Genomic DNA, 144,179 nt, shown 5'->3' with positions numbered 1-144,179 from the left:
AGGAAGTCTCATAACAAAGAATTTCATCTAATTAAAATATTACTGTAATAGACTAAGATGGCAAAATAAATGGCTTCTGAATAAGAAATGACTCTAACAGGACAGAATATAATGCACCAGTCTCCTACTATATTGTTGTCTTGTTACAGCACCTCATGAAATATTTACAAAGACATAATGACAGTCTTATCTCATCAATGGCAGTGGTATAAAGCTGCATCTTGTGTTGCAGAGCAAGCTGAGCAACTGCTTATTTTCCTGTGAGGAATTCTATATGAATGAGCTGGCAGGGATTCCTATTGGATTCACTGCCCTTTGGGGCAGCATTACCTGGGAAGCACTGTGCCCATAGAAATAGAATGAATAGAAAGTAATTCATTCTAATTCTATGGATGTGCCCACGCTCTCATCTTAGGTATTCTATTAGATCCGGGGAGCTCAACTGTTTTTGATTGAGAGTTTCCCATGCTGGCTTCAACTGAAGTCGCTTATGTGCACTCCCAGTCGACTGGCTTACTGTGCTCTATACAGACCTATATTCAGAGGCATTTGATTAATTTACGACTTCTGCTGGTATCTACAGTTGTATAGGGACAGATGCACCATTTTTAAATTGGACTTGTTGAATATTTTACTACCATATTAAAAGTCAATGAAATGTGTCATCATGGTTGCATCCCAAATTGGCTCTGGTTAAAAGTAGTGCATTATACAGTACCAGTCAAAAGTTTGGACAAACCTACTCATTCAAGGGTTTTTCTTTATTTTTACTATTTTCTAAATTGTGGAAATAGTGAAGACATCAAAACTATGAAATAACACATATGGAATCATGTAGTAACTAAAAAAAGTGTTAAACAAATCAAAATATATTTTATATTTGAGATTCTTCAAAGTAGCCACGACAACATCTTTGCATTCTCTTAACCAGCTTAATCTGGAATGCTTTTCCAGTAGTCTTGAAGGGGTTCCCACATATGCTGAGCACTTGTTGGCTGCTTTTCCTTCACTCTGCAGTCCAACTAATCCCAAACCATCTCAACTGGGATGAGGTCGGGTGACTGTGGGGCCAGGTCATCTGATGCAGCACTCCATCACTCTCCTTTTGGGTCAAATAGCCCTTACACAGGATGGAGGTGTGTTAGGTCATTGTCCTGTTGAAATACAAATTAAAGTCCTACTATGCGCAAACCAGATGGGATGGCATATCGCTGCAGAATACTGTGTTAGCCATGCTAGAATTCTAAATAAATCACTGACAGTGTCACCAGCAAAGCACCATCACACCTCCTCCTCCATGCTTCACTGTGGAAACCACACATGCAGAGATCATCCATTCACCTACTCTGCGTCTCACAAAGACACGGCGGTTGGAACCAAAAATCTAAAATTTGGACGCATCAGACTAAAGCAGCGGTCCCCAACCTTTTTTGGGCCACGGACCGGTTTAATGTCAGACAATATTTTCACGGACCGGCCTTTAAGGTGTGGCGGATAAATACACAAAATAAAATGATACGACCGGCATAAAAACGGTGGTATTTTTAAATATAATGAACGTGAATCCACTGTGTACTCGTATGCAGCGTCCTCGTAACATCGCACCAACAACATAACATGAGTAACATCCTCTCTGCCCCCAACAACTCTCTGGTCGCTATGGTAACGTTTAAACATGCCTTAAAAATAAGATACAACACAAAAACAAATATAAAGTGCATGAAAAATACAACTTACCATAACGCTAAATCAGTGGAAGCCCTGAGCTTGTTTCTCTGCAACGAGACGGTACCATCTAGGGGTAATGGGAGACAATGACACTCGAAGTGTGTTGCTTATGTCCAGTCTACTCCGTAATTTTGTTTTGGTTGCTGTCACTGCAGAAAATCCCGCTTCACACAAATAGGATGTCGGAAATGGCAACAGGGTTTTCAATGCTATTGTGGCGATCTCAGGGTATTCTGACGTGACTTTAATCCAGAACACCGGCAGAGTTGTTGTCTCGAACATACTTTTAAGGCCGCCGTCATTTGCGATCTCCAGCAGTTGATCTTCTTCTTGCATAGACATGCTGGATTCACCTGGTTTCGCGGATCCATTCCTTGGCAGTTCGTGGGCCTTTTGTGGTTGGGAAGTAGCGCTCAAACTCTTTTAAAAGCAAAGACAGGTGATCGTGCACCAGCTGGGACAATGAAGGCTCGGGCTCAGTCTCTTCCAAAATCCCCGCGAATGTTTGAAACATGTCAAATATACCTCTTTTCACGCGCCGTCCCCACAAATCCAGTTTGGCTTTTAATGCAGCTACTTTATCTGCCAACTTGAAGACAGTTGTCATTGTTGGTTGAATATGTCGCACAAGTAAGCGAGTTTTGCGACCCATTCCTCGTCACTGAAATGTGCTGCCAGCTGTGACTTTTTCTGAGAGAAATCTCTGCAGCGGCTCTCGTAATTCAAACATTCTGGCCAGCGATCTCCCTCGGGATAACCATGTTATTTCTGTGTATAAGAAAAGGTGTCTGTGCTCCGCGTTCATTTTTCAAAATAAAACATCGTTCAGACTCAGATAATAAATAAAACGGAAATAATGTAAGTTATTTATTCTTTCTTTGCGGCCCGGTACCAAATGACCCACGGACCGGTACCGGTCTGCGGTCCGGGGGTTGGGGACCGCTGGACTAAAGGACAGATTTTCACCGGTCTAATGTCCATTGCTCGTGTTTCTTGGCCCAAGCAAGTCTCTTCTTCTTATTGGTGTCCTTTAGTAGTGGTTTCTTTGCAGCAATTCGACCATGAAGGCCTGATTCACACAGTCTCCTCTAAAAAGTTGATGTGTCTGTTACTTGAACTCTGTGAAGCATTTATTTGGGCTGCAATCTGAGGTGCAATTAACTCTAATGAACTTATTCTCTGCAGCAGAAGTAACTCTGGGTCTTCCTTTCCTGTGGCGGTCCTCATGAGAGCCAGTTTCATCATAGCGCTTGATAGTTTTTGCAACTGCACTTGAAGAAACTTTCAAAGTTCTTGACATTTTCCGCATTGACTGACCTTCATGTCTTAAAGTAATGATGGACCGTTGTTTGTCTTTGCTTATTTGAGCTGTTCTTGCCATAATATGGACTTGGTCTTTTACCAAATAGGGCTATCTTCCTGTATACCACCCATACCTTGTCACAACACAACTGATTGGCTCAAACGCATTAAGAAGGAAAGAAATTCCACAAATTAACTTTTAACAAGGCACACCTGTTAATAGAAATGCATTCCAGGTGACTATCTCATGAAGCTGGTTGAGAGAACGCCAAGAGTGTGCAAAGCTGTCATCAAGGCAAAGGGTGGCTACTTTGAAGAATCTAAAATATATTTTGATTTATTTAACACTTTTTTGATTACTACATGATTCCATATGTGTTATTTCATAGTTATGATGTTTTCACTATTATTCTACAAAAATAATGAAAAACCCTTGACTGAATAGGTGTGTCCAAACTTTTGACTGGAACTGTATTTATAGGGAATAGGGTGCCATTTGGACGCAGTCCATAGCCTACCTCTGGTCATTACGATGCCTGCCAGTGCTTTGTGACGTCTGTGCGACTGGGAGGTAGTGCAGCAACAGTCAGCCAGCTCACGGTGTTTCTCTCTCACCAAGTGGAAGATATACTCTGCAAAGCACTGTAATCACACAAGTGGATGGATCACTGACAAATCAAACAGACAGCGGCCAAGATAACATCTATGTTCACATCCACAAACATCCACATAGTGGAGCAAACAAACATTTATCTACCAAAACAACCAGATAATAGTTGACATTATCCCATATGGGCTCTGGTCAAAAGTAGTGCATTATATAGGGGCTCCCAGGTGGTGCAGCGGTCAAAGGCACTGCATCTCAGTGCAAGAGGCGATACTACAGTCCCTGGTTTGAATCCAGGCTGAATCACATCTGACTGTGATTGGGAGACCCATAGGGCGGCGCACAATTGGCCCAGCGTCGTCCGGGGTAGGCCGTCATTGTAAATAAGAATTTGTTCTTAATAAATCTTCTTCAGGATTGGTGGGTCCTCCACGGGACAGTTGAGCTAACGTAGGCTGTAAGTAACAAGAATATTTCCCAGGACATAGACTAATCTGATATTGGCAGAAAGCTTAAATTCTTGTTAATCTAACTGCACTGTCCAATTTACAGTAGCTATTACAGTGAAAGAATACCATGCTATTGTTTGAGGAGAGTGCACAGTTTTGAACTTGAAAAGTTATTAATAAACAAACGAGGCACATTTGGGCAGTCTTGATACACAATTTTGAACAGAAATACAATGGTTCATTGGATCAGTCTAAAACTTTGCACGTACACTGCTGCCATCTATTGGCCAAAATCGAAATTGCACCTGGGCTGCAATAATACCTTTCTCTTGGCCTTTCTCTTGCATTTCAAAGATGATGGTACAAAAAAAATACAAAAGAACGGTTTGTTTTTTCTTTGCATTATCTTTTACCAGATCTAATGTGTTATATTATCCTACATTCCTTTCACATTTCCACAAACTTCAATGTGTTTCCTTTCAAATGGTATCAAGAATATGCATATCCTTGCTTCAGGGCTTGAGCTACAAGCAGTTAGATTTGGGTATGTCATTTTAGGCAAAAAATGAAAAGAAAGGGAGAGTTGACAAAGAAGAAACCTCTGTCAGATTTATTGAAAGCACTGTCACAGGGTTCATCCTAAATCATACCCTATTCCCTATATATATATATATATATATTTACATTTATTTAACTAGGCAAGTCAGTTAAGAACAAATTCTTACTTACAATGATGGCCTACCCCGGACGACGCTGGGCCAATAGTGCGCCACCCTATGGGACTCTCAATCACACCCAGATGTGATGCAGCCTGGATTTGAACCAGGGACTGTAGTGACTGAGATGCAGTGCCTTAGACCACTGTGCCACTCGGGAGACATACTGGATATACAGTATTACATGAGCCTTATATGGTAAGTATATCTCAGAATAATGAGATATTGACAATATTTAGTAGCTAGTTGATTAACAATAATAATTAATAGGCTAACTCATCCACTTAATTTACATAACTTGAATTATTATGTATTGTATGAATTATCATCCCACCCATCCCCTGATATCAAGCTTGGAGAGATGAATGGAAAGGAAATATGTTGTCTAAATGGGGATGCACAAGGTCATGTGTAATGATGCATAATGAGCGTGTTAAATAATTATCTGCCAGATTAATATGCTCTTCACACCACCTCCGCTCTTAATTTCAATCTCCTTCAGTCTGGGGCTCCTCCTTGATCACTAATAGGCTGTGATGATAATGTTCATTAAGGTGTCTAGCTAGATGCCTGACTTTGAGGCACTTTTTGGAGGGCTAGGGATCAGTCTGATGAAAAACCCAGGATGTGTCCAAAAACCCAGGTGATGCAATCCTGAACGGTTACATCACTGCCTGGTATGGCAACTGCTCGGCATCTGACCGTAAGGCGCTACAGAGGGTAGTGCCAACGGCCCAGTACTTCACTGGGGCCAACCTCCCTGCCATCCAGGACCTATATAATAGGTGGTGTCAGAGGAAAGCTCATAAAATTGTCAGAGACTCCAGTCACCCAAGTCATGGACTGTTTTCTCTGCTACCGCACGGCAAGCGGTACCGGAGCGCCAAGTCTAGGACCAAAAGGCTCCTCAACAGCTTCTACCCCCAAGCCATTAGACTGCTGAACAATTCATAAAATCGCCACCGGACAATTTACATTGACCCCCCTTTTGTACACTGCTGCTACTCGCTGTTTGTGTGTTACCTATGCATAGTCACTTTCGCCCCCACCTACATGTACAGATTACATCAACTAGCCTGTACCCCTGCACACTGACTCAGTACCGGTGCCCACCGTACATAGCCTCGTTATTCTTATTGTGTTACTTTTTATAATTACTTTTTATTTTAGTCTACTTTGTAAATATTTTCTTCTTCTTGAACTGCACTGTTGGTTAAGGGCTTGTAAGTAAGCATTTGACGGTAAAGTCTACACTTGTTGTATTCGGCGCATGTGACAAATAAAGTCTGATTTGATTTGATTTCTTAATTCATTTTTCCTCAATTCCTTGCATCCTCTCTCCTCACCTCCTTCTCAAATTGGAGAAGAAGTTCAGAAGGGAGGGATTTTAGATCTTCTCCTCCAATACGTTTGAGAAGGAGATGAGGAGATAGGATGCAAGGAATCAAGGAAAGACTATTTGAGATTGAGCCAGTTTGTCTGCTAGTAGCCAAATAAGAGCCTATGTCTTGTGGACAAACTCTCCATCAGCCATGGTAAAGCTTGCCTTCCTTTACATTGACATGTCAGACTCATGGAAATAAACTTCTGGGACAAATCGTCTTACATTCTGAAAGCACCCAGATGAAAAAATACTACAGTTTAGTATAGAATTCTGTAATACACTGTAGTATACACTGAAGTATCCCTCGATCATGTATAGTACTTACTACAGAATGTTGTAGTAGTAGAATACTACAGTAAATACTACAGTATTATCCGCAAAAACACAGGTTTAGGAAAATTTGCTTTTTGAGTATCCTCAAGGAGAAAGCCTCCACTTCTATGTCAAAGATAATAAAACAAAAACACTATAGTAAATACTACACTAATGTCTGTAAAAACACCACATTAAATACTACACTAGATTACATTCAGCAAAAACCCTACATTAATTTCTTTAGTATATACTACAGTTATTTTACTATAGTATTTATACTATAGTTAACTGTAAATACTACAGTATACTACAGTAAATACTATAGTATTCACTGTAGTGTTTCTGCAGATTTTAGTCTGCAAAAACACTACAGTGAATACTACAGTAAAGTCTGCAAAAACACTATGGTGAATACTATAGTATTTATACCATAGTATACTATTGTATGTTTTTAATGTGTGCATAGCAGCAAAAGATGACAAGAGGTGCAGCTTTTCTGAGGCCAGACAGACATAACAGGGTTGTTTAGCTGCTGTGGTTGGGCATGCAGGACAGGACATCGTTAGTCCTTAGGCTCCTGGACATGGAAGGCATATTGATACGATACACTCCATTTGGTGGCAGTCAGAGCACCTCAGACAAATTCAGTAGGACCATTTAAAAGATGGGATGGATGCTCATACTGCAGCTATAGAGACAAAGGACAGGATATGTCCAATAACCCTGTTCAATCTGGGCACTTCAAGGATGATGTGAATAAAATCGAGGAATAAAAAATGTAATGCACTGTGATTGTTATATCCAACTTACAGCAAATTTAAACACAGTATCTCAACATATTTGTTTTAGAAAATACTGAATATCAGTCAAAATTGAATATACAGGCTTGACACCGATTGCAAAATGACTTAAGATGAACAATTCTATCTTCCCATAGCAATATAAAATAGTAGAATTTCCCTTCCAGCTCAGAACCCTTAAAGGGGTTCAATTGGCCCTTTATCTACTTCCCCAGAGTCAGATGAACTTGTGGATATAATTTTTATGTCTCTGTCCAGTATGAAGGAAGTTAGAGGTAGTTTTGCGAGCCAATGTTAACTAGCGTTAGCGCAATGACAGGAAGTCTATGGGTATCTACTAGTTAATCTGACTCTGGGGAAGTAGATAAAGGGCCTCCCGAAGTATCCCTTTAAGTTAGTAATGGTACTCACCTGAGGTAGCTGTGCGCTCTTGGCCCAGCTGGCAGTATTGCTGATGCTCCTCTCAGGACCTAGACTGATGTTAAACAGGTCCTGTAGTGCTGAGGCTGCTGCCTCGGCTTTAGCCAGCCTCTTACTGCGCCCACAGCCCTCAAATACCCTTCTATCCACCCGTACTGCCATCACAAAGCTCCTGATCGGCCTGCCTTTCTTTCTCTCTGTCAGGCAGATGTACCTCAAGCCTGGCATTAACTCATTGAGCAGAGCCACGGGCCTCAGTTCCCCGACGATAGAGGAACCGAACCGCTGCCTCTTCTGATTGGCTGAGGACATCAGGTCAAGGGTCAGGCGCACTAGTCTCCCATGGTTACGGATACTGGAGAGCAACTCATGTCCCCTTTTCACTGTTCTGTAGAGTTGTCCTTGTGCTGGTGGCTCCTCAAACTGCAACTCCTTTCCCCCTGTTCTGTGATTAAGGATTTGGTCTTCCTGTGCTTCTGGCTGAAACTCCTTGAAGAGCGTGTCGGGGACGAGATCGGCCTGATCTGAGGTGAAGTCTGTTGGTGATGTGGTGTTGATGAAGTTGAGGTTTCCCATGGTGATGTGAGCCTGATGGGCGTTGGGGAACTGGATGAAGGACCTAAGAGCCAGCTCTGCTGCCCTCATCTTAGCCTTCTTCTTGGTGGGGCCTCGGCCCTCGAACCTGAGACCGTTGACCTCTACTCCTACAGCGAACACAGGGGCGTGAACTGGCCCTGTCTGAGACACTATCTCATACTGTAGACCTGGTCTCAGCTCATTCAAATGCACCAGGGCATTCTTCTTTGTGACAGACCAGGAAGTCATCATTGTCTTCTGACAGGTGGCATCACTCCCACGCGACGCTCGTCCCCCAACCCACCGTGCAGACGGAGTCGTGGCGCTATCTGATGTGAGACAATGGGCCGTCCTCTTACAGATCAACTGGAGTTCGTAGAGAAGCCTGTCTTTTCCTTCCACCAAAGGCTGCTTCCTCTGTAGAGCAGTAGTCCTGGAGAGCCCTCTGGAGATGTCAGTGTAAAGATCTGATGGATGATGTGCAGGTACCATGGTACAGTCCACTGTTGTCTTTCTTTTGGAGATGTCAGTGCAAAGAGCTGATGATTGATGATGTCCAGGTTGTAGTATGGAGGAATAGTCCACTTGGTTTCTGCTGTCGCGGTTCTCCTTCACCTCAACGCTGCTGGTACCTGATCCCGAATCAAGTCCAGAACAAACATAGTTGAAAAAACCTTTATGACTTGTCACATTTGGTTGAGGAGATTTTCAATAAAAGGAAACTACAGGACATGGGAGACCTTAGCAAAAGGTTACGGGGGTGGGATGACCTGAAATATTCTGGTTTTACAAAATGTGATGCTGTTTTCAAATGAATCACAATACCTTGCTCTTGTGAAAGCTTTTAGAATTGATAAACTGATAAATTGCTGGTGTGCTACTCTGATTTAAATGTGGTGTGAGTGAATAGCATGGAAAGGGAAATATATAAATAAATTACTTGAAGTGTCTCCATGGTCTCTTGATGTTGTTGTCCCAATATCTCTAAACCTCATGGGGCCGATGAAAGATGACAACATACTTGTTCTCTCTGAAACACAACAGAGACAGGCAGTTACTGGGGAATCCACATAAAACATGACAAAACCCCAGATATGTTAACCCACATAAGAGTGTATTACAGTACCGTTATGTCATCTCCAAAAAAGTTTTTTACATGATGGAAGAGGGTTAGATATAGATTCATATAATGTACATGAAATACCTCTACTGTATGATCTATATTGAGCTCCATATTTTCAGAGCCCAAATATTATTTCCAGAAAAAATACAATAAAAGTTATGAAATGGACTGAAGTAAACACTTTTATGGTAATAATGCAAACTTAATGTGTAAATCTGAATGTCCATTAGAATTATGCTGGCTGAAGGGATAGAGAGAAAACAAAACACAGGTTTAGAGTCAACTGGAGTAATTGAAAGGTGTGGCTGATAAGACCAGAGGATTTCACACAGGGTCTGTGTCCCATTAATGGAATCCCTTAAGACAAATCAGCCAATCAAACTAGTTTTATGTAGCCTAGTTGTCTCCTAAATGTTTGCAGATTGTATGGACAGCCAAGCAGTTTATTTGTTTGTTTTATCAATGATGTTTTGTTAATAGACAAAGAACTGTCAATCTGTTCACACTTCTTTTGAAAAGATGTGATATCTTACCAGATAGAAGGAAGAATCGCATGCTGATGACAATTGTGGGTCACCTTAGTGACCAATAGTTCAAAGCAATGAATTTTCAAGTTAAAAGCACAGGGTGGTAAAAAAAAGGGGTCCATGGTCCACTGTACTTAGATTGTACGTACAGTATGTATGTACACTGTATGTATGTATTACATAGATGTATTATGTTGGTGTGTATTATAATATTGCATCTGGAAAGTTCTCAAATTCTTTTAACTTCTGTAGATGGATATCATTGGTGACTGTTGTAGATACCATCCACTATAAACTGTCCAAGAAGTTCAGCATGTTCTTGCCCTTGAGGAAAGACAGTACGCATTAGACAAAATCACACAAAACATTTTAAATTATGCTTAGCAAATGAGATTATCCAAAGCTGTCAGGCCTCACACATTGGATGGGAAGCGGGCGCTTTTCACTTTCCTTGCCATGCCTAATTTCATTATTATATTAAACATGCTTCATTAACAATGACGGGATTAACCAAGTTTGCCTCAGGAGTTTTAAAATAATCAAACTGGAATATGATGATGTGATATCAGATTTTACCCTTAACATGTAATGTACATAAAGTGATTCTACAATGAAGCCTCGGGTTTGTGGAGCTGTGATCGTGTGATGATAAATTATGAAAAGTGTAAACAGTGCCCTACAGTAGGAACAAATGGTGCCATTTCATTAGGTTGAGAAGGCAATGCATGGGAGAGAGAAATATGTCAATTCAGCCTCCTAGCTATAACTAAATATAACAACTAGGGGACTGTCACAAGATGAGAATAATAGGGGATCCTGTCTCCAGAAATATCTGAGATAGGGCTAGGCCGAGATGTTTGACAGGTGGAGGAAAGCTACAACTTCAAATTAAATCAAATCAAACTCACTTACTTCCACAAATGAGTTATGGTGAAGAACGACTGACATGTCTCTACTCCAAGATGGTGAGGGACCTTACTTACCTTCCAGAGTGCAGTGTCTTTTAGGTATTGTATTACGCAGCAGGGAAATGTTTCATTAGAAATATGACTGTTTGCCTTGAATTCACTGTACTATATTTAGTGTATTCAATATTGTATACTGTATTTAACAGCATTAAGCTTAAACTCTTACAGGTAGTGTATACAGCTAAGTCCTTGTTTCCTGTGAGGGTATAGTCAGATTAACCTGAATTAAATCTAAAGGCACAGTCTAATACACATCTTGCTAACGCACGTGTAATCCACCCAGAATGGGGATGAGCTAAATGCCTAGGCTACTGTCGGCTTATAGTATTACTGGTTGTATCTAGTCTTCATGTTAACCCTCACATTCTTTATAATTGAGACTAGAGTTCTATCTAGCGTCTTTGGCTTTCAAACTGACAATTTGGTGCTTGTTTTGAGTAAGCATTCTCTTCTATCAAGTCAGTTAATAATGATGAAGTTCAGAGAGAGATACTAGCTAAGCAGCTACGTGACAAAATACAGTTATACGTTTTTGATTTCAGAGTAAATGACACCATAGGCTGCAAGAATGAGGGTCAGGAAAGAGCAAAGTACAACCTTCCCCTGCCGCACCAGTTTAAAAGCCTTAGAATTAAATTATTGCATTTATATCAAATTTTCTCTGTGTTTTTGGTTCCCATCTCATTTTTCTGCATTTAATTTACTCAAATTTCACAGGAACTGCAAGGTGTCACAGTGAAGTATGTGCATTATTTATCCAATTACTTTTCTGTAATACACTTATTAGCTTATCAGGTCTGCTGACATGCAAAAATCTGAATTTTCATTTGTGAAAATGACAGTAATATAAACATGCTGTTGTTGGTGAGGTGGGTTTTTCTGTGTCTAAGCTTAAGTTAAACTGGTGCAAACGTTGGATATGACCTACTATCCAGCCCCCTCTTTTTCCCACTTCCCCTGATCTCCTTCCTCTCTCAGACTCTATGTGCATGCCAAATGGCACCCTATTCCCTATATTGGGCCCTGGTCAAAAGTGGTGCACCATACATGGAACATGGAGCCATTTGGGATGCAGACTCCCAGTGCTGTTAGGTGGTGGTGCGGCAGCAGGTAAATCCCAGTGAAATTGGTGTCTCTGGGTTCAGGGGCCACAACCCAGACCATCCCATAGCACTGCTGCACCAGTAATGTAACAACCCAGACCATCCCATAGCACTGCTGCACCAGTAATGTAACAACCCAGACCATCCCATAGCACTGCTGAACCAGTAATGTGTTAGTCACTGTGGGACTACAGGGGAATGGTCCTAAAGGATAGGACCCTGGTTGAATAATGGGGAATACTGTAGTCCATGAAGAAGGCATTTTATTTAAAAAATACACTACTGTTCAACATTTTGGGGTCACTTAGAAATGTCCTTGTTTTTGTAAAGCTCATTTTTTGTCCATTAAAATAACATCAAATTGATCAGAAATACAGTTTAGACATTGTTAATGTTGTAAATGACTATTGTAGCTGGAAATAGCTGATTTTTAATGGGATATCTACATAGGTGTACAGAGGCCCATTATCAGCAACCATCACTCCTGTGTTCCAGTGGCACGTTGTGTTAGCTAATCCAAGTTTATCATTTTAAAAGGCTAATTGATCATTAGAAAACCCTTTTGCAATTATGTTAGCACAGCTGAAAACTGTTGTTCTGATTAAAGAAGCAAAAAAACTGGCCTTCTTTAGACTAGTTGAGTATCTGGTGCATCAGCATTTGTGGGTTAGATTACAGGCTCAAAATGGCAATAAGAGTATTCTTCCATTTACTTGGCTATGTCAACTGCAGTTATTCAATTCCCAGTTTCTTTCCCTTTGATTTCCACTTCTCAGGTGAGGGTGCTGTTTAGGTAAGGGGGATGTCTGTACAAAAACAAAACAGGCTATTTTAAGTCTCCCATATAGAAATGTTTTTGAACAATTACACACCCTATAACCCACACACTGATGTATCAATCTGATTTATGGCTTGTTGTGCAGTAAGCAAGCTCAGGTGTATAACTGTGGCTCATTCCACCTTCAAATAATAACTTAATGAGAATGGAGTACTTTATACTTTTCAGTATAAAGTACTCTGCAGCCACTTAGTGTGGACACCAGGTGAGGCCACACACACAGATGTCTCTTAAACTACCTTATTTTCTCAATAACAGTCTCTCTCCTTTACTTCATCCCTCTCTCCCCTTCTCCCTAAATCCTCTAGGTTATATCAGCTGTGTCGGTGAGCCCCTCCTGCATCTGAACTGCCTGACACACAGAGGGCACAGCATGATCAGAGGTGAGAAGTCACTTGGTTGGGTCAACAGGAAGTATTATTAAAGAGATACTTTACATTGAAATACAGATAGAGATGTAGTAGTCCCAGAGTTAACGATCCAAGGTCAGTTTTGCATTTCACCTCCTGATGATGATGACTGACCGTGTTAGAATAAAAAACCCCACAGGGCTTATACATGATATATCCCTCTCTCCATCTGTCTCTCGTCTGCAGGTATGTTTTGATGTGAGAGAGGATGCCAACCCCCAGTCCCGTCATCGCCACCTCACACGCTAAGATAACCTTCGGGCCAACTGGGAGCCCAAGGCTGGTTAGGAGACGTCGTTAGAGACACTAATTGTGATGAACTGAGAGAATATTAGGGTAGCACTGTGATTCATTAATCATATGCAGTCTTCCCTGCTCCTATGTTCTTACCTCTTTCCATTTCTGTCTTTTACACCTCTCTCGCCACCTCCTCTTTCTTCCTTTGTTTTTATAATGCATACCAGATGTGCACTTGAACCTGTATTTATAATATAATATGACAATTATAATATTTATAATGCATGTATTATGTGTTTATAATATTTGGTTAATTAACTTCTTTCAATAAAGCATTCCACATTCTCTACTGGTTGAAATGAAGTCTCTCATTTGATGAAATACTACACCTATCCTGTGTCCTCAGATCAATGCAGATGAAGGAAATTAGATATTGTGATTAACTGGTTTTAGAGTATTTACATGATGAATAAGAAGTGTAGTGTACTGTTTTCTTTTGATTCTGTTTCTGTATATATGAATTACAAATCAGCCTTTAACCCATTAAATCATGTTTCTAGTCTATTGCATAGTTACAATGTGTAACCATTAATGTCCCAGCACCAGGATGGGTAAACACTGTTAAAGTGTATAATTGTAATACATACATGCAGACACAGCATCATTCAAAGACTGGAGTTTGATACTCCTGGTATTGGTTATGACTGAAAAAGAATGTCTCACAGACATTCATACCTGAACTGCACCTTTATTTGCCAAGGTAGAGTACATGATCAGTGAATATATTCATGTACAGGCTACAATGTGGGAATCTTATGCATGGTAATAACTACATGTATATACAACTTGCATCCTTGGCACAAAGTTATATTATATTCTACTCAATCCATAGGCTTCATTAATGTCATTCAGACTGTTTTGAAGTTGATAGAACCGGCTATGATAGCTGAGGTTCATAGCTAGGTTCTGAACTAATATTTATACCAAATGTTTTAGGGTCCATACACAGATCGGCTACATAGCTAGCTACACATCCATAGGCATACAGGTATTTTTATTCTCCACTGCACAATAAGGAAGAAAATAGTTAGCTAGCTACGTTACATCTGCTGCATTGAATGGCAAAAATCAGCAAGGCAAGCTTAAAAAATTGTACATCCAATTTGCAGTAAATGATTTAGCTAGCTAGATTCTTTACATCCACTGTTTCACAAGACGACAGCCTGGTTTGCTGGTTGTTTCAGGAGTCCTTAAAACATTAAACAACCAGAATTACAATGTCATACTCATGTCACAATGCCCATAATGTCACGTCCTGACCAGTAAAGGGATTATTTGTTATTATAGTTTGGTCAGGACGTGGCAGGGGGTATTTGTTTTATATGGTTTTGAGTGTGTGTTTATGTAGAGTGGCGTTTTATTTCCAGGGTTTTTGGTTTAGTTCTATGTTGTACAGTTCTATGTCTGTTTCTAGGGTGTTTATTTCTATGTTTAGTATTTGGGATTGGGGCCTTCAATTGGAGGCAGCTGGTTATCGTTGCCTCTGATTGAAGGTCCTATAATTAGGAGTTTGTTTGTTTTGGGGATTGTGGGAGATTGTTCTTTCTACTGCTGTGTGAGCCTACAAGGCTGTTTGTCGTCCGTTCATCGTTTTCTTGTTTTTTTTCGTGTTAAATAAAATGAGCATTCACACACCCGCTGCGCCTTGGTCCATCCATTACGACGACCGTGACACAAAAAACTAGCCAGCTAGCTGGCTAATGTTAGCTAGTCAGCTAGCTTGCTAAAGTAAAAAATGTTGTAACTTAATGTTATGACAAAAAAAATATGCACAACCGTTTGCCTCTACATTAACTTACATATTCCTCTCAACTGTACATTTTTTGCATGAATCGTTATGACGTTATAATTACTTACATTTGCTTCCATCCTAGTATTTTTGTCAGCCATCTTTGCTGAAGAAAGTCTCCAGCCTTGCGTTGCATAGCGTCCAATTAGTCATGGGAATGACTCGATATGATTGGTAATGTCAGGCGTGTGCGTACTTGTGCTGAAGTCAGGTGCAGGAGAGCAGGGAATTGTGAACAGGCGCACACTTTATTTCGGCAGGAGAGATATACAGACGGACGCAGCTGCGTCCAAAAACCTCCAGCCAACAAGGCAAAGTGTAAAACGCGCAAAACAGTCACAACACATCAAATGTATACAAACAGGCTTCGTGAAATAACACGGGAAAAACGCACGCAAGCCTAGTGCGTACAAAAACACGTAACACACAAACAATTTTACACAAAGACATGAGGGGGAACAGAGGAATAAATACATGTAGTGTGATTGGGGAATGAAAACCAGGTGTGCAGGGAACAAAACAAAACAAATGGATAAATGAAAAATGGAGCGGTGATGGCTAGAAAGCCGGTGACGTCGACCGCCGAACGTCGCCCGGACAAGGAGAGAAGCCGACTTCAGCGGAAGTCGTGACAGGTAATTGCCCAGCGGTTGCCGCTGGTGACTTGCATAAAGTTGGGAAATATTTCACTTTTTCACCGACTCCCACACCACGTTTGCGTTGGCCAACGGTCCCCGCCTTCTCAGTCTCTCACCGCTTTCCTTCCATTGAAAATGAATGGGAAGCGGTGTTCCACCGCGCGGCACCGCATGCTAGTGTACACGGGGTATGAGAGTACATCAAAACAACTTGCACCAATTCATTTTCAGTTTTTCCCATTGTAGTGAGGTTCGGTCTCCATGGAACCACGAAGGCTCATAAGGAAAGAACAAAGTGTTATTCAACTTGAATATGGTGAAGAGGTGAAGCAACACATTTTTTCAGAGCATGAAGCTCGTCTCCTCTGTTAGTCCCCCAACACAAAAAAAACTTCCCATCCAGATCTTTGCTGAAGTGTATTTACCTCTTTGATCACTTTGTTGCATATGTTGATGAGAGGTGATGGAACAATCGTTTGACAACCTCCTCTTATTTACCGGTGAACAGCCTCTCTGAGGAAACCAACACAGTCAAGTAACATGAATGAAACTATGACACTGACTCAATTGGCTAGGCTACTGTCTGCCAAAAGTCTGCATCTCCACTGAGAGAGTGACATCAAATGAAAGGGGGGGGCACAGCCAGCCTGTCTTGGTTAGGAGCCAAAGTGAGTTCCGTGGGCTTACTTTGATGGCACTTTTCCCAGACTCAAGTAATACATAATAATACATAATATACCGCAAACTATTCATGTAGTTGTGATGTTTGTAGTTCACAAGCAGGTTGTTCCCATCAGCAGGAATCAGAGAAACAGGAAGAGAACTTCATGATAATATTCTCAGAGAGAGGAGGAGCCATATGTCACCATAGACACATCAACAGAGGACACTATTAGTTCAGTTTGAACTGGTTATGTACCAGACATTACACAATGAACATAGCTAATGAACATTAAAAACTTCAGAGAAAAAATGGCTTTCCAGTTTAGTTGGTATTTAAGAGAAAAATCAGGGGCCGTATGTATTAAGTATAGTATATGCCATTTAGCAGAAGCTTTTAACTAAAGCAACTTACAGTCACGCGTGCATACATTTTACGTATGGGCGGCCGCAAGAGTCAAACCCACAACCCTGGTGGTACAAGCGCCATGCTCGTCCAACTGAGCTACAGAGTAGGAGCGTTGAGCTAGGATCAGGTCCCCCCCGTCCATGTAATCTTGTTGATTGTGATCTAAAATGCAAAACTGATCCTAAATCAGCAGTCCTACTCTGAGACGCTTGACACATACAGTCCTGGATCTTTTTTTAAAACAGCCCACCCATATTATCTGTGGTCATAACTTTGGACTAGAGAGAATATCTCATAAGGTCCACTCAACCAGAGGCTCAGGCTGGGTGATTGTTGTGAAAACCAGTCAAGCAGTGAGATGTCTGATATCTGAGCAAACCCTCACTGTGACAGGCAGATCACACACATTCTGATCCTCAAATCAATCATACAGTACATCAAATCAAAAACAAATACAGAACAAAGCCGTTCAAAGAGCTCACAAACACTTGGAACTGAATTATGAAATGTTTTCCTAAAACATATGGTGATGGGAATTTCATTGTAATATGGGATAATAACAATGGCATACTGTGGCACAAATCTGTGGATCCCCGTTGATTCAACAGCTGTGAAAATGGCCCCATTTCAACTAGTAACACCAATGACTGTTTGTCTGTCTCTTCATCAAACCAAATACTATAGTTCCTCTAATCTATGTTGCCTTGTAGTAGAGTGAGCATTTTAACAAATGATGTGGCAGGTAGCCTAGTGATTAAGAACATTTGGCCAGTAACTGAACGGTTGCTGGTTCAAATCCTGGAGCCAAATAGTTGAACAATGTCAATGTGCCCTTGAGCAAGGCACTTAACCCTAATTGCTCATGTAAGTCACTCTGAATAAGAACATCTGATTAAATGTAGCTTTTAATGTCAGTGGAATGAATCAATAAGAAAGGCTTAATTTAACCTTTTTTCTTTTTGCAAAACAATAGCACTCTCTCAAACGATCTACTCACTGTCTGGGATAACATATTGAGGATATTGTTATGGGTTTCTTTACTACAGCAATGGTTAATGAATAATACAACAAGTTGTTGAGTAACAGCAAATACAATAAGAGTAAAAGTCTGTTTGAGTTAACGTCTGTTACAGTGGACAGTAATAATTACAGCTTTATTACATCAATATAGATTTAAAGTTGACTGGTTTCCCTAATGCATGAAATAAGATTAAAACATTTCCCTTGTGCTGATTCACAGACAGATCAGACAGTCTGTCTGGCCATCAGTTTTTTTTAAAGCATGCAGCCTAGTTGACTGCACTTATGTCTGGTGTCACTGCAACTTAACACAACCAACACAGCTAAATGCAGACCTGACATTTTAACACTGCAATCATATAAAAAGCCTTTGTCTCCCTCCCTCCCTCCCTGTCTAGACCTGATGCACTCACTATGCAGATCTGTAAACAATGCAGAAGTAAATCTGCATGTTGACTTGCTCTAGTAATGGTTTTGTGTTTCTGATACTATACCTTTAAACCAAAATAGCAGCCCAATCAACAAATATGGATACAAATCATAATACATTTTGTTGAAGCAACAGATGATAGAAAACAGCTGTTGTTCCATGTTCTTCCATCATGATAATCTGTCCTGAATTTAGGACAATATTGCACAACTTTCCCAAATAAACCAAGTACAGTATATAGCACTGAATAGTGTCTAGTCCCTGCATGGTGTATATACTGTAACGTGAGAGTCTGATCAATTTCCCATGAAAATGGTAAGTAATTTACCAAATTAACAGTAACTTCTGTAAATCATCAAACAATTATTGTCTTTGAAGAAAACGTAGATGATGTCCAAGGAAAGTTCCAAGGCCATACATTTGTCTCATAATTTGAGTGTTTGTATACTCAATGTTTACCGCATCTGACTGGGACTGCTTTTAAGTATTTTGAAGGTAGGAAAACACTCTTTAGGAATCCATAGCAACATAATACATAATTGCTCATACTGGAAATAACAGTTTTTGTATGGATCCTCCTCTGACCAAACATCCTATTGGCTCTTTCTTGACGAACACTGTAAGGATGACATTCATCAAAAGAGCAATACACCCACACCCACAACCCTCCTGTAAATATATCAGTTAAAAATAGCCTAACATTTTAGTTAAATCATTACAGCACACTACCACAATAGAATGCCACTGGTTAGACATGATGTGCTCTATGTTCAGCTGGCGATAAGGCGGCGCTAATGTCAACATGTGAGGTCTGTCTTTAAATTAAAAACGTGTGCCAATTTCAAGCAGCGCTACTAGTGATAACTCGCCAAAAGCTGGTCTTAGAGGTAACGCAATTGGTTATGGTATCGATTTTGCCAGTGGAGGCGCACAGTACCCTATTCAGTAGCCTATAACCAATGCTTTATTAAAATATCACAAGCAACAAAACAGTCAGACATTCCCGTTTTTTCCTTATATATTGGATATTATTTTTGCCCATATGTAGCTTCTGTGGACTCATTAGGCATATGTGTGATGCCCATTGAATGGAAGGTGTCAGTGACTGTAGGAAGCCTGTTTAGGAACATCAAGTTATTGCAATGGTCTGCTTATTGTTTTTCCTTTATCATTTAGTTAAAATATGACAACTTCAACTTTCATCTGTTGGATTTAACTGTCAAATGGCTGGAATTCTGCTGTCCTTGGTGCTGAATCCGCTTGTAGCCTAGGCTATTTTCCTGTTCCTTTGTTTACGTTTTACGTGGCTAACTCACTAACAGCTCATTTCAACGGCGATGGTAGACTAATCTTATTATAATGTTTGGGGCAATGTCCAAATGTCCATGGCTCAAACATGCAGTGCATTTTCGAAATGTGAACGCAATGACGAAAATGTCCATGTTGAAGCCAATAAAAAAATAGTAGATTAGCTACATGTTTGTTATAACTAGGCCTATTGTAGGGTTACTGTATACTATTTAAATTAATAAACGTCCTATTTAGAAATATTGTTGATTTTGTTTTAAAAAAAACAGATTGATTGCTTTTTGTTTATTAGAAAGATTCATGGGTTTATGTTGAGAACGTACATTGCTCGAATGCAATGCAATTTCGTCTGCTATTTCTGGAGAAGTGCAAATATGATCTATGGTTCCATGATGTTTATAAAACGTAAAATGTTGGAGCAGTATAACCATAGAGATCCTATTAAATCAGCCTGGTCTCATACATTAGATGTAATGTAGTACACTAAACCCCGAGACACTCAAATGAGTATGATATGTTAAGTTTGTTATGGTTACATAAGACAGAAGGTTACTTAAGGCAAAAACGAAAAAGTGGGGTTGTTGGTCAGGGTGGATGGGTTGGCATATAATGGCAATGGCAATGTCTATCAACCTAAAGGTTACAAGTTCAAATCTAATCTTGGACAACTTTTTGCTAATAAGCAACTTTTCAACTAGGCTACTTACTGCTTTTTACCTACTTTGTAACTACTTAGCATGTTAGCTAACCCTTCCCCTGACCCTAACCTTAACCCTCGCCCTAACCCTAACCCATAGCCTACCTAACTTTAGCCACCTAACCAACTAGCTAAAATTCATAACATATCATACGGTTTGCAAATTTGTAACATATTGTACATTTTGCTAATTCATAACATATAATACGAATTGTAATTCAAAACAAATTACACAAAATAGGTGATGGATATCCACAAATTACTACATCACAGGAGGTTGGTGGCACCTTAATTGGGGAGGACAAGCTAGTGGTAATGGCTGGAGCGGAATAGGTGGAATGGTATCAAACACATAGACACATAGTTTCTATGTGTTTGATGCCATTCCATTTGCGCCGTTCCAGCCATATTATGAGCCGTCCTCCCTTCGGCAGCCTCCACTTTACTGCAGACCATAAGAAAAATAACATATACAAAATTTGTATTTATTTATTTATTTCACCTTTATTTAACCAGGTAGGCAAGTTGAGAACAATTTCTCATTTACAATTGCGACCTGGCCAAGATAAAGCAAGCAGTTTGACACATACAACAACACAGAGTTACACATGGAGTAAAACAAACATACAGTCAATAATATAGTAGAAAAATAAGTCTATATACAAAGTGAGCAAATGAGGTGAGATAAGGGAGGTAAAGGGAGGTAAAGGCAAAAAAGGCAAAGGTGGCGAAGTAAATACAATGTAGCAAGTAAAACACTGGAATGGTAGATTTGCAGTGGAAGAAAGTGCAAAGTAGAAATAGAAATAATGGGGTGCAAAGGAGCAAAATAAATAAATAAATACAGTAGGGGAAGAGGTAGTTGTTTGGGCTAAATTATAGATGGGCCGGTGCAGTAATCTGTGAGCTGCTCTGACAGCTGGTGCTTAAAGCTAGTGAGGGAGATGTGTTTCCAGTTTTAGAGATTTTTGTAGTTCATTCCAATCATTGGCAGCAGAGAACTGGAAGGAGAGGTGGCCGAAGGAAGAATTGGCTTTGGGGGTGACCAGTGAGATATACCTGCTGGAGCGCGTGCTACAGGTTGGTGCTGCTATGGTGACCAGCGAGCTGAGATAAGGGGGAACTTTACCTAGCAGGGTCTTCTAGATGACCTGGAGCCAGTGGGTTTGGCGACGAGTATGAAGCGAGGGCCAGCCAACGAGAGCGTACAGGTCGCAGTGGTGGGTAGTATATGGGGCTTTGGTGACAAAACGGATGGCACTGTGATAGACTGCATCCAATTTATTGAGTAGGGTATTGGAGGCTATTTTGTAAATGACATCGCCGAAGTCGAGGATCGGTAGGATGGTCAGTTTTACGAGGGTATGTTTGGCAGCATGAGTGAAAGATGGTTTGTTGCGAAATAGGAAGCCAATTCTAGATTTCACTTTGGATTGGAGATGTTTGATGTGAGTCTGGAAGGAGAGTTTACAGTCTAACCAGACACCTAGGTATTTGTAGTTGTCCACATATTCTAAGTCAGAACCGTCCAGAGTAGTGATGCTGGACGGGCGGGCAGGTGCAGGCAGCGATTGGTTGAAGAGCATGCATTTAGTTTTACTTGTATTTAAGAGCAGTTGGAGGCCACGGAAGGAGAGTTGTATGGCTTTGAAGCTCGTCTGGAGGGTAGTTAACACAGTGTCCAAAGAAGGGCCAGAAGTATACAGAATGGTGTCATCTGCATAGAGGTGCATCAGAGACTCACCAGCAGCAAGAGCGACATCATTGATGTATACAGAGAAAATAGTCGGCCCATGAATTGAACCCTGTGGCACCCCCATAGAGACTGCCAGAGGCCCGGACAACAGGCCCTCCAATTTGACACACTGAACTCTATCAGAGAAGTAGTTGGAGAACCAGGTGAGGCAATCATTTGAGAAACCAAGGCTATTGAGTCTGCCGATGAGGATGTGGTGATTGACAGAGTCAAAAGCCTTGGCCAGGTCAATGAACACGGCTGCACAGTATTGTTTCTTATCGATGGCGGTTAAGATATCGTTTAGGACCTTGAGCGTGGCTGAGGTGCACCCATGACGAGCTCTGAAACCAGATTGCATAGCGGAGAAGGTCTGGTGGGATTCGAAATGGTCGGTAATCTGTTTGTTGACTTGGCTTTCAAAGACCATAGAAAGGCAGGGTAGGATAGATATAGGTCTGTAGAAGTTTGGGTCAAGAGTGTCCCCCCCTTTGAAGAGGGGGATGACCGCAGCTGCTTTCCAATCTTTGGGAATCTCAGACAACACGAAAGAGAGGTTGAACAGGCTAGTAATAGGGGTTGCAACAATTTCGGCAGATCATTTTAGAAAGAAAGGGTCCAGATTGACTTGCCCGGCTGATTTGTAGGGGTCCAGATTTTGCAGCTCTTTCAGAACATCAGCTGACTGGATTTGGGAGAAGGAGAAATGGGGAAGGCTTGAGTGAGTTGCTGTGGGGGGTGCAGTGCTGTTGACCAGGGTAGGGGTAGCCAGGTGGAAAGCATGGCCAGCCGTAGAAAAATGCTTCTTGAAATTCTCAATTATAGTGGATTTATCGGTGGTGACAGAGTTTCCTATCCTCAGTGCAGTGGGCAGCTGGGAGGAGGTGCTCTTATTCCCCAAGGACTTTACAGTGTCCCAGAACTTTTTTGAGTTTGTGTTGCAGGAAGCCAATTTCTGCTTGAAAAAGTTAGCCTTGGCTTTTCTAACTGCCTGTGTATATTGGTTTCTAATTTCCCTGAAAAGTTGCATATCACGGGGGCTGTTCGATGCTAATGCAGAACGCCACAGGATGTTTTTGTGTTGGTTAAGGGCAGTCAGGTCTGGAGAGAACCAAGGGCTATATCTGTTCCTGGTTCTACATTTCTTGAATGGGGCATGCTTATTTAAGATGGTGAGGAAGGCATTTTTTTTAAATAACCAGGCATCCTCTACTGAAGGGATGAGTTCAATATCCTTCAAGGATACCCGGGCCAGGTCGATTAGAAAGGCCTGCTCGCTGAAGTGTTTCAGGGAGCGTTTGACAGTGATGAGTGGAGGTCGTTTGACCGCTGACCTATTACGGATGCAGGCAATGAGGCAGTGATCGTTGAGATCTTGGTTGAAAACAGCAGAGGTGTATTTAGAGGGCAAGTTGGTTAGGATGATATCTATGAGGGTGCCCGTGTTTACGGCTTTGGGGTGGTACCTGGTAGGTTCATTGATAATTTGTGTGAGATTGAGGCTATCAAGCTTAGATTGTAGGATGGCTGGGGTGTTAAGCATGTCCCAGTTTAGGTCACCTAGCAGCACGAGCTCTGAAGATAGATGGGGGGCAATCAGTTCACATATGGTGTCCAGAGCACAGCTGGGGGCAGAGGGTGGTCTATAGCAGGCGGCAACGGTGAGAGACTTGTTTTTAGAGAGGTGGATTTTTAAAAGTAGAAGTTCAAATTGTTTGGGTACAGACCTGGATAGTAGGACAGAAGTCTGTAGGCTATCTCTGTAGTAGATTGCAACACTGCCCCTTTGGCTGTTCTATCTTGTCTAAGAATGTTGTAGTTAGGGATGGAGATTTCAGAGTTTTTGGTGGTCTTCCTAAGCCAGGATTCAGACACGGCTAGGACATCCGGGTTGGCAGAGTGTGCTGAAGCAGTGAATAAAACAAACTTAGGGAGGAGGCTTCTAATGTTAACATGCATGAAACCAAGGCTATTATGGTTACAGAAGTCATCAAAAGAGAGCGCCTGGGGAATAGGAGTGGAGCTAGGCACTGCAGGGCCTGGATTCACCTCTACATCGCCAGAGGAACAGAGGAGGAGTAGGATAAGGGTACGGCTAAAAGCTATGAGAATTGGTCGTCTAGGACGTTCGGAACAGAGAGTAAAAGGAGCAGGTTTCTGGGGGCGATAAAATAGCTTCAAGGTATAATGTACAGACAAAGGTATGGTAGGATGTGAATACAGTGGAGGTAAACCTAGGCATTGAGTGATGATGAGAGAGATATTGTCTCTAGAAACATCATTGAAACCAGGTGATGTCATCGCATGTGTGGGTGGTGGAACTGAGAGGTTGGATAAGGTATAATGAGCAGGGCTAGAGGCTCTACAGTGAAATAAGCCAATAAACACTAACCAGAACCGCAATGGACAAGGCATATTGTCATTAAGGAGAGGCATGCTTAGCCAAGTGATCAAAAGGGTCCAGTGAGTAGTGAGGTCGGTTGCGGTCACGGCGATTCAGACAGCTAGCCGGGCCGTGGATAGCAAGTTGGCAGAAGATGGTCTGTTTTTAGCCACCTCGTGCATTTCCGTCTGTAGATTAGTGGGGTTCCGTGTGGTAGAGGGGACCAATCCAATTGGCAAAATAGTTATAGTTATAGTGGCCTAAGAAAATTGGCCGATAGACCTATTCAGATAGCAGCCGATAAGACAGCTAACGATTAGCGGGCCGCAGATGGGCGTTCAGGTTACGTTGCGACGGAGGGGCCAGTTGGATAACTCCCTCGGGCAGATAACGTCGGTAGTCCAGTCGTGAAGGCCCGATGGGGCTCCGCATCGGCAGTAAAACGGGTCCGGATAGGTGATTGTAGCCCAGGAGTGGCTGATGGAACTCTTCAGCTGGCTAATTCCGGAATAATTGATGTTAGCTCCGGGACCGACGTTAGCCAATAGTCACTCGGATAGCAGCTAGCTAGCTGCAAGATCCAGGTGTAAATGTCCAGAGCTTGTGGTAGAAATCCGGGGATATGGAGAGAAAATAGGTCCGATATGCTCTGGTCTGAGTCGCGTTGTACAAAACTGGCGATAGCTTTTCAAGCTAAGGGATAGCTGATGACCGCCAACCGTGGTTAGCTGAATTCTAACGTTAGCCAGTGAACTGGCTAACTTCTGGCTAACTTCTGTTGTGGATTTCAGATTTCAGGCAAATAATATATATATTTTTTTAAATTGGTGAGGCGGGTTGCAGGAGAGTGTTTTGAAGTTGAGTTTTTAGAAAAAAATATATAAAAAGATATGCGAAGAAAATATGTAAATATATATATATATACACGGGACACGACGAGGACAAATGGAGTGTCCGGATTTAGAATGGAATAATATGAAATACTCTGAGACCAAGTTGATTACATTTGTATTCTAATTCCCAATTATATGAGTATAGCATAACATTGAGTGGACATTCACCCTTTCTCTTTATATTGGATCTTTGTCCAGCTCCTGTGAAAAGTTTGGATGGGCATAAAAACCCCTCCATAGTCTAAGTTGCCTTGTCTGCATTATACGCACAAAGGGAGCAATTATGGTGCCTGTAACTGTAGACATAGTCTATTTAGAACAATGTTTTTCCATATTGAAACAATGCAATTAGAACAATGTGGACTGCAAACATGTTTAAAATATTTTGCAAATATTGGGGACCCTGTAACGCCCTGGCCATAGAGAGGGGTTTTTAGTTCTCTATTTTGGTTAGGCCAGGGTGTTACATGGGTGGGCGTTCTATGTTTATTTTTCTATGTTTCTGTTCAGTGTGTTTCCTGACAGGACTGTTTCTGGTCGTTTTTGTTTCGTTTTTTGTAAAGTGTTCTCTTTTTTGAATTAAAATTCTAATGATGAACACATCCTCTGCTACACCTTGGTCTAATTCTGACGACGGCTGTTACAGCAGGCTAATAAATGAACTAGGCTATAACAGACTAACATTCAAATTGGAGTTGATGACAACGCTATACATAAAAGACTATAAATACACAACTTGAAGAAAATTACAGAGGATAATAGCGGATGATATTGACACTCCAATTTGCCACATCTTCAATTTAAGCCTACCAGAAAGTGTGTGCCCAGAGGCCTGGAGGGAAGCCAAAGTCATTTCCCTACCCAAGAATAGTAAAGCCCCCTTTACTGGCTCAAATAGCCGACCAATCATCCTGTTATCAACACTTAGTAAACTTCTGGAAAAAATATGTGTGACCAGATACAATGCTATTTTAAGTAAACAAATTGACAATAGACTTTCAGCACGCATATAGGGAATGACATTTAACAAGCACAGCACTTACACAAATGACTGATGATTGGCTGAAAGAAATTAATGATAAAAACTTTTGACATTATCGATCATAGTCTGCTGCTGGAAAAATGTATGTGTTCACCCCCTGCTATATTGTGGATAAATAATTACCTGTCTAACAGAACACAGAGCGTGTTCTTTAATGGAAGCCTCTCCAACATAATCCAGGTAGAATCAGGAATACTTTTTTCAATCTTTACTAATGACATGCCACTGGCTTTGTGTCTCTATGTAGGCGGATGACTCAACATTGTACACGTCTGCTACTACAGCGACTGAAATGACTGTAACACTTAACAAAGAGCTGGGTGGCAAGGAATAAGTTAGCCCTAAATATTTCAAAAACTCAAAGCATTGTATTTGGGACAAATCATTCACTAAACCATGAATCTCAACTAAATATTGTAATGAATAATGTGGAAATTGATAAAGTTGAGGTGACTAAACTGCTTGGAGTAACCCTGGATTGTGAACTGTCATGGTCAAAACATGCTGATACAACAGTAGATAAGATGGGGAGAGGTCTGTTCAAAATAAAGTGTTACTCTGCCTTCTTAACAACACTATCAACAAGGTAGGTCCTATAGGCCCTAGTTTTGTTGCACCTGGACTAAATCAAATCAAATCATATTCGTTACATACACATGGTTAGCAGATGTTAATGCGAGTGCAGCGAAATGCTTGTGCTTCTAGTTCCAATTATGCAGTAAAATCTAACAAATTCACAACAACTACCTCATACACACAAATACACACAAATGTAAAGGGATGAATAAGAATATGTACATATAAATATATGGATGAGCGATGGCGTGCAACATAGGCAAGATGCAGTAGAAGGTGTAGAATACACTATATACATATGAGATGAGTAATGTAGGACATGTAAACATTATTAGAGTGGTGTTATTTAAAGTAACTAGTGATACCTTCATTAAGTCTGTTTATTTAAATAGCCAGAGATTTGAGTCTGTATGTTGGCAGCGGCCTCTCTATGTTAGTGATGGCTGTTTAACAGTCTGATGGCCTTGAGATAGAAGCTGTTTTTCAGTCTCTCGGTCCCAGCTTTGATGCACCTCTACTGACCTCGCCTTTTGGATGATAACGGGGTGAACAGGCAGTGGCTCGGGTGGTTATTGTCCTTGATGATCATTTTTGTCCTTCCTGTGACATTGGGTGCTGTAGGTGTCCTGGAGGGCAGGTAGTTCGCCCCCGGTGATGCGTTGTGCAGACTGCACTACCCTCTGGAGAGCCTTGCGGTTGAGCGTGGTGCAATTGCCGTACCAGGCGGTGATACAGCCCGACAGGATGCTCACAATTGTGCATCTGTAAAAGTTTGTGAGTGTTTTAGATGACAAGCCAAATTTCTTAAGCCTCCTGAGGTTGAAGAGGCACTGTTGCGCCTTCTTCACCACGCTGTCTGTGTGGGTGGACCATTTCAGTTTGTCCATGATGTGTACGCCGAGGACCTTAAAATGTTCCACCTTCTCCACTAGTGTCCCGTCGATGTGGATGGGGGGATGCTCCCTCTGCTGTTTCCTGAAGTCCACGATCATCTCCTTTGTTTTGTTAACTACTGTTCAGTCATGTGGTCAGGTGCCACAAAGAGGGACTTAGGAAAATTACAATTGGCTCAGAACAGGGCAGCACAGCTGACCCTTAAATGTACATGAAGAGCTAATATTAATAACATGCATGTCAATCGCTCATGGCTCAAAGTGGAGGAGAGATTGACTTCATCACTACTTGTTTTTGTAAGAAGTGTTGACAAGTAAACTACTAGCACACAGCTCGGACACCCATGCATACTCCACAAGACAAGACATGTCACCAAAGGTCTCTTCACAATCCCCAAATCCAAAACAGACTATGCACAGTACTACATAGACCCACGACTACATGGAACTCTATTCCACGTCAGGCAACTGATGCAAGCAGTAGAATCAGATACCAAAAAACAGATACAAATACACGTTATGGAAGAGCAGGGACTGTGAAGAGACACACACAGGTACAGACCCACGCTAGCACACACGTACATTGTAATATTGTTGAATGGTTTTATTATACATGTTGTATTGTAGATATGAAGTGGTGTAATAATGGTATATGATGTACTGTTTTATCATTTAAATGTTTTATTTCACTAGTCCTGCATGTTGGAGCTCAAGGCCTAAGATGTTCACTGTACCCTGCAATCACACCTGCAACCCTGCACATGTGACTATTAAACAAGCTGAATCTGATCTTTTGTTTTATGTGTGATGTATGTGCATTAATGTGTATGGACCCTAGGAAGAGTAGCTGTTGCCTTGGCAGCAGCTAATGGGGATACCTAAAATAATGCAGCACTAAGATTTACCTTTGCATTAGGTAGGTTAGTTAAAACAGAGCCCTGTGAAACCAAGGTTGCAACCCAAACAGCTCTGGTCAAAAGTAGTGCACTATATAGGGAGCAGGGTTCCATTTGGGATGCAGATTTGGTTTCACAGTGCTCTGTTTCAACAAACCTACCTAATGCAAAGGTAAATCAGGGAATAGGGTGCCATTTGGGATGCATAAAATGTATTCACCCTGTGTATCATTATATACTCTCCCATTAATTCACCTTGAGCAGCAAAAGGTCAATAGATCGTAAATGGAAGGGAATAGGCTTAGGCACTTTGAATGAGCATAGGTTTTAATATAAAACCCCTTATGAAATAATCTGTAGCATGTTCTGAGGATTAGTGTGTCCAGAACAAACAGCTGTGTAATCCTAAAATGTGACCTGTTGCCAAGAGGACAATAGAAATGAAAATGAAAATGAGAGTGAATTTAAATAACAGGAGATAGAGGCGGAGAATTGTCAAAAGCCATTTTAATTGTTTATAATTTTGTGTATATATATATATATATATATTTTACAATTTATTTAATATCCGAAACATACAATATACTTGCAGTGAAGCCGCTCAACAACTACACCACACCAGTCATCCAACACACTCCATACAGAGCGACACACAGAAGCAAGGGCACGTCGACAGATCTCCCACCAGACCATAAAAACAGGCACCTGAACCCTCCAAGATCCCCACACAGTTCCCCAATAGCTGTCCCTCAACCATGCGAGACCCCTGCGATAGTCCCCCGCAAGAATAAAAATAAAAATACATAATTATTTTTTTTGTTTTACAAAAAAGACAATTCATTCCATTCCCCACCCCCCAAGAACCCCCCAATGCACCAACAACCAAGAACATGAACTAAAGAGGAAAAAGGAAAAGACAAAAGAAAACGTCAAACAGCAATGCAAAAAAATTATAAATAAAAAGAAATAAACTAAGGACATCAAGGACAACTAAAATCATAACAGCAGTGCCAACTGTATATGTTTGAGTGCATGTCTGGCACTACGTCCATCCGTGTATTTCAATAAGAGTGTGTGTATATGCATGTGTACAAACACCTGCCCGGCATCAGCATCAGGCAAACCGCCATTAGTTGTAAAAACACTGCCCCTCAGTGTCATTCAAACTTACTTACTTTTAAATGTTTTATTTTGACTTTATTTTTGACTTTTATCTTTGACCATCATTCTATCTCCCACACAGCAACTCCACTCCCACTTGTCTCCAATTCCACATCCCAACCCTCAGCATTTGAATTATTGCTCAAAGGCAATCTGTTGATTGGAGTTAGCGTATTTTTATACTATCCTTACTGATCAATTCAGGGCCAAAAGCACTTAGTCAATGTTCCCTCTATTATTTTGGGACACTGAGAAAGTGTAAGGTCTTGTGAGCGGAAACTTGAACACTGTGAGAATTTTGTGCAACTGCCGGCACTCGTTTACAGTGAACACTGAGGCTGTACCCTTACAGTTTTAGACAGTAGCCAATAGGCTATTGTGGCTATTTGAGCATAATGTAGGCCTACCAACAAAACCAATGGAGCAAATCCCATAACATTTTCACATGGAAATAGCTTTTGATTTCTATGATATAGCCTACAGTAGCCTATATGTGGTGGTCATTGCAGGCCTACATTGCATGAGACTTTTAAAAATGTTTTGTGTTTACAAAATACAATGGATTATTATTACCACACAGAGAATTAGACAGTGTGGGCTACCCCTCTGCCTATTGGCTTATTTGCATATTCAAGCCTGTCTGAAAATACAACACTGCCCCTTTAATTAAGACATACACTTTTTACCTGATTGGTTTTTCAAAGACAGCTTGAAATGTAGCCTACACGTTTTGTGCTCTTGTAGGAAGCAGTAACTCCCTATTGCTGACCTATAATTATTCATAACTGGGCTAATAACTTGCTAACTATCAAAGAATATCAACAAATGTGCACACGCTTGGCTTTGCGCTGTGACCTGAACCGATCTGAAAAGCGCATTCACTCGCGTGTGATTGAAAGACCGCTCGTGGGCTACCCCAGCCAATAGAATTCTACCCCGTTGCGCTCTGGCTCTGCCTACAACAAAATCAATCTTGCAAAGTTAGATTTGTTTTGGTTTGTTGCATTGAAAATGGCCTGATATAATGTTGATTCGATCACAGCTTTTTCTGTATTTAAATAGTGCAAATTAAAGGGGCGAACTCAGTGAAGTTCAATCTCTTGCGTCTCTGCGCAGCATGGCATTTCTTGTGCGCGGCAGTACTGGAGGAAGTGCGCCGCGCACGCGCACAGTTTAGCGTGAACATTGCTTACAGTATAACAACATGAGAATCAAATTCATCACAGTGCATTTTTTTGTTGCCTCTAACATGAGATACATTTATACAGTTCTTATATCACTTTACTCCTTGTGGAAATTAGGTTGTGCTGCACAGGTGATTCGTTTTACAGTGATCCTCTTTGTAATCATGTATGTAGATTACATTATACGGCCACTGGCAAACCTTAGCATAAATAACATAAATATATTCACAATAACCATGCAGTGACAAATTATTCCTGCGTTTATTTCGGGCTATAGACTATGATTTATAGCCTACAAAGGCACCCTCAAGGCAAACGTTATAATCTTAACAAATGGTATATTGTTTGATCTTCTGTCCACATTCAACTCCTTGCAACAACTCATCATTTGTCTACTGACCTTTTCTTGTCGACCTCCTCCTTCTCCTTTTGAAGTGGCTTCTCAGCTCACAATCTGAAGTTCCCATAGTTCGGGTGCTGTTTCCAAGAACCGCAGCCATGAGGCACAAGAATAAACTCCTACAGCGGCCGTGGAAGGCTTTTCCCTTGTTGAGAACTGGTGAAATGAGAAGCGGAGACTTTCCAAGTAAAGTCCCGGACTATTTCACTGAAGCGCGGTAGTGATATGTGTGAGTTTTACCGCCGGAATCTCCCTGCTGCTGTTTTGGGGGGCCACCTACATTCTTGCTGTGACAGCCTTTTTATAAAGTGACATCATTTAGACTGGATAGGAGAACCAGCACACGCTCGAAGGGCTTAGCACTGTATTTTGCTCTAATGCGAAGTGATGTGTGCTTTGTTCCCCTGTTCAAAATGAACAACAATATGCATTAAACATACTTTTATGCGCAAGAACGCAACACATTTATGCTGTTTTTTGGGGGGGAATGTGCGCAATTGCACATATCCTCGGGATAGCGCAAGTGTATTCAGGGTTGGGGAGTAACTGATTAGAGTAATGGATTACAAAATAACAGTAAACGTAATCAAGTACGTTACCAGCAAATATATTGTAATCAGATTACAGATACTTTTGAAAAACTAGATGATTACTTCGAGGATTACTTTTAAATTCCGAAAGGAGCTTTGCAAAAAAATATGACATCCAAATCAGCATTGAAAAAATGCGCGTTTAAGTTTGTTGCACCTGAGGGAGTCTGACCACAAATCACAGAACACTATGATGACACACAGCATGAGTTTGATGGATCGCGTGAAAAGAGCAGGAATAGGCTTTTGTAGGCTACAGTCCAAGCTATGTCTTCCAATGTTACGACTGCTGTCGGCATCCAAAGATGATCCAACTTGAATAGACGCTTGGAGGTAAGGATGACAGCAGTGGTGTAGTCTACGGCGATACGCATATCACTTATTATTGATATCTACATAGCGCATTGATGTGAATCACACAGCTGCTCTCTCATTCAGCTATTTGCGCCTTACATATTGTGGTTGTTATGGATGGCTGTTCACAAATCTAAATGTGTAATTGAACCCAATAATGGTTGAAGCTGCCTATCAATTATTGTTTTTGAAACCAGTGGACAGCCAGTGAAAAATGGTTATTGCAACAGCTGCACATTGCGGATCACAGCCTATGGAATAAAATTGGGGCTTTTATTATTGCTCAATCTAATTCATGCTGATAAATTGTTTTAATCCATAGACCTAGTAGACACATGTTTAAACTCGCACACTTTTGATAGAGTTAAAGGGGCAATATGTACTTGCTACATCCATTTTTGGACTTATAAATTCAAATAGCCACCCTTTGCCTTGATGACAGTTTTGCACACTCTTGGCATTCTCTAAACCAGCTTCACCTGGAAAGCTTTTCCAACAGTCTTGAAGGAGTTCCCACATATGCTGAGCACTTGTTGGCTGCTTTTTCTTCACTCTTCGGTCCAACTCATCCCAAACCAGCTCAATTTGGTTGAGGTCGGGGGATTGTGGAGGCCAGGTCATCTGATGCAGCACTCCATCCCTCTCCATCTTGGTAAAATTACACAGCCTGGAGAGGTGTTGGGTCACTGTCCTGTTGAAAAACAATGATAGTCCCACTAAGCCCAAACCAGATGGGATGGTGTATCGCTGCAGAATGCTGTGGTAGCCATGCTGGTTAAGTGTGCCTTGAATTCTAAATCAATCACAGACAGTGTCACCAGCAAAGCACCCCCACACCATAACACCTCCTCCTCCATGCTTTACGGTGGGAAATACACATGCGGAGAGCATCTGTTCACCCACACACATCTCACAAAGACACAGAGGTTGGAACCAAAAATCTCAAATTTGGACTCTAGACCAAAGGACAAATTTCACCAGTCTAATGTCCAATGCTTGTGTTCCTTGGCCCAAGCAAGTATCTTCTTATTATTGGTGTCCTTTAGTAGTGGGTTCTTTGCAGCAATTCGACCATGACGGCCAGATTCACACTGTCTCCTCTGAACAGTTGATGTTGAGATGTGTCTGTTACTTGAACTCTTTGAAGCATTTATTTGGCTTTTTCTTGCCATAATATGGACTTGGTCTTCTACATTGTCACAACACAACTGATTGGCTCAAATGCATTAAGAAGGAAAGAAATTCCACAAATTTACTTTTAAGAAGGCACACCTGTTAATTGAAATGCATTCCAGGTGACTACCTCATGAAGCTGGTTGAGAGAATGCCAAGAGTGTGTATAGCTGTTATCAAGGCAAAGGGTGGCTATTTAAAGAATCTCAAATATAACATCTATTTTGATTTGTTTAACACTGTTCCATTGATTCTTGAAGAATATAACTTATAAATGCCTCATGAGCTTAGTTCTACTGTCACATTCCATGAGACCCGAAAATATAAGCTTTGTTTTAATCCAATGTTGTCACGATTGTTGTAAGAACTGGACCAAGGTGCAGGTACATAGCGTTCCACATCTTTATTATAAAGTGAAACTTCAGCAAATACAAAACAATAAACGAACAAACGAAACGTGACGTTCTGGAGTGCTCACAGGCAACTACACATAAACAAAACAAGATCCCAAAAAACACAGTGGGGAAATGGCTGCCTAAATATGATCCCCAATCAGAGACAACGATAAATGGCTGCCTCTGATTGGGAACCATACCAGGCCAACATAGAAATAAAACAACCTAGATTACCCACCCTAGTCACACCTCAACCTAACACACATAGAGAATAAAAGGCTCTCTATGGTCCGTCGCAAGAGGTTCTGGACCGTGGACCTTCGCAGGAGACTCCGGACCGTGGACTGTCGCAGGAGGTTCCGGACTGTGAACCGTCGCCGGAAGCTCAGGACTGGGAACCGTCGCCGGAAGCTCTGGACTGTGAACCGTCACCGGAAGCTCTGGACTGTGAACTGTCGCCAGAAGCTCTGGACTGTGAACTGTCGCCGGAAGCTCCAGACAGTGAATGCGCCCTGGAGGCCTAGTGCATGGAGCCGGTACAGGTGGCACTGGACTGGTGACACGCACTTCAGGGCGAGTGCGAGGAGCAGGCATAGGACGTACCGGACTGGGGACACGCACTTCAGGGCGAGTGCGAGGAGCTGGCACAGAACGTACTGGGCTGTGGAGGCGCACTGAAGACCTGGTGCGTAGGGCCGGCACAAATTGTACCGGAACGATGACACACCTCGCACGGCGAGTATGGGGAGCTGGCACAGGACATACTGGGCTGTGAAGGCGTACTGGAGACTTGGTGCATAGAGCCAGCACACATGGTACTGGACAAATGATACGCTCCTCAAGGCGAGTGCGGAGAGCTGGCACAGGACGTACAGGGCTGTGGAGGCATACTGGAGACCTGGTGCGTGGAGCTGGCACAGTTTTTACCAGACTGCTAGCACGCTCCTCGAGATGAGTACAGAGAGCTGACTCAGGTGGCATCAAACAGATAACACGCTCCTTAGGGCAAATGTCGTGCATCATACACCAACACAACAACTCTCTAATTTCTCTCTCCTCCAATTTCTCCATCAACTCACTGACAGTCTCTGACTCTCTCTGTTCACTCTCCTCCAATTTCTCCCTCTTCTCCCAAATTGGCTCTGATTCGCTCCTCGGCTCCGCCGACCACCCCTTGTGCCCCCCCCAATTAATTTTTTGGGGCTGTCCTTTGGGCTTTCCTTGTGGCCGCGAACCCCGGCGTCGTCGCTGTCCTCCCTTATCTCCTTGCGTCTGCTTCCAAGGAAGGCTTTCGTGTCCCTCCATGATATCTTCTCCTTCTTGATCTCCTCCCAAGCCCAGGATCCCTTCTCCTCCTGGGCACGCTGCTTGGTCCTGTTGTGGTGGGATCTTCTGTCACGATCGTCGTAAGAACTGGACCAAGGCGCAGCGTACGTAGCGTTCCACATCTTTATTATAAAGTGAAACTTCAGCAAATACAAAACAATAAACGAACAAACGAAACGTGACGTTCTGGAGTGCTCACAGGCAACTACACATAAACAAAACAAGATCCCAAAAAACACAGTGGGGAAATGGCTGCCTAAATATGATCCCCAATCAGAGACAACGATAAACGGCTACCTCTGATTGGGAACCATACCAGGCCAACATAGAAATAAAACAACCTAGATTACCCACCCTAGTCACACCCCGACCTAACACACATAGAGAATAAAAGGCTCTCTATGGTCAGGGAGTGACAAATGTTTGTAAACATTGTACATGTAATCAAACACTGTATAGCCTCCTAACATGGTTAAAACAATAATTTAGATATCATGGAAGGTCAGTTGTTCCATCCGTAGCTCTGTCTATTTAAACAGCTGCATATTATCAAGATGTCAAAGTGTCACCAACAAAAAGTAAAAAAAATAGGCCTATAGCAAATGCAGCATATGGCATTCATTTTTCACATGTAAATAGCACTTTTCAGTAGTGGTCAATGCATGCCATTCCATGAGCGCAGCATATATTTTTCCAAATCAAATTAATGAGCCCAATCAAATCATAAGCAACAGAGTTGTGCTGGCTAATAAATCCTTAGTTTGGGGTTATGCTCAGGTAAAACAATTTGGCTAATCTATACTTCCATATTTCCAAGTACTATTCTTGAAGATCAAGGGGTATACCATTTATTGGAATGACTGGAATTCTGTGCTGGTTTTTAATGTAAAGATATAATTGAATCGTATTATTATATGTGGTAGAAAGCAATTGGTTAGAAGAAGCCTACATAACCAACCCATAAAGTAAAATGTAACATCCATATATGGCTAGCTATGTAAACTTTAACATTGATTTATCCTGCAATAGATGTGGTTCAATTGGTAAACATACATCTTTGTCTTCTTCTAATGCCTCTTAAGGGGGCTAGGAATCTAAAAGTAACTGAATGTAATCAGATTATGTTACTGAGTTTGAGGAGTCCAAAAATTACGTTACAGATTATAATTTTGGACAGGTACAGTAACTAGTAACTGTAACGAATTACATTTAGAAAGTAACCTACACAACCCTGAGTGTATTGTCTTTATTATGCCTGAAATGTCAAAAGCGTCACGACTATTATAATTTTCTCTTACAACAATCAAGTGACCATCCATTCAAATGAATTAACACGACATGTAAATAGGCAACTGTTTTCATTGATAGTTTCAGAGTTTAGCCCCTCTTCCGGTCATGGAAACTCAGGCTTAAGGCAATCATATTTGCTTTCCTGCCTGAATCATGCATTGCAAACAGTCATTATCATAATGGTGGAACCATTACCTGCTATCACTTATCCGCAGCTTTAAAAAAACACATCCATGAAGAATGCTGAAGCAATCACTTTTCAGTGGACGCATGTTTGAAGGTGGTTCATGCAATCCTCAAACTCATGTCATTTGTGTCATAATACCTATTTTGAATAATCCTCCCAATAAATACCATTCAAACTTTACTTTTAATTAACAGGTGTTTAATCCCTGCCAGTCACATACCATTATTGTCCTCAGAATGATAATGATCATAAATCATATCCCAATTATTGTTCCAATTATGGCACACTTTGTACACAGGGATATAACAATACCATATCAATATCTTTCTAATTGTGGCTGTCATATTTGTTTCAGTTCCAGCTGTATGGAGAGGAGAGATGCAGGTTCAGGTTGTTTGGGTGCTGACTATAACTATAAGCCTCCTCGAGGGGATTAGTTTGATACTGTAACCTCCTCCTTTATCTCTGGCTCTGGCTGGGGGTTTGTGTTGGGCCCCTTAGAACCCTTCATCCAGATAACATTTCACCTCACTGCCTTTGTGTGTTTTTAGTCTCTACCACAGGAGGTTGGTGGCCACTTAATTGTGGAGAGCAGGATCGTGGTAAGGACTGGAGCAGAATGAGTGGAATGGTAACAAATACATCAAACACATGGTTTCCAGGAGTTTGATGCCATTCCATTTGCTCTGTTCTGGCAATTATTATGAGCCGTTCTCCCCTCAGCAGCCTCCTGTGGTCTGTACCCCACAGTTCCTTTAGATACTGAGTCACAAATCTCACCCTATGCCATATTTAGTGCACTACTTTTGACACTTCACTTTTGACACTTCCATCCCAAAGTTGGGACTTATCCTTGTATCCTGAAATTATTCCACACGGACACAGACCGTAAGAGAGGCACGAGTAGTTTTCTCCACGGCATGAAGATTATTTTAGCTGTAGTTTATATCTGTGTCCTAAATGGCACCCTACTCCTTATAAGCCCTTGTAAAAGGAATGTACTATGTAGGGAATAGGGTGCCAATTGGGACACATGCAATAGCTCAAGCAGTGACATGCCTCCAGATATCAGCCAAAGGGAAGCATTTGAAAAAGGGCCACATGAGAGAGTTCTCAAGATCGCATTATGAGTTAAGGTTCTGTGTGTGGTTTGAATAAAATGGGGGGATGCACAAACATGAACATAATGACAGGTTGATCCACTGAATGGTAACAGTAACATTGCAGAAGTTTCCATTTGTATTGTTTCAGTTTGAATCACAAGAGTTTATGACAACAAACCAACCTCATGTTTATGCCAACAGGACTGCAGGAGACAGACACACATGAGTGGCCACAGATATGCTGTATACATACTTATAAACTACAAATTAGTGGCTAATATGTGTACCTTAAAATAAAGTGTTACTCAGATTTTGTATTAGACAACCTATGGAATTACACCTTGTTGTAACTGCCTGGATGCTCCCAAATTGCACCCTATTCCCTGTATTTCCTAGGTAGGAAATAGGGTACCATTTGGGACACAGGTAGTGATGTGACCTCTCTTCCCCTCAGTTCAGATTGAATTCATTGTGAGATATCAGCATTGTTTTGGCATCAGAGGCAAGCCTCATCATGCCTCATAAGGAACAGAGAACACATGCTCCAACCAGTGGCTGAGATCCCAGAGGATAGGCAGGGGGAATGAGCTGTTCTCACAATGAGCCCATGGGCCGCTCAGCCAAATGGGGTACAACATCTTGCATACGCTCTCCTGAGGCCAAGCAGATTAGAGAATATAGATCTGACCCAATTCCAATGGAAGTGTCTCTTCCTCCAAGATATGTGGAAAAATGCTTCTCTTTAAAGAGATGTTCACCCTATAATGTTTGGCTCTCTATTCTCTCTTAGTTTTTTTTTCAACCAGATTTGGCATAAGAGTGGAAATGTGAAGGTAAAATGCTTTCTATTTAGTTAAATGCAGCATTTGGCATGAAACCTGACTCTAACCTTTTTTCAAATGTAACCTACTACAGTTGTCAGAATTAGATTTTGACCTTGTCCCTCATATTTTGGATGGAGACAGGTGTCAAAGGGTGTTTTTTTGTATCTATGAGCCACTAGTCAACTAATCATGTCATGCTTGATTGAAAATTCCATTCTAGGATCTTTCATTAAGACACGGAGTAAAGATTATGATTAGCTTGATTACATTTCCTGAATATTTGAAAGGCATATCAAATTGCTGATTAAATATTTACTGGCAGTTTAATTCTAGCGGTGTGAGGTATAATTTCATATCTCCCAAACTCCTTACTGTATCTTTGTCTCTATTACTAACCCATGATGATCAGATGTGTACAGTTACGTAGTATTTCTTATGTTCTGTTATTGCATTATCAAATATGTATTTACTTAATTTCATGTATTTTACAATAAATAATTTACAGCTGTCTAAAAACAATATATCAAAATGATAGTTGATAGGTTTGGCCCTGCGTTTTTCCTGACCACTTGACCTGACGAGAAAAAAAAAGTTCTTCATGCTCTGAATAATAATAGATCCTTAGAGCAGAAGTGGACCATAAACTGTCTGATTTAGGCAAAACACAAACCAGATTCATCTAAATGTGCAAATTTAGGCATTTTGTTCTTGAGCAACTTGACTTTCGTAAACTTTGAATGTGTGGCTTGGGTTGTATTCACTAGGAACCAAATGGCAGCAAATGAGCCAAAACTGTGAGGCACCTACTTGGATTTATCCAATATGAAAAGCTTGTTTTCCATGCAAAATGTTTTGCAACAATGTGCGCTAATGAATACAATCCTCAGATTGGGATGATCAGAACCAAGCATTTGACATTTAAGCAGGACAACTATGTTGATTATAGGAGAATGATCATCCTCTAGATGCAACATTTCCAGCCAACTATCTATATAAATAGAGAATACATGTCACTGAATATCTCATGTTTAGTCTGCATGTAAGATGTTATTTGCCTGTGCCTCACCAAATGGGGTGTGTTGATGCAAGATTACATGATCAGGAGAAGCTGGTTCTAGAAAGAGTCAGTCTGTCTCATCTTTAACCTGAAGACAATAAGATGCAGGCACAGATACAAAATCTGACAGAAAAATGTCTTTATTTGGGGGTCCTTTTTTGTTGTTGTCTTTCCAGATAAATCCTACTGTCCCAGCAAGGGTTGGGGAGTAACTGATTACTATCACATTTCAGGTAAGACCCAAATGTAACAATGTTAATTACAGCAACAGGGGCAGGCAAACGACAGGTCAAGGCAGGCAGGGGTCGATAATCCAGAGTAGTGGGGCAAAGGTTCAGGACGTCAGGCAGGCTCAGGGCAGGCAGAAAAGGTCAAAACCGGGAAAAACAGGCACAATCAATAGACAGGAATCGAGGGGAAAACCACTGGTAGGCTGGATGAAACAAAACGAACTGGTAACAGACACACAGAAAACACCGGTATAAGTACCCAGGAGAAAATGGGGAAAATGGGCGGCACCTGGAGGGGAGTGGAGACAAGCACAAGGATAGGTGAAACAGATCAGGGCGTGACAGATTACATGTAACAAAAACATTGTAATCAGATTACAGATACAAAAAAAAAAAACTAAATGATTACTCCTTGGATTACTTTAAAATTCAGAAAGAATGTTTTCGAGAAAAAAAAAACCTTATGACACCTTTCTGATTTCTCAATGACATTGAATTCAGCATTGAAAAAAGGCACAAGTTTAAGTTTGTTCCACCTGAGCGAGTCTGACCACAAATCAGAGACCACTATGATGACACACCAAATGTGTTTGATGGATCCTTTTTGTCTTCTTCTAATGCCTCAAGGGGAAAATCATCCAAAAGTAACTGATTACGTTACTGAGTTTGGGTAATCCAAAAATGACATAACTGATTATAATTTTGGACAGGCAACTAGCAACTGTAACGGATTACATTTAGAAAGTAACCTACCCAAACCTGGTCCTAGCAACAAAAGATAAGCCACTCATAGTTTCCCCAAGTCTAATTTTAGAGTCATTTTTTGGGGGTTGAGCTCCCCTTTCTGGTTGGAAAGCAGAGTACATTCATAAAAGGCCACAACAGCCTGCAGAGATGCAATATGCCACTAGATGTCTCTCTTTACTGACAGTAAAAAAACAGATGCAAATTAAAAAAATGCATAAACAAACAAACCCCCAATGAACTGGAATGCTATGACAAAAGTCATGAATTTGGACTTCATGTGCACATTAAGGAAAACAGTAAAATTGAGGAAAACAGTGGTATTTTTTTCGTACATTTTTTGACAATATGCTGATGTATTTATTAAATCGATCAGTATCACACCAACGCTGGTCAAATCATTTCAGACCTAGTGTTTAGAGGACTTTCACGCCTGCTTTGCTAGCCCTTTTTGACAGGGTTAAATAACCAACACCGAACAACCAACCTGCGAGAGGCCATTAAAACAAAGGAGATGTTTACTCAATATGAGTAATTATGAGTAGCACCCAGAACCTAATCTTGGGTGAGCACTAATTCCTGGCCAGTTAAGCCGGTCAACGAGAGACTGCTCATTGTGACATGCAGTACCAAATCTGCTCGGTGCTGTATGTGCAATATCAGACCATGGCATTCCAAGAGCTGTGTGGGCTCTCCCCCTCCTCTCCCTCTCCATCACACCCAGCACCAGCCTGACCCAAGGCTACTCTATATTTAGAAGTTCTGCATCACTGCTTGTCATATCGACTCAGAGAATAACATACACACGAAAAGGCTCTACTCCTCCCCCACCTGGACTTTCATTAATATTTTAGGGCTTTGTAAGGAGAGGCTTTCCAGGAATAATATAACATTTAGGCAGACAATAGCTTTGTGTCAGTATGGCTGCGTTCACACAGGCAGCCCAATCTGAACTTGTTCACTAATTGGTATTTTTACCAGTAAGATCAGCTCTGAAAAAGAGTTGATGTGAAAAGATCTGATATGATTGGTCAAAATACCAAATAGTGGAAAAAGTTTATAAATTGTCTTGTGTAAATTCAATCAATTAGGTAATGTGGTACGGGGCAGAAGAATATTGCATGCTACTGACATATTATCCTTGTGTCTGTTCTCCATCATCCACGTCCTTTCGACCAGTAGGTGTGCCCCTCTCTCTTTTCTGGCCAAGCAATCGATTCTTCACATAAACATTCTATAGCCACCCCTCTCCAGAGTAGTATCATTTCAGTCTGGATGAAATCTGAAAATAAGGATGCCTGGATGGTAACAAGCTTGGTGGGGGCTATGTGACCTTTAGTGACATCATTATTAGTATGACAGCGGATCATCTGAGTCTGAGATGCCATCTTGGTTTCTTGCTCATGATAGGGCTGTGGTCTGTTATGTAATGTGATGCAGTAGGTCTAGGCTGAAGGAGTGATGCAGGACAAAATAGTTATAATCAGACAATATTAGAGACTATATTTCATTACATAGTAAATTCACTTTGAGCTTAAAACTCAACTATGCCTATGGACAGATTTATAAAAAATAAATAAAAAAATAGTAAAATGCCAGCTACTTCACTTCATTGCTTCCTGTTTAACTGTTCCTAGTCCCTACCTCATCGTTGTCCCTACCTCATCGTTGTCGCGCTAGTAATTTCTACCGGCCCAATTGGTCAGAATAGTTTGCGGAATATACGTGATGCAGCATTCTATTGGATGACACCGCTGTCAATTAATTACAGGAGATCGCTCTATGGGCTCTCCGCTGGGTTTTGACTAGATGGGATACAGTTTATATCAGAATTTAACAGATTTTATTTAAGCAGCAAGTTAAGAGAATTAATTTATCAGGTTATGATAATTATATTAAGGTTATGAAAAGGTTTAGGGTTAGCTAACCCCCCCCAAAAAAAATTTATACGTTAGACTTTAATTTGACACAAACTGTATCCTTCCTAGCCACGACCTCACTGCTGCCATCGGTGACTGTCAGAAGCGGGTCAGCGAAGCAGGGAAAGGAGGGGGGCGTTAACCACTGCATTAATCTACAGTCGGTCTTTCATATACCGACACCTATTTAAAACCTACATACCAACAACAAATACGACTTTTCGTATATAATCTTGTGAAGGATAGAAGAGGGAGCCATGACAAAGCGGCAGGACACCAAGAAATTCTTTGAGAATCTTTCCGGTGCTGGAAAATCCATCGGCGTTCTGACAAGCGGAGGAGATGCTCAAGGTATCAGTTACTGTTAGGCTACAAGTGGATTAGAGTGATACTGTAACAAACGCTGGAATTGTGTAATCATTACGATACTAAAAGGGAAACAAAGTGTCGAGTTATCAGTATTATAAGTGCTGTCATTGTGTTTAGCCTAAAGGAACTCAGTATTTTGTCATCATATGTTTGACTTAATTATTCAAAAGATAATGTAGGCTAGTTGAGTATTGACCAAAAAAAGCTGTTCAACATGAAGTAAAAATTCATAATAACATTATTTGTGGAGTATGTAGGCAATTGGAAGTCTATTTTTGGTTAGAATTGTCACACCATTGGAAAAGGGAGATTATGCATTATTGTAATCAACAAAAACATGGAGCAAAAAAGTGTATCATACTGAAGGGTTGATGCTATCCGGTAAGGGATATTTATGGTTAAGGTTAGGGTTAGGGTAAGAGTGTGGACGTCCGAAGAACCCCGGATAGCACTATCTGACACTGAAGCCTGCATTGCGGAATTCCATTCGTTGATAACCTATGGCGCAGATATGTCATCACGTCTGCAGGCGCACGCCCTGGATGTTAAACTCAACATGCCAATTGCAGAGAGCTAAGCATATGTGCATAGTAGCAGTTGCGATTTTAACATGTAAGTCTTGGTGGGGCAAACTCAACAACAACAAAAATTGGGATCTATGCCAGCAAAGCCACGACACAACACAACACTAAACAATACATTAATTGCACTATAACGGTGACAAACGGTGCCCACAGACTGTTAGGGCCTACATAAAGCTGTCCTAAGAGCAGAGCTTTCTTTTCAGCATCATGGAGTGAATCCTTACCACTGCTACACCTGGCTATCAAAGGAGCCTTGTCTGGCAGGTAAACAGTTCATTCAGCCTCATTTACTGCCTTAAAAAAACAGCTGATATAGTTGACTTGCTTAAACAAATGTGGTTTCTACTAACAATTGAGATGTACAACCTATAGCATAAGGGGACAACGAGCGGATAAGAGGCGATCCGTCATTTCGATTAAGACATTAATGAGCGAGCTAGGACTGATGTAGTCAATATAACTATTTGTTCAGCACTTTTGAAATGTACAGTAACAGAATTAAGAACATGGGCCATTCTTACAGTATTTCCCCTGTACACCAAGACAGAACCGTGGGATAAATAAAGGGGGCTTATAAGCAGACAATGAAAGATCTTACAATATTCAATGATTACATTTCTCTAAAACAGGCTATAGGCTACATGTGCACCACCAAGTCAGAACAGTAGGCTAAGTTATGAGGGGGAAAGGGACCAAATTAATTGGGTGAGCCACATGGGCTACTAATAGCTTATTACACAACATACACTTAGTATTACTTTCGTAGCTACAGTATACATATCTCCCTGGCATATTACATCATTTATGCAGCAGCATACAATACATTTTTGGACTCACCTTGTTGTGCAGTGCTCACTTGAACAGGAAGGTGGCACGTGGTCCTTTTTGTGGCAAATTTTGTCATCAAAGTCTGTCATTTTCTGGATTTATGGTGCTTTCAAGACAACTGCGAACTCAGAAAAAAACAAGGCTGATTCATGACGTCAATGATCTTCAGGTCGGCGCTCTAGAAAGAAGCCCAAGTTCCCGACATCCGAGTTGGACGATCGTTCAAAATATATTTTCCCAGTCCGAGCTATTTTTTTTCAGCGTTCCCAGTTCTCTTGAACTCACTGAAGTCTGTTGAATGTGAATTTGTATCCTTTTAAGCTTGGAAAAGAGACCCTTAAACCCAGACTTGGACAAAACACCAACTCCACTGAATAGCATGCTAGTGATTGCTTAACAATGCTTGCAGTTAGCCACTGATTCCTTCCAAACCTCTCATTGTTGAATTTCCATCTTGTTATGTAATGTTTATGTTCAATGGCCGATGAGCACCGATACGTTTTATCTATAATTTATCTTCATATGAAAAGGATTTGCCAGTAGATTGTCGACTTGACTCATAACGATGACTGCTTGTCAAGCTTGCTAGCCAAGATTTTGAAAGTTTGATGTTGACATGATCAGTCCAATCAAAGCTACAGTAGATATAACGTGATTTGATGTCATTTTATCTGTGGTCAATGACCTTGAGCCTTCTTTGATGGGCACTTCTAATGTAACTGTATGTCAGCACCAAAGGGGATAGAATTATCGAGTTCTCTCCGTAGATTTTGCGGTGATTTAGTGTCCCCGTGAGTGACAGAACACTTAGCCAATCACGGCGCAACTAGAAAACATTACCAACCCCTACGCTCCGTATTTTCCGCTGGTTGCCCCACCACCACAGAAAGCACTGAGCTAGGCTGAAACACCTTAATTTTGGAGCTGCCTAACTCAAGAAAGCAAAAAACAGACCATGTTTGTGTGCGGCTTTATTAACTCAATTATTTTTAATTTTTTACATTGTTTGCAAACTGATATTAGCACTTATTAATGCCACAATAGCATGCAAAACAGGCGTTTTTTTAGGATCTGCCCCACCTGCCCTGAATGATGGGTTGCCACTGCATACTAGCCTATCAATATTGTAATGTATTTAATTTTATATCAGCCTATTTCAATGTGACTATCATTATAAAGTTCCCTGTGCATTAAAACCTCTGAGGATAAGGTTAACATTTGTGCCAGCCTGGCAGGAAGTGGCGGGGGGCTGTGTCCCAAATTACCAATATAGCGTACTACTTTTGACCAGGGCCCATAGGGCTCTGATAAAAATTGGTGCACTTTACAGGGAATAGGGTGCCATTTGGGACACAGCCACAGTGCACCTTATGGGACACAAGGAGAGGTGGCTGCCAATTAAAACACATCTTGACTATTGTAGCGCGCATGGCATGACTAATGGGCAGACAAGCACGTGAAGAGGAGGATGGGGATGAGAGTAGGGTAGACCTACGTGAGGCGCTGCAAGTAGCGGAGTTTGCCCCTGGGTTTCTCAACTCCGAAATGTAGCCTACATCTCACAGATTTGAGAAATTTGGCTACCTCTATGCGTCACTATAATGTGGAAACACAACTGACATATCAGTAAAGGACTGTGGTAGTAATAAGTGTGACTCAGCCCTTCATTGTTCCATGCCTGGCCCTGGCTGTCATTCACTAACAATATTGTACTCTCTTTACATGGACTATCTTATTGGCAGACTACAGCAAGCTGAGATTTCCACTGAATTTATGATACTGTAGTACATTTGCAACAATAGCCTACTGTATCTGTATCTGCTGTCAGTTGCGGTGCGTGGGTAAAATCACTGGGGAAGCCAAGCCCCCAAAAAGCTATATTATAACCTGTGTTGTGATAATTGTGTTGTTTGCTCTATAACCTGTTAATTCATATGTCTTGCGACCGAGACAAGGCCGAGACAATAATACAGTGGCAGAATAAATTCAACCAGACCTTTGCTTTATTGCAAAACCGGATAGCAACCTCCTGTCACACCTAGGGCTGTGGCGGTCACGAAAATAAGTGTTGGGCTCACGGTAATTGACCGCTAATTAACATAAACGCATTTACCATCTCCTGGCTTTCACAAGCCACTGATGCTGACCTTCTATAATGCGATGCTACTGGAGCCAGAGAAGTCAGGCGCAGGAGAGCGGAAACTGATTTACAACGGTTGTGTTTAATAACCATAAACCACCGTTAACAGAATAATACAATAAATGGGTCAAACAAACCCCGGTAGATACCAGCATACCGTGCACAAGCACTACAACAAATAATTATGGACAAGGACATGGGGGGGAACAGAGGGTTAAATTCACAACATGTAATTGATGGAATTGGAACCAGGTGTGATGGAAGACAAGACAAAACCAATGGAAAATGAAAAGTGGATCGGCGATGGCTAGAAGGTCGGTGACTTCGACCGCCGAACGCTGCCCGAACAAGGAGAGGGACCAACTTCGGCGGAAGTCGTGACAGTACCCCCCCTTGACGTGCGGCTCCAGCAGCGCGTCGACACCGGCCTCGGGGACGACCCGGAGGGCGAGGTGCAGGGCGATCCGGACGAAGACGGTGGAACTCCTGCAGCATTGAAGGGTCCAACACGTCCTCGACCGGATCCCAGCACCTCTCCTCCGGACCGTACCCTTTCCCTCTCCACGAGATACTGAAGGTCCCTCGTCCGACGCCTCAAATCCAGTATGGAGCGAACGGAGTACGCCGGGGCCCCCCGATGTCCAGAGGGGGCGGAGGAACCTCCCGCACCTCAGACTCCTGGAGCGGGCCAGCCACCACCGGCCTGAGGAGAGACATATGGAATGTGGGGTTAATACGGTAATCGGGTGGAAGCTGTAACCTATAACAAACCTCGTTCACTCTCCTCAGGACTTTAAATGGCCCCACAAACCGCGGACCCAGCTTCTGGCAGGCGGAGGGGCGGGTTTCAGGTCGAGAGACAGACCCGGTCGGGGTCTCACTGCGGTGGCGATCTGCGTTCTTCTTTTGGCGTGTCACGGCCTGCTGAAGGTGGACACGGACGGCTTCCCATGTCTCCTCCGCGCGCCTGAACCAGTCGTCCACCGCAGGAACCTCGGTCTGACTCTGATGCCAAGGCGCCAGAACCGGCTGGTACCCTAGTACGCACTGGAAGGGAGAGAGGTTAGTGGAAGAGTGGCAGAGCGAGTTCCGTGCCATCTCAGCCCAGGGCACGAACGCCGCCCACTCCCCCGGCCGGTCCGGGCAATAGGACCGCAGAAACCTACCCACATCCTGGTTCACTCTCTCCACCTGCCCATTACTCTCCGGGTGAAACCCTGAAGTAAGGCTGATCGAGACCCCCAGACGTTCCATGAACGCCTTCCAGACCCTAGACGTGAACTGGGGACCCCGATCAGACACTATATCCTCAGGCACCCCATAGTGCTGGAAGACGTGTGTAAACAAGGCCTCCGCAGTCTGTAGGGCCGTAGGGAGACCGGGCAGAGGGAGGTGACGACAGGACTTAGAAAAACGATCCACAACGACCAGGATCACGGTGTTACCCTGTGAGAGTAGAAGATCAGTCAGAAAATCCACCGACAGGTGCGACCAAGGCCGCTGTGGAATGGGTAAGGGGTGTAGCTTACCTCTGGGCAGGTGCCTAGGAGCCTTACACTGGGCGCACACCGAGCAGGAGGAAACATAAACCCTCACGTCCTTAGCCAAGGTAGGCCACCAGTACCTCCTGCTCAAACAGCGCACTGTCCGACTGATCCCAGGATGACCAGAGGAGGGTGACGTGTGGGCCACATAGATCAACCGGTCACGAACAGCAGACGGGACGTACAGACGCCCAGCGGGACACTGGACGGGAGCGGGCTCTGCACGTAATGCCTGCTCAATGTCCGTGTCCAGCTCCCACACTACCGGCGCCACCAGGCAGGAGGCGGGGAGTATGGGAGTGGGATCCATGGGCCGCTCCTCTGTGTCATACAGCCGGGACAATGCGTCTGCCTTTACGTTCTGGGAGCCCTGACGACAGCCAACAGCTTCCGGTCCCCACGTCATAGTTTCGCTCTGCCGGCTAAGCTTCTTCGAGAAGAAGGCACAGGGGCGGAGCTTCGGTGGCATACCCGAGCGCTGAGAGAGCACCGCTCCTATCCCAGCCTCGGACGCGTCCACCTCCACTATGAACGCCAAAGAGGGATCCGGATGGGCCAGCACGGGAGCCGAGGTAAACAGAGCCCTCAGGTGACTAAAAGCCCTGGCCGCCTCAGCCGACCACTGCAAACGCACCGGGCCCCCCTTCAGCAGTGAGGTAATGGGAGCCGCTACCTGACCAAAACCTCGGATAAACCTCCGGTAGTAGTTGGCAAACCCTAAGAACCACTGCACCTCCTTTACAGTGGTGGGAGTCGTCCAATTACGCACGGCTGAAATGCGGTCACTCTCCATCTCCACCCCTGAGGTAGAAATGCGATACCCTAGGAAGGAGACAGATTGCTGGAAAAACAAGCATTTCTCAGCCTTGACGTACAGGTCATGCTCCAACAGGCGACCAAGCACCTTGCGCACCAGGGACACATGCTCGGCGCGTGTAGCGGAGTATATTAGAATGTCATCAATATACACCACTACACCCTGCCCGTGCAGGTGCCTGAAAATCTCGTCTATAAAGGTTTGGAAGACTGATGGCGCATTCATCAGCCCGTACGGCATGACGAGGTACTCATAGTCCCCTGAGGTGGTACTGAAAGCCATCTTCCACTCGTCTCCCTCTCGGATACGCACCAGGTTGTAAGCGCTCCTGAGATCTAGTTTGGTGAAGAAGCGCGCCCCGTGCATTGACTCAATCGCTGTGGCTATGAGTGGTAGCGGGTAGCGATACCTCACAGTGATCTGGTTCAGACCCCGATAGTCAATACACGGACACAGACCTCCCTCCTTCTTCACAAAAAAGAAACTCGAGGAGATGGGTGAAGTGGAGGACCGAATGTACGCCTGACACAGGGATTCGGAGACATATGTTTCCATTGCCTCCGTCTCCGCCTGTGAGAGGGTATACACGTGACTCCTGGGAAGTGCAGCATCTACCAGGAGATTTATCGCACAATCGTCCCGTCGATGGGGTGGTAATTGAGTCGCCTTCTTTTTAGAGAAGGTGAGAGCCAAATCGGCATATTCAGGGGGAATGCGCACGGTGGAGACCTGATCTGGACTTTCCACCGTAGTAGCACCAACGGAAACCCCTAAACACCCCTTGAGCACTCCCGCGACCACCCCATGAGAGCCCTCTGTGGCCAAGAAACATTAGGGTCATGACAAACTAACCAGGGTAGGCCAAGCACCACGGGAAACGCAGGAGAGTCAATAAGGAAGAGACCCCCTCTCCATAGGTATTGGAGAGGGGGTGCGGGGGTGCGGGGGGATGGAACCACCAGACCACGATCTGAGCGTCCGCGGGCAGCCAGCAGGTTGTCCAGCCGGATGGACAGGTCCACCAGCTGGTCAAACGTGAGGGTGGTGTCTCTGCAGGCCAACTCCCGATGGACGTCCTCGCGCAGACTGCAGCGGTAATGGTCGATCAGGGCCCTGTCGTTCCATCCCGAGCCGGCAGCCAGGGTCCTAAACTCCAAGGCGAACTCCTGGGCGCTCCTCGTCTCCTGCCTCAGATGGAAGAGGCGCTCACCCGCCGCTCTACCCTCGGGCGGGTGGTCGAAGACTGCCCAGAAACGGCGGGTGAACTCCTCAAACTGGTCCAACTCTGCATCTCCCTCCCTCCACACGGCGTTGGCCCACTCCAGGGATTTCCCGGTGAGGCACGAGACGAGGGCAGACACCTTCTCACGGCCTGCGGAACCGGGTGGACGGTGGCCAGGTATAGGTCCAGTTGTAGAAGGAACCCCTGGCAGTTCGCAGCCTTCCCATCGTATTCCTGGGGCAGGGAGAGACGAATCCCACTGGGACCAGGATGAAGAGGGGCGCTCAGTGGAGACCCTGGTTGTGCTGGTGGAGGCACTGGAAGAACTCCCTGTCTCTCCCAGTGGTTCATTGTCTGGACAACGCGGTCCATGGCGGTGCCAAGATGATGGAGCATTGCTGCGTGCTCCCGGACGCGCTCTTCCACCCCTATACCCGGGGTACCTGCTCCTGCTGACTCCATAATATTGGTCCGTAATTCTGTAATGCGATGCTACTGGCGGCAGAGAAGTCAGGCGCAGGAGAGCGGAAACTGATTTACAACGGTTGTGTTTAATAACCATAAACCACCGTCAACAGAATAATACAATAAATGGGTCAAACAAACCCCGGTAGATACCAGCATACAGTGCAACAGCACTACAACAAACAATTACGGACAAGGACATGGGGGGGAACAGAGGGTTAAGTACACAATATGTAATTGATGTAATTGGAACCAGGTGTGATGGAAGACAAGACAAAACCAATGGAAAATCAAAAGTGGATCGGCGATGTCTAGAAGGTCGGTGACTTCGACCGCCGAACGCTGCCCGAACAAGGAGAGGGACCAACTTTGGCGGAAGTCGTGACACCTTCTGAACATCTACATTTTAAAAAGTCTAATAAATCCTTGTAATATAGCCTAAACCACAATAAATACATTATTTAATTTAGACAGGTCTAAAGAAGCATGGTATGAAGAAAATGTTTTCTATTTCAGAAGAACAGAATAGTATACTCTGAGTTGTCCTGATCTGGCTAAGCCAAATGACTGTGGGCTACTAAAGTGAATTTAGCAGACAATATTTGCCTAGAATTCAATGGCATTATTTTATAGTATGAAGAATACAATTGAACAAAGCTGAATAAAATAGAAACTATCAGGAATCAAGGTAAGACCCAAGTGTAGACTGTGTGAAGTAAAAATGTTTATTGTAACCACAGGGGCAGGCAAACGACAGGTCAAGGCAGGCAGGGGTCGATAATCCAGAGTAGGAGCAAAGGTACAAGACGGCACGCAGGCTCAGGGTCAGGGACAGACAGAGTTCAATAATCCAGAGGTAGAGCAAAGGCACAGGACGGCAGGCAGGCTCAGGGACAGGCAGAGTGGTCAGGGGGGTGGGTACTTGGTCAGGACAGGTAAGGGCCAAAAACCAGGAGGACGAGAAAAAGAGAGACTAGGGAAAAACAGGAGCTGAGACAAAACACTGGTAGGCTTGAACAAACAAGACGAACTGGCAACAGATAAACGGAGAACACAGGTATAAATACACAGGGGATAATGGGGAAGATGGATGACGCCTGGATGGGGGTGGAGACAATCACAAAGACAGGTGAAACAGATCAGGCTGTGACAGAAAGGATATTTTCTCCAAACGATTTGAGGGAGTGTACACATGCAGCTATTCTGTGTTGAGCGGTTAACAAAGAAATAGGTATTATTATATGCTTAATTTAGAGTTATTAATGTAACTTTAGTTGTTCTACAAACGTTGGGCTATATGTTCTGATTTTTAATAGATTGTAAGGCTGCATGATGCGGCTCTAATGATGATTTGAAAAAAGTTGCTTGAAAGGCATGATCTCTGCTTTGTTTTTTGCCTAGGCTGTACACACTACATCAGTCACTCGTTCACAATTTGACAAGCACTTGATCATGTCTAGAATTTCATGGCGGCATCCCCTTTGTGTGTCCGTAATGCACCCTAAAAGAATCCATGCCTTTTGCGGCCAGTGAGTGCTGCACACTCAATCACGTGATTGAGTCTTTCTGACAGGCTACAAGTGAAGACAGACACATCAGGGACACAACTGCGCACGTCCTTATCCAATTCCGAGGTGAACATTGAAGATATTGGAAGAACTGTCCACATTTACTTTTGTCAGCCAACAAGATGAGTAGGCCTAACAAACAGCAAAAGCACTAGCCTATGTCTATCTACTATCCCCATAGTACAAAGGTTGACCTATTCTATTCTGTGCGAGAAAAAAAATATTCCAAACATAGTCTGGGACAGTTTTGGGATGCGATAGATCCCAAATCAATACAACTACTAGCATCAAACATTTTTTTTTACGCAATGTGGCTGACGCAACAGATCAGAAAGGTTAGCTTAAAATGTTGATAAACTATTAGGCTATTTCTTCACATTATAAGCGCAGCAATGCGCACATGGCAGTAGGCTATAAGCTATAAGCGCAAATGTTCCATTAGCGGAAAACACCATTATCAAAAGTGACCGCAAATGCAATTATGCATGTCATGTTTTTATTATAAAGGTGCATTTTTATGGTGAAAATGATCTTCCCCAAACTTGAAACTCAAGGTAGCTGCTTATGTATAACAATTAGGCTCTACACCACTTGTAAAGCAGATTAATGTGCTTAATTTTAAGAAGTTATTTGGCCACTTTAGTTGTGATACAAACCTTATTAAAACATATAGGCCTATGGGCTAGGCTACATGAGGTGTCCGACTATGATTCGAAGAAAAAAAAAACTTTTTCCTTAAGCTGGGAATCATTCACAAGTGATAATATGTAATTCACAAGTGATAGGCTAATATTGTCACCCATCAGAATATTCTTGATTTAATCTTGTTCTTACGTATACTAAATAATATATGTGTGAAATTTGTTTTGATTTAGAATGGACCATTATCATTCACCTGTATCGAAACAGGAGGATGCTTCCAAATAGCAAATGCAGGCTTGATTTGCACATTTCCGCACCAAAGTACGTTCATCTCTAGGAGACAGAACACGTCTCCTTCCTGAACGGTATGACGGCTGCGTGGTCCCATGGTGTTTATACTTGCATACTATTGTTTGTACAGATGAATGTGGTACCTTCAGGCATTTGGAAATTGCTGCCAAGGATGAACCAGACCTGTGGAGGTCTACAATTTTGTTTCTGAGGTCTTGGATGATTTTTAAATTTTCTTCCATGATGTCAAGCAAAGAGGCACTGAGTTTGAAGGTAGGCCTTGAAATACATCCACAGGTACACCTCCAATTGACTCAAATGTTGTCAATTGGCCTATCAGAAGCTTCTAAAGCCATGACATCATTTTCTGGAATTTCCCAAGCTGTTTAAAGGCACGGTCAACTTAGTGTATGTAAACTTCTGACCCACTGGAATTCTGATAAGTGAAATAATCTGCCTGTAAACAAATGTTGGAAAAATGACTTGTGTCATGCTCAAAGTAGATGTCCTAACCGACTTGCCAAAACTATAGTTTGTTAACAAGAAATTTGTGGAGTGGTTGAAAAATGAGTTCAAATGACTCCAACCTAAGTGTATGTTAACTTCAGACTTCAACTGTAGATGGTTGCCACGTAGAGAGACAGAGGAGCACTGTTTTGATCGCTTGGATGCTTTCTCCTGTGAGAAACTTATGAAACACAGAGAGATGAAAGATACATTATTTGATGTGTTTTAATTTTTTTCTTGGTACATTTTTGGGGGAAGCCTGGCTTACCTTGGTGTTCATGAATACATGCCATTGCCTGCTGTTGAGAAATCAAACATACCTAAACATACCTAATCCATAATCTCTACGAACACTACTTGGCCGTCGTAAAGATACATTTGTCCCTCGCTATCAAATAAACACCTGAATCAAACTTTTGTCACAATCACACTACATTCCTGCTGTGTCAACAGTGGGCTACCATTAGACCAAGCACTTTGTGCGAGACTACCTACCATGAAATCTACCATTGTCTACACAGCAGGAATATAGTGCGATTCAGACAAAAGTCCCGTCAGAATCCAGTTGCGGTCGAAGCTAGAAAGCATCCTGTAGCCTACCCTGAAGACTAGAAAATTCAATATGCATATTTTCTCACGTGATTTAAGTAAAAACCACTTCCAAGTCTTACCTGCCAGAAAAGATCAGTTGGTTCTGTATATAGGGTGATTCCTAAAATGACTCACAGAACCATTGGCCATGCTTCAGGAAATCTTCCAGTGGGATTAAGTGTTTATCATTGTTAGCCTACATTGGATAATATATGTACCATTTTCTGTGTACACACAGGTCTCCATCTCATATTGTTACTGGTCTCCTAGCAACAATGATTGGCACCAGCCAACCCACAGTACCAGAATCAGTGCTCGTTAGCATCGACCCAGACAACAGACCCTTCATATCTGTGCCAGACCAACCATGCACTCTGGTCTCTCTACAGTCTGTTTACTGTGAAGGCATGCTGATTCTGAAATGACACCCTATATCCTATGTAGTGTACCCTATGTGGGCCCTGGTCAAAGTAAGTGTACTATATAAGGAATAGGGGTAAAATTAGTGTACTATAGGGAATAGGGTCCCATTTCAGACATGTGAGTCCATTGTTGTGGGCCTAAGAAGCTCTTGGAGGCTGACACTGACAATAATGACATCCAAGGCAGCGCCTGCTCCCGCCCACACTCAGAGTGCTCTGGGAAGCCAATGAATAGCAGCCTTGTTGTGTGGTGTGGGAGAAGTGGAAGGACATCAGCATAGAGCAGTGTTGGCCCTACTGTTCTTGGCTGCGTGTACAGACTAATGAGAATGTGGCTGTAAGCAGTAAGTGCTACACTCTTAGAAACAAAGGGTTCTAAAAGGGTTCTTTGGCTGTCCCCATAGGAGAACCCTTTTTGGTTCCATGTAGAGCCCTCTGTGGAAGGGGAACCAAAAAGGGTTCTTACCTGGAACCAAAAATGGTTCCTTAAAGGGTTCTCCTATGGGGACAGCCAGATAACCATTTTACTGTAGGGACTAGATTAGAGTGTATTGTCTTGTCCTTAATAAGGTGACCAAAGATACTGCATTAAAAATTATTACCACACTTGTATTACAATAACGTAGTTTTGGTGCAACTAAGATGCAAGTCTTTGTAATCATTATGATCAATTTCCACACTGTCAATGGAAAATGTATTAGATACTGAATCAAGGTCAATGCCTATGCAAGTATCTTTCTCTGCTGGACGGAGCACACCATGTTAACTTGATTTACATGATTCATCCCATCTCCCTGATTAGTATTTTCAGCCTGTATCCTACCAAATATAACATGCATTGTCATATAATGAATGTATTTTTCATTCTCTCTGTCTCTCTCTGTCTCTCTCTGCCTCTCTGTGTTGTTGTTGTGCAGGTATGAATGCTGCTGTACGGGCTGTGGTCCGCATGGGTATTTATGTGGGAGCTAAAGTCTACTTCGTCCATGAGGTGAGATCATGACAGACACTCCCGCAGGCTTGTACTGTTCTACCACTGACACTGAGACAAATCAACACCGACAAGCTCTGTGCTCAAAGCTTTTTCTTTGAGCAGTAGTGGTTTGGATAAACAAAATGTTACAAAATGAAATAGAACACTACATTAAATTGGTGATTAACAGGATCTCTATGCAAAATGTATTATGTTTAAATAAAACAGAGGAGGAGCGATTCTTCGGTATAAATGTTCAACGAGATGACTTATTTCATTTAAGGGTCATGGAAATGAGAAGTAGAGTATTTGAATTGGAAACTTGTGAAGTCATGGTGTTGGTAGCGGGAGCAGTTTCCCATACTTAAGCAGCGAATTAATATGCTGAGGAAATCATACTTCTGACTCTGGAGGTTATCTAAGAATGTCCCTGTCCACTGGGGTCAAATCAAATCTAATTGTATTTGTCACATGCTTCGTAAACAGGTGTAGACTAGAGTGAAATGCTTGCTTACAGGCCCTTCCAACAATGGGGTCAAATAAAATAATTCCAGGGCTTAAGAATTAAATTAGGTGTGATTCTGTCTCAACAGTTTTCACTTAATGATGACGTAACACCTGGTCATAAGAGGTCATGATGGAATACTGTATGAGAATATCAAATCAAATTGTATTTGTTACATGCTTTGTAAACAGGTGTGGACTAACAGTGAAATGCTTACTTACGGGTCCTTCCCAACAATGCAGATAAATAATAGAAAAATAACAACACAAGGAATAAATACACAATGAGTAATGATAACTTGGCTGCTGTATATACACGGGGTACCAGTACCGAGTTGATGTGCAGGGGTATGAGGTAATTGAGGTAGATATATACATATAGGTAGGGATAAAGTGACTAGGCAACAGGATAGATAATGAACAGTAACAGCAGCGTGTGTGATGAGACAAAATAGTTAATGCAAAAAGGGTCAATGCAGGTAGCTAATTAGTTAACTATTTTAACTATTTATTTATCAGTCTTATGGCTTGGGGGTCGAAGCTGTTCAGGGTCCTGTTGGTTCCATACTTGCATTGGTACCGCTTGCTGTGTGCTAGTAGAGACCCTATGACTTGTGTGGCTGGAGTCTTTGCTTAAGTGTCGTCTATTGTTAGAGACTCCAGTGTTGGATTACTGATGAAAGGTATTCCGTTGAGCAGGCTCACAGCACACTCACTGTCTGTGTCTCCAATGGCACACTAGTCCCTATATAGTGCACAGCTATTTACCAGAGCCCTATGCACACCAAAAGTAGTGCACTATATGGGGTATGGGCGCTGGTCAAAAGTAGTGCACTATACGGAATAGGTTGGAATTTGGGACATACGCTCTGCAAGAGGCTAACTGTAACATGTTGTCATCTACTCTGTCTGACTCAATGGAGGCGGGAGGATATGAGCTCTGGTGTCAATGTCTAAATAATTGGATTACAGGAAGCTTCAGACGTCCCTGTAGTGCCATCACCATGAGTCTTGAATAAACAACAGTATGCTGTGAGATATATCATTGTACCTTTAATAAGTGGACATCATTTGTGCTAGTGTTAAAGGGATGGTTCATCTAATTTTCATGTTTGGGCCAAATTGATCTTACCTCGAGTTGTCTATGTATGCCAGCAGAGACAGCATCCATGATAATATGTTGTTTACTTTTGCTACAGGTAGCAGTTAGCATGATTTAGCATTGTCCTCTCAAAATGATTGTAAGTCAATATCCCTGATGTTATCAAAGATGCATTGCAGAGTCAACGACTGTTACTATGTAACAACATTGTAATTCATGAATATGTTCATGTTAATACTAGGAAATATAGGCCTATGCTGTGAGATAATGTTAATATTTATTTTCTCCATGCAGGGTTACCAGGGTATGGTAGATGGTGGGGATAACATTGAAGAGGCATCATGGGAAAGTGTCTCAAGCATGCTGCAAGTGGTAAGTAGTGCAATTAATGCCTTTAGGCAAAATACTATGGATTTGTTTAACATCATCACAGTCACAGGCTATATATATAGTATACGTAGTGGTTAATGAATATTTTGGCCAGAGGCTGCAGTATATTATACAGTATATGATGGTTAATGGTTTGAATATATTTGTGGTCCCAGAATTTACAAATTGCATGTGACAGTTGAGCGCAGCTGCATTTCTGGCCGATGCTTAACAGAGTGGAAGGTGCCCTGTCATTATGGATTCTGCATGAACCTGATAGTTAATGACAACAAAACACACCACACAACACCAAAAAAATCTGTGAGATGTTGAATCTATGACACCTGTCAATGCAGCAGTGCTCAATTGTGTCAGATAATGTCATCCATTGGTTTGGTCTAGAGCTGTTTTGTTCCATTTATCCTACCTTCATCCATCCATCCATCCATCCACATTTATCCATCTATCCTTCCAACATTAATTAATTCAATCATCCATCTTCATTCATCTATCCACCAACCTCCACTTATCCATCCAGCAATTCAGTTGTCATCCATCCATCAATTCAGTTGTCATCCATCCATTAATTCAGTTGTCATCCATCCATCAATCCATCTTTCCAACTGTCATTCACCCATTCATCTGAATTCTTAGCTGTTGTGTTTTCCTGTCAGGGTGGCACAGTCATTGGCAGTGCCCGCTGCAAGGAGTTCCGCAGCCACGAGGGGCGTCTGAAGGCTGCCCACCACCTGGTGCAGCGTGACATCACCAACCTGTGTGTGATCGGAGGGGACGGCAGCCTCACTGGGGCCAACCTCTTCAGAGAGGAGTGGAGCGGACTGCTGGAGGAACTGGTCCAGCAGGGTATCTCAATGTTGTAGTCAATGGAGTGGACCTAATGTTCACAGTAATCTACTCCATCACTAATTTCTTACGCAAAAAATGTATTTATACGCCTGACATGTTGTAGTAAAACATGTATTACTATGAATTACTAAAGCCTGTATACAGCCATTCCATCTATGAGTGTACATTACTCAGTAGTGAAGCCAGTGGCTTCATATTGCGTTGCATTGTGTATAAAGGTCTGATTGATGAGCAGGCTGCCCAGAACAACTCAGAGCTGCACATCGTGGGAATGGTGGGCTCCATCGACAACGACTTCTGTGGCACTGACATGACCATCGGGACAGACTCTGCCCTGCACAGAATCATAGAGGTGGTGGACGCAATCATGACCACAGCCCAGAGGTACTGACATAGATGATTGTTGTTGAATGGTACATTTCTTAACTTTTAGATGAGCCAACATTTAGATGAGCCAACAGGTGCTGACAGATACAGTGGCATATTTAGCTCAGTGGTGTTGTTTGTACACAATCAACATTTACACAGACTTCTCTCCTTTCTCTCAGCCACCAGAGGACGTTTGTGCTGGAGGTCATGGGAAGACATTGTGGGTATGGAATGGCATTTCATTTCCTGCTTTATTCTTGTACTTGCTACAATTTAGCAATGGACTCTCAGCAGTCCTGCTTTGAAAATGTTTGTACATAATACATACAAATGGGTTTGTATTGCATGTATTTATATTTTATATTTTATTGTATACTAAATGTACAGTGTGTGTGTGTGTGTGTGCGTGCGTGCATGCGTGTGTGTGCGTGCGTGCGTGTGTGCGTGTGTGTGTGTGTGTGTGTGTAGGTACCTGGCCCTAGTTAGTGCTCTGGCCTGTGGGGCTGACTGGGTGCTGATCCCTGAGATGCCCCCTGAGGACGGGTGGGAGGAACAGATGTGTCAGAAACTGTCTGAGGTAACAACACAGACACACACACACACACACGCACGCACGCACGCACGCACACACACACACACACACTCACACACACACACACACACACACACACACACACACACACACACACACACACACACACACACAAAGGTAACAGCCGACATCTGCAGATCTAACAAATACATTTCAATCTATACCTCACATTGAATAGGATTTACTGCTTAGTGATAACACATTGTGGTGTATTGTATTTCCTCCAACCATAGCAAAAGCAGCAGTGTTCATTGTGTTTCTTAATGCCCAGAGCCGATCCAGGGGTTCAAGGCTGAATATAATCATTGTTGCTGAAGGAGCCATTGACAGACAAGGAAAGGCTATTACTGTTAATAATGTCAAGGATGTGAGTACCTGAATATGCAACGAAGGGGGAACCAAAAGCAGGTCCTACAGATGTGTGAATAGCTCCATGCTTTACAGATGAAAGGACTCTGTTAAGTGAGAGATGGACAGAGGTACTAGGCAGATCTGTTCTTTCTCTCTCTCTGGTAGGCATGCAGCTGTCTCAGCATAAACCGGGTCCAGCTTTTGAAAAGCCAAATGCAAAAATGTTCTGTCATGTACTGTATATCTGTGCTTTGTTTGTATTCTTATAGAACCGTGCAGATAAGAAACGGCTCAATATCATTATTGTAGCTGAGGGGGCGATAGATTCTCACAACAAGCCTATCACTACAGACCATATTAAGGAAGTAAGTACTCAGCTGTCCTGTGCTGGTGGTGTACTCCTCTGCAGACCTGGGTTCAAATCCTATTTGAAATCTTTTTGCGACTTTTCTATTGGTTCAATTATGCCAGACAAGCTCAATCAAGCCCACCTGAAGTATTTGAAATGATTTCATATTGTATTTGAACCCAGGTCTGGTACAGTACTTCTGTGTGCCGTGGTTACTTCTGGCTGCACATCATCATCTCTCCATCTCTCTGTCCCATTAACAACATGCTGTCCATGTTTTAACTCTTCATCTAAGTATTTTATTGGATCTTTCTTAGTGATGTGAACTTCTGTGAATTATACTTCTTCCTGTTTGTGCCTTGCAACCTTGTTCTTCATCAGCATACCTAACCTGGTAAGCATATAAATACATATAGAACTTATAGGATCTCTGTTCTGGTAAGAGTCTTATACAGTAGTTTACCTGGCAGAACAAAAGAACAAGGGCTGAGTCCAAAATGCACCCTATTCTCTATAATATACTGTACTAGTTTTGACCAGCTCTGGTTAAAAGTAGTGCACTATATAGGGAATAGGGTGCCATTTGGAACACACAGGTGTAAGTGTTGGAGACTCACTTACTGTACATGACAGGAACTGTTTTGCATGGGTGTACAGTGCTTGTGCTTTCCCCTTCTGTCTTTCTTCCTAAGAAATAGCATGCCATTGTCATTCTCTTTCTACCATACAATACAAATAAACAATTGTTGCATTCCAAATGGCACCCTATTCTCTATGTCCGGGTCCTGGGGACCCAAAAGGGTGCACATTTTGGTTTTTGCCTTAGCACTACACAGCTGATTCAGCTCTTCATCAAATCTTTGATTAGTGGAATCAGATCTGCACTCCTTTGGGTCCCCAGGACAGGATTAAGAAACACTGATCTATATAATGCATTACTTTTATAGTAGTGCACTATATACGGAATAGGGTGCCATTTGGGACGTAAGTGTTATTTAATTACTCTGCTAATTTGAGGAAACGTACATTGCTCAATACCTGGCCTTCCTCTCCTGCTATAGCTGGTTGTTAGCTGTCTGGGCTTTGACACCCGAGTCACCATCCTGGGTCACGTCCAGAGAGGAGGAACCCCCTCTGCCTTCGACCGGATCCTGGTGAGTGTTACCCACATACTCACATACAATGAAAAGGCACTTATAGACTGGGTAGCTTCCTAAATGGCACCCTATTCCCTATATAGTGCACTACTTTTCAGTTAGAGTCACAGCCATTTGTGCTGCCGTCTGTCTAATAGCTGAATAATATCCCTGGTTTGTTTGTTTTGGTTAGTAACCATGAGGCAGTTTCAGAATGGTCAGCATCATTTAAAGAGCATGTCATTTCATACTGTTATGCAATTTCTAACTTGAACTTTAAGTTATTTTCCCAGTGTCCCAAATCACCATTAATTCTAAGTTGACCCCAGTATGAATATTATTTGACCTTAGCCCTCCACCCTGTCTGTCCAGGCCAGTCGTATGGGAGTGGAGGCGGTCCTGGCCCTGTTGGAGGCGTCAGCCAGCACCCCGGCCTGCGTCGTGTCTCTGTGTGGGAACCAGGCTGTCCGTCTGCCCCTTATGGAGTGTGTTCAGATGGTACACTTACACTGTGTGTTCACATGCTACACGGGCCCTGCTGGGACCCTGGATTAGTATTCTGTACAGTGTACAGATGGTGATGGCCGCCAGCCAAGATAGTGTGTGTGAGACTGCTTTACTCAACAGTAATGAAGTGATAGCCTACCCCTTTGTGATGTTTTCAGGTTCTACACCATTTACAGGATGCATCAAGTACTTCTACCTACTGTATACATTATAGATCTATTATGAATAAAGACAATTGATAGGCTGTTGATTCCAGACACATTAACCACTCATATTTATTTTCTCAATAGACACAAGACGTCCAGAAAGCCATGGACGAGAAGAATTTTGAGGAAGCTGTGAGACTGCGTGGCAGGTATATTATCTGACTCTTGTACCAATTCTACATTCTTTGATAAATAAAGTGATATCTCTGTATTTCTAAGATACATATCTTTATTTGGCCAGCAGTCTAGTCTAGCAGGACCATTACAGCTTTACAGGATTCAGATTCATTTTCCTCTTGCCTTTAAAAGTTTATGCAACTTAGTAATGGAGGTTTCTGGACAAAAGGTAGATGGATGAATAACAGTATGTTTCATTAACATTTTGCAGGAGTTTCGAAAACAACCTGAACACCTACAAACTCTTGTCTTACCGGAAAGCAGACTCTGAACTCCCAAATGTAAGTATCCTCAGATAACCCAAGGCAAACATTTATATTGTACATTGACAAAGTTACTGTGACATTCACATGTGTTTTCCCTAACGTTTGTGTCTTTCCAGCGTTTCTCAGATTTGTGCGTTAGGATCAGGTACTTCCTGTTGAGGTGCATTGTGGCTCATACTGAGGTCTTTTTGTGACACTAACAGAGTGTGTTTGTTAAATTGTTTTCTGTCTTGAGGGGATAGGAAGAGGATGAGCTCCCATATAATGTACGTACTATACTGTAACCTACTATAATATACCAGCTCTGGATCAGTGCTAAGTTCTCCTATATGTATACCATTTGTGCTATCATGCCAACTCTTCGTGTTCGGCTTGACAACGACAGAAATGGAGTTGGCAAGAGCACAAACAGATCTGGGACCAGGCTTCGTTTGAAATACTAATTTGCTGCATCAATGGCCCTGTAGAATAGAACAACAAGTAGCTTTTAGGTAAAAAAAATGTCTAACAACATATTTATTTGAATAGAATAATACCTCCATAGGGCCATAATTGAACTAGACAGCTTCTGACACAGTACATGTAGGATTAGACCATTCTGAATGTAAATAGTGCCACAAAATGACAGATGTCTGTTGCTGTAGCCTCATTGCTTATTTCTTCATGGCTCTGCTTAGTAGAAGCACAGTAGGTCTGTGTTCTAAGAAGTGCCCTGTTCCTGCACTTTCAGTATGCTTGCTGTTGCCATAGTAGCCTACTAACTAGTTCTTCTGCAGAGAAGTATCAATCAGACACATGCTTGTGATCTGCTCAAAGTAAGAGATTACTTTGAGATTACCACGCCTATGAGGGCACTCATGTACGTGGGGTCTATCTGTCCATGAGCACGCTGTGATCATGTGATTGAGCTCAGAGCCAGTGGTCTATGTCAAGTACAACAACAGCCTATACAGATGCAGCATCTTGGAGCCGTAGCATGAGGCCTTGCTAGAGATTGTCTCTGCATGCTGCTCCATTCTTCACGGAGACAACAGCTTTGCCAGTCTTGTAGAGCATCTCTACCCAGTATCAACCACTATGAGCAGGTGTATGTACAGTGAGGGAAAAAAGTATTTGATGCCCTGCTGATTTTGTACGTTTGCCCACTGACAAAGAAATGATCAGTCTATAATTTTAATGGTAGGTTTATTTGAACAGTGAGAGACAGAATAACAACAACAAAATCAGGAAAAACGCATATCAAAAATGTTCTAAATTGATTTGCATTTTAATGAGGGAAATAAGTATTTGACCCCTCTGCAAAACATGACTTAGTACTTGGTGGCAAAACCCTTGTTGGCAATCACAGAGGTCAGACGTTTCTTGTAGTTGGCCACCAGGTTTGCACACATCTCAGGAGGGATTTTGTCCCACTCCTCTTTGCAGATCTTCTCCAAGTCATTAAGGTTTTGAGGCTGACGTTTGGCAACTCGAACCTTCAGCTCCCTCCACAGATTTTCTATGGGATTAAGGTCTGGAGACTGGCTAGGCCACTCCAGGACCTTAATGTGCTTCTTCTTGAGCCACTCCTTTGTTGTCTTGGCCGTGTGTTTTGGGTCATTGTCATGCTGGAATACCCATCCACGACCCATTTTCAATGCCCTGGCTGAGGGAAGGAGGTTCTCACCCAAGATTTGACGGTACATGGCCCCGTCCATCGTCCCTTTGATGCGGTGAAGTTGTCCTGTCCCCTTAGCAGAAAAACACCCCCAAAGCATAATGTATCCACCTCCATGTTTGACGGTGGGGATGGTGTTCTTGGGGTCATAGGCAGCATTCCTCCTCCTCCAAACACGGCGAGTTGAGTTGATGCCAAAGATCTCCATTTTGGTCTCATCTGACCACAACACTTTCACCCAGTTGTCCTCTGAATCATTCAGATGTTCATTGACAAACTTCAGACGGGCATGTATATGTGCTTTCTTGAGCAGGGGGACCTTGCGGGCGCTGCAGGATTTCAGTCCTTCACGGCGTAGTGTGTTACCAATTGTTTTCTTGGTGACTATGGTCCCAGCTGCCTTGAGATCATTGACAAGATCCTCCCGTGTAGTTCTGGGCTGATTCCTCACCATTCTCATGATCATTGCAACTCCACGAGGTGAGATCTTGCATGGAGCCCCAGGCCGAGGGAGATTGACAGTTCTTTTGTGTTTCTTCCATTTGCGAATAATCGCACCAACTGTTGTCACCTTCTCACCAAGCTGCTTGGCGATGGTCTTGTAGCCCATTCCAGCCTTGTGTAGGTCTACAATCTTGTCCCTGACATCCTCGGAGAGCTCTTTGGTCTTGGCCATGGTGGAGAGTTTGGAATCTGATTGATTGATTGCTTCTGTGGACAGGTGTCTTTTATACAGGTAACAAGCTGAGATTAGGAGCACTCCCTTTAAGAGTGTGCTCCTAATCTCAGCTCGTTACCTGTATAAAAGACACCTGGGAGCCAGAAATCTTTCTGATTGAGAGGGGGTCAAATACTTATTTCCCTCATTAAAATGCAAATCAATTTATAACATTTTTGACATGCGTTTTTCTGGATTTTTTTGTTGTTATTCTGTCTCTCACTGTTCAAATAAACCTACCATTAAATATATAGACTGATCATTTCTTTGTCAGTGGGCAAACATACAAAATCAGCAGGGGATCAAATACTTTTTTCCCTCACTGTATACAGAGGGGTTTGGTGATATGGGTATCAATGTGCATTTTGAATTTACTGAATAGAAATTGAATTGACCCCAACTCTGCTAGTTTAAAATGTGTATGTATTTTGTGTGTGTTTTTGTGTGTGTGTGTATTTCTAAATGTGTGTGTGTGACGGCTGTGCTGTTGATCCTCAGAGCTCCTTCAACGTGGCGGTGCTGAACGTGGGTGCCCCTGCTGCGGGCATGAACGCAGCTGTCCGCTCGGCCGTCAGGGTGGGCATCACCGAGGGGCACAAGATGTTCGCCGTTAACGACGGCTTCGAGGGATTCTACAAGGGACAGGTGCTGGGGTTAAGACACATGATTATAGTCATTTCATTCTTTCCCAGTGAGAATGATGGTCTCACTGCCACATGATCAACAGGTTGTTTGCTCACTGTTCAACACATTTGATCATATTTGTCCCCTAGTATTGTTTACACCATTGACCTTGAAATGCAGTATACACCATATTTTGAAAGCCATTAGAATAACCAGAGCGCATATTTAAAATGATTAATATAAACATGACAGTGAAGCCAGATAAGCTAAAGGTTATAGTGACCTTGTTGACTGGCTTTGCAGAGTAGAAAAGTAGCTGCCTACTGTAAGTCACCTTTACTCTTGTGTCCGCTGCCACTGACACTGATGGTGTTTTTCAGATAGACTTGTGTGGGGAGATAAACATGAGTGCTTACAGTGCTTACAATTGTATTGTCAATTTTGTTTTGTATTTAAACACCACTTTAAACGTGTACATGACACTGCAACAAAATTTCCCCATGGGGACAATAAAGTCAGTAAGTAAGTAAGTAAGTAAGTAAGTAAGTAAGTAAGTAAGTAAGTAAGTAAGTAAGTAAGTAAGTAAGTAAACCAATTACTCTCACCTCCACTCTCCTTTATCCAGGCCAGGCCTTTCACTCACCCTCTCTCCTTTATGCAGGCCTCTCACTGACCCCCTGTCCTTTATGCAGGCCTCTCACTGACCCCCTGTCCTTTATGCAGGCCTCTCACTGACCCCCTCTCCTTTATCCAGGCCAGGCCTCTCACTCACCCTCTCTCCTTTATGCAGTCCTCTCACTGACCCCCTGTCCTTTATGCAGGCCTCTCACTCACCCCCTGTCCTTTATGCAGGCCTCACACTCACCCCTCTCCTTTATGCAGGCCTCACACTCACCCCTCTCCTTTATGCAGGCCTCTCACTCACCCCCTGTCCTTTATGCAGGCCTCTCACTCACCCCCTCTCCTTTATGCAGGCCTCACACTCACCCCTCTCCTTTATGCAGGCCTCTCACTCACCCCCTGTCCTTTTTGCAGGCCTCTCACTCACCCCCTGTCCTTTATGCAGGCCTCTCACTCACCCCCTCTCCTTTATGCTGGCCAGGCCTCTCACTCACCCTCTCTCCTTTATGCAGGCCTCTCACTCACCCCCTGTCCTTTATCCAGGCCAGGCCTCTCACTCACCCCCTCTCCTTTATCCAGGCCAGGCCTCTCACTCATCCCCTGTCCTTTATGCAGGCCTCTCACTCACCCCCTGTCCTTTATCCAGGCCAGGCCTCTCACTCACCCCCTCTCCTTTATGCAGGCCAGGCCTCTCACTCACCCCTTCTCCTTTATGCAGTCCTCTCACTCACCCCCTGTCCTGTATGCAGGCCTCTCACTCACCCCCTGTCCTTTATCCAGGCCAGGCCTCTCACTCACCCCCTCTCCTTTATCCAGGCCAGTCCTCTCACTCACCCCCAGTCCTTTATTCAGGCCTCTCACTCACCCCCTGTCCTTTATCCAGGCCAGGCCTCTCACTCACCCCCTCTCCTTTATCCAGGCCAGTCCTCTCACTCACCCCCTGTCCTTTATCCAGGCCAGTCCTCTCACTCACCCCCTCTCCTTTATCCAGGCCTCTCACTCACCCCCTGTCCTTTATCCAGGCCAGGCCTCTCACTCACCCCCTCTCCTTTATCCAGGCCAGTCCTCTCACTCACCCCCTGTCCTTTATCCAGGCCAGTCCTCTCACTCACCCCCTCTCCTTTATCCAGGCCTCTCACTCACCCCCTGTCCTTTATCCAGGCCTCTCACTCACCCCCTGTCCTTTATGCAGGCCTCTCACTCACCCCCTCTCCTTTATCCAGGCCAGTCCTCTCACTCACCCTCTCTCCTTTATGCAGGCCCCTCACTCACCCCCTGTCCTTTATGCAGGCCTCTCACTCATCCCCTGTCCTTTATGCAGGCCTCTCACTCATCTCTTGTCCTTTATGCAGGCCCCTCACTCACCCCCTGTCCTTTATGCAGGCCTCTCACTCACCACCTCTCCTTTATGCAGGCCTCTCTCACACCCCCACTCTCATCCCCTCTCCTTTATGCAGGCCTTTCTCTCACCTCCACTCTCATCCCCATTCCCTAGGCCTCTAACCCCTACTTTCTCACCCTCACACCCACTCCCTTTCTCTGTCACTCCCTCTTTCTGTCACTCCATCTCTGTCACCCACTCTCTGTCACCAGACCTCAAACAACACTGCCTGGGTCAGCCTTTGTTTCAAGCCCTGGGCACTCAGCTGGAGGAAAGCATGAAGGCAGGGATAAGTGATTGAAAATAATGGTGTGCTCCTTCGTCCATGGTCAAATGCTACTTTACCTTTCCCAACACTGAGGGATGAGTGAGACCTTGGTAGAGTACTGTTGGTAGATTAGAGCCTGTGTGCTTCAATGAGCGATAATACAGTACAATCAAGCTGTCATACAAAGCAGGATAGATGTTATATGTCTATATCATTGACTGCAAATCTGATGTGCGTGATTGTTTTTTAGAATGTCATTCATTCCTTTAGCATGTTTTGTGTCCCATTGAAATGAACGTAATGAATGAGGATGTTAGCAATTTGGAGAGCTTATAGAGACTACTCAGAACACATTTGAAACCTCAATCTCAAACGCAGTTTTGCTGTGTTTGTGTCCACACAGATAAAGGAGATTAAATGGGGAGATGTAGGTGGTTGGACTGGACAAGGGGGGTCCATACTGGGAACAAAGAGGTAGGCCAATGAACAGAGCCCATAGAGTGCCATTTGGGACACGCAAAGTGTTTCAAAACGTGCAGCATGGAAAGTCACCACTGACATATTGGGTACTGTAGATTATCACAGATTTTCATTTCTTATTTCAGAACCCTTCCAGCGAAGCATCTTGATAAGATAGCTGAACAAATCAGGATACATAACATTAATGCTTTGCTTGTTATCGGTGGATTTGAGGTATGTACAGCACATCACAGCATCAAATGCATTGGACATTGAAATAACAATTGAATATTATTACAGTATTATACCACTACTATGTATTACCAAATTGTATATTGTACTTTTTATAAATGTTAAATGTTTTTAGCATAGTCTACTCTAGTAATCCTCAAATACTTTAAGTACTTGATGGTTAAATGCATAGTCCGGCAAACTGAAAAGATCTTACATTAGAGTTCTATTTTTGGAGTAAAATTTGAATCTTAGTAATAGTAATACACTCAAATAGTAATACTAATAATAATCTTTGAGAAATACACTGGAATATACTCCTGTCTCATATCTTTTTCTACGTTTGTCACACTGTTGTATTCATTCATTTCACAATCTAAAGTGACAAAAATATTCTCCATTATTCCCTCCTATGATTATTAAGAACATATTTCTCCACAATTCCTAGCACCCTTCAGGCTCTCCTCCCTGTGTCTCCCATATCTGTGTCAGTTACACTGTGGGGTGCTTCCTATGTCACACTGTCCGTTTTGATAGGCCCGGCTCCCTCACACTGGCTCCGCCCACCTTGTCATGTCTTTACTCATGGCTGTGTCCTAAATGGCACCCTATACCCGATAGAGTGCACTACTTTTGACCAGCCCTGGTCAAAAGTAGTGTACTATATACTGGAATAGGGTGCCATTTTGGGATGCAACCCAATTAACTCTCCGCTCTAAAGCCCTGGCTCTGCCCTGTACTGTAGGCCTTCCTGGGAGTCATGGAACTGTCCGCTGCCCGGGAGAAATATAATGAGTTCTGTGTCCCCATGGTTATGGTCCCTGCCACGGTCTCCAACAATATACCGGGCTCTGACCTCAGCATTGGCGCAGACACAGCTTTGAATGCTATTACTGATGTAAGTCTGGCTGGGGGTCAGAGATCGCAAGTTTACGTGTTTTAAGAACACCCTCCAGCCAATCAGAATTGGGGGCTTCACTGATCGCAGCTCGGGCGTGGCATTTCCCAGCATCACAACTGGCTGAATGTAACTGAGCGTTACCTAAAGGCATCAAACTGATTTGTGTTGACTGAGGTATGCATGTGCTACTTTATCATCTGAAATGAAATAGTTAGAGTTTAAAAAGCCATAGAAGGGCATAGTAAACACTAAGTGAAAGAGTTAGACATAGAATGACAACTTATCCAATTTCAGAGACTGTAATTGTACAAACAGCAAGCGGTTAACAGTGATTTCATTAAAGCTCAACCCATGTAAAGAGGTACAGTAGTGTATGATTAGTAGTGGTAGGAGTAGGATTAGGAATATTAGGGGTAGGGGTGTAATTTGGGGTAGGTATATTAGGGGTAGGGGTAGTATTAGGAGTAGGTACAGTGCCTTCAGAAAGTATTCATACCTCTTGACTTAATCCACTTTTGTTGTGTTACAGCCTAAGTTCAAAATGGATTAAGTTGGGGGGGGGGGGGGTTCTCTCACCAATCTACACACAATACCCCATAATGGCAAAGTAAAAACCTGTTTTTAGAAACTTTTGCAGATTTATTGAAAATGAAATACAGAAATATCTAATTTACATAAGTATTCACACCCCTGAGTCAATACTTTGTAGAAGCATCTTTGGCAGCGATTACAGCTGTGAGTCTTTCTGGGTAAGTCTCTAAAAGCTTTCCACACCTGGATTTTGCAACATTTGCCTATTATTCTTTTCAAAATTCTTCAAGCTCTGTCAAATTGGTTGTAGATCATTGCTAGACAACCATTTTCACGTCTTTCCATAGATTTTCAAGTAGATTTAAGTCAAAACTAACTCAGCCACTCAGGAACATTCACTGTCTTCTTGGTAAGCAACTCCAATGTAGATTTGGCCTTGTGTTTTAGGTTATTGTCCCGCTGAAAGCTGAAACAATCTCCTGGTGTCTGGTGGAAAGCAGACAACAAGGTTTTTCTCTAGGATTTTGCCTGTACTTAGCTCCATTCCATGTAGTTTTTAATCCTGAAAAACTCCCCAGTCCTTAACGATTACAAGCATACCCATAACATAATGCAGCCACCACTATGCTTGAAAGTATTGAGAGTGGTACTCAGTAATGTGACATGGTAAGGTTGGACCCAGGTGCAGAGAAGGGACCAGACGTGGTTAAGGATAAACATAATACTACATTGAGAAACACGAAACACAAGTCTCAAAAACTCACTCAGGAAACGACCACACACAGTAAACAATTCAAGCTTCTGCAAAGGACCACAGAAAAAAAGAATAAGACATACCTGAGTCCAATAAAAGTCTCTCCAATAACACCCTCTGGTGTCAGGAGGAACCATGACAAGTAATGTGTTGTATTGATTTGCCCCAAACATAACACTTTGTATTCAGGACAAAAAGTGAATTGCTTTGCCAGGTTTTTTGCAGTATTTCTTTAGTGCCTTGTTGCAAATATGATGCATGTTTTGGAATAACTTTATTCTGTACAGGCTTCCTTTTATTACTGTGTCAATTAAGTTAGCATTGTGGAGTAACTACAAATGTTGTTAATCAATCCTCAGTTTTCTCTTATCACAACCATTAAACTATGTAACTGTGTTAGTCACCATTGGCCTCATAGTGAAATCCCTGAGCTGTTTCCTTCTTATCTGAATTAGGAAGGACGCCTGTATATTTGTAGTGACTGGGTGTATTGATACACCATCCAAAGTGTAATTAATAACGTTACCATGCTCAAAGGGATATTCAATGTCATATTTTTTTTTACCCATCTACCAATAGGTGCCCTTCTTTGCGAGGCATTGGAAAACCTTGCTGGTCTTTGTGGTCGAATCTGTTGAAAATCACTGCTTGACTTAGGGACCTTAGGTACAGAGACGAGGTAGTCATTCAAAAATCATGTTAAACACTATTATTGCACACGGAGTGAGACCATGCAACTTATTATGTGACTTGTTAAGCATTTTACTTATTTAGGCTTCCCATAACAAAGGGTTTGAATACTTATTGAAGCAAGACATTTCAGATTTTAATTTTTTATTAATTTGTAAACATTTCTAAAACATAATTCCATTTTGACATGATGGGGTATTGTGATGTCATGATGGGGTATTGTGATGTCATGATAGGGTATTGTGATGTCATGATTGTAACAAGGCCTCTCGATGGAGGGGGGTGTGTGGAATCAGGAGCAGGAGAGCAGAAGGGTTCAAGGAGAATCCACTGTTTATTTTGGTGGTTCCACAAGCACAGCGATACACACAGGGGAGAAACCTGAACTCCGCTAGCCACAAGCAAATATGTCCCCGGTAAACACATACCGTAAAATGAAACAAACAACGCCCGTGGTGCAGGCACGCACCCCTTACATGTTCCCTAAGGCAAACAATCCCGCACGCAGCCTAACCTGCAGCGGGGAAAATTATACCCACCTAAATCAGAGAAAACAAGACACAGGTGTGATAAACTTGACAGCACTAAATTAAAAGGAAAAGGGGATCTGTGGCAGCTAGTAGGCCGGCGACGACGACCGCCGAGCACCGCCCGAACAGGGAGAGGAGCCACCTTCGGTGGAAGTCGTGACAATGATGGGGTATTGTGATGTCATGATGGGGTATTGTGTGTAGATCAGTGACAAACACATCTACATTTAATCCATTTTAAATTCAGGCTGTAACAACAACAAAATGTGAATCGTTTCTAAAGGCACCGTATATTAGGGGTTGGAGTAGTATTCGGGGTAGGTAATTAAGGGTAGAGGTAGGATTCGTTTTAGGGGTAGGTAATTAAGGGTAGAGGTAGGATTAGTTTTAGGGGTAGGTAATTAAGGGTAGAGGTAGGATTAGTTTTAGGGGTAGGTAATTAAGGGTAGAGGTAGGATTAGTTTTAGGGGTAGGTAATTAAGGGTAGAGGTAGGATTAGTGTTAGGGGTAAGTAATTGGGGTAGGGGGAGGCTTAGTTTTAGGGGTAGGTATGTTAGGGGTTGGAGTAGTATTAGGGGGAGGTATATTAGAGGTAGAGGTAGTATTAGGGGGAGGTATATTAGGGGTAGGGGTAGTATTAGGGGGAGGTATATTAGGGGTATATATATTAGTGGTAGGGGTAGTATTAGGGGAGTAGTACTAAATTATGGGTAGGGATAGTATTAGGGGTAGGGGTAGTATTAGCGGTAGGTATATTAGGGGTAGGGGTAGTAATAGGGGTAGGGGTAGATATATTCGGGGTATGTATAGTATTAGGGGGAGGTGTATTAGGGGTAGCAGTAGTATTATGGGTAGGTATATTAGGGGTAGGGGTAGATATATTAGGGGTAGAGTAAGTATTAGGGGGAGGTATATTAGGGATAGGGGTAGAATTAGGGGTAGGTCATTTACGTGTTGGGGGAGTATTAGGGGAGGCATATTAGGTGGAGGTATATTAGGGGTAGGAGTAGTATTAGGGGTAGATGTAGTATTAGGGGTAGGTAATTTTGGGGTAGGGGTAGTATTAGGAGTAAGTGTAATATTAGAGGTAGGTAATTTAGGGGCAGGAATGTATTAGGGGTAGGGGGAGTATTAGGGGAGGTATATTAGGAGTAGTATTAGGGTTAGGTAATTAGGGGTAAGGGTAGATATATTAGGGGTAGGTGTATTATGGGTAGTATTAGGGGTAGGTATATTATGGGTTGGATTGGATTAGGTGTAGGTAAATTAGGGGTAGTATTAGCGGTAGGTATATTAGGGCTAGGATTGGATTAGGGCTAGGTTGGTAGGGGTAGTATTAGGGGTAGGGTTGGATTAGGGATAGGTATATTAGGGGTAGTAGTAGGGGTAAGGTTGGATTAGGGGTAGATATATTAGGGGTAGGTATATTAGGGGTAGTATTAAGGGTAGGTATATTAGGAGTAGTATTAGGGGTAGGTATATTAGGGGTAGGGGTAGTATTATGGGTAGGAATATTAGGGGTAGGTGCAGTGGCTTGCGTAAGTATTCACCCCCCTTGGCATTTTCCTATTTTGTTGCCTGGAATTAAAATAGATTTTTACCCCCCCCCAAAGTCAATACTTTGTAGAGCCACCTTTTGCAGCAATTACAGCTGCAAGTCTCTTGGGGTATGTCTCTATAAGCTTGGCACATCTAGCCACTGAGATTTTTGCCCATTCTTCAATGCAAAACTGCTCCAGATCCTTTAAGTTGGATGGGTTCCGCTGGTGTACAGCAATCTTTAACTCATACCACAGATTCTCAATTGGATTGAGGTCTGGGCTTTGACTAGGCTATTCCAAGACATTTAAATGTCTCCCACTCGAGTGTTGCTTTAGCAGTATGCATAGGGTCATTGTCCTGCTGGAAGGTGAACCTCCGTCCCAGTCTCAAATCTCTGGAAGACTGAAACAGGTTTCCCTCAAGAATATCCCTGTATTTAGCGACATCCATCATTCCTTCAATTCTGACCAATTTCCCAGTCCCAAATATCCCCACAGCATGATGCTGCCACCACCATGCTTCACTGTGGGAATGATGTTCCCACATAGTGTTTTCCTTGATGGCCAAAAAGCTCACTTTTAGTCTCATCTGACCAGAGTACCTTCTTCCATATGTTTTGGGAGTCTCCCACATGCCTTTTGGTGAACACCAAACGTGTTTGCTTATTTTTTCTTAAAGCAATGGCTTTTTTCTGGCCACTTCCATAAAACCCAGCTCTGTGGAGTGTACGGCTTAAAGTGGTCCTATGGATAGATACTCCAATCTCCGCTGTGGAGCTTTGTAGCTCCTTCAGGGTTATCTTTGGTCTCTTTGTTGCCTCTCTGATTAATGCCCTCCTTGCCTGGTCCGTGAGTTTTGGTGTGCGGCCCTCTCTTGGCAGGTTTGTTGTGGTGCCATATTCTTTCAATTTTTTAATAATGGATTTAATGGTGCCCCGTGGGATGTTCAAAGTTTCTGATGTTTTTTTATAACCCAACCCTGATCTGTACTTCACCACAACTTTGTCCCTGACCTGTTTGGAGAGCTCCTTGGTCTTCATGGAGCTGCTTGCTTGGTGGTGCCCCTTGCTTAGTGGTGCTGCAGACTCTGGGGCCTTTCAGAACAGGTGTATATTTACTGAGATCATGTGACAGATCATGTGACACTTAGATTACGCACAGGTAGACTTTATTTAACTATTTATGTGACTTCTGAAGGTAATTGGTTGCACCAGATCTTATTTAGGGGCTTCATAGCAAAGGGGTGAATACATATGCACACACCACTTTTCCGTTTTAATTTTTAGGAATTTTTTGAAACAAGTTATGTTTCTCATTTCACTTCACCAATTTGAACTATTTTGTGTATGTCCATTACATGAAATCCAAATAAAAATCAATTTAAATTACAGGTTGTAATGCAACAAAATAGGAAAAATGCCAAGGGGGTGAATACTTTTGCAAGGCTCTGTATATTAAGGGTAGGGTAGTATTAGGGGTAGGGGTAGTATTAGGAATGTAGTACTATATTAGGGCTAGTTCTTTCAGTCTGAGGCCTCTGGTGTCTGTTGTTTTTGCTGGTAAATGTCATAGTGGAGCTCTCAGTTAGGTCCCAGGTAAGTGATAGATAGGGGCATGCACTAGTGACGTGGCATGTTTTGGACCCTGCGACTTCCATTGTTCTCCCTGCACCTTGTTTACTAAACATGATGAGATGTCTGGTCCCTGGTCTGGTTTAACACAACCCTTAGCTCTACAACACTCCTATCCTGCTATCCAAATGGCTACAAGCCAGGTGGATGAGGTGGATGAGGTGGAGGTTTGGTAGAGAAGCGTATGAATGAAGTAGAAGTAGTAGTAGTACTAACATTTAGATGTTTTCTCTAACCAATCATTTTACTTTCACCCATCTAGTTGATTTTATTTCTATCATCAACCAAAACTAGATTCTCACTAAGCATCTGAAACGAATAGTCACTATACTCTATTGAAGAAAGAAACAAATATAGCATTTTAATTTGAGTTTACTGACAATCTGTTGCTGATATACAGAAAAAAAGGGAGATGAAATGATTCATAGAACAGTAATAGCCTATCTAATTGTTGTCTTCAACCAGGACAGACCACCATTTTGTTTTGAACACGATTGTCTGCATGGGTAGTGGACCTGACGGATAACAACCAGCATTTTGCCACTTGCGTACAAACGTTCCCTCACGTCGTAAGGTCAAGTGCAGTGTCGCCAGGCTGCATTGTGACTGACTGAGTCTACTGTTGTTTCCACGACAACACTTCTGTCTGTCTGCCAGCTAGGGTGACGAACCAACATCGCCCCTCTTCTGTCTCCTCTTTGCCAATGGGATGCCAAGCCAACCCCTCTCTTACACGGAAAGAGCCTTACACACACAGATACTACATGGTATAGGGTGTAGATCAGGCCTTAATAGGGTAACATATAGTATGAGTTGCCTCCCAAATGAGAGCCTATTCCCTTTATAGTGCACTACTTTTGACCAGAGCCCTATGGGCTGTATATTGCACTACAGTGGGAATAGGGTGCCATTTGGGACACAACCCATACTAGGGTAACGTGTAGTAGTGTCTCTCTGAGTATGAGATGCTTCACATAGTGGTGTAACGCGTTTGTGACGCACCACTTCACCAGGCGTTTGAGTGTTTGCTGCAGCTCTATGAGGCCCGGACCAGCCATGAGGACTTTTGCATCCCGATGTGTGTGCTTCCTGCCACCATTAGTAACAATGTGCCTGGTACTGATCTGAGTATCGGGGCAGACACTTCCCTCAATGCCATCGTGGAGGTAAGGTAGAACTCACATAGCCTGGTCCCAGATCTGTTTATGCTTTTGCCAACTCCATTGGTGTCATTGTCAAGCCAAGCACGACAAGGAGTGGCAATGAGTTGGCATGATAGCACAAACAGACCGGCACTCAGGCTAGAACACAGCTTTTAACAGGGGTGAAATGATACTGTACCATTTGAAGTTATCAGTGATCACTAGATTTGTATTATTATGTGGTCTGCTTTCCTAGACATCTACAAGTCATAATTATTAGCTCAAAAACTAGTTCACTTATTGGACAGATGTGCGACCCTAGTTGACATTGTGAAACTATTGTGGGAATATAGACTGACAACAGACAGATTTTTCCCATGATTTGTCTTCCACATTCAATCACACACAATGTAAACAGCCTCATTTGTGTACACTTAGAACATACATGCTTTACTAGTTAGAATTAGACTTCCTGTTCCTTTTCTAACTGGTTTCTGGTTTGATGTTATGGAAGAATTCTTTGAGACTAGATCTGCATCTTGGTAAATCTTGAAATGCTGTTTGTATTTTATTATCGTATTATATTGCGACATGAAGCATGTTTTGGGTAATTGTGTGAGCATGTTTGATACCAATACACAGCATTTTGTATGTACAGTAGCTACTACCTAACAAAACAACATTGTCTGCATGCTATTGATAATCGTAACATTGGTTTGTGTCACAAATGCCACCCTATTCCCTATACAACTTTTGACCAGAGCGTTATTGGTCCTGGTCAAAAGTAATGCACTAAAAAGGGAATAGGTTGCCATTATGGACACAACCTGTGTGTCTATTTGATCTGACTATGAGCATCTGTGTGTGTCAGACATGTGACCGCATCAAGCAGTCTGCCAGTGGGACCAAGCGGCGTGTGTTCATCATTGAGACCATGGGAGGGTACTGTGGGTACCTGGCCAGTGTCGGGGGGCTGGCTGCGGGGGCTGACGCTGTCTACATCTATGAGGAACCCTTCGACATCAGAGATCTCCAGGTGAGGGACATTGTTTTACATAAGGTAGAAAAATGTGAGTAACTTTCCTGAAATTCCCAGGTTTTACAGAAATCCTGGTTGGAAGATTTCCGGCATCAGGAGGGAATATGCAGGATAAGACTGCTAAATAGCTACCCGGACTACCTGCATTGACCCTTTTTGCATTAACTCTTTTGTCTCATCACATATGCTGCTGTTACTGTTAATTATCTATCCTGTAGCCTAGTGACTTTATCCCTACCTATATGTACATACAGTGGGGGAAAAAAGTATTTGATCCCCTGCTGATTTTGTACATTTGCCCACTTACAAATAAATGATCAGGCTATAATTTTAATAGTAGGTTTATTTGAACAGTGAGAGACAGAATAACAACAAAAAAATCCAGAAAAACACATGTCAAAAATGTTATAAAATGATTTGCATTTTAATGAGGGGCCTCTATTTTAGGAGCGCTCAAGTGACCCAGATTACAGTACATTACAGTACGTAGCTATGGTGGTTATTAATAGGTAGAACGCATCATCATTCCAGGAGTGTTAAGCTCTGATCAAGACAGATCTCATTGTTATGGTTTGAGGAGGCCTACTCAACAGCACTAGAGTGTTGCTGTCGTGCTAGTTGTTATTGTCTGAGAGACATTCTGCTGTTGTCAGGTACACAAATGTTGTAGAGCCATTCAGATCATGGATAAAATATGCAGTCTCCTAAGACCAGACCAATGACAGATGAAATCATTTGTATTATTTAATGCATTGAATGTTATATATATGCTACATTATTATTTAATGCAATGAATGTTATATATATGCTCCATTGTGGAACAAGGTGATGTCGATATTTACCCATGTGTTGCAAAGAGCACACACTCATTATAAACAGAAGATAATGTTGAGTGTAATTCAGTGGTCTAGCATATGTTCCATCGGCATGCTGTATACTGTAGCCTACTTTAATTGGAGTGAATGGTGACAACTCATCTAAGTCGGGGACAGAACAGCAGTAAGAAGTGTGCCACCTCCTGGTCACCAGAGCACTCTGCAGTACTCTGTCCCTGACACACAGCAGAGAAACGAGCTTCATTCTGCAGCTCGGAAAGCTCATGTAGGTTACAGATAGAGGTGGAATACTCTAGAATACTTCAGACTTATCACAGATAATGTGAGGCTTTTCTCTCTGCTTCAGTCCAACGTCGAGCATTTGACAGAGAAGATGAAGACGGGCATCCAGAGGGGCTTGGTGCTGAGGTAAGACGGGCATCTAGAGGGGCTTGGTGCTGAGGTAAGACGGGCATCCAGAGGGGCTTGGTGCTGAGGTAAGACGGGCATCCAGAGGGGCTTGGTGCTGAGGTAAGACGGGCATCCAGAGGGGCTTGGTGCTGAGGTAAGACGGGCATCCAGAGGGGCTTGGTGCTGAGGTAAGACGGGCATCCAGAGGGGCTTGGTGCTGAGGTAAGACGGGCATCCAGAGGGGCTTGGTGCTGAGGTAAGACGGGCATCCAGAGGGGCTTGGTGCTGAGGTAAGACGGGCATCCAGAGGGGCTTGGTGCTGAGGTAAGACGGGCATCCAGAGGGGCTTGGTGCTGAGGTAAGACGGGCATCCAGAGGGAGCTTGGTGCTGAGGTAAGACGGGCATCCAGAGGGGCTTGGTGCTGAGGTAAGACGGGCATCCAGAGGGGCTTGGTGCTGAGGTAAGACGGGCATCCAGAGGAGCTTGGTGCTGAGGTAAGACGGGCATCCAGAGGGGCTTGGTGCTGAGGTAAGACGGGCATCCAGAGGGGCTTGGTGCTGAGGTAAGGCAGAGCTCATGTCTAGCATGATAGCCTCTTTACAAATGTACAGTATGTTAACAATAATCTTTATGCCACACTGTGTAGGCTATTAATACAAATTGTTATTTGTATGTTAAAATACTCTACTTTTTGTGACGGTCTATCGAGGCTCTGTAGAGACCACTGAATATTTCTCAGTATTACTGAACACAGTAGGAAGAATCACCCTGTAACGCAGCAACAGGACAAATGGAACTTTGACATTGTATGTGTGTGACGTTTCAGGAATGAGAACTCCAATGAGAACTTCACCACAGATTTCATCTACCAGCTGTACTCTGAGGAGGGGAAAGGAGTGTTTGACTGCAGGAAGAATGTCCTTGGACATATGCAGCAGGTGTGGTTACAGACACACACACACACACTCGCACTCACTGTAGCCCGATTGCAACTGATACCACTCAGATGTGAATTGAATGACGGCATACTGTATATTGATCATGTTACTGTGTAATCCACATATTACCTTACAGTTTATTATGACATGAACCTGACCTGAGTTAAACAGATTATTTCTTTTATTTCCAAAGGGAGGTGCTCCTTCCCCATTCGACAGGAACTTTGGAACGAAGATTGCAGCCAAAGCGATTCAATGGATTTCAAGAAAGCTCAAGGAGTCATATAAAGAAGGTAGAGTACCTGTTCTGAATTTAATACTAAAAATACTAAGAAAATAATACTAAAAAGATGGGGCCTTTTTAGTTTGCATATTGGTTAATATACATCCTAAATGGCACCATATCAACTATATAGTGCACTACTTTTGACCATGGTCCATAGGGGGAATAGGCTGTAATAAGTGTGCCTGACTGTATTTGTTCTCCTTGTGCAGGGAAGGTGTTTGCTAACACAGAGGACACTGCCTGTTTGCTGGGGATGCGTCGCAGAGCCATGGTCTTCCAACCAGTGGTGCAGCTCAAAGACCAAACAGACTTCGTGTAAGACAACTTTTACATGTTGTGTAGACCATGGTAGCACAAGGTTAAAACATTCTTCCTTCAATTTAACTGACAATGTCCACCCGTATAAAACAAAGTGCCAAATTGAGTGCATTAACTAAAGCTTCAAACGGTTTATTTTATGTCATCATGGTCTCGTGTGTGTTTTGTCCTATTCTACCCTATCAGCCACAGGATCCCTAAGGAACAGTGGTGGTTGAAGCTCCGCCCCCTGATGAAGATCCTGGCTAAGTACAAGACCAGCTACGATGTGTCTGACTCTGGCCAGCTGGAGCATGTGACCCGGGTCAGGCCCAAGAAGGTGGACTGAACTGACCAGCACCTAGTCTGGGTAGGCTAGACCAGCACATAGTCTGGATAGGCTAGTCTTTAGATAGAGCTGGGCTGCTCTGAGCTGATCCATTCAGTGTAACTTAGCTCCAATCATGGTAAGTCTTACCAGCACTTTCACTCCGTCCCATACTCATGTCCCCTCAGAAGCTACATAGGGCTCAACTGTCCACCCTTCTTCCAAAGTATGCACTTGCATACTTTCTCATATGGATTTTACACTGGTAGAAACTGCTTCCAGCCAATGCTTACACCAATCCTATGCTTTTAAATTCATGATGGGGAGTGTGCAAGTGCACACTTTTGGAAAAGGGTGGAGAACTGGGATGTAACCCTAGTCTACTCCCATAGGTGCTTTTTCTTCCCTCTCTGTCTTCTCCTAAAGGGAGAGCTGTTTATCCCACCACCTACTGTAGGTCTACTCCAGTGTTGTTGTGCTGTCACTCCGTATCAAACCCGGGTTGGCATCTAAGAGTAGGTCATGTTAGTTCCGCCGCTGTATTTTGTGGCTTAGTTGAGGACGTGTTTGTGAAACCCATTATAAATGTTAACTCACTGTGTGATCCGAGTGTTTTCTCCATGTATTAAAGAATATTTATTGTGATGACAATTGTGAAAGCTCAATGTGAAGTTCACGTCACCTCTCCTCACCACACTATTCAACATTTGATGTCAGAGGATGGGCATGGAAATCTCACAGGATAAAGCTGCATGTAGCATTGTGTCTGGTACGGAAGGTACGAGTTCAAGATTAGATAATAACACATTGTATTACAACATCATGATCATTTAATGGTCATATTTTCGTATACATATGCACTCTATAGAAATACAATATTTCAGTAAAGAGAAGCCATCGGTGTACATACTTGTACACATTCTGAAGCCAGAGGTAGGGTTCTATGCCATAAAGAAATTCTGACGTATTGAATGAAATGAACGTTGTTATATTTGATACATTATGAATATGGTATTCAGGTGAGGTTATCTATGAGATTATCGGTTTACTGTTGTGCGCATTCAGTTTGCCTACAAAATAGCTTTACACACATACCTCAATGGAATATTAAACTTTGTGTAACACAGAGCCGTAACAACATCAAAAACCAAAGCAACTGTCTGGTTAATTCAATAATAAATGTATATTATAACACTGTAGCAACAGTCCAGTTTTTTAGGACAATCAAGTACCACTGATGTTTACCATCAAACACAGTGCATCTGAAGTCTCTTCATTGGAGAAGATACATGTGGATCATTTTCCCTGATGTCCTGTTATTTTACCACCCATGACGGATCTTTCTTGATGGTGTCATTCTCAGGACCAAGAATAGCAACTCCACATGTCCTCTGTCCAATGCCAAGGTACCTGTGTAAAACATGGACACAAAATATTAAAATGGCCATTCTCTTCATATTCACTTCCATTCAAAGTTCAATAATAGGGCATGCTCAATAAACTTCCAAAAAGGACTAATTCATGGTAAACAGGAGTTGGAGCACAAGAAACCGATTCAACTACACCTGAAATAATATTCAACCAAAAACCACATTACCTGCCAGCCACATCGACCATGCTCTTGTCTGTGACAGCGAAGAGTCTCTCTCTGTGGGCCTGTTTCAACTCATCTGTGATTCCACTCAGGAAACGGCCCATACCTGCAACATGATAATGTGATATCACATGTCAAGACAAGGATTGACACTTGGTCTTTTTCATCTTTTATAATGATCCATTTATAACATGTCATTTAGAAGACAGTCATGTTTCTTTCCAAAGTGAGACCCTGGTAAGGGACAACCTCTAAGTAAATGCCTCTCTTTGTAGAGCTGTCCTCATATTATACATGTGTTATAATAACAAGTTAGTACAGTAAAACTTAACAGGACATAAAATAACAGCATGTTAAATGTCAGGTGAAGAGGTTTAGAGCTGGCATTTGGGCTCTGGTAGCATCCTGCAGGGCTCCGGTCAAAAGTAGCACCATATAGGGAATAGGGTGCCATTTGGGACACATCCTCTGTTCACCTTTATTGGAGGGGGCGACGGGGGAGTCCACGGCTGAGAACACGGACAGCTTGGCCTCGTCGATGTCCTGCTGGGTAAATTGTCCTGATCTGACCCAGTCCACACTCTTACGGAAGGTTGACAGAGTCTGCACTGAGTTGGGGTCTCTGAAATCAACACAGGGACATGGAGCAATGGGTTAAAGCTAATGAAATATGCCAAGAAGTGATCTAATACATGTATTCAAACAGTACATTAATTAAAATGTGTAACTCCCCTTAATGTACTCTGAACATTTCATGACTCTAGGATCAAGAAAATGTATTCAAAATGGCTTGTGAAGTTTTGTGATTGTATGTTCAATGGTAAAACATTGGAGTTTCTTCAATTTCCTGAAAAGTTCTAGTTTTGGAGATTTTCCGCAACATGTCTTTCTGCAGCTTTGTCATGTCTTAATCTGTATGACTACTGTTAAAACCTGTTTAATTACAGTATAATCCTGTCGTTTTACAGTACATTAATACACTACACACCTGTATGAATAGAAGGTGAATAGTCCTCCTCCCACCCTGGCCCCTCCACCATAGGCCCCACCCTTCTCTCTGATCTCTCCGTGCAGGTACTTAGCAGTCATCATGCGGGACAGGATATTCAGGCTGAGGGAGAGAGAGGGGACGAACATGGGTAAATACGGGGTTACAACATTTGTAACTTTCAGAAATATCCTAAGTTTTCCAGAAATCCTGGTTGGAGGATTCTGGATTTTGTGCTTATTCCCTCCTGATTCCAGGAATATCCAAACCAGATTTCTGGAATATCAGTGAATTTGGGGAAAGTACGTTTTTTGCAACCCTAGTAAATATGAACATGGATCTACAGGAACAGCTAGCATTTGCGCTAATGCTAGTTAGCAACTTCCTTCAAACTTAACGCAGAGACATAAAAATGGTATCCATGAGTTCATCGGACTCTAGGGAAGTAGATAAAGGGTTTCATTGCCAAAATCCCAAACTATCCCTTTAAGACAGTCACCTCGCATAGTCCTCATGGGTGAAGGGCACGGTGCGGATACACTCGCTGACAAAGTTGATTGGGAAGGGCATTGGGAAAAATGTCTTCATCTGACAGGGCTTGAAGTTGGGCTCCTGTGGGGTGATGATCAAACACGCTTACATTAGCTCAATGGTAGAATAAGGTCAGAAACCAATGATAAAAGTGTTACTCAACAATAATGAAAGGAAGACAAACTAATGTTCAGAGGCCGTATGGATCAAGTGTCTCAGAGTAGGAGTGCTGATCTAGGATCAGGTCCCCCTGTCAAACATGTAATCTTATTCATTGCGATCTAAAAGGAAAAACTGATCCTCAATCAGTATTCCTACTGAGATGCTTGATACATAGGTCTAGTTTAAAAGTGGAGGCGGTACGCACAGTGATTAGTTTTCTACTTGGGCCAGATCCAGGAGCTGCCAGTGGGTCAAGAGGTCTCTGTTAGGATTAAAAGAACACCTGTCAACTCACAGCAAGATTCAGGTTGCGTCCCAAATGGGACCCTATTCCCTACATAGTGCACTTCCTATGAGCCATGGTCAAAAGTAGTGCACTATGTAGAGAATAGGCTGCCATTGGGGACATATCCCAAGTATTTATTTCACTTTGTTACAGTGCAGTCTCAGTACAGTACTAAGATAGTTTGACAAATTCATACCTCAGTGATATCGGACCGGACGGGTTTGCGATCCTTCTTATTGGAAGCAACGTTAGACATGAAGTTATCCACCTGTCCAGCGGCATCAGACATTTTCTGAGGCGTTGCGTTGACTGCACATCTGTCCAAACAACGAGAAGTTGTGATATACTTTACCCTCAAGTCAAAATAGAGAAATTATAGTAAAATCTTGAAGTAGCTGTCATGTGTAAAGACTATACCCACCTCATGTTCAGTGGGTTGAGAATGTGTCTCTTTATTCTAGGAAGTGTCCGCAGAACTTGGGTGAGGTCTGGCATCTCCGCAATCCGTTTCATAAACTTGACCTGATATTGAAGATACACAAGAAAACTGAGATGTATTTCATTTGAGTGTACAGAAGTGCATTATATTCTCATTCAGATGTTACAATAACCCTTGTCCTTCAACATACAGATTTTTCTTTGCTTCCAAACCCTCATTGTCCTCCCCCCTCGCACCTGCTCCATCCCTCCGAAGGTCTCCTGTAATTCTCCTGTTGGGGTCAGGCTGCGAGCCGCCCTCGTCATGGCGTACATGTGACCAGAGTAAGAGATCCCATTGGCTAGTTCCTGAGCCGACATCATGACCAGCACACGCAGACGCTCCTCATCATCAAAGTGCGGGCTGTGGGTCAAGTTAAAGGTTCAAAAGGTCAGAGCACAGAGAGAGAAGGGCTTAAATAATATCAATCAAATGAGTCATTAAAAAAAAAAACAACGGACATGTGGTTTATTAGTGACCATGCGACCATAGATGGATTACGTGCCATGGTATTATTCTGATGGACATGCGAGCCTACCTGTTGAATATGTCACTCCACAGGTGAAACATATCAGGAAGATTCCTCTCCAGACAGGAAGATGAGAGGAGGACTCCCTGTGAATCAGACTGTGAATGAACAAGGCTCTTTCTTATAGCTAATTGTGTTATACTTGCGTATAGGTATACATTATACTTTATTATGACTGACTGACTGACTGGCTGGGGACTGGTTTTTTTGTTTTCTCTAAATAAGCATTGTTGTACAATTAAAGGTCAAATACACTGCATTTCAAACAGTCAGCAATAATCTAATGAATTCAGGGCTTGTGAATTTATACCCAGACAACAAGACCCACTAATAATGTCATTATTTTATCAAAATACACTGAAAATAATAAAGGCAACATGTAAATGGTTGTTCCCATGTTTCATGAGCTTAAATACAAAATCCCAGAAATGTTCCATATCTACAAAAAGCTTCTCTCAAAGTTTGTGCACAAAAAAGGCCACTTTAAAATGTGCAGTTCAACATAATTCCACAGATGTCTCAAGTTTTGAGGGTGCGTGAGATTGGCAAGCTGACTGCAAGAATGTCCACCCGAGCTGTTGCCAGAGAATTGAATGTTCATTTCTCTACCAACAACAGGCTGCCCCCAATTCCGTTTTAGAGAATTTGGCAGTACGTCCAACCGGCCTCACAACCGCAGCTCACGTGTAACCACGCCAGCCCAGGACCTCTAAATCCGGCTTTTTCACCTGCGGGGAAAACTCATTCTGATTGGCTGGGCCTAGCTCCCGAGTGGGTGGGCCTGGCTGCCAAGTGGGTGGGCCTGTACCCTCCAAGGCCCACCCATGGCTGCCCCCCTGCCCAGTCATGTGGAATCCATAGATTAGGGCCTAATGAATTTATTTCAATTGACTGATTTCCTTACATGAACTAACTCAGTAAAATCTTTGAAATTGTTGCATGTTGCGTTTATATTTTTGTTCAGTATAGTTTAACCTGCTTTTTTTTGGAATATTCACTCATCTAGCTTTCAAGTCTGTCTATGAAAATGCCCTTTTTGTTACAAATGTAACTATAACCATGCATAATGCAAATTCACTAATAATGACTCAACTCTTGTAGCAGGCATTAGGCTACAGAAAATGAACACAGGTCTCATCAACAATCTCTCAAATCCACGTGCTAGTAAGTAGCCAGCTAAACTTTACATTTCAAGTTTAGCCAACTTGGATCTATTTGCTAGTTAACAAGGTTGAACAGTTGAATTGCTATGAACACACCCTTCAGTCTGTCTCCAACTGTTTGAACAGCATGTTAGCCTGTCCACTTTGTTCACATGTTGAACTCAAGTGCACTACCTTATTTCTCAGATTGAGAACGAGTTGCCAATTCCTCATATAATTAAATTGAATGCTTATTGCACATTTCTAAAACACAGACTAGACAGATAATATAAAAGACTTTGGCTAAAACGCTGCTAGCAGTACGTGGTAGCCCAAAGCCGCACGCGACAAACTGAGCATTCATTTGACAGAATCAATGTTCATTGATACTCTCGTTTGTGTAGTGTCTGCTCTGTGCGCAATTTGAGTAGTTGAGACATAAAAAGGGTGTCGTTAGAAAAGTTTAAATAATGTATCAATGTAAAATAATGTCTCAATGTGTTTTGGTGTTCATATGACTGATTATGTTGGACCAAACCTCAAATGGAAAAGCGAGTTGAAACCGCATGTCAGAGAAGACGATGTGATCTCTCAACTTTGTTGGCGTGAGCGGCAGGGGGAGGGGCTTGGTGTGTAAACCATAGAAGAGGCGAAGCGAAAGGTTTCGCTCTCGATAAAATCTGTCCAAAGTAAGGCCAATGCGTTTGTATGGGCTTATTTTGGACCTACGCTTGTAGCTTTTGGGACAACGTCTCCCATTGTTAGGGCGGAGACGTGCATCTCGTCATTATATACACATCTCTGGTGTAAATGGGAAGGTGCACACAGCACAGAAGGAGCGAAGGAGACGCTCATAAAAAACGGAAAATATCAAAACCTTGATTCTTGTGATACAGGCATTTGGAATATCACGCAAAAAAATACATTTGAATGAATCTGATATATGTCCCAGCCCTAGGACTGACCTGTTCATACATATCCACGTTAGAGTAGTCAGGGTTGACTGATGTGGAGATGGACATGCCTCCTGTCTTCAGCTCCATCTGCTGGGCCTGCTGCCTGTAGTCCAGCCCTCCACAGCCCATCCTGGTAACACACACTCCCATTAGCATCTCTCATCTCACACATACTCTTCATCAATCACACCTTACACCCCATCCTAAAATAGCACACACCTCCATTACCTGATCACAATTCACACGGCCATCATTAACTGATCACAAATACTACATACTGGTAGCTCAACCTGGACCGACTCAGCACGCCTTCTCACAATCACCTCAGTAACCCAGTCGGACACACATTCTCAAGACAAAAACTCAATACTCATCACAATTGCAACTAAGTCCATTACCTTCAACACATGTTTATGAAACCAAACCACACGAGCTATGCCTTCTAGACAATACACAAATGATGGGTCATATTCTATGGGGTCTGGACTCACTTGGTGATGACACTGCAGAAGAGGGGCACGTATAGTTTGAGGTCTTCAGGGAGGGTGTTGAGACTACACATAGCCCTGAAGTAGACCATCCCATTGGTTGGCTGCTCACAGTACTGCACTGGGACGCCTCCTAGTGGGGTGAAGAGAGTAGAACAGGACAAATGTCAGAGGGAGACAAAACCATGAGACCAAGAATTTCTGTCTTGACGTGTGGACCAGTTTATTTGCCAGTCTACCAATACTTGGAAATTGTACATCAAAACATATCTACATTTTGTCAAGCTACAGCCGTATTCTAAAATGTATTAAATTATTTTTTTCCCTCACAATATCCATAATGACAAAGTGAAAACAGGTTTTTAGACATTTTTTCAAATTCATTAATAATAAACAGAAATACCTTATTTACATAAGTATTTAGACCCTCTGCTATGAGACTCGAAATTGCACTCAGGTGCATCCTGTTTCCATTGATCATCCTTGAGATGTTTCTAAAACTTGATTGGAGTCCACCTGTGGTCAGTTTAATTGATTGGATATGATTTGGGAAAGGCACACACCTGTCTATATAATGTCCCACAGTTGACAGTGCATGTCAGAGGAAAAACCAAGCTATGAGGTATAAATAATTGTCTGTAGCACTCTGAGACAGGATTGTGTCGAGGCACAGATCTGGGGAAGGGTACCAAAACATTTCTGCTGCATTGAAGGTCCCCAAGAACACAGTGGTCTCCATCATTCTTAAATGGAAGAAGTTTGGAACCACCAAGACTCTTCCTAGAGCTGGCCGCCTCGGCCAAACTGAGCAATTGGAGAAGAAGGGCTTTGGTCAGGGAGGTGACCAAGAACCCAATGGTCAACCTGACAGGGCTCCAGAGTTCCTCTGTGGAGATGGGAGAACCTTCGAGAAGGACAACCATCTCTGAAGCACTCCACCAATCAGGCCTTTATTATAGTGGCCAGACGGAAGCCACTCTTCTGTAAAAGGCACATGACAGCCCATTTGAAGTTTGCCAAAAGGTACCTAAAGGACTCTCAGAACATGAAAAACAACATTCTCGGGTCTGATGAAAGCAAGATTGAATTCTGGCCTGAATTTTTTTAACCTTTATTTAACGGCAAGTCAGTTAAGAACAAATTCTTATTTTCAATGACAGCCTAGGAACAGTGGGTTAACTGCCTTGTTCAGGGGCAGAACGACGTAGATGTAGTGTCGGGGGTACTGGAGGACATGTAGTGTCGGGGGTACTGGAGGACATGTAGTGTCGGGGGTACTGGAGGACATGTAGTGTCGGGGGTACTGGAGGAGATGCAGTGTCGGGGGTACTGGAGGACAGGAGGAGATGCAGTGTCGGGGGTACTGGAGGACAGGAGGAGATGTAGTGTCGGGGGTACTGGAGGACATGTAGTGTCGGGAGAACTGGAGGACATGTAGTGTCGGGGGTACTGGAGGACATGTAGTGTCGGGGGTACTGGAGGACATGTAGTGTCGGGAGAACTGGAGGACATGTAGTGTCGGGGGTACTGGAGGACATGTAGTGTCGGGGGTACTGGAGGACATGCAGTGTCGGGGGTACTGGAGGACATGCAGTGTCGGGGGTACTGGAGGACATGCAGTGTCGGGGGTACTGGAGGACATGCAGTGTCGGGGGTACTGGAGGACATGCAGTGTCGGGGGTACTGGAGGACATGCAGTGTCGGGGGTACTGGAGGACATGCAGTGTCGGGGGTACTGGAGGACATGCAGTGTCGGGGGTACTGGAGGACATGCAGTGTCGGGGGGTACTGGAGGACAGGAGGGGATGTAGTGTCGGGGGTACTGGTGGACAGGAGGGCAGGAGGAGATGTAGTGTCGGGGGATACTGGAGGACAGGAGGGCAGGAGGAGATGTAGTGTTGGGGGATACTGGAGGACAGGAGAGCAGGAGGAGATGTAGTGTTGGGGGATACTGGAGGACAGGAGGGCAGGAGGAAATGTAGTGTCGGGGGATACTGGAGGACAGGAGATGGGAAACACTGTATTAGAGTGTAATCTCGGAACCTAGAGTAACTAGAGTGTAGCGTCAGCGTGTACTACAGTAAGTACTGTACCTGCAGTGCCCATCTCTATAGGTGTGACTGCTATCGTTGGCTCAATGTCAGACACTTTCAGGGCAGGGAGACATGAGGCATCCTGGATCTTGCTCTGAACCGATAGCAGCTCAAGACCTGAATAGAAAGTCATATAAATTAGTACAAAAATACTGAAAAACGTTATGATCATGAATGGTTTATAAAGTTTTCATATTGAAGTGAATGAGTATTCTCCATTCTCCTCAATAGACAGGTGGGTTGTTCAGCAACAAAACCAATGAGTGCCCAACTTTGGGGCAAAACAAGGATTATTGAAAAAGTGAATTATATTTGGTCTCCAAATGTGTATTGAAAACATAAATACATTTGCACAATGAGCACTTGTTGCCTCTCAAATACATCGTTACAAATATTGGTTAGCTAGCTAGCACATTTTAGCCCTATTAGCATAGATATGACATCAATCAAAACCCCTCAAAACAAGACCTACACTATATATACAAAAGTATGTGGACACCCCTTCAAATTAGTGCATTCAGCTATTTCAGCCACACCTGTTGCTGACAGGTGTATAAAATCGAGCACACAGCCATGCAATCCCCATAGACAAACATTGGAAAATAAAATGGCCTTAATGAAGAGCTCAGTGACTTACAATGTGGCACTGTCATAGGATGCCACCTTTCCAGCAAGTCAGTTTGTCAAATTTCTGCTCTGCTAGAGCTGTCCCGGTCAACTGTAAGTGCTGTTATTGTGAAGTGGAAACGTCTAGGAGCAACAACGGCTCAGCCGCGAAGTGGTAGGCCACACATGCTCATAGAATGGGACCGCCGAGTGCTGAAGCACGTAAAAATCATCTGTCCTCAGTTGCAACACTCACTACCAAGTTCCAAACTGCCTCTGGAAGCAACGTCAGCACAAGAACTGTTCGTCGGGAGCTTCATGAAATGGGTTTCCATGGCCGAGCAGCCGCACACAAGCCTAAGATCAACATGCGCAATGCCAAGCGTCGGCTGGAGTGGTGTAAAGCTCGCCGCCATTGGACTCCGGAGCAGTGGAAACACGTTCTCTGGAGTGATGAATCACGCTTCACCATCAGGCGGTCCGACAAATGAATTTGGGTTTGGTGGATGCCAGAAGAACGCTACCTGCCCAAATACTATGCGCCAACTGTAAAGTTTCGTGGAGGAGGAATAATGGCTTGGGGCTGTTTTTCATGGTTCAGACTAGGCCCCTTAATTCCAGTGAAGGGAAATCTTAACGCTACAGCATACAATGACATTCTAGACAATTCTGTGCTTCCAACTTTGTGGCAACAGTTTGGAGAAGGCCCTTTCCTGTTTCAACATGACAATGCCCCTGTGCACAAAGCGAGGTCCATACAGAAATGGTTTGTTGAGATCGGTGTGGAAGAACTTGACTGGCCTGCACAGATCCCTGACCAAGTTCCAAATGTAATTTTTCTTTGTGGCACCTGACCACATGACTGAACAGTAGTCAACAAAACAAAGGACATGATTGTGGACTTCAGGAAACAGCAGAGGGAGCACCTTGCCTATCCACGGGACACTAGTGGAGAAGGTGGAACGTTTTAAGTTCCTCTGCGTACATGTCACGGACAAACTGAAATGGTCCACCCACACAGACAGCGTGGTGAAGATGGTGCAACAGCACCTCTTCAACCTCAGGAGGCTGAAGAAATGTGGCTTGTCACCTAAAACCCTCACAAACCTTTACAGATGCACAATTGAGAGTATCCTTTCGGGCTGTATCACCGCCTGGTACGGCAACTACACCACCCACAACTGCAAGGCTCTCCAGAGGGTAGTGGGGTCTGCACAACGCATCACCGGGGGCAAACTACCTGCCCTCCAGGACACCTACAGCACCCGATATCACAGGAAGGATCATCAAGGATAACAACCACCCGAGCCACTGCCTGTTCACCCCGTTAACATCCAGAAGGCGAGGTCAGTACAGGTGCATCAAAGCTGGGACCGAGAGACTGAATAACAGCTTCTATCCCAAGCCATCACTAACACAGTGAGGCTGCTGCCTACATAGAGACTTGAAATCATTGGCCACTTAATAAATGGATCACTAGTCACTTTAATAATGCTACTTTAATAATGTTTACATATCTTGCATCACTCATCTCATATGTATATACTGTCTTTTATACCATCTATTGCATCTTGCCTATGCCGCTCTGTCATTGCTCATCCATATATTTATATGTACATATTCTTATTCCATTCCTTTACTTAGATTTGTGTGTATTAGGTAGTTGTTGTGGAATAGTTAGACTACATGTTAGATATTACTGCACTGTCAGAACTAGAAGCACAAGCATTTTGCTGCACTCGCAATAACATCTGCTAAGCAAGTGTATGTGACCAATAAAATTTGATTTGATCCCCATAGAACACCTTTGGGATGAATTGGAACGCTGACTGTAAAACCAGGCCTAATTGCCCAAAATCAGTGCCTGACCTCACTAATGCTCGTTGCTGAATGGAAGCAAGTCCCCGCATCAATGTTCCAACATCTAGTGGAAAAGTGGAGGCTGTTATAGCACCAAAGGGGGACCAACTCCATATTAATGCCCATGATTTTGGAATGAGATGCTCGACGAACTGGTGTCCACATACTTTTGGTGACGTAGTGTAGTATCAAGAACAAGAGACAACTAGCTGAAACGAGCCAAATGGCAGCTTCTTGTCATTGTTGCTAGCCATCTGACTGTTCACATTCATAACCCACAACCTTCTGCCCCATCGATGAGCACGCATCTTTTTCGTGATGGTGTCAGGCAACCCGTCTATTGGTGTTGGCGTATAACTTACCTTTCTCATAGATGTCTTTCTTGTCACTCTCAGACAGAGCCTGTACCTTCTTCTGGAGTTTCTCCTCCTCTGCTTTGACCTGTTTCTCCAGGTACGCCTCATCAGGACTCATAGACAGAGTCAGCCTGTGAGTGTTGTCCTGCATGGGCACAAACAAGATGCTAATGTGACATGACATTACCATAACACTGAACAGTCTCCGACTCAGTGACATGATTAAACTGATGTCATTTTCTTCTTTCAACAACCCCCTGGTCTATGACCCCTGCATGATGACATCAACTTTCTTGATTAGACTGCTTTATCCCATTACAATTTCCTGTTACATAGGCTATTCAGATTTAGATGCTATGTATACTGAAAGAAACTCAACAACTCATTTCTCCTGTCTGGTCTCTCACCTTGAAGTAGTGTAGGACTTTCTCCTGGAGGAAGCGAGGGTTGTCCTTCAGGGCTTGTCTGAACTGGGCCACACTGTCGCTGATCTTCAGCAGCTGGACTGGGTCTCCATCATGGTTCCAACAGGAAGCTATGTACTGTTAGCAGAGAGACAACACACAGGGAAAAAGGTCATACTCATTTAATGAGCAGCACCTTGGTGTGTGTTTGTGTCCATCGTAGTTCCAGCAGGAAGCTACTGTATGTTCTGCAGAGACAAGTATAAAGCATGATTTGACGACACGCACCCAAAATATACTGAACACCAATACAATTTCAACGATTTTACTTAGTTACATTTCATATAAGGAAATCAGTCAATTGAAATAAATTCATTAGATCCTATTATATGGATCTCACATGACTGGGCAGGGCTGCAGCCCACCCACTGGGGAGCCCATCCAATCAGAATTAGTATATCCCCGCAAAAGGGCTTTATTACAGACAGAAATACTCCTCAGTTTCATCAGCTGTCCAGGAGGCTGGTCTCAGACGATCCTGCAGGTGAAGAAGCCAGATGTGAAGGTCCTGGGGTGAAGTGGTTACATGTGGTCTGCGGTTGTGAGGCCGGTTGGATGTACTGCCATATTGAGAAATGGACATTCAATTCTCTGGCAACAGCTCTGGTGGACACTCCTGCAGTCAGCATACCAATTGCATGCTCCCTCAAAACTTGAGACATCTGTGGCATTGTGTTTTGTGACAAAACGGCACATTTTACAGTGGCCTTTTATTGTCCCCAGCACAAGGTGCACCTGTGTAATGATCATGCTGTTTAATCAGCTTCTTGATATGCCACACCTGTCAGGTGGATGGATTATCTTGGCAAAGGGGAAATGCTCTCTAACAGGGATATAAACAAATTTCTACACAACATTTTAGAGAAATAAGCTTTTTGTGCATTTGGAACATTTCTGGGATCTTTTATTTCAACTCATGAAACATGGGACCAACACTTTACATGTTGTGTTTATATTTTTGTTCAGTATAGTTAGAGAGGTGCTGACTAATGGAATAGTAAACTTACCAGAGGGTTAATATGGTCATACTTTATACAGGAGATGCTGCTCCTAGGACAATCACTATGGTATGTTTATATTCTTGAGTCTGTCTTTATATACAATTCAATTCCCTTCACATTTCACCTCTGCTTAGAGTGTGTGTGTATGGAAAACCATAACATGTTCATGGTTAAAACATCACAGTGGAGACACCAGACAAACTGTGGCCTTGTACTCACTGAGGCCAGTGACAACCCGAAGCTGGTAGACTGATGTTTCATCTGGATCTCAATCTTATGAAGCAGGGCCTCTATCCTCTCCTCCTCAAATCCATTACTGCATCATTAGGAGAGAAGTACAGTTAGATTACATTATTGTGATGATAGTGTTACTGTACATAACACATCAGCAGTATACTTACGCAATGATCTCATCAATGGTTTGGACAATGATTTGCTTGACTTTCTCAGTGTCTTCTTCAGCCATTCCTTGCAAGCCTATGCTGAATGATGCCTCTTTGGTGCTCCCATCATAGCTGGAAAATAACAGATACTGGTAAATAAAGAATTTTACTGTTCAGTATATATCAACATTTCAAAGAGCTATGCCAATGTATACCTCACAAGTTCTTAAACTTCATTTAGATAAAGTGCCTGTATTCTGGGACTTTCTATGTCTTTTTAAAGTGTTTTATCAATGTTCATTTGCTTCTAAATCCGCCTCCAAAGAGGTTAACCCACCCTACGACAGAGGAGAAGTCTGTTCCTATCTTGGGTTCTATGAGGGTCTTGTAGAAGGGAGAGTTGGGTCCAGAGATCATCAGAGAGGACAGCAGGCTCAGGGTGAAGCCCTCAAATGTATCTGTGATGCTGCAGAGAGAAGGACACCTGAATGAGACCACTACTGCATCGCTTACTCATTTAATGACCAAAATGCATATGGAAATCACGACATGCAACAATTGAGGTTAAAATCACTTCAAAAACACATCAATGTATACTATCCCAGAAACAATTTTAGAGAAACAAGTGATAGTGTTGCAGTAGCTCAGTATTACGTACTCTCCTAGCAGGTAGCTCATACACAGCGTGTTCTGTTTGGCTGCATCAGGAGCCATAGCATCGGGACTGCAGGTCACATGGTCCTCTCTCTGTGGAAAAACCATTACAATTAGAAACACTTCTGTCCACACAAATGTGGAAATGTCTTTGGCGTCACACATAAAAAAACGGACATTAAAACATCATCAAACAGGACCTTGTCAAGATCATTCAAATAAGCATTAGGGTGAAATGAATTCAAACTTCCAAACCATAGACCTTGCCAAAGTTGCTCAAGTGGAGTGCATAGATTTGTAATATCTGGGAGCTGATGAATAAACTAATATCTGACAGCAGGTACTGACTGAGCTACAGTGCTACTGAATGGGCAGACTCACAGGCCTGTCCCAGTGGGGTTGGTTAGGGACAGCAGTGTCAGGCTCAGTGCGCTCAAACTTGGACAGCGCCTCCTCCTGGATCTGTTTCAGGTGCTGCTCCAAGGGCAGATCCCCGTAGGTGAAGAACCTGAGGAGAAGAAAAGGGGAAACCATGGTACTGCCAAGGCCCAACAGAGTTGTGTGACAAGACACAGTGCTACTATACCGAGTATATAATATTGAGGTGTGTGACAGTGTGTTGTGCCATACCAATGTGGTAATGTGTGACAGTGTACTGTACAGGTCATGGTGTATCACAATGAGCAGTAGCTAGTGTTGAAGCATGGTGGTGGTGGTGTATTGTGCATGTCACTGTGTACTGTACAGGTCATGGTGTATCACAATGAGCAGTAGCTAGTGTTGAAGCATGGTGGTGGTGGTGTATTGTGCATGTCACAGTGTACTGTACAGGTCATGGTATATCACAATGAGCAGTAGCTAGTGTTGAAGCATGGTGGTGTATTGTGCATGTCACAGTGTACTGTACAGGTCATCGTATATCACAATGAGCAGTAGCTAGTGTTGAAGCATGGTGGTGGTGGTGTATTGTGCATGTCACAGTGTACTGTACAGGTCATGGTATATCACAATGAGCAGTAGCTAGTGTTGAAGCATGGTGGTGTATTGTGCATGTCACAGTGTACTGTACAGGTCATGGTATATCACAATGAGCAGTAGCTAGTGTTGAAGCATGGTGGTGGTGGTGGTGTATTGTGCATGTCACCATGTCCTGTACAGGTCATGGTATATCACAATGAGCAGTAGCTAGTATTGAAGCATGGTGGTGGTGGTGTATTGTGCATGTCACAGTTTACTATACCTTGCATTGCTGGGGTGATAGTGTGTAGCGTGGAAGTGCTTCAGTTGTTCCCAGGAGAGGTCAGGGATGGCCAGGGGTTCCCCTCCAGACACCACACCATATGTGTGGTTAGGATACAGCTTGTTCTGCAGGTGCTGGGCATAAACCCTCTCGTTGTCTGACTGAAATCACATACAGAGAGGAAATGTAAAATTCCAATGTGACTTCTATTTGTCCATCTCCTGACAAAATGATTCTGTAATTCTCACAAATTAATCACAATAAATCTAATAACAAATCTCTAAATAAATAGTTTGGAAAGAAGTAACCCACAAAAGCGCCCTTCATTTCATTGAAGACAACTCCTTTGAAGACCAAAGGGGAAGTAGGATCTGTAGGGTTTTCATTCTCCAGTCTCCATCCCTCCTGCCTTTAACAAAACACAAGGATAGGAATGCAGACTTCTGATGTCACTGATTTTGATTAAAGAGGCATCTATTTAAACACCACACTTACCAAAAATCAAGTTCTCGTAGACAAGGGAAAAACACTGCATCCAGATACACGGAGAGGAGATTCTGGAAGTCTTTCCCGTTTTGTGTGGAGAATGGATACATAGTGAAATCACTAGCTGTGAATAAAAAACAATAACATTACAGACACCTTGCACGTGCGCACACACACACACACACACACACACACACACACACACACACACACACACACACACACACACACACACACACACACACACACACACACACACCTACCTGTGAATGCGTTCATGAAGGTGGAGAGGGATCTGTTGAGCATCTTGAAAAAGGGGTCTCTGCAGGGGTACTTCTCTGAGCCACACAACACTGTGTGTTCCAGGATGTGTGGGACCCCTGTGTTGTCCATTGGGGTCGTCCTGAGCTGAACACTGCAGAGGTGTTACGACAAGAGATGGAAACACTGTCATTAGAAAAAGCACTGGCTTAGAATAAGTATTTTGTTACTAAACTAGAACATTTACTTTGATCTAATCTCTTCAACCAGCTGGCTCTCTATCAGGGAAGCAATTGAGTCTGGGGACGAGGTTCCATTTTAACATACAAACTTAGCCAAATAAAGCATACTTCCACAAATGTGGGATTATTACCTAAAGAGATTGTTTTTGTCATCTCTAGCTGCGTGTAGATACTGGGCGCCTGTGTTGTCATGGGTCAGTTTGACAGCTGTAAGGAACAGGTCAGGAACAGCAACCACCTGCAGAAACACAGGAAGATAAGATCACATTTATCCTGACTTTATGCTAAACCTTGACTAGAAGTTTGTGAATTTATCAGAATCGTGATTTTATTCTTGTTGTGGGTCAGCGTTTTCCAATCCTATTGACCCAAAGGGATTCACATTTTAGTTTTTGGCCTGGCATTTTACCTCCTTAACTGTGAAGCCATGGATCTTCTGCCCTGCCTGGTACTGCAATGCCCGCTCTGTTGCTGGGGTGCTCCTAAACCTCCATGAAGGATTCTGCCCCTGGAAACTGGATTTGCCAAGAGAGAGAACATTGCTGGCTTGCATCAGCTGATACCATTTGAAAGGAAACACTTTGAAGTTTGTGGAAATGCTAAATTCATGTAGGAGAATGTAACACATTAGATCTGGTAAAAGATAACACAAAGAAAAAAAACACGTTTTTTTGTACCAACATCTTTGAAATGCAAGAAAAGGCCATAATGTGATTATGCCAGCCCAGGCGCCATTTAGATTTTAGCCACTAGATGGCGGCAGTGTATGTGCAAAGTTTTAGACTGATCCAATGAACCATTGCATTTCTGTTCAAAATGTTGTATCAAGACTGACCAAATATGCCTAATTGGTTTATTAATACATTTTCAAGTTCATAACTGTGCACTCTCCTTAAACAATAGCATGGCATTCTTTCACTGTAATAGCTACTGTAAACTGGACAGTGAGTTAGATTAAGAAGAATTTAAGCTTCTGCCAATATTAGATATGTCTATGTCCTGGGAAATGTTCCTGTGACTTACTACTTCATGCTAATCACATTAGCCTAAGTTAGCTCGATCCTGTAGAGGTAGTAACTACGTGATTCCATACGTGTTATTTCATAGTTTTGATAGAAAATAGTAAAAATAAAGAAAAACCCTTGAATGAGTAGGTGTGTCCAAACTTTTGACAGGTACTGTAGTTTACAATAAATACATAAAATATACAATTTTTTTCAAAATTATACCACAAATTAAAGAATCATAGACTGCTTGGAAATGACTGACAAAAAAATTATTCTCTACACAAGCAATATTTACCTAGATTTTTCTTCAACTTCTGGACATCACATCTGGAACAACTGCCTACTGCAGCCATTTTCCATGGTAACTAAATTAACATGCTCTTGACAAAACTATATTAAATGAGGAACTTGCCCTCAGTGGTGGAAATTACACCATTACCAAAGGACAGATATATTTTGTGTAAATAACAATATAAAGGGCATACTCACAATAAATATTGATATAGATTTTATTTAATTGACTCTTTCTCTAGTAGAAAACATATGTGTAATTATTAATGTTTTCTCATAGAAAAACATAGTAGAAGCTCAAAAGTCTGGGTCAGGGACAAGGGCAAAACAGTGAAATGTAGGTAAAAATGCAACTGAAAAGTAGATAAAATACTTGATAGATGTGTTAAAAAAATATGGGGTGATTGTAGTATGAATTTAACATACAAATTATTTTAAAAAATTGACCCCGAGGACATACAAGTGCCCGTAGTTGCAGAATCACCCATATACAGTTGAAGTCGGAAGTTTACATACACTTAGGTTGCAGTCATTAAAACTCATTTTTCAACCACGCCACAAAATTCTTGTCAACAAACTATAGTTTTGGCAAGTCAGTTAGGACATCTACTTTGCGCATGACAAGTAATTTTCCCAACAATTGTTTACAGAGAGATAATTTCACTTATAATTCACTGTATCACAATTCCAGTGGGTCAGAAGTTTACATACACTAAGTTGACTGTGCCTTTAAACAGCTTGGAAAATTCCAGAAAATGATGTCATGGCTTTAGAAGCTTCTGATAGGCTAATTGACATCATTTGAGTCAATTGAAGGTGTACCTGTGGATGTATTTCAAGGCCTACCTTCAAACTCAGTGCCTCTTTGCTTCACATCATGGGAAAATCAAAAGAAATCAGCCAAGACCTCAGAAAAAAAAATTGTAGACCTCCACAAGTCTGGTTCATCCTTGGGAGCAATTTCAAAATGCCTGAAGGTACCACGTTCATCTGTACAAACAATAGTACACAAGTATAAACACCATGGTACCACAGAGCCGTCATACCGCTCAGGAAGGAGACGTGTTCTGTCTCCTAGAGATGAATGTACTTTGGTGCGAAAAGTGCAAATCAATCCCAGAACAACAGCAAAGAACCTTGTGAAGATGCTGGAGGAAACAGGTACAAAAGTATCTATATCCACAGTAAAACAAGTCCTATATCGACATAACCTGAAAGGCCGCTCAGCAAGGAGAAGCCACTGCTCCAAAACCGCCATAAAGTCAGACTACGGTTTGCAACTGCACATGGGGACAAAGATCGTACTTTTTGGAGAAATGTCCTCTGGTCTGATGAAACAAAAATAGAACTGTTTGGCCATAATGACCATCATTATGTTTAGAGGAAAAAGAGGGACGCTTGCAAGCCGAAGAACACCATCCCAACCGTGAAGGACAGGGGTGGCAGCATCATGTTGTGGGGGTGCTTTGCTGCAGGAGGGACTGGTGCACTTCACAAAAGAGATGGCATCATGAGGGAAGAAAATGATGTGGATATATTGAAGCAACATCTTAAGACATCAGTCAGGAAGTTAAAGCTTGGTCGCAAATGGGTCTTCCAAATGGACAATGACCCCAAGCATACTTCCAAAGTTGTGGAAAAATGGCTTAAGGACAAAGTCAAGGTATTGGAGTGGCCATCACAAAGCCCTGACCTCAATCCTATAGAATATTTGTGGGCAGAACAGAAAAAGCATGTGTGAGCAAGGAGGCCGACAAACCTGACTCAGTTCCACCAGCTCTGTCAGGAGGAATGGGTCAAAATTCACTCAACTTATTATGGGAAGCTTGTGGAAGGCTACCCAAAACGTTTGACCCAAGTTAAACAATTTAAAGGCCATGCTACCAACTACGAATTGAGTGAATGTAAACCTCTGACCCACTGGGAATGTGATGAAATAAAGAAAAGCTGAAATAAATAAATCATTCTCTCTCCTATTATTCTGACATTTCACTTAAAATAAAGTGGTGATCCTAACTGACCTAAGACAGGACATTTTTACTAGGATTAAATGTCAGGAATTGTGAAAAACTGAGTTTAAATGTGTTTGGCTAAGGTGTTAGTAAATTTCCGACTTCAACTGTGCGTTTTTCCCCCACCAGGTTATAGCCTATATCCACATAGAAGGTCCCGTAAAAAAACATCCACCCTATGGAAATCAAATGCCCGTTCAACGGATTTGTTCTGGTGCCGGCCGTGAGATTTACTCATAAAGATCCAACGGTTATGTGCAATGTGATGTAACTGAGTCATGATCAAGGGCTAGCCGGCTAGCTAATGTATACTCACCTTAGATTTCGAAGTTTCTGGAGAACTGTTTTATTCTGCCTAAACATTATTTCCTTAATTTAGCGACAATATATCTAATTGGTATTTATCCATGCACGTGCATATCAGAATACTATACACTGAACAGCTTTACTATCATAACTTCAGCACGATTTGGTTAGCTGCACATCCATATCCTCTCATGCTGTAGGTAGTTGACACATTGAAATTGAAGTGAACATGTTAACGTGGCATCTGCGCAGATTACAGACAAACCATTTCACGCAATGGGCCAAGTCATTCACTGTTATAGGTATGAGTGGGTTCATGCTGTTTATAGATCTACACAAGCTGCGGTTTGCTATTTAGAGCTAGCGGACTATTCCTTTTAGTGTTGTACAATCTCATTTTATATTGGCTAAACTGGTAATAACACCAAATACGATTGGGTAAACGTGCTATGACGATTATTACACATCCAAGACGTCGGGAAGTTTTCGAAGGGCAAAACATGGACCAAGATGGCGTCGTTGTGACGCGGGAGTGTTTAATTGTGGAGTTTGTGATTAATACTCGCAAATGTGATGACTGTTCTTATTATTTCACCCGTTTTAATTTGTTGCAACAAAATGTGATTAAGACGAGTCGTTGTCGCAGTTTTCATGGGCACAACAGATAATATACGCGCAACACAGGAACACGTTCCTAAAATGAATTAGATGATTAAACAAAGATTGTGGATGTACTGTCAAGATACTTTTCTCTCCACCCAAACTATGGGTAGTCGTTGTCCACAAATCCACACGGCAGGATTTCTAGATCGCGTCTATTCTTTCTCTGGATTGGTGGATACATCGCATTATTTTTAATATATATTTAAATATTCCATGAGAGTTGTTGACGTCAGCCACCTGTTTTCAAGGTAGACAGAGGGACTTTGATACTAGCCTCATTCATGGCCGTCTCAAGACAATCAGATATAAAGTTTTTTTTTCTCAAAGTTGTGGAGATGTCACACTCGTAACAACCTAAGCATTACGAAACTTCGATTCAATCAAATAAACCTCATTTAGCAAATAAGACATTATTATATTGTTGACCAAATTCGACACTCCAAACAAAAAGTCCTTCCTTGATGGGCTGGAGGGAGACAGATTTTTCGCCGAGTTGGGCCTCTTTACCTCGTCCTCTCTATATTAGATTGTTTTAGTCACATGCACAGGGTCGTCACTAGTTACCACAGCCACAAAGTAATAAACCTCGCCTATTTATACAATTTCTCTTCTTAATATCTGATTTTAGACGTAAGGTTAACCATACTGCTAACCTTATGCCTAACCAACCTGTCGCCTCACCAATATCCAATGGTAGAGCGTGGCGCGAAATACAAATACCTCAAAAATGCTATAACTTCAATTTCTCAAACATATGACTATTTTACACCATTTTAAAGACAAGACTCTCGTTAATCTAACCACATTGTTCGATTTCAAAAAGGCTTTACAGCGAAAGCAAAACATTAGATTATGTCAGGAGAGTACCCAGCCAAAAATAATCACAGCCATTTTCAAAGCAAGCAGATATGTCACAAAAACCAAAACCACAGCTAAATGCAGCACTAACCTTTGATGATCTTCATCAGATGACACTCCTAGGACATTATGTTATACAATACATGCATGTTTTGTTCAATCAAGTTTACATTTACATTTACATTTAAGTCATTTAGCAGACGCTCTTATCCAGAGCGACTTACAAATTGGTGCATTCACCTTATGATATCCAGTGGAACAACCACTTTACAATAGTGCATCTAAATCTTTTAAGGGGGGGGGGGGGGGTTAGAAGGATTACTTTATCCTATCCTAGGTATTCCTTAAAGAGGTGGGGTTTCAGGTGTCTCCGGAAGGTGGTGATTGACTCCGCTGTCCTGGCGTCGGGGGGCGCCACCATTGGGGTGCCTGAGCAGCGAACAGTTTTGACTGGGCTGAGCGGGAACTGTGCTTCCTCAGAGATAGGGGGGCCAGCAGGCCAGAGGTGGATGAACGCAGTGCCCTTGTTTGGGTGTAGGGCCTGATCAGAGCCTGAAGGTATGGAGGTGCCGTTCCCTTCACAGCTCCGTAGGCAATCACCATGGTCTTGTAGCGGATGCGAGCTTCAACTGGAAGCCAGTGGAGAGAGCGGAGGAGCGGGGTGACGTGAGAGAACTTGGGAAGGTTGAACACCAGACGGGCTGCGGCGTTCTGGATGAGTTGTAGGGGTTTAATGGCACAGGCAGGGAGCCCAGCCAACAGCGAGTTGCAGTAATCCAGACGGGAGATGACAAGTGCCTGGATTAGGACCTGCGCCGCTTCCTGTGTGAGGCAGGGTCGTACTCTGCGAATGTTGTAGAGCATGAACCTACAGGATCGGGTCACCGCCTTGATGTTAGTGGAGAACGACAGGGTGTTGTCCAGGATCACGCCAAGGTTCTTAGCACTCTGGGAGGAGGACACAAGGGAGTTGTCAACCGTGATGGCGAGATCATGGAACGGGCAGTCCTTCCCCGGGAGGAAGAGCAGCTCCGTCTTGCCGAGGTTCAGCTTGAGCTGGTGATCCGTCATCCACACTGATATGTCTGACAGACATGCAGAGATGCGATTCGCCGCCTGGTTATCAGAAGGGGGAAAGGAGAAGATTAATTGTGTGTCGTCTGCATAGCAATGATAGGAGAGACCATGTGAGGATATGACAGAGCCAAGTGACTTGGTGTATAGCGAGAATAGGAGAGGGCCTAGAACAGAGCCCTGGGGGACACCAGTGGTGAGAGCGCATGGTGCGGAGACAGATTCTCGCCACGCCACCGGGTATGAGCGACCTGTCAGGTAGGACGCAATCCAAGCGTGGGCCGCGCCGGAGATGCCCAACTCGGAGAGGGTGGAGAGGAGGATCTGATGGTTCACAGTATCAAAGGCAGCAGATAGGTCTAGAAGGATGAGAGCAGAGGAGAGAGAGTTAGCATTAGCAGTGCGGAGAGCCTCCGTGACACAGAGAAGAGCAGTCTCAGTTGAATGCCCAGTCTTGAAACCTGACTGATTAGGATCAAGAAGGTCATTCTGAGAGAGATAGCAGGAGAGCTGGCCAAGGACGGCACGTTCAAGAGTTTTGGAGAGAAAAGAAAGAAGGGATACTGGTCTGTAGTTGTTGACATCGGAGGGATCGAGTGTAGGTTTTTTCAGAAGGGGTGCAACTCTCGCTCTCTTGAAGACGGAAGGGACGTAGCCAGCGGTCAAGGATGAGTTGATGAGCGAGGTGAGGAAGGGGGGGTCTCCGGAAATGGTCTGGAGAAGAGAGGAGGGGATAGGGTCAAGTGGGCAGGTTGTTGGGCGGCCGGCCGTCACAAGACGCGAGATTTCATCTGGAGAGAGAGGGGAGAAAGAGGTCAAAGCACAGGGTAGGGCAGTGTGAGCAGGACCAGCGGTGTCGTTTGACTTAGCAAACGAGGATCGGATATCGTCAACCTTCTTTTCAAAATGGTTGACGAAGTCATCCGCAGAGAGGGAGGGGGGGGGGGAGGGGGAGGAGGATTCAGGAGGGAGGAGAAGGTAGCAAAGAGCTTCCTAGGGTTAGAGGCAGATGCTTGGAATTTAGAGTGGTAGAAAGTGGCTTTAGCAGCAGAGACAGAAGAGGAGAATGTAGAGAGGAGGGAGTGAAAGGATGCCAGGTCCGCAGGGAGGCGAGTTTTCCTCCATTTCCGCTCAGCTGCCCGGAGCCCTGTTCTGTGAGCTCGTAGTGAGTCGTCGAGCCACGGAGCAGGAGGGGAGGACCGAGCCGGCCTGGAGGATAGGGGACAGAGAAAATCAAAGGATGCAGAAAGGGAGGAGAGGAGGGTTGAAGAGGCAGAATCAGGAGATAGGTTGGAGAAGGTTTGAGCAGAGGGAAGAGATGATAGGATGGAAGAGGAGAGAGTAGCGGGAGAGAGAGAGCGAAGGTTGGGACGGCGCAATACCATCCGAGTAGGGGCAGAGTGAGAAGTGTTGGATGAGAGCAAGAGGGAAAAGGATACAAGGTAGTGGTCGGAGATTTGGAGGGGAGTTGCAATGAGATTAGTGGAAGAACAGCATCTAGTAAAGATGAGGTCAAGTGTATTGCCTGCCTTGTGAGTAGGGGGGGGAGGTGAGAGGGTGAGGTCAAAAGAGGAGAGGAGTGGAAAGAAGGAGGCAGAGAGGAATGAGTCAAAGGTAGACGTGGGGAGGTTAAAGTCACCCAGAACTGTGAGAGGTGAGCCATCCTCAGGAAAGGAACTTATCAAGGCGTCAAGCTCATTGATGAACTCTCCAAGGGAACCTGGAGGGCGATAAATGATAAGGATGTTAAGCTTGAAAGGGCTGGTAACTGTGACAGCATGGAATTCAAATGAGGAGATAGACAGATGGGTCAGGGGAGAAAGAGAGAATGTCCACTTGGGAGAGATGAGGATTCCAGTGCCACCACCCCGCTGGCTCGATGCTCTAGGGGTATGCGAGAACACGTGGGCAGACGAAGAGAGAGCAGTAGGAGTAGCAGTGTTATCTGTGGTAATCCATGTTTCCGTCAGCGCCAGGAAGTCTAGGGACTGGAGGGTAGCATAGGCTGAGATGAACTCAGCCTTGTTGGCTGCAGACCGGCAGTTCCAGAGGCTGCCGGAGACCTGGAACTCCACGTGGGTCGTGCGCGCTGGGACCACCAGGTTAGAGTGGCAGCGGCCACGCGGTGTGAAGCGTTTGTATGGCCTGTGCAGAGAGGAGAGAACAGGGATAGACAGACACATAGTTGACAAGCTACAGAAGTGTTGTTTCTTGTATTATTGTCTCTTGTGTCTTTAGAGAACTGTTTCACTTTGATATCCTTTTTCTTCTGTCCTGATTTTCTCTTTCTTTTCTTCTGTTAACTAGATATTCTTACTAAGTATGTTAAGTTCATACTTATATCAAAACCCATCTTTTTACATTAGCATGTGATGTTGAGAACTAGCATACCCACTGAAAACTTCCGGTGAATTTACTAAATTACTCATGATAAACGTTGACAAAATACACAACAATTATTTTAAGAAGTATAGATACAGAACTCCTTTATTCAATCACGGTGTCAGATTTTAAAATAGCTTTTCGGCGAAAGCACATTTTGCAATATTCTGAGTACATAGCTCGGCCATCACGGCTAGCTATTTTGACACCCACCAAGTTTGGGGCTCACTAAACTCAGAATTACTATTAGAAAAATTGGATTACCTTTGCTGTTCTTCGTCAGAATGCACTCCCAGGACTTCTACTTCAACAACAAATGTTGTTTTGGTTCCAAATAATCCATAGTTATATTCAAATAGCTCAGTTTTGTTCATGCGTTAAGGTCACTGTCCGAAGGGTGACGCGCGAGCGCATTTCGTGACAAAAATGTTCAAAATATTCCATTACCGTACTTTGAAGCATGTCAAACGCTGTTTAAAATCAATTTTTATGCTATTTTTCTCGTAAATAAGGATAATATTCTAACCGGGCAACATTGTATTCATTCAAAGGCTGAAAGAAAAAAATGGAGTAGTTTCGTGAACGCGCATCTCCAGTGTCACTGTCCCCAGGCTGACCACTTACAAATTCTCCTGCTGTTCTTCACCCAGAGACAGCAGACACCCCATTCCACTTTCTGGCGGCTTTAGAGAGCCAATGGAAGCCTTAGAAAATGTCACGTTACAGCACAGATGCTGTATTTTCGATAGAGATGCAACAGAAGGACAACAAATTGTCAGACAGGGCACTTCCTGTATGGAATCTTCTCAGGTTTTGGCCTGCCATATGAGTTCTGTTATACTCACAGACACCATTCAAACAGTTTTAGAAACTTTAGAGTGGTTTCTATCCAAATTGACTAATTATACGCATATTCTAATTTCTGGGCAGGAGTAGTAACCAGATTAAATCGGGTATGTTTTTTATCCGGCCGTCAAAATACTGCCCCCTATCCCAAACAGGTTTTAAATTAAGACAAAAAAGCAACATTATGTTTTCATTTAGTTTTATGATAGAGACAATTGTGACTTTGTGTTTGTGGTAACTAGTGGAAAGTCAATGCACAGGATAGAAATGTAATTGCAGGGTACAGTGACATTCTTGAGCTCCAACAGTGCAGGTCAAAAAGAGAAGTGAATTAAATAATAATACATATTTAACACTGTAACAATAATGAAATTACCATTGTTGGGTGAGGGCAGAGTACATGTATGTGGGGTGGGGGGGCTAGTCGTGGCTATTCAGCAGCCTGATGGTCTGGGGGTAGAAGCTATTGGCCAGTCTGACAGTTTTTGCCATGATACTCCTATACTGCCCGCGTCTGAGTGATGAAATCAGGAAGAACAGGCCATGGCTCGGGTGTCTGAGGTCATTGATGATTGTTCTTGGCATTCCTGCTACACCTGGTGTTCTCTGTGTCCTGGAGGGCAGGCAGTGTGTGCACCCAATGGTGCGTTTGGCTAAGCGTACCACCCTCTGTAGAGCCTTGCGGTCACCGGCAGTAAAGTTGCCGTACCAGACTTTTAAATATCTGCGAGCACAGATGAATACAAATGTAAAATCACTGTATTCAATCAATAGTCAATACTTAGCTTATCTTTCTATTTTTCAGTGTTCATTTTGTGCAAACTTTCCAGTCATGTTCCCAGCAGAGAAAGTAGCTAGATAAACAGTCTTCTTTTCCCATTTCTCAGTCTGGCTGTAAGTTGCTCTTTCTACCAGCAGATGAAGGCAGAGGGTCATGTCTGTCAATTCGTGTGACTGCAATGTAGCAATTTCAGTCAATTTTGGTCAGTTTCTGTAAAATGAAGTACGCAGAACATGTTACTTTGTAGCACATGCTCAATTGTTGCTTTACTGTTTACAATATCTCTGCAGTATGTAATGTTGAAGTGTGTGTCTTTATGCAAATTCAAGTCACAAACTAGGCTATTTGCTCATACACTACAAATATTTCAGTTTATTTCTTGGAGAAAATAAAGTACTCTTCATCACAGCCCCTAATGATATAATACCCTACTGTATTCACTAGGTCTGAATGTAAAGCATGGACATGATGGATGCACTCAGGGTTATTCAGAGCATTTCCATTGACAGCAAACTGAAGTTATTCCACCATCAGCATGAGGAGACCTTGAGCTGGTGGCATGGAGCCACTGCCAGGAGCCGAGTGGACCCCTGTGAGTAGTATAGCTTATCATACAAGGACCTCTGACACGCAAGACATCTACTACACATGAGTTATCCCATTGAAATACCACAGTATCAGTACAACAGAGGTTGTTGTATGTAGAGGGATCAGATTGTATATTTTGAATCTTGACAAATTAAGCTTAACTTGTTCAGAAAAGTGGGCCTTTAAAGATTATGTAGATGCAGGGGCGCAACTTTCACTGGGGATGGGGGGGACATTCCCTCACATTCTGAAATAGCATTTTCCCCCTCCCAGTTTTATCATTGGAATGTGATGGAATGTGAATGAGGCAACGGTGTGCTTTAGGACCATGCGGACGCCTCCGAGCGGTCGGGGAGGCTGTTTGGAGTGTTTATCTGACTGGATAAAAAAAAAAGTGTACTCCTTTATGTACTCCCCCCCATTTCTAAAACCAAAGTCGCCCCCCTATGTAGAAGCATACATAGTAGTGCATCACATTCAGTGTCTGTAGTGCAGCATTTTCAAACACAACCCTAGAGCCCAATAATCATTGGTGTGCTTAACAGTGTGCTCCCTAGGCTAGCACAGTCTGCTTTTATGGCCAGTGCTATGCAGGACAGGGCTGTCTAGACTCCAAGATCTTCATTCAGGCATCTGCGCAGTATAGTGCATTGATCAGAATTCTGATATTGTCTTCCTGTGAGCTATAGCTGTTTGTGCCACATCTAGCCCACCCGCAACTATATAAATGAAGAGAATCAACCATTTTAGGTTATCAAGTATGCACTTACTTGCACTGTGCACACACACAAGCCGAACGCATCTCTCTCGCGCGCTCTCTCTCTATATGATGTGTTTGGTTTGAAATATTATAGTTGATCTCAGTGTGACATTTATCAGGACAGATATCCTCCCGCAGCCTCTCAACACATATGGACCTCAGATGGCTTCTCTCTCTGACGAATGGCCCTGGGTCCTGTTCTCTTTCATTTGGACGCAGTAAAAACCCAACTGTGGCACTATATAGAAATCTGACAGATTGTAAGAGCACAATGAACAGCTCTTGTGAGATTGAGATTAAATGGAGAGAGCAGAGAGGTCGATAGCATGTGAAGTAACTCAGTTCGACTCCAACACCATCATTAAATTTGCCGATGACACAACAGTGGTAGGCCTGATCACCGACAACAACGAGACAGCCTATAGGGAGGAGGTCAGAGACCTGGCTGTATGGTGCCAGGACATCAACCTCTCCCTCAACGTGATCAAGACAAAGGAGATGATTGTGGACTACAGGAAAAAGAGGACCGAGCACGCCCCCATTCTCATCGACGGGGCTGCAGTGGAGCAGGTTGAGAGCTTCAAGTTCCTTGGTGTCCACATCACCAACAAACTAACATGGTCCGAGCACACCATGACAGTCGTGAAGCAGGCACGACAAAACCTATTCCCCATCAGAAGACTGAAAAGATTTGGCATGGGTCCTCAGATCCTCAAAAGGTTCCACAGCTGCACCATCGAGAGCATCCTGACTGGTTGCATCACTGCCTGGTATGGCAACTACTCTGCCTCCGACCGAAAGGAACTACAGAGGGTAGTGCGAATGGCCCAGTACATCACTGGGGCCAAACTTCCTGCCATCCAGGACCTCTATCCTAGGTGGTGTCAGAGGAAGGCCCAGAAAATTGTCAAAGACTCCAGCCACCCTAGTCATAGACTGTTCTCTCTGCTACCACACGGCAAACGGTACCGGAGCACCAAGTCTAGGTCCAAGAGGCTTCTAAACAGCTTCTACCCCCAAGCCATAAGACTCCTGAACATCTAGTCAAATGGCTACCCAGACTATTCACATTGCCCCCCCCTCCCCTCCCCTCTCCACACCACTGCCACTCTCTGTTGTCATCTATGCATAGTCACTTTCAAATAACTCTACCTACATGTACATACTACCTCAACTAACCGGTGCCCCCGCACATTGACTGTGTACCAGCACCCCCCTGTATATATTGTTATTTTTTACTGCTCCTCTTTAATTACTTGTTACTTTTATCTCTTATTCTCATCCATATTTTTGTAAACTGCACTGTCGGTTAGGGGCTCGTAACTAAGCATTTCACTGTAAGGTCTGTTATATTCTGCTCATGTGACTAATACAATTTGATTTGATTTGAGTTCAAAACCTAATATGGTTTTGAACTGCGTAGCCCGAAAATATTTTTGGCATCTCAGGTTGTTCAGTTTGTTCTGGCAATTCTCACATACCATTTTTGAGAAAATCATAATGAAAGTGGCAATTTTAGGCCCTTTTTAGACTGATACCTGCCTCCTGTAAGATTCTGTGAACTGTACATGATAGAGACAACATCTTTGTGTCGTTATACTCTTTATATTGTGCTCTAAAATATGGAGTATGTCTAGATTCTGAAATATAAATGTTCACATTCATTTATTCAACTTAAAAAAATATGAATAGTACCCTTTTTGATTTAGCTTGTTTTTATACATTATTGTTTGTAACAATATACTCTAGTGGGCTCTCTGGTGCTTTTAATTATATGACCAATTTTATACAGGTGGGTACATAAAAATGTACATTATAGGTTATTAACCAATCACAACAATCCTTTTGTTACAGCTGTTGAAAGGAGGGGACCAAAGCGCAGCGTGATGAGTGTTCATTATATTTATTTAGACAATGAAAACACTATAACAAAGAAACAAACCGAAAACAGCCAAACAGTTCCTTCAGGTCAGAGAATAACAAAACAGAAAATAACTACCCACAAAAACCAGGTGGGAAAAGGCTGCCTAAGTATGGCTCCCAATCAGAGACAATGATAGACAGCTGCCTCTGATTGGAAACCATACCCGGCCAAAACATAGAAATAAAATACATAGAATGCCCACCCCATATCACACCTTTAGGATTGTACATTTAGCAAATCACCAGCAGAAGGAGAACAATCTGACATCCCAAAAATATTTTTTGTCCAATAATCAGTGGTGTAAAGTACTTAAGTCGTTTTTTGGGGTGTATCTGTACTTTACTTTACTATTTATATCTTTGACAACTTTTACTTTTACTTCACTACATTCCTAAAGAAAATAAGGTACTTTTTACTCCATACATTTTCCCTGACACCCAAAAGTACTCGTTACATTTTGATTGCTTAGCAGGACAGGAAAATGGTCTAATTCACGCACTTATCAAAAGAACATTCCTGATAATCCATACTGTTTCTGACTCACTAAACAGATATGCTTCGTTTGTAAATTATGTTTGAGTGTGCCCCTAGCTATCGGTAAGTAAAAAAAAAAAAGAAAATTGTGCTGTCTGGTTTGCTTGAAGGAATTTGAAATGATTTATACTTTTACTTTTGATACTTAAGTATATTTTGCAATTACATTTACTTTTGCTACTTAAGTATATTTAAAACCAAATAAAATAAAATACTTTAGTGATAATGGCGCCGGAGGAGATGGCTGCCGTTTTACGGTCTCCTAACCAATTGTTCTATTGTGTGTACTTTTTAGGGGTTATTTATAACTTATTTTGTACAAAATGTTTCTGGCACCGTCTCTTATGACCGAAAAGAGCTTCTAGATATCAGGACAGCGATTATTCACCTCGTACTGGACAAAGATTTACTTCAGACACCCGACAAGTACCATATCCCTGTGATTCGCATGAGAAAGAGACGGAGATATCGAGGACGTAGGTTGGGGTGCCTTGTAAGGATCTGACGGTGAGTGGGTAATCTGCCTCTACAATCAATCCTATTAGCCAACGTACAATCATTGGATTACAAAATAGATGAACTACGATCACGAATATCCTATAAACGGGACATTAAAAACTGTAATATCTTATGTTTCACTGAGTCGTGGCTGAACGATGACATTAATAAAATACAGCTGGCTGGGTTTATGCTGCATCAGCAAGATAGAACAGCCATCTCTGGTAAGACAAGGGGTGGTGGTCTGTCTATATTTGTAAACAACAGCTGGTGCATGAAATCTAATATTAAGGAAGTCTCAAGGTTTTGCTAGCCTGAGGTATAGTATCTCATGATAAGCTGTAGACCACACTATTTACCAAGAGAGTTTTCATCCATATTTTTCGTAGCTGTCTCCTTACCACCACAAACCGATGCTGGCGCTAAAACCTCACTCAACGAGCTGTATAAGGCCATAAGTAAACAGGAAACCGCTCATCCAGAGTCGATGCTCCTAGTGGCTGGGGACTTTAATGCAGGGAAACTTAAATCCGTTTTACCTCATTTCTACCAGCATGTTAAATGTGCAACCAGAGGAAAAAAAACTCTAGAGCACCTTTACTCCACACACAGAGACTCATACAAAGCTCTCGTTCGCCATCCATTTGGCAAATCGGACCATAATTCTATCCTCCTGATTCCTGCTTACAAGCAAAAACTAAAGCAAGAAGAAGTGGTCAGATGACGCAGAGGCTAAGCTACAGGACTGTTTTGCTAGCACAGACTGGAATATGTTCCTGGATTCTTCCATTGGCATTGAGGAGTACACCACATCAGTCACTGACTTCATCAATAAGTGCATCGATGACGTCGTCCCCACAGTGACTGTACGTACATACCCCAACCAGAAGCCATGGATTGCAGGCAACATCCGCACTGATCTAAAGAGTAGAGCTGCCACTTTCATGGAGCAGGACTCTAACCCGGACGCTTATAAGAAATCCCGCTATGCCCTCCGACGAACCATCAAACAGGCAAAGTGTCAATACAGGACTAAGATTCAATCGTACTACATCAGCTCTACAGACTACAAAGGGAAGCACAGCCGTGAGCTGCCCAGTGACACGAGCCTACCAGACAAGCTAAATTACTTCTATGCTCGCTTCGAGGCAAGCAACACTGAAGCATTCATGAGAGCATCAGCTGTTCCGGACGACTGTGTGATCACGCTCTGCGTAGCCGATGTGAGCAAGACCTTTAAACAGGTCAACATTCACAAGGCCGTAGGGCCAGAAGGATTACCAGGACGTGTTCTCTGAGCATGCGATGACCAACTGGCAAGTATCTTCACTGGCATTTTCAACCTCTCCCTGACTGAGTCTGTAATACCAACATGTTTCAAGCAGACCACCATAGTCCCTGTGCCCAAGAACACTAAGGTAACCTGCCTAAATGACTACTGACCCGTAGCACTCACGTCTGTATCCATGAGGTGCTTTGAAAGGCTGGTCATGGCTCACATCAACACTATTATCCCAGAAACCCTAGACCCACTCCAATTTGCATATCGCTCTAAGAGATCCACAGATGATGCAATCTCTATTGCACTCAACACTGCCCTTTCCCACCTGGACAAAAGGAACACCTACGTGAGAATGCTATTCATTGACTACAGCTTAGCGTTCATCACCATAGTGCCCTCAAAACTCATCACTAAGCTAAGGACCCTGGGACTAAACAACTCCCTCTGCAACTGGATCCTGGACTTCTTGACGGGCCGCCCCCAGGTGGTAAGGGTAGGTAACAAGACATTTGCCACGCTGATCCTCAACACGGGGGCCCCTCAGGGGTGCGTGCTCAGTTCCCTCCTGTACTCCCTGTTCACCCAGGACTGCATGGCCAGGTACTCCAACACCATCATTTTATTATATAAAAAAAAGTGAATATTTAAAAAATATACTTGCAGTGAAGCCGCTCAACAACTACATCGCATTAGTCATCTAACAGCCTCCCATCCAGAGCGACACACAGAAGCAACCAGGGTGTGTCCGTGTATGTGCACATGTGTGCATTTGAATGATAGTGTGTGTATATTGCATGTTTACAAACACCTGCATGGCATCAGCCTCAGGCAAACCGGCATTAACTGTAACAACACTACCCCTCAGTGTCATTCAAACTTACTTTTTGTTATGTTTTATTTTGACTTAATTCTTTACTAGGGTAGTGCGTACGGCCCAGTACATCACTGGGGCCAAGCTTCCTGCCATCCAGGACCTCTATACCAGGTGGTCAGAGGAAGGCCCGAAAAATTGTCAAAGACTCCGGCCACCCTAGTCATAGACTGTTCTCTTTGCTACAGCACGGCAAGTGGTACGGGAGCGCCAAGTCTAGGTCCAAAAGTAGTTGTAACAGCTTCTACCCCCAAGCCATAAGACTCATGAACAGCTAATCAATTGGCTACCCAGACTATTTGCATTGTCCCCTCCTCCCTCTGTTACACTGCTGCTTATTTTCTATTTTACTAGTCAGTTAAGAACAAATGCTTATTTACAATGACAGCCTAGGAACAGTGGGTTAACTGCCTTGTTCAGGTGCAGAATGACAGATTTTTTCCTTGTCAGCTCAGGGATTCGATCTAGCAACCTTTCGGTTACTGGCCCAACGCTCTAACCACTAGGCTACCTGCTCTATGCATAGTCACCTTAACTCTACCTACATGTACATATTACCTCAACTAACCGGTGCCCCCGCACATTGATTCAATACCGGTACCCCCTGTATATAGCCTCGCTACTGTTATTTTACTGCTGCTCTTTAATTATTTGATATTAACATTTTTTACTATCATTTTTTTTTATATCTATATTCCTTTTTTTCTGAAAACTACATTGTTGGTTAGGGATTTCAAGTAAGCATTTCACTCTAAGGTCTACACCTGTTGTATTCGGCACGTGACAAATAAGATTTGATTTGATTTGATTTAAAACTTTTACTCAAATAGTATTTTACTGAGCGACTTTCACTTTGACTTAATTCATTTTCTAATAAGATAACTTTACTTTTACTCAAGTATGACAATTGGGTACTTTTCCCACCGCTGCCAATAGTCACTTTCCCTTGTTGTATTCTTAGCCAGGTAGATTGATAGAGTTTAATAGCTTCTTCAAATGCCTGTCTGTGACCAGTTTCATTCAAATGTAAAAATGTCCTGGATATCTCAAGCATTCACAGCAGCCTTGGTTGTGACAAAAAGGTTGAGCAAATTCTCAGAGCCGAATTTTCATTGAGGCAAATTCACATGCTTCACCATTAGCTACTGTACTGTATCTCACCAGTTTCTCCCATTACTTTTATTAAAGTAAGCTGTGTTTCACTACTAGTGGATCATCCTCCATCCTCCACACCACTTGACCCCAATCACATTCTCATTCTGCTGTTTGATCAAAAACAGTTCCCCAAAGATTAATTCAGTCAGTCAGGAGCACCCAATCCAGTTTGCTTTGCATGGGCTGCCTCGGAGCCATAAACGGATACTGCATATCTCCATGTGTGTGTCCCAAATGGCACCCTACTCCCTACAGTGCCTTCAGAAAGTATTCACACCACTTGACTTTTTCCACATTTTGTTGTCTTACAGCCTGATTTTAAAATGTATTACACGTAGATTTTATTTCACTGATCTACACACAATACCCCATAATGTCAAAGTGGAGTTACAGTACTGTCCAGAAGTTTGAGGTCACTTAGAAATGTCCTTGTTTTTTAACGAAAAGCTACTTTCTTGTCTATTAAATAGCATCAAATTGATAAGATTGTTGATTGATTGTTAATGTTGTAAATGGCATACAGAGGCCCATCATCAGCAACCATCACTCCTGTGTTAGCTAATCCAAGTTTATCATTTTAAAAGGCTAATTGATCATTAGAAAACCCTTTTGCAATTATGTTAGCACAGCTGAAAACTGTTGTCCTGATTAAAGAAGCAATACAACTGGCCTTCTTTACACTAGTTGAGTATCTGGCGCATCAGCATTTGTTGGTTCAATTACATGCTCAAAATGGCCAGAAACAAAGAACTTTCCTCTGAAACTCGTCAGTCTATTCTTGTTCTGAGAAATGAAGGCTATTCCATGCGAGAAATTGCCAAGAAATTGAAGATCTCGTAAAACGCTGTGTGCTACTCCCTTCACAGAACAGCACAAACTGGCGCTAACCAGAATAAAAAGAGGAGTGGGAGGTCCCTTTGCACAACTGAGCAAGAGCTACATTAAAGTGTCCAGTTTGAGAAACAGACGCCTCACAAGTCCTCAACTGGCAGCTTCATTAAATAGTACCCACAAAACACCAGTCTCAACGTCAACAGTGAAGAGGTTACTCCGGGATGCTGGCCTAACAACACCCACCCGTAGCACGCGCTCCAGCAGGTATATCTCACTGGTCATCCCCAAAGCCAACACCTCCTTTGGCCGCCTTCCTTCCAGTTCTCTGCTGCCAGTGACTGGAACGAATTGCAAAAATCGCTGAGGCTGGAGACGTATATCTCCCTCACTAACTTTAAACATCAGCTATCTGAGCAGCTAACCGATCACTGCAGCTGTACATAGTCCATCTGTAAATAGCCCACCCAATCTACCTACCTCATCCCCATATTGTTTTTATTTACTTTTCTGCTCTTTTGCACATCAGTATCTCTACTTGCACATCATCATCTGCTCATTTATCACTCCAGTGTTAATCTGCTAAATTGTAATTATTTCGCTACTATGGCCTATTTATTGCCTACCTCCTCACGCCATTTGCACACACTGTATATAGACTTTCTTTTTTTCTATTGTGTTATTGACTGTACGCTTGTTTATTCCATGTGTAACTCTGTGTTGTTGTTTGTGTCGCACTCCTTTACTTTATCTTGGCCAGATCGCAGTTGTAAATGAGAACTTGTTCTCAACTAGCTTACCTGTTTAAATAAAGGTGAAATAAAATTAAATAAAAATAAATAAATAGGCAGAGTTCCTCTGTCCAGTGTCTGTGTTCTTTTGCCCATCTTAATCTTTTATTTTTATTGGCAAGTCTGAGATATGGCTTTTTCTTTGCAACTCTGCCTAGAAGGCCAGCATCCCGGAGTCGCCTCTTCACTGTTGACGTTGAGACTGGTGTTTTGCAGGTACTATTTAATGAAGCTGCCAGTTGAGGACTTGTGAGGCGTCTGTTTCTCAAACTAGACACCGTAATGTACTTGTCTTCTTGCTCAGTTGTGCAACGGTGCCTCCCACTCCTCTTTCTATTCTGGTTAGAGCCAGTTTGCGCTGTTCTTTGAAGGGAGTAGTACACAGCGTTGTACGAGATCTTCAGTTTCTTGGCAATTTCTCGCATGGAATAGCCTTCATTTCTCAGAACAAGAATTAAAAAAATATTAACTTGGATTAGCTAACACAATGTGCCATTGGAACACAGGAGTGGAACACAGATGGTTGCTGATAATGGGCCTCTGTACGCATATGTAGATATTCCATAAAAAAAATCTGCCGTTTCCAGCTACAATAGTCATTTACAACATTAACAATGTCTACACTGTATTTCTGATCAATTTGATGTTATTTTAATGGCCAGAAAATTTGCTTTTCTTTCAAAAACAAGGACAATTCTAAGTGACCCCAAACTTTTGGACAGTAGTGTATGTTTTTAGATTTTATTTTACAAATTAATAAAAAATGGAAAGCTCAAATGTCTTCAGTCAATAATTATTCAACCCCTTTGTTAAGGCAAGCCTACATAAGTTCAGGAGTAAAATTTGCTTAGCAGATCACATAATATGAATCATGGATTCGCTCTGTGTGCAAGAATAGTGCTTACCTTGATATTTGAACTACTACTAAGATTGTACCCCACACATCAAATTATCTGAAAGGTCCGTTAGTCGAGTAGTGAATTTCAAGCACAGATTCAACCAAAAAGACCATGCAGGTTTTCCAATGCCTCGCAAAGAAGGGCACCTATTGGTAGATGGGTAAAAATAAACAAAAGAAGACATTGAATATCCTTTGAGCATGGTAAAGTTATAATTAGGCTTTGGATGGTGTATCAATACACCCAGTCACTACAAAGATACAGGCATCCTTCCTAACTCAGATGCCAGAGATGAAGGGAACCGCTCAGGGTTTTTAAAACGGCTTCAGAGTTTAATGGCTGTGATAGGAGAAACTGAGGATGGATCAACAACATTGTAGTTACCACACAATACTCACCTAAATGACAGAGTGAAAAGATGGAAGCCTGTACAGAATATATATTCCAAAACATGCATCCTGTTGGCAATAAGGCACTAAAGTAAAACTGTAAAAAATGTGGCAAAAAAATGAACTTTATGTACTGAATACAAAGTGTTATGTTTGGGGAAAATCCAACACAGCACATGACGGTGTACCACTCTTCATATTTTCAAGCATGGTGGTGGCTGCATCATGTTATGGGTATGCTTGTCATTGGCAAGGACTAGGGAGTTTTCTGGATAAAAAGAAACAGAATAGAGCTAAGCACAGGCAAAATCCTAGAGGAAAACCTGGTTGTCTGCTTTCTAACAGACACAAAATCACCTTTCAGTAGGACAAAAAATGTTAACACAACGGCAAATCTACACTGTTGATTAACAAGATGACAGTGAATGTTTCAAAATGGCCTAGGTACAGTTTTTAAATCTGCTTGAAAATGCATGGCAAGACTTGAAAATGGCTTTCTAGTAAACAACTAACTTGACAGAGCTTAAATATTTTTTTTAAGAATAAATGGTCAAATATTAGACAATCCAGGTGTAACGTCTACGCTAATAATCGGGAAGCAAGTACTGGGAGCTTTTTTTACCTTTATTTAACTAGGCAAGTCAGTTAAGAACAAATTCTTATTTTCAATGACGGCCTAGGAACAGTGGGTTAACTGCCTTGTTCAGGGGCAGAACGACAGATTTGTACCTTGTCAGCTCGGGGATTTGGCTCTGGGCTTCCTTGCCTGCTGTTCTGGTGTGAACTTTATCTATTGTACAATTATGAACACATGTAGTGTAGCCTTTTTAATAGTAGGCCTTGTGTACTCTACATCTCCACATGTGGTTGCCAACAGTTGTTTTTGAAATGGTAATCACAAAGAATAGTATATGTGATGTGATCTGACATTGTAACCTTGATGAATGCCAGTGTCTGTTTGTGTCACATTTGAAGTGACACATAGACATTTTTAGGAATAGTTGACAGCGATATCAATTTAACATGCCATGGTCATGAAAGGCAAACCTGTTTTGGCAGTTTCTAAAAAGTTTCCTTTAATGCAATGTGTTGTCATAAATGTCAATTATTCATTAGAGTTATAATAGACAGGAATATCATTATATACTTTGACATTGTTGCCGAAAATTCCCAAAATAATTTTTCATCTCTCCAACATTCATGCATAATTAATGGACAGTGCCAAGAACTTCACAGAACAATATAATCCCAATATACAGACACTCGTTATCACTGTTATATGCAGTAATTCCTCGTACCACTTTGGAAACCAAATAGCATATGTCTCGTATAAAAAAAAAAGCTAGGGCTCCAAAGTCGAACCCCAGAGTTTGAATTCCCTGGGTGTTGTTCTTTGATCTCTGCAGCCCTATTGACAGGCGATGTTAACTCGGTGACAGTCCTTGATTGGCTCCTTGTTCTCCTCAGGGGCTCCATTGCCATGTAAAGCCATCACAGACATCACAAAACAGCAAAAAAAAATTTTAGGAATGGGACTAGAAAGTGCGGCTATAAACAAATAATACAGGAATGAATTCCCTTGCTTTACTTGGTAAGTTTATCTCCCTCTCAAACAAAATGTATTTCATCAAAGGTGCGCCTGCCAAACAAGGCATGAAATTACTTTTTTTTGTGCAGACATTTTTTATTGAAGACTGTCAGTGTGTCCCCTGTGACTTTAAGATTGCATGAGTGATCAGAAAATATCTACTACAAAAAATATGTTCAATAATGTAGCTAACCACCATCAGGAGAGCTGTAAAAATGCAAAATGAAAGACAACAGAAAGACTACGTGCCACATAGACAGCAGCACACTCAATAAAACTCCCTCACAGGGATAGAAAGCCAGGAACATAAAAGGGGCCAACACTATTTACCATGACTTCTTGATTTGCATCTTAAAGGCAAGGTTTTTATTAACATTTAATGGGAGGAGAGGGGAAAGATGTTCTTGTCTATGAAGCACAAATAGAGTCAACGTGCCAGAGAACATCACACAGGCACAAGTCTCATCGCAACTCCCCTCATAGATCATTCATTAGGCTCCTGGTCAACAGGTAATGCTGCAGCCTGAATCCCTGGCTGAATCCCAAATGGCACCCTATTCCCTATATAGTGCACTACAGGGCCCTGGTCAAAAGTAGTGCACTTTATAGGGAATACTCTAGAGTACCATTTGGGATGCAGACATGGTGAGACCATACCGATACCTTTGAGAGCCACCTATTTTTCATGAGTCTCTGGTGGGCTATTTGTGTCCATTCATAAAACTGCTGGCGCATTTAAAAATGTCAGGTAAATTACAGACGTCGACCTCGACCTGACGGCCATATAATGTGAGACGCGCATAATTAACTGGAGATCGTTTATTACTGTGGATAGACACAACACAGCACTGTAGCTATGAATGCGTCCCAATCGGGACCCTATTCCCTATAGTGCACTACTTCTGACCTGGGCCCTTAGGCTTCTGGTCAAAATTAGTGTCATATGTAGGGAATAGGGATGCAGCTTGGGTGTTGATTTGTGTCTGTCTACTGTATGAGGGAATTTAAAAGGGTGTTTGTTGATGTTGAAATTAATTCACTGTGACCTCAGGCGGTGGCCTTGCATTGATGTTTAAGATGGGTTCGGGCTACGGAGCTACAGCTACGGCATAGAAATGTTAGTGTGACTTCAAATCACTATTTTCAATACTAATTATTTTGGACCATTCATCATTGTTTTTGCAGGGGCATCTGACAACTGACTGAAGTCATAGGGAACGAAACAATTATGCAATCTACGTTTCAGTGACATTGACTTGTGAGTGTGTGACAGAGGTTGTAGACTATAGAGGGTAGGAGGTTGACTGGCTGCCAGGCAGGATGTTCTGAGACACAGGATGCATTTGATGTGCGCCTCACTTCCTTCCAGAGTCCTTGGCTCGTTATCAATGTGCAGCAGTAGTTTCTCTGGCTCCATCTCAAATGGCACCCAATTCCCTACATAGTGCACTACTTTTGACCAGGGCTCTGGTCAAAAGTAGGCACAATATACAGTAGGGAATACGGTGCTCAGTTGTGGTTTCAGCTTACTGGTGAGAGTTAGAATAATAGAATACACAAGGTACAATTTCGAAAATGTTGTTGTTCATAAGCAGTCACTCAATTAGTCCATGTCAGCAATTTTATTTTAGATTGTTAAGTTAGTCTAGCGTCTGGCACTGCATGTGGGTACGCAGACCCATGAGCCACTGTGGCCCCTCATGATGAGTTCCGTTTTTTTGTGGCCCCCACCCCCATCAATGTTTCCTATCCCTGAGTTACAGCCTGAAGTTAAAATTGATCTATTTAATAAATTTTGAATTCAGGCTGTAACACAACAAAATATGGAATAAGTTCTGAAGGCAATATATCTCCCTCAGGGCTCACTCACCTGGAACCTCAGAGCTCAGTGGGGAAAAGAAGCTTCCCTGTGTTAGATGCTAACCTTTTATAGTTCTCCTTGTATACTGATATCTACATGACTATGTATCAGACATCTGATATCTAATGAGCTACAAATGGTTTTGATATTATAACACACTTTTATGTAAGGTTAGATGAGACTAGATTTCACCTTATTCACCTTCAGACATTCATGAATGCAAATGTTAGTGTACACACTGTATGTATGTCAACAACAAAAGCAGGTTGCAGTGACCTACTAATCTGTTGTTGACATAAAGTAGATTAGCCTATTACAGACAATAAAATATGACTTTTTTCAGTTACCGTGTATATTATTATTATTTTGTCAACTCTAGTGTGTGTTTTGTTTGAATGTCACAAGCATTATCATTATCCACTATCCTGTTTTCCATGGAAACAGGCTCAACCAATGGCACATGTGTTTGAGAATGGATAACACATGGTAAGAGGGAATAGCTGTGTGTGTGTGTGTGTGTGTGTGTGTGTGTGTGTGTGTGTGTGTGTGTGTGTGTGTGTGTGTGTGTGTGTGTGTGTGTGTGTGTGTGTGTGTGTGTGTGTGTGTGTGTGTGTGTGTGTGTGTGTGTGTGTTTGTGTGTGTAAACATGTCAGAATAAAGGAAAACAATTTGGAGAGAGGAGAGGACTCTGTTTTCAACAGACTTTGTTATCCTCTTTTCCACCCACAAAACACAAAGCAACTTCCCCATTGAGCATCCACTGTGGAGTTGACACAATTCAGCGCACTGTATCTCCACAGGCAGGCAGAGGCAGCTTGCTGTCTGACATTTCAATGTTAAAGGAGAACTAATCTGACCAATTTGACTCTCCAAAAGGCCTTCTTTATCCCTTATTAATGGCAATTTAGTTTATCCTCTGTACATCTGAGGTCTCCGTAAGAGATCAGCTCATCAGGGAATCTTTTCACACAAGTCCATTTATGACATCTTTAATCTCAATAGCATCATTTATTAATAGGCATGCTCCCTCCATGTCTCCCTCCCCCTCACTTTATAGTGCCATGACACTAGACTCCCTTAAGCTTGCTCCTGTGAGTGTTACACCAGTTGATGGACTGCTTCTGAAACAGCAGAGCTGCATGTCCCTGGATCTTGCCTTTATGAAATCACCCCCCAGTGCACTGTGCACCACCACTGTGTCTGAATTAGCCTGGGTGCCTGCAGCTACTTCCATCTCAATAAGTATGTTGTTTATGGGCCCATAAGCAAAATATTGCCTGCACTGCTCATTACTGCTGAGTGGGGGGAAATCCCATGAGGTCTGCCTGCCACGCAGTTAAAACAATTCATATCTCTTCTTATGGCAAACCCAAGGAAACTGATATTAAAGAGAGTTAGTGGAGCTGCTGCTTCTGCTGCTTCTCTCACCAAATGGCACCCTATTCCCTATATAATGCACTACTTTTGACCAGAGCCCATGGGAATAGGGCGCCATTTGGGAAGGAGGTTCTGAGTGCCTCTAAAAGATAGTAGGTTCTTCGGCCTACTAGGAGGACTGTGAATACTTATTAGTGTCAGCACAGTAGTTTAAATGGTTCAGTGGTTCTACGTTATTGTTACTGTACCAATCTAAACTGTACTGAGTGAGTTGTAACACGGCGATATAAAAGAAGATGACTGGGTATCCATCCCAAAAGTAATGCACTATAAAGGGAATAGGGTGCCATTTGGGCCTAGGTTCAGAGCCTAGGTTCTAGTTTTTACATCAGTCTTCACTCATCACTCATCAGGCCATGTCTGTATTGCCCAATAAAGGGAAAGTAACTGAACAGAATGGCTACCGAACAGTAGCACTAACTCCTGTCATCATGATTTGCTTCAAGAGGCTAGTCAAAGAACACTTCACCTCCTCCCTCCCTCCCGGACACACTCAACTCTCTCCATTTCGCCTACCACCCTGATCCAAGGACGACGCAATCGCCATTGCACTGCACACTGCCCTCAACCACCTGGACAAAAGGAATGCATATGTGAGGATGCTGTTTATCGACTACACCTCGGCCTTCAATACCATAATGCCCTCTAAGCTCATCACAAAGCTCGCGACCCTGGAATTGAACTCCTCCCTATGCAACTGGATCCTGGACTTCCTGGACTGCCCCCAGGTAGTGAAGGTTGGCAACATTACCTCATCCACACTGATCCTCAACACGGGGGCCCCACAAGGGGGTACATCCTCAGTCCCCTCCTGTACTCTCTGTATAACCATGACAGCATGGACTCACACAGTTACAATTCCATCATCAAGTACGCTGACGACATGAAAATAGTGGGCCTGATTACCAACAACAACGAGATGGCCTACAGGGAGGAGGTAGGAAATCTGACGACGTGGTGCCTGGTAAACAACCTCTCACTCAACGTCAGCAAAACAAAGGAGCTGACTGGAGGATAGTCAAAAACATAAAGTTCCTCTGTGTACTCATCTCCGATGACCTGAAATGGTCATACCACACGGACACCATGATGAAGAAGGCACGGCAGTGACTCTTTAACCTCAGGAGGCGGAAGAAATTCTGCCTGTCCCCGACGGCCATCAGTGTTCTACAGGAGCACAATCGAGAGCATACTGTTGGGCTGCATCACAGCCTAGTACGGCAACTCCACCGCCGCTGATCGCAAGGCTCTAGAGAGGGTGGTACGCTCAGCCGAATGCGCCATCACTAACTGCCCTCCAGGGGGATGTCGGTGTCCTGGAGGGCAGGCAGTGATGGTGCATTCGGCTGAGCGTACTAGGCTGTGATGCAGCCCGACAGTATGCTCTCGATTGTAGGAAAGTAAAAAAGCATGTTGACTCACCCTGCTTGTAGAGAAACGCCAATGCCATCCTCCTCTCTGTCATGTTGACAAAACGGTCTGTTAGTCTGTCATACTGTATACGCTTTTATTTTTTGTTGTCCTAGGCTACCTGGCTAACATGCTTGTTCGCTAGCCTAACTTCCATTTATGGGCAACGTTAGCTAGTTAACATTAGCCTTCTACATCTAGCTACATATTGAACTTCCATCCTCTCAAGCCAAGGACACAACAATGTATTAATGGTTGGATCAGAATCGCCATTATAATCATTGGTCAGTGTGGAGAATTAAGTAAACCCGACAAGTCCAAATCCCTATCTTCATACAAGGCTAATTTAGGAAAGGGCCAATTTTAGCTAGCTAGCCACCGGAGGACAACAACACAACGAGATGCAACAATTCAAGTTTTTCTGTCAATGACCTAATCCAAGTTGTCTTCCCATGACACTTTTTTTTGGTGCGCCAGAACCATTCACAGTTGAGCTCGCTCAATTTAGCTCAATGCCAATTGACAAATTGTTATACTGTTTTTGTTAAGGGAGGCCAGATGTTCGCTGGCTTCCCTTGCCTTCAATGCTACGGGCGGCAACAATGTCATACTCGTTTGGACCATAGAACATCAGATAGATTGTCTACACGTAGGGAGACAGAGTGGCTCTGTTTCACCCGCTCTAATGCTTTCTTCTGTGAGATACATTCAGCCTCTTGCCAATTGAAGGAAAATTATGAAACATAGAGAGATGAAAGATAAACATTTTTTCTTGGTCAATTTTTTTCCCTTGGCATCCATGAATACGCGCCACTGGTCTCGACCTAAACGTTACAGTAAATTAGATGATGTAGAGTGTATTTTCTGGAAAGTGTTTTTTGGGGTCGTGTCCAGGGCCTCTGAAGTTTTGTTATGGTTTTATGGAAATGTCTCAAATGAATAACCAAAAAAAGGACTAATAACAATTCCCACAGTGACTTTACTACACAGACATTTAAGATGAGCTATCAACATCAACAGCCATCCCTCCACCTACAGGAGATTACATTTTGATCTGTATAATGTATATTGTGTAGTACATTAATACATGCAAATGCAATGCAACAGAGGTTACAGTGTGGCTGCATTAGGTATTTATGCCAAGTTGCTGTAAATCCCAAGAGATGTATAATTAAAATAATTGCATTTAATGAAACTTGTACATATTATTCTCATTTAATTGAGTAAATAATTGAATCCAATTCCCAGAGGTAGCCTATAATACCACTCTCAATTGCTTTAAGAAATACAAAAGACTGTCACAAAATTATGAAATTTAGCCCACTGTCATTTTTTTATCCTCAACGACTGAACCATGAAAAGGCACTGATATGAATCTATTTAATATCGGTATAGAAGATTTAGAATTGATTGACAATAACAAGACCAAAATAATTGCCCTAAAAATAAGCAATTAATGGAGCTCCCACACACTGGACTGCAAAGCACGTCGTGGCAGTAATATTAGCCTGTTGAGCTTTCATCAGATTTGATGTCACACTGATGGAAGTTTGAAGTTCTTGAATCTGTCTCAAATTGCACCCTATCCTCATATAGTGCACTACTTTTGACCCAGAGCCCTATGGGTCCTGGTCAAAAGTAGTGCACTATATAGGGAATAGGGTGCCATTTAGGACACAGCCCTTGTCTTTTGTCTAGTTGTCTAATCAAAGAACCCAATTATGGTTTTGGGCCATTCTGTGTGAAAATTGAACTGAACACGTCTTCTCTTTTTGTACTTTTCTGAAATTTAACACATTTGGATGAACACATTTTCAAATATATTTGACATTTGTGTCTACAATTATAATTGAGAAGAAACCAATCAAACAACATGATATTAACTTTTTTCTATTTGCACAGAATTGTTGAGTGAGCTCTCCAGTAGCCTACTTCTCCATGCAGACTTACAGTTTATCCATACATGACTGAACTGAAGGAAATACAGCATATAAAGACCATATAGAATTCATAGCTTGGCTATATAGCCCAGCTGTAACATCACTTAGGTGTGCACTCCCATTTACCCCGTTGTCCCACTAGTCCCTGGGTTGCCGTGTTACATACAGATATTGGATCTTAATTTGAGCCAGTTTGCTACAGCAGGAAAATAATCCTGCAGCACCAGGAAATGTGAATTATTATGTGGATTATAATTAATAGATATTTCTGTAGGTTTTGATACATTTATCGTTAGAAGCCTTTTTCGTTAGAAGCCTTTTTAAACCTCAAATACATTACAAGCTTGCATTTCCTGCTGTGCAGGACAATTCTTAGCAATAAAAGAGGGATCAAATTAAGATCCTATAGATGTCGGATCTTAATATGACCAATTTTGACGCAGAAGGAAAATAATCCTGCAGCAGGAGGATTTTAACACAGATAGAACAATGAGCCAGATATTTCACTGGATGTACAGTGCATTCGGAAAGTATTCAGACCCCTTGAATATTTCCACATTTTGTTATGTCACAGCCTTATTCTAAAATTGATCAAATATACACTGCTCAAAAAAATAAAGGGAACACTTAAACAACACAATGTAACTCCAAGTCAATCACACTTCTGTGAAATCAAACTGTCCACTTAGGAAGAAACACTGATTGACAATACATTTCACATGCTGTTGTGCAAATGGAATAGACAACAGGTGGAAATTATATGCAATTAGCAAGACACCCCCAATAAAGCAGTGGTTCTGCAGGTGGGGACCACAGACCACTTCTCCTATGCTTCCTGGCTGATGTTTTGGTCACTTTTGAATGCTGGCGGTGCTTTCACTCTAGTGGTAGCATGAGACGGAGTCTACAACCCACACAAGTGGCTCAGGTAGTGCAGCTCATCCAGGATGGCACATCAATGCGAGCTGTGGCAAGAAGGTTTGCTGTGTCTGTCAGCGTAGTGTCCAGAGCATGGAGGCGCTACCAGGAGACAGGCCAGTACATCAGGAGACGTGGAGGAGGCTGTAGGAGGGCAACAACCCAGCAGCAGGACCGCTACCTCCGCCTTTGTGCAAGGAGGAGCAGGAGAAGCACTGCCAGAGCCCTGCAAAATGACCTCCAGCAGGCCACAAATGTGCATGTGTCTGCTCAAACGGTCAGAAACAGACTCCATGAGGGTGGTATGAGGGCCCGACGTCCACAGGTGGGGGTTGTGCTTACAGCCCAACACCGTGCAGGACGTTTGGCATTTGCCAGAGAACACCAAGATTGGCAAATTCGCCACTGGCGCCCTGTGCTCTTCACAGATGAAAGCAGGTTCACACTGAGCACGTGACAGACGTGACAGAGTCTGGAGACGCCGTGGAGAACGTTCTGCTGCCTGCAACATCCTCCAGCATGACCGGTTTGGCGGTGGGTCAGTCATGGTGTGGGTGGCATTTCTTTGGGGGGCCGCACAGCCCTCCATGTGCTCGCCAGAGGTAGCCTGACTGCCATTAGGTACCGAGATGAGATCCTCAGACCCCTTGTGAGACGATATGCTGGTGCGGTTGGCCCTGGGTTCCTCCTAATGCAAGACAATGCTAGACCTCATGTGGCTGGAGTGTGTCAGCAGTTCCTGCAAGAGGAAGGCATTGATGCTATGGACTGGCCCGCCCGTTCCCCAGACCTGAATCCAATTGAGCACATCTGGGACATCATGTCTCGCTCCATCCACCAATGCCACGTTGCACCACAGACTGTCCAGGAGTTAGCGGATGCTTTAGTCCAGGTCTGGGAGGAGATCCCTCAGGAGACCATCCGCCACCTCATCAGGAACATGCCCAGGCATTGTAGGGAGGTCATACAGGCACGTGGAGGCCACACACACTACTGAGCCTCATTTTGACTTGTTTTAAGGACATTACATCAAAGTTGGATCAGCCTGTAGTGTGGTTTTCCACTTTAATTTTGAGTGTGACTCCAAATCCAGACCTCCATGGGTTGATAAATTGGATTTCCATTGATTATGTTTGTGTGATTTTGTTGTCAGCACATTCAACTATGTAAAGAAAAAAGTATTTAATAAGATGATTTATTTCATTCAGATCTAGGATGTGTTGTTTAAGTGTTCCCTTTATTTTTTTGAGCAGTATATTTTCCTCATCACTCTACACACAATACCCCATAATGACAAAGCGAAAACAGGTTTTTAGAATTTTTGGAAAAACAGAAATACCTTTTTTACATAAGCATTCAGACCCTCTGCTATAAGACACAGAATTGAGCTCAGGTGCATTCTGTTTCCCTTGATTGGAGTCCACCTGTGATGAATTAAATTGATTTGACATGATTTGGAAAGGCACACACCTGTCTATATAAGGTCCCACAGTTGACAGTGCATGTCAGAGCAAAAACCAAGCTATGAGGTCGAAGTTATTGTCCGTAAAGCTCCGAGACAGGATTGTGTCGAGGCACAGATCTGGGGGAGGGTACCAAAAAATGCATGCAGCATTGAAGGTCCCCCAAGTACACAGTGGTCTCCATCATTCTTAAATGGAAGAAGTGTCGAATCATCAAGACTCTTCATAGAGTGGGCCGCCCGGCCAAACTGAGCAATTGGGGGAGAAGGGCCTTGGTCAGGGAGGTAACTAAGAACCAGATGGTCACTCTGACAGAGCTGCAGAGTTCCTGTGTAGAGATGGGAGAACCTTCCAGAAGGAAGAGATGGGAGAACCTTCAAAATATTATATAGACATTCAAATCAAAGATTTTTGTAACTAACTCAAGCTAGACCACAGCCTGTCATTTCAATGGGAAAAAATGACTCATAGTAGGCAGAACAAGCAAGGAGGGGGGCAGAGCTAAGCCCGAGCTAGCGAGATCATTTTTGCACTTTCTAGCATGTATTTACATATTTCTGTTAGTGTGTGTGTGAAATAACTAAATTCTCCCTTACATTCCTTCTAAACAACACAGTTTTTTAAAACTTTGGCAAAGGGTAAAATCTACAAAACTAAGTCCACTCTGTTCGTAACATATCTTTGTTTTGGGAACAGAAAACTGTATTGAGATCAAATGTTTAATCAATGAGAAAATCTGCCTAATGTCGGCCAAAATCCATTTAGCTGCATCTTCTCCCACAGCCGGCCGCTGGGCTTCCTCTCATCACCATATTTGAGTGGAAACACCAACTGGAAGTCAGACCCCTTGACTTTTTCCACATTTTTTTTACGTTACAGCCTTATTATAAAATTGATAAAATGTTATTATTTCCATCATCAATCTACACACAATATCCCATAATGACAAAGCAAAAAGTTATTTATTTTCTTGCAAATGTATGAAAATATACAATTTACATTAGTATTCAGACCCTTTAATCAGCACTTTGTTGAAGCACCTCAAGGGTATGCAAAACATCCTCACAGCATGATGCTGCCTCCACCATGCTTCACTGTAGGGATGGTGCCAGTAAAAGGCACATGACAGCCCGCTTGGTGTTTGCCAAAAGGCACCTAAAGGACTCTCAGACCATGACAAACAAGATTCTCTGGTCTGATGAAACCAAGATTGAACTCTTCGGTCTGAATGCCGAGCGTCACGTCTGGAGGAAACCTGGCACCATCCCTATGGTGAAGCATGGTGGTGGCAGCATCATGCTGTGGGGATGTTTTTCAGCGGCAGGGACTTAGAGACTAGTCAAGATTGAGGGAAAGATGAACGGAGCAAAGTACAGAGAGATCCTTGATGATAACCTGCTCCAGAGTGCTCAGGACCTCAGACTGGGGCGAAGGTTCACCTTCCAACAGGACAACAACCCTAAGCACACAGCCAAGACAACGCAGGAGTGGCTTCGGGACAAGTCTATGAATGTCGCTCAGCCCAGCCAGAGCCCAGACTTGAACCCGATTGAACATCTCTGGAGGGACCTGAAAATAGCTGTGCAGCGACGCTTGAGAGGATCTACAGAGAAGAATGGGAGAAACTCCCCAAATACAGGTGTGCCAAGCTTGTACCATCATACCCAAGAAGACTTGAGGTGCTTCAACAAAGTACTGATTAAAGGGTCTGAATTCATGCTAGAACGTGCCAATATGATCTCGCTAGCTCAGGCTTGGCTCTGCCCCCTCCTCGCTTCATCTGCCCACTATGTCTCATTTATTCCCATTGAAATGACAGGCTGCGGTCTAGCTTGAGTTAGTCACAAAAGATGTTGATTTGAATGTCTATATAATATTTTGAATTGCCACCAGGGGGCACCTGGAAGTGGTGTTTGTAGGTTACAATAACTTAGAATGCAGGTCCACTGGGCGTCAGTTCAAGTAGCCTATGTAAACTACGTGCAGGTTACAGCGCGTCTCCTGTGAAATCTTATATAGATTATAAGAAATGGACAACATTTCTAGAGGGTAGATTATTATAGATGGTATTTTTCGTTTAGATCAATTGTTTTATTATATATTCAAGGCAATTAATAGGCAAAATAAATTCATGATTATCTCAGCACCTGAATGGTACAGCGGGTACAGCCACTGAGAACAACATACACATGCCAGCCAAGGTATGAGTTCAAATCCGGCTTTTGACGTTTTGGAGGAACTAGTAAAGTTACTTTTCTAGTTACTCTGTGTGCTGTACTTGTACTGTTACTCAAGTAATTTCTGAAGGAAGTAACTTACTTTTTACTCTGTTATATTTGACCAAATCACCTCAGTTACATAGATTCGTGTTATTATATTGTCGCTGTTAGATTTGAACTTCCTAACAAAATGTGGCGATTTTCATTTGTTTTTACATGAATCGATACTATTGGTTCCCCTTTACATCTGTATGAACTTTTCACAACCCCTTGACCAATGTACTGAATTCAAAATAGCTTGTCATCCAAACTCTTAAGACCATTGCCTCTCAAAGTTGTCTGCCAAACCGTTTTATCTCACCACGGCTCTTGAAGTGAACCCACTTTACTCCTGAGGATATTTTGGTTCTTGGGTTCTTAGCTATTACCTTCTGCCGTTGTAATATTATATATTTCTGGAGAAAGATAAGTATTTCTAAGATCATGCTGAGCGATTAACCGTTTAGTTATTTTCCGTTTTTTAAACAACTAATTGACTGATGTTGGTTAAATTATTTGAATTCCATTTCGTTCTGTTTTTTTTCTGTGAGCTCAATGCGCACATGGCACAGTTTCTCTAGAGATTTATTTATTAATTATTATAGATTTTTTTATTAACAGTAACATGCAAAACATAAACATAACAGCCAGAGGGATTCCAAAGAAATGAGAAAAACATTTAATAAAACTATTCCACATATCAAATCAAATACAGACATATAGCGAATACATTTTTTTGACATTTTGTTTTGTATACGTTTTAAAGACTCTAAATAGTTTTCCACATCAGATAAAAAAATTAAGAAAAGGGGCTTTTTCTTCATAAATTTTGATTTGTGTATGAAACATTTTCCTAATAAAATAAAGAGATTTATGACGTTCAATTGTGGAATCAGTGTAGTAAAATAATATGTCAAACTTAGAAATTTCAATGGTTGTATGCAATTTGAGGCCAAGATATAGTTTTACATCAGTCCAGAACACTTCACTATATAAACAATTACAGAATAAGTGTTCAATAGATTCAGTTTCTAGTTCACAAAAACTGCATTCACTGGTAACATTAAGTACAGTGGGGGGAAAAAGTATTTGATCCCCTGCCTATTTTGTATGTTTGCCCACTTACAAAGAAATGATCAGTCTATAATTTTAATGGTAGGTTTATATGAACAGTAAGAGACAGAATAACAACAAAAAAATCCAGAAAAACACATGTCAAAAATGTTATAAAATGATTTGCATTTTAATGAGGGAAATAAGTATTTGACCCCTCTGCAAAACATGATTTAGTACTTGGTGGCAAAACCATTGTTGGCAATCACAGAGGTCAGACGTTTCTTGTAGTTGGCCACCAGGTTTGCACACATCTCAGGAGGGATTTTGTCCCACTCCTCTTTGCAGATCTTCTCCAAGTCATTAAGGTTTCGAGGCTGTCGTTTGGCAACTCGAACCTTCAGCTCCCTCCACAGATTTTCTATGAGACTGGCTAGGCCACTCCAGGACCTTAATGTGCTTCTTCTTGAGCCACTCCTTTGTTGCCTTGGCCGTGTGATTTGGGTCATTGTCATGCTGGAATACCCATCCACTACCCATTTTCAATGCCTTGGCTGAGGGAAGGAGGTTCTCACCCAAGATTTGACGGTACATGGCCCCGTCAAATGATGCGGTGAAGTTGTCCTGTCCCCTTAGCAGAAAAACACCCCAAAACATAATGTTTCCACCTCCATGTTTGACGGTGGGGATGTTGTTCTTGGGGTCATAGGCAGCATTCCTCCTCCTCCAAACACGGCGAGTTGAGTTGATGCCAAAGAGCTCCATTTTGGTCTCATCTGACCACAACAGTTTCACCAGTTGTCCTCTGAATCATTCAGATGTTCATTGGCAAACTTCAGATGTGCATGTATATGTATTGCGGGCTCTGCAGGATTTCAGTCCTTCACGGCGTAGTGTGTTACCAATTGTTTTCTTGGTGACTATGGTTCCAGCTGCCTTGAGATCATTGACAAGATCCTCCCGTGTAGTTCTGGGCTGATTCCTCACCGTTCTCATGATCATTGCAACTCCACGAGGTGAGATCTTTCATGGAGCCCCAGGCTGAGGGAGATTGAAAGTTATTTTGTGTTTCTTCCATTTGCAAATAATCGCACCAACTGTTGTCACCTTCTCACCAAGCTGCTTGGCGATGGTCTTGTAGCCCATTCCAGCCGTGTGCAGGTCTACAATCTTGTCCCTGACATCCTTGGAGAGCTCTTTGGTCTTGGCCATGGTGGAGAGTTTGGAATCTGATTGATTGATTGCTTCTGTGGACAGGTGTCTTTTATACAGGTAACAAGATGAGATTAGGAGCACTCCCTTTAAGAGTGTGCTCCTAATCTCAGCTCGTTACCTGTATAAAAGACACCTGGGAGCCAGAAATCTTTCTGATTGAGAGGGGGTCAAATACTTATTTCCCTCATTAAAATGCAAATCAATTTATAACATTTTTGACATGCGTTTTTCTCGATATTTTTGTTGTTATTCTGTTTCTCACTGTTCAAATAAACCTACCATTAAAATTATAGACTGATCATTTCTTTGTCAGTGGGCAAACATACAAAATCAGCAGGGGATCAAATACTTCTTCCCCCCACTGTATGTATTTAGAAATCAAGCTATTACACGGACAGAATCTATGGATTATCTTAAAGGAGATCTCCTTCACTTTATTGGTCACCATAAATTTGTGTGGAGTGAGCCAAGCACGGCGCCAGTTTACATCAAACGATGAAGCCCAACAAAATATCGCAGAGGGAATAGACTTCCTGTAGAAAATATCCCTTAATAAACGATTGTTGAATTTCATATCTAGTAGACCAATGCCATTGACCTGAATATCGCTTACAATCGGAGATATTCCAAAATATGTATTATTCTGAAGTAAAGTTTTTATCCCACTAGGTATAGCTTTAATAACAGTGTCATATTTCCTGCTTGAAACCTCAAAGTTGTATCTTTCCATAAATTCTCTCCGTGTAAATAGATTCCCACTATTATCAACTAATTGGCTGACACAAACAATGTTTTTCGAGAACCATTTATGGTTAAATAACATCTTGTTTCTATGTAATATCGACCCATTGTTCCATATAAAACATTTATGAGGTGAAAAGTTGTGTTTATTCAACAAAGCCCAGCACATTAAAGCCTGCTTGTGAAAAGCCGCCAGTTTCACAGGAAGTTTACCCACAATATATGGACATTGTAGTAAAAAATGAGCCCTCCAAACTTCTGAAAAACAAAATGAGGTATAATATTCCAGAAACTATGAGGATTTTTTATGTACCTTTTAACCCAGTTAACATTTGATATCTGATTAAAGAGAGTGAAGTCTAAGACATTTAGACCGCCATTCTCTAGAGATAAATCAGATCCAACCTGAAATGTGCGATGTAGTAGAGAGTTGTAGTTTCCAACAGGCCAATATTTTACATTGTTTAGTTAACTACAATGACCATAATCCACTGCCCACCTTCTTGTCCAGTCTGTTTCTTTTAGGACTATGTTGAAGAGCTACAAAATGTTGCTTTTGTCAGTCAGCATAGGCAGCAGCTCTATAGAGATGAGATGTAATGAAATATGAAATAAAAATGTAATAAACACAACTGAAGTATTTTATTAAAGTAATGTGATTAAATGATGGTTAATAAGTGATAAACAGTAATGGGTAGTCACTACCATCATGAGACTTAATTGTTTTATTCTGTATTGTTACAACATTCAACCCACATAATGCATAGTGCCTTTAATGTTTAAAAGAATAATCAAAACCAAATTCAAAAACAGTGATTATTTTTCAATCATCAAACCATAAAATAACAGATTTAAAAAGCACTAAACTCTCAGCACTATTCTAAGATACTGCTGTTGAAATTGTGTTTTGAGAACAAGTGCAAATCAAATGGTTAGTTAGCTATCATGAATCAAGGTAAGACCCAAGTGCAGACTGTGTGAAGTAACAATGTTTGTGACCACAGGGGCAGGCAAACAGGTCAAGGCAGGCAGGGGTCGATAATCCAGAGCAGAGGCCAAGGTACAGGACGGCAGGCAGGCTCAGGTCAGGCAGAGGTCGGTAATCCAGAGGTGGAGCCAAGGTACAGGACGGCAGGCAGGCTCAGGTCAGGCAGAGGTCGGTAATCCAGAGGTGGAGCCAAGGTACAGGACGTCAGGCAGGCTCAGAGACAAGCAGGGGTCAGGCGGGCGGGTACAGGGTCAGTACAGGCAAAAGTCAAAAACCAGGAGGACGAGGAAAAAGCGCGACTAGGGACAACCAGGCCCTGAGACAAACCTGAGACAGAAAACACAGGTATAAATACACAGGGAATAATGGGGAAGATGGGCAACACCTGGAGGGGGGTGGAGACAAGCACAGGGACAGGTGAAACAGATCAGGATGTGACAGTTAGCTGATTCATGCTATAAACTAGGGTACCAATTTGCCGTTTTAAGATATAAAGGGGAAACATTCAATATAATTCATGAGATGATTCAAAACCTATGTTTATGCTTTCCCATGCTTGGAGTCTTCACAGATTTGGCAAAAATTGTGTGACATAAAACACTACCTTTCTTTCCTTACATTTATGATACTGTTGTTTGTTGTTATATCATATACTAAGCATTTATCAATTGAATTACATATTGACCTTGATCCTGTGAAATTCTTGGATGTTGCTGTCAGACTCTTGTTTCTATGGAGATCTCATAAGTGTACTGTATAATGTATGTGATTGCAAAATCCAATACATCAAACAGAAAGAGTAACTTTAATATGATTAATAAAACAAAAATCGATACTGTCATTAAGGGGGTTCTTCAATAGTGATGCATAATAGTTGTTTGATGTGCGTTTGATGTCTAGCTGTTTAGTTATGTGGGGACAATTATTGCACAACATCAGCTGATTCAGCAAAGGATTTTCGGAATGACAGTCAATGGATAAAGAGCTTGTGTGATACTGGACTCGATTTAACAACAGCCAGAGTGTGGGAATAAATGTTGATCTCGAGGATTGACAGAACATTTTGGTGTCTATGTCATTACTGAAGTCAAGATAATTATTCTACTTCGTGGACAACATTAAATCAAGATTCCATGTAGCTTTAGATCATTTGCTCCATTTTAACTCGAAAAACAATCAGGAATGTGAAAACGGCATGTCCATTCGTTTTTGAGTATCATTGATTTTTTTATTGCTTGTTTTTTGGTTTTTGTATATAAAACGAAAAAACAACTTGATATTTTGATGTTCAAATGTGGGTGGGGATACATGTGGAGTGCCTGATCAAGTGCACAGCCAACACTTCCTGTCCTTTCAAAGTAGGAGGTCACCCTTCTAACCACATTCTATGAATCTATGAATCTATTATCTATTAATTAATTGATTAATACCTGCCCATACCGTGCCACAGCGCCAAGATAAGGTAAGCGTTCTCAATTTCTGCATAAGATTTAGTGTGTATTGACACACACTCACACTCACACACACACACACACACACACACACACACACACACACACACACACACACACACACACACACACACACACACACACACACACACACACACACACACACACACTGCTTGAAGAATTTACTGATTAAAATGATTTCATTATTGGTTATTATTATTGTAAATGATTTTGTTGACAGAACCCTTTGTATTATATTATTATATAAAATTATTATATCAACTATTACAAAATATAGAAATACTGTTGTTTATGTTTTTCATTCTTCTGGAATGTTTAGCATGGTTATAAATGACAGAGAAGTTGACTAAAGCACAAACAGACATGGCTACTAGGCATGACAAAGGAAAATGCAGTGTCCATGTTTCATGTGACAATTTGAATGACATGATGATTTGTTGTTGCTAGGAGTTATGGTCTCATTGTTCCTATCTAGACTCTTATTCCTGTAACTACACGTGAAGCTGCAAGAAAATCATATTTAAATCTATTTAAATATCGACCCTGATGTTTCTCACATTGGCCCCTTTATTTATTGAAATACCCAGCTAACTAGAATTTGGTTAAGGTTAGGAAAAGGGTTAGGGTTAGTTAAAATGCACAAAAAAAACATGTTTTATTCCATGTTGAAAGTGTCTGATTTGCATACTAGTAACATGATTGATAGTGAAATTGCTGTATTGATTATTGTTTGACTGTTAACACTGTTAATTCTGAACAAAACATTTTACATTACACTTGGTGTAAATCTTTTTCAACATCACTTGGAGTAAATCTTTTCAACATCACATGTATTTGAAATGTTATTGTGAAATACATTTTCATTAATACTGTTGAACGTATTTATTATTCCAATGTCTCGACTACCATATACCTTTTTATGAAATTGTGCGCATTGCTAGATATTAAGTCAACATTGAATGACTAATTGAAACTGTACAGCCTACGGACTTTGTTGGATGTCAGTCTTCATTAGAGAGTACCGGTGCTGGGGGTACCTGTGCTGGTGGTGCTGGCAGGCTTTAATAATAAATCAATTGCACTAAGTTAGTGTCCTATTTGTTTGCTGTCACAGTTTACCATAAGGTGTAAAAAATTACCAAACAACATTTTTAACTAGTACTTAAAACCTGTTGGGGATAGGGGGCAGTATTTGCACGGCCGGATAAAAAACGTACCCGATTTAAACTGTTTACTACTCTTGCCCAGAAACGAGAATATGCATATAATTAGTAGATTTGGATAGAAAACACTCTAAAGTTTCTAAAACTGTTTGAATGGTGTCTGTGAGTATAACAGAACTCATATGGCAGTCAAAACCCTGAGACAAATCCTAACAGGAAGTGGAAATCTGATGTGTGGAATCACTTCAAACCTTTGCCATTGAAACACACAGTGAGTTAGGATTCATTTTTCACTTCCCAAGGCTTCCACTAGATGTCAACAGTCTTTACAAAGTGGTTTGAGTGTTCTCCTGTAAAAACTGACCGAACGAGAGGCCTGGAAAGTTGGTCATAGGCAGATGGCCATGTCTACTATGACGCGCATGCGTGTGGGGACCCTTTCTTTCCGAAACGTTTTATAAGACAATGCAATCGTCCGCCTTGAATATTATTGAAGTTCTGATTGAAAAAGGCCCTAAAGACTTATGCTATACAACGTTTGACATGTTTGAATGAACGTAAATATAATTTTTTGCTCTTTCATGGCGACAAGTCCCGCGGGCTTCGGTACATTTTGAGTAGCCTACAGAACGCGCTAACAAGAAGGAGCTATTGGGACATAAATTATGAACTTTTTCGAACACACTACATTTGTTGTGGACCTGGGATTCCTGGAAGTGCCTTCTGATGAAGATAATCAAAGGTTAGTGAATATTTACAATAGTATATTTGATTTTAGATGGTTCCAAGATGGTGCTAACATGTATCGCCTAGCCTATTTTTCTGAGCATAGCACCTCGTTTATTGCAAAGTGTGATTTCCAAATCTGGCAATGCGGTTGCATTCACGAGATGTTAATCTATAATTCTTTGAATGACAATATTATAATTGACCAATGTTTTCGAATAGTAATTTTGTAAATTGTAGCGCTGATTCACCGGCAGCATTTGAGGGAAAATATTTTCTGAATTTCACCGCCACTGTAAAATGCTGTTTTTGGATATAAATATGAACTTGATAGAACAAAAAATGCATGTATTGTCTAACATAATGTCCTAGGAGTGTCATCTAATGAAGATTGTCAAAGGTTAGTGCATCATTTTAGCTGGTTTTCTGCTTTTGGTGAAGCCTGTCTTTGCATTGACAAAACATTACACACAGCTATTTTCAATGTACTGTCCTAACATAATCTAACTTTATGCTTTCGCCGTAAAGCCTTTTTGAAATCGGACAACGTGGTTAGATTAAGGAGATGTTTATCTTTCAAAGGGTGTAAGATAGTTGATTGTTTGAGAAATTTAAATTATTTGATTTATTCTGTTTTGAATTTCGCGCGTTGTATCTTGTCAAGCAATTCCGTTAACGGGATCCGAACGGGAAGGGGTATCCCCAACAGGTTTAATTAAGTCGTTTTTGGACAGGATACTTTGTTACTCTTACTTGAGTAGACTCATTTTACTTGAGTGAATTACAATCTAAGTGACAATACTTTTACTTAAATACAGATTTTCAGGACTCTACCCACCACTGCAAATGATACATAGCTGAACTATAAAACATTGGTGAGCATCCACACTGGAGGTAAGTTGATCATTCTACAATCAACCTACCTTTCAAACAACTGATGGCCCAACCTCTGACCTCTGTGATTGCCAACAAGGGTTTTGCCACCAAGTACTAAGTCATGTTTTGCAGAGGGGTCAAATACTTATTTCCCTCATTAAAATGCAAATCATTTTATAACATTTTTGACATGCGTTTTTCTGGATATTTTTGTTGTTATTCTGTCTCTCACTGTTCAAATAAACCTACCATTAAAATTATAGACTGTTCCTTTCTTTGTCAGTGGGCAAACGTACAAAATCAGCAGGGGATTAAATACTTTTTCCCCCCCACTGTATGTCATCCAAAAGAATCTGGTATGGTAATTTATTATCAAGATCGGGGGTAAAATAGCCCTGGACTGTCCATATTTGAAGTGTGTAACTACATCAAGACAATCAGGAGGCTGCATTATTTGTGCCAGAAGGGCTGGAATGGAACCTATGCCAACACGGTGGGCTTATATGTGCATGCTGAAGGAAGTGGCTCTAACCATTAGACCACCCCAGGCCATGATTGAACTCAATTTTGACAGTTCATTCGTAACTTTAGGATACACCAGACATTTGTATGTCGTAGCCTAGTGGAGACCAATGTCTATCTTGTGTTATTAAGCTATATAAAACGACGGTTGTTGATGTGCGTGGCTGCATTTCAGATACATTTCTGTACATTTGAGTGTTGCAGTAATAGAACGTAGGCCTATAGCGTTTGAGCGAGCGAGAGAGAACATTCTACCTACATGTACATATTACCTCAACTAACTGGTGCACCCACACATTGACTCTGTACCGGTACCCCCCTGTATATAGTCTCGCTATTGTTATTATACTGCTGTTCTTTAATTACTTGTTGCTTTTATTTCTTATTCTTATCCATATTTTTTTTAACTGTATTGTTGGTTAGGGGCTCGTAAGTAAGCATTTCACTGTAAGGTCTACATCTGTTGTAGTCGGCGCATGTGACTAATAACATTTTATTTTATTTTATTTTTAAGATAGCGAGCCCTGATCCCAGTGACTTGACTGCCCCCGCATGGAGCAAAAGAGATCTGCAAATGTTTTGCCAATTACGAAGCTCATTTGAATTTCCCGATGCATCAGGAAAAATCTCAGCAACAAAAGAGTTATCCGACATCTGTACATCTATACAGTGGCAGAGGGACTGACTGCAAACCCCAACCCCTGAAGTGTAAAGAAACAAAGCACAGAATGCGAGCCAGCACTCTCACAATAAGCATAAATGTAAATTGTTTTTTTTTTTTTTTAATAAGGCTTGCTTCCCACTTATGTCTAGAAAGAAGCTTGTTCAGGCCACCTTTCTCTCTGTAATTGATTATGGTGACTTGTTGTATATGCATGCAGCCTCCTCCATCTTACAGAGACTGGACTCTGTTTAACATGCAGCCTCCTCCATCTTACAGAGACTGGACTCTGTTTAACATGCAGCCTCCTCCGTCTTACAGAGACTGGACTCTGTTTAACATGCAACCTCCTCTGTCTTACAGAGACTGGACTCTGTTTAACATGCAACCTCCTCCATCTTACAGAGACTGGACTCTGTTTATCATGCATCCTTGCGCTTTATTACAAATGCCTAGTCACTCACCCCCCATTGCACATTGTACCAAATGGTAGGTTGGGCCTCACTTTATATGCGCAGAAAGATACATTTGTATGTGTTCATCTACTAAGCCCTTTTGGGTAAACTCCCTCTTTACCTCTGTAGTCTGGTCTCCTTCACCACCAGCAGTTACCATACCCGGTCTGCTAGGTGGTTGCTACTTAAAGTCCCCAGGACATTCACAGTATTAGGCAAGACTGCCTTCTGTTCTTGTGCACCAGATACATGGAATAATCTACAATCCATGCTTCATCTAGATATGTTAGTGCCACTGAATGAATTTAAAATATTGATGGGAGACTCTGTTACAGAGGAGTGTAAATGCTTTTTTTAGGCTGGATCATGTTGTTGTATTGTATTGTTGTATGTTTTAATTCTGTAATGTATTGATTGTTGCTGCCTTCTTGGCCAGGTCTCCCTTGAAAAAGGAGTCTCTGGGTCTCAATGGGCTTTTCCAGGTTAAATAAAGGTTAAATAAAAATAAGCAGAGTACCACTGAACTATGCATTGTCTTTACATTATATCCTGTGTTGGAAGTTAATAATTTATAGAAAATATAGGCTACCCATCATTCCAACAAGGGTTAGACAGCTGGGTCAAAGTTCTACACAGACCCGGCAGCAGAACGAATCAGTTGGATGGCCCTGTGATTTCCATAGGGGGGCACGTTTTTTCACGGGACCTTCTTTGAGTGCACGAGCTTGGGCCTTCCTCTGACACCACCTAGTATATAGGTCCAGGAAGCTTGGCCCCAGTGATTTACTGGGCTGTACGCACTACCCTCTGTAGAGCCTTACGGTCGGATGCCAAGCAGTTGCCATACCAGGAGGTGATGCAACCGGTCAGGATGCTCTCAATGGTGCAGCTGTAGAACCTTTTGAGGATGTGAGGACCCATGCCACATTTTTTCAGTCTCCTGAGGATGAAAAGGTGTTGTCGTGCCCTCTTCATGAGTGTCTTGGTGTCTTTGGACCATGATAGTTCGTTGGTGATGTGGACACCATGGAACTTGAAACTCTCAACCCGCTCCACTACAGCCCCGTCGATGTGAATGGGGGCGTGTTCGGCCCCCCTTCTCCTGTAGTCCACGATCATCTCCATGATCTACACATACTGAAACAGAGGGGCGCTGTTTCGCTCGCTCGGATGCTTTAACTGAGATTGATGTGTCTTTCTGTTGCCGTGCGTCTCGGTCAAATAAATGATAAATATTTCAATATTTTATTTGGCCGGGCAAGGAGATACGGTAGGGCACCCTGTTTCCTATATACTAAACTACTTTTGATCAGAGCCTTATCGGTCCTGGTCAAAAGTAGTGTACCATATAGGGAATAAAATTCCATTTGGGATGCAGATTAAGGCTTGACCAAGCACACTGTGTGGAGTGGTCTGATGGGTCTGATTAACCCTTAGACTGGACTAAATTGATTGAACTTACAATCAAGGCAATTGAAAACCTCATGAAGTGGAGTGATGATAGTAATAGCAAGCTAATTTACCCGCCTCAATTCTACAGTTTTTATTCTGAGATGCTCACAGGCAGCTAGCTCAATACTGCATGTTGCTCAATACTGCATGTTGGTGTGTAATACTGCAATACTGCATGCTGATGTGTTGATTTGTTTTCTTGTGTTGGCCTCACTGTTCACGTCATCAATGGTAACCTATTTTCTATATAGTGCACTACTTTTGAATAGAGCCCTATGGGCCCTGTGCACTATTTAGGGAATAGGGTGTCATTTGAGATGCAGACACTATTGTTCCTGGAATTCGAACAGGATTTCAAAAGCATGTTCTTTAAATTTGAAGACTTACAGAATGTTATTGTTACATTCAACCTGAACAATGTCTCTCGTGTCTGCAGAAAATTTGACCCAGCCTCACAATATGGTCACTGAATCCTGAATAAATATCTTACAGGCAAGTTTTGTTTCTTTGTGTTAATAGATACAATTCTGTTTTCCCCATTGTCATTAGCATTGCATGGTGTATTTGATAAACTGTGTTAATCATTTGAAACACACTTTTTTATATTCTACCTTTTGTATTTCACACAATGATTCAGTATCAACATAAGTCACCAGGTGCTTTTGATGTTGGCAATGGTATGTGATCAAAGCCAAGTGTAGATGCTGTTTGTAGTAAGGTGGATGGTGAGAGGCGATGAGAGGCGGTGGTGGTAGTGAATTATGTCAGGGCAGGCTATCCCCTTGAGTCATGCAGTTACCCATGATGCCTTCCTCAGTTATGATACCCCAATGAGCTCATTTATGATGAGCTCACCATCTCTGTCTCTTCTCTTTACACTTTCAAATCCAAGACACTTTAAAAGGGGCAATCTGTGATTGGTACAGTATATCCATTATAGGACTTTTAAATGAATGATATATAGCAATTGCACTTGAAGAATATAACTTATAAATACATCATGAGCTCAGTTCAACTATCATAGCCCATCAGAGCCTCAAACCTTATCTTAAAAATACAGTGCATTCGGAAAGTATTCAGACCCCTTGACTTTTTCCACATTTAGTTACTATAGCCTTATTCTAAAATTGATTAAATTATTTTTTCCCCTCATCAAGCTACACACAATACCCCATAAAAAAACAGAAACACCTTATTTACATAATTATTCAGACCCTTTGCTATAAGACTCGAAAAGGAGCTCAGGTGCATCCTGTTTCCTTTGATCATCCTTGAGATGTTTCTACAACTTCATTGGAGTCCACCTGTGGAAAATTCAATTGATTAGACATGATTTCAAAAGGCACACACCTGTCTATATAAGGTCCCACAGTTGACAGTGCATGTCAGAGCAAAAAACAAGCCATGAGGTCGAAGGAATTGACCGTAGAGCTCTGAGACAGGATTGTGTAGAGGCACAGATCTGGGGACGGGTAACAAAAAATGTCTGCAGCATTGAAGGTCCCCAAGAACACAGTGGCCTCCATCATTCTTAAATGGAAGAAGTTTGGAACCACCAAGACTCTTCCTAGAGCTGGCCGCCCGGCCAAACTGAGCAATCTGGGGAGAAGGGCCTTGGTCAGGGAGGTGACCAAGAAGCTGATGGTCACTCTGATAGAGCGCCAGAGTTCCTCTGTGTTGATGGGAGAACCTTCCAGAAGGACAACCATCTCTACAGCACTCCACCAATCAGACCTTTATGGTAGTGTTCAGATGGAAGCCACTCCTCAGTAAAAGGCACATGACAGCCCACTTGGAGTTTGCCAAAAGGCACCTAAAGAATTCTGACCATGAGAAACAAGATTCTCTTGTCCGATGAAATCAAGATTAAACTATTTGGCCTGAATGCCAAGCGTCACGTCCTGAGGAAACCTGGCACCATCCCTACGGTGAATTATGGTGGTGGCAGCATCATGCTGAGTGGATGTTTTTCAGCAGCATGGACTGGGAGACTTGTCAGGATTGAGGGAAAGATGAA

General features: G+C 42.5%; 3 protein-coding genes across 7 annotated transcripts in view; 1 reads left to right on the top strand and 2 right to left on the bottom strand.

Annotated features, from left to right (window-relative positions):
• Window positions 1-8,916, bottom strand: part of LOC106599618 (inactive double-stranded RNA-specific editase B2) — a 9,355-nt gene extending 439 nt beyond the window's left edge. Inside the window, exons 1-2 of the mRNA XM_082973083.1 lie at window positions 7,713-8,916; window positions 3,549-3,672 (exon numbers count right to left, since the gene is read on the bottom strand). Of these exons, the coding sequence (XP_082829209.1) occupies window positions 3,549-3,672; window positions 7,713-8,789 (1,201 nt within the window). The 5' untranslated portion in view covers window positions 8,790-8,916. The remainder of the gene's footprint in view (window positions 1-3,548; window positions 3,673-7,712) is intronic.
• A 33,921-nt stretch (window positions 8,917-42,837) lies between these two features.
• k6pp (6-phosphofructokinase type C) lies at window positions 42,838-81,072 on the top strand. Of its 5 annotated transcripts, XM_082971394.1 has the most exons (23): window positions 42,844-43,220; window positions 55,777-55,850; window positions 57,733-57,810; window positions 58,482-58,671; window positions 58,893-59,058; window positions 59,223-59,267; window positions 59,512-59,620; window positions 60,256-60,351; window positions 61,397-61,489; window positions 61,844-61,969; window positions 62,269-62,333; window positions 62,573-62,642; window positions 65,501-65,647; window positions 68,300-68,370; window positions 68,502-68,589; window positions 69,332-69,484; window positions 76,178-76,330; window positions 77,178-77,342; window positions 78,528-78,589; window positions 79,399-79,510; window positions 79,704-79,803; window positions 80,006-80,111; window positions 80,301-81,072. In XM_082971394.1, the coding sequence occupies exons 1-23, from the start codon at window positions 43,127-43,129 to the stop codon at window positions 80,440-80,442; spliced, it is 2,505 nt and encodes an 834-aa protein (XP_082827520.1). In that variant the 5' UTR covers window positions 42,844-43,126; the 3' UTR covers window positions 80,443-81,072.
• A 156-nt stretch (window positions 81,073-81,228) lies between these two features.
• Window positions 81,229-101,066, bottom strand: LOC106599488 (presequence protease, mitochondrial). The gene is made up of 27 exons (XM_014190753.3): window positions 100,848-101,066; window positions 97,631-97,736; window positions 97,353-97,459; window positions 96,982-97,133; window positions 96,728-96,842; window positions 96,545-96,641; window positions 96,233-96,393; window positions 95,374-95,500; window positions 94,997-95,085; window positions 94,676-94,804; window positions 94,357-94,470; window positions 94,175-94,271; window positions 92,898-93,032; window positions 92,497-92,635; window positions 89,669-89,785; window positions 87,579-87,708; window positions 87,097-87,217; window positions 84,999-85,075; window positions 84,658-84,823; window positions 84,404-84,504; window positions 84,179-84,299; window positions 83,902-83,958; window positions 83,503-83,615; window positions 83,004-83,126; window positions 82,492-82,637; window positions 82,019-82,121; window positions 81,229-81,831 (listed from the first exon to the last, which is right to left on the bottom strand). The coding sequence occupies exons 1-27, from the start codon at window positions 100,892-100,894 to the stop codon at window positions 81,738-81,740; spliced, it is 3,084 nt and encodes a 1,027-aa protein (XP_014046228.1). The 5' UTR covers window positions 100,895-101,066; the 3' UTR covers window positions 81,229-81,737.
• Window positions 101,067-144,179: the final 43,113 nt, after the last annotated feature.

This window comes from Salmo salar, chromosome 03 (assembly GCF_965601325.2).
Source record: "Salmo salar chromosome 03, fSalSal1, whole genome shotgun sequence".
NCBI classification, from domain to species: Eukaryota; Metazoa; Chordata; class Actinopteri; order Salmoniformes; family Salmonidae; genus Salmo; species Salmo salar.
This window is presented reverse-complemented; position numbering and strand designations above follow the sequence as displayed.

What these genes read in the sequence shown, in the direction of transcription:
- LOC106599488 (XM_014190753.3), bottom strand. Translation starts at nt 100,894, where the DNA reads ATGTTTAGGCAGAATAAAACAGTTCTCCAGAAACTTCGAAATCTAAG. An exon ending in TCGGGTTGTCACTGGCCTCA is followed by an intron (nt 93,033 to 94,174) that starts GTGAGTACAAGG and finishes CTCTGCTAACAG; the next exon opens with TACATAGCTTCCTGTTGGAA. An exon ending in AAGTCCTACACTACTTCAAG is followed by an intron (nt 92,636 to 92,897) that starts GTGAGAGACCAG and finishes GTGCCCATGCAG; the next exon opens with GACAACACTCACAGGCTGAC.
- k6pp (XM_082971394.1), top strand. Translation starts at nt 43,127, where the DNA reads ATGACAAAGCGGCAGGACACCAAGAAATTCTTTGAGAATCTTTCCGGT. An exon ending in CTACAGACCATATTAAGGAA is followed by an intron (nt 60,352 to 61,396) that starts GTAAGTACTCAG and finishes CTCCTGCTATAG; the next exon opens with CTGGTTGTTAGCTGTCTGGG. An exon ending in CTGCCTTCGACCGGATCCTG is followed by an intron (nt 61,490 to 61,843) that starts GTGAGTGTTACC and finishes CTGTCTGTCCAG; the next exon opens with GCCAGTCGTATGGGAGTGGA.